The sequence below is a fragment of the Triticum urartu genome, chromosome 5A (assembly GCF_056163025.1).
Source record: "Triticum urartu cultivar PI428250 chromosome 5A, HENAU_Tu73, whole genome shotgun sequence".
In the NCBI taxonomy this organism is placed as follows: Eukaryota; Viridiplantae; Streptophyta; class Magnoliopsida; order Poales; family Poaceae; genus Triticum; species Triticum urartu.
Window position 1 is genome coordinate 650,217,766 of NC_141877.1, and position 144,179 is coordinate 650,361,944.

Consider the following 144,179-nt stretch of genomic DNA (forward strand, 5'->3'; position numbering starts at 1 on the left):
AATTGTATATGATGCAGCCGGAAGTTTTGTCGATCCTAAGAATGCTGACAAGGTGTGCAAGCTCCAACGCTCGATATATGGGCTGGTGCAAGCATCTTGGAGTTGGAACATTCACTTTGATGAGATGATCAAAGCGTTTGGGTTTATGCAGACTTATGGAGAAGCCTGCGTTTACAAGAAAGTGAGTGGGAGCTATGTAGCATTTCTCATATTATATGTAGATGACATACTTTTGATGGGAAATGATATAGAGCTTTTGGACAGCATTAAGGCCTACTTGAATAAGAGTTTTTCAATGAAGGACCTTGGAGAAGCTGCTTATATATTAGGCATCAAGATCTATAGAGATAGATCAAGACGCCTCATAGGTCTTTCACAAAGCACATACCTTGATAAGATATTGAAGAAGTTCAATATGGATCAGTCTAAGAAGGGGTTCTTGCCTGTGTTGCAAGGTGTGAAATTGAGCTCAGCTCAATGTCCGACCACGGCAGAAGATATAGAAGAGATGAGTGTCATCCCCTATGCCTCAGCCATAGGTTCTATTATGTATGCCATGTTGTGTACCAGACCTGATGTAAACCTTGCCGTAAGTTTGGTAGGTAGGTACCAAAGTAATCCCGGCAAGGAACACTGGACAGCGGTCAAGAATATCCTGAAGTACCTGAAAAGGACTAAGGAAATGTTTCTCATTTATGGAGGTGACGAAGAGCTCATCGTAAAGGGTTACGTCGACGCTAGCTTCGACACAGATCTGGATGACTCTAAGTCACAAACCGAATACGTGTATATTTTGAATGGTGGGGCAGTAAGCTGGTGCAGTTGCAAGCAGAGCGTCATGGCGGGATCTACATGTGAAGCGGAGTACATGGCAGCCTCGGAGGCAGCGCATGAAGCAATTTGGGTGAAGGAGTTCATCACCGACCTAGGAGTCATACCCAATGCGTCGGGGCCGATCAAACTCTTCTGTGACAACACTGGAGCTATTGCACTTGCCAAGGAGCCCAGGTTTCACAAGAAGACCAGGCACATCAAGCGTCACTTCAACTCCATTCGTGAAAATGTTCAAGATGGAGACATAGATATTTGTAAAGTACATACGGACCTGAATGTAGCAGATCCGTTGACTAAACCTCTCCCTAGAGCAAAACATGATCAACACCAGAATTCCATGGGTGTTCGATTCATCACAATGTAACTAGATTATTGACTCTAGTGCAAGTGGGAGACTGTTGGAAATATGCCCTAGAGGCAATAATAAAAGGATTATTATTATATTTTCTTGTTCATGATAATTGTCTTTTATTCATACTATAATTGTGTTATCCGGAAATCATAATACATGTGTGAATACTTAGACACCAACATGTCCCTAGTAAGCCTCTAGTTAACTAGCTCATTGATCAACAGATAGTCATGGTTTCCTGACTATGGACATTGGATGTCATTGATAATGAGATCACATCATTAGGAGATGATGTGATGGACAAGACCCAATCCTAAACATAGCACAAGATCGTATAGTTCGTTTGCTAGAGTTTTTCCAATGTCAAGTATCTTTTCCTTAGACCATGAGATCGTGTAACTCCCGGATACCATAGGAGTGCTTTGGGTGTACCAAACGTCACAACGTAACTGGGTGACTATAAAGGTATACTACGGGTATCTCCGAAAGTGTATGTTGGGTTGACACGGATCAAGACTGGGATTTGTCACTCCGTATGACGGAGAGGTATCTCTGGGCCCACTCGGTAATGCATCATCACAATGAGCTCAAAGTGACCAAGTGTCTGGTCACGGGATCATGCATTACGGTACGAGTAAAGTGACTTGCCGGTAACGAGATTGAACGAGGTATTGGGATATCGACGATCGAATCTCGGGCAAGTAACGAACCGATTGACAAAGGGAATTGTATACGGGGTTGCTTGAATCCTCGACATCGTGGTTCATCCGATGAGATCATCGAGGAGCATGTGGGATCCAACATGGGTATCCAGATCCCGCTATTGGTTATTGACCGGAGAGCCATCTCGGTCATGTCTACATGTCTCCCGAACCCGTAGGGTCTACACACTTAAGGTTCGGTGATGCTAGGGTTGTAGAGATATGAATATGCAGTAACCCGAAAGTTTTTCGGAGTCCCGGATGAGATCCTGGACGTCACGAGGAGTTCCGGAATGGTCGGGAGGTGAAGAATTATATATAGGAAGTGCAGTTTCGGCCATCGGGAGAGTTTCGGGGGTCACCGGTATTGTACCTGGACCACCGGAAGGGTCCCGGGGGTCCACTGGGTGGGGCCACCCATCCCGGAGGGCCCCATGGGCTGAAGTGGGGAAGGGGAACCAGCCCATAGTGGGCTGGTGCGCCCCCCTTGGCCCACCCCCTGCGCCTAGGGTTGGAAACCCTAGGGTGGGGGGGCGCCCCACTTGCCTTGGGGGCCACTCCACCCTTGGCCGCCGCCCCCCTAGGAGATCCCATCTCCTAGGGTCGGCGCCCCCCTAGGGGACCCTATATAAAGGGGGGAGGGAGGGGCAGCCGCACCCTTGAGTCTTGGCGCCTCCCTCTCCCCTGCTACACCTCTCCCTCTCGCAGTAGAACGGCGAAGCCCTGCTGCGGTGACCCCTGCATCCACCACCACGCCGTCGTGCTGCTGGATCTTCATCAACCTCTCCTTTCCCCTTGCTGGATCAAGAAGGAGGAGACGTCACGTTGACCGTACGTGTGTTGAACGCGGAGGTGCCGTCCGTTCGGCGCTAGGATCTCCGGTGATTTGGATCACGTCGAGTATGACTTCCTCATCCCCGTTCTTTGAACGCTTCCGCGCGTGATCTACAAACGTATGTAGATGCAATCCGATCACTCGTTGCTAGATGAACTCATAGATGGATCTTGGTGAAACCGTAGGAAAATTTTTGTTTTCTGCAACGTTCCCCAACATGATCCTCTCTGCTCCACACAATGGGCTGCTCCGACCAACGTAAATAACGTGGAACTTCCGGCTCAACGGCATTGACGGCCCTTTTGTGGAGTTTCTGGTCTCTCTTACATAAACTGGTAGTAAAGACATGATATTGTCCACTACTCAACTACTTCGGGTTGCTCTGGTAGCCAGATTGTTGCTGCTGTTGATTCCCTTGGCCGTGTTGCTGATTATATCCTCCCTGGTCACTAGGATGACCCTGAAAACCTCCTCCGGTTGAACCGGCGCCGGAGCCCTGAAATCCACCTGAGCCGCCACCCGGGCCGTGACCCCCATCAAATGCGTTTGAATTTTTAAACGCCTTCATGATTGTGCAATCCTTCCACAAGTGGGTAACTGGCTTCTCCCGGGTGACGTGTCTTGGACAAGGTTCATTCAACAACTACTCAAGGGTGGGGCCTGACCCGCCCGATCGAGGGGGCTGTCTGCCCTTGCGCCGCTGATTACCACCCTGCGCATTAGTATTAGCAACAAACTCATTAGCCTTACGCTTATTACCTCCTTGATTTGCCGGGTTATGCTGTTGACCCTTGCCATTGTCGTTCTTCTTTCCCTTTGTTGCCTTTTCTTCATCAGACGCCGGGTCTTTGGTGGTATCAGAATCGGCATACTTGACAAGAGCCGCCATCAACGTTCCCATGTCATTACATTCACGTTTAAGCCACCCCTACTTCTGCTTCAGAGGTTCAAAACGGCAATTTTTCTCCAACATCAAAACTGCTGAGCCGGTGTCCATTCTATCAGACGAATGTATTATCACCTTGACCCGGCACACCCAATGGGTTGTAGATTCTCCATCCTCTTGCTTGCAATTGGTCAGGTCCAAAATTGACATTGGCTGCTTACACATGTCTTTAAAGTTCTGGATGAACCGTGCCTTCAACTCTTCCCATGAGCCGATGGAATTGGGTGGTAATCCTTTCAACCAGGTCCGAGCCGTTCCATCCAACATCATGGTAAAGTACTTGGCTATTGCAGCATCACTAACCTCCAACAGCTCCACAGCCATCTCATAACTCTCAATCCAAGCCCCCGGCTGTAAGTCAACCGTGTAGTTAGGTACCTTACGAGGTCCCTTGAAATCCTTGGGCAACCGCTCATTGCGTATGGCTGGGACCAGGCAAGGTACGCCTCCGGTTCTCGTAACCACTCCTGCCTCAACCGAGGTTGCTGGATAAGCCAGAAAGGTTTGGTGAGCCGCCTGCTCTGCTGCTATCTGAGCCGCCCGTTCCGCCTCTTGACGAATCCTCTCCTGATCCGCCAAGTTAAGGGCTCCAGCCCGCACCGGCTCATGCCTATATGGCCGGTTGTGGCGTTGAGCATTACTTGACATCTATGCAGATTCCATGTGCCTACTGTAACTCAGGCTCTGGCTTGGGTGAGGAGTTGAATTAATCTTGTCTCGACTATAGGAGTATGCATCCTGCTGGGCCAAACTGTCTAAAGTAGTTCTCTTACCCTCCGGTTTTCAATTGCTGCTGGTGAGTCGCCTTCCATTGGGAGAGCTGCCAAATGAGCCGACGCCGCAATGAGGTTCTCCATGGGGTTGGAGAAGTGACCCGGGGGCGCTGCTATATAACGAGGAGGAGCTGTATTCATGCACGGCGGCTCCATGGTGCGTGGCTGAACTGGTGCACCGGGCGTCGTGACCCGGTTTGCCTCTGGCGGGTTGCTCCCTCCAGCTCCGGGTGTATGGAACAGATTCCTCGGATCCAGCATTAGAGGCAGACGCGACTGAGTTTTCTGACGCCTCCTCCTCATGACCTCGTTTGATGCATTAAGATCCACCAAGAGCCGGAAGGATTCTGCTTGAAGCTGTTGAGCACGAGCATCCAAAGCTGCTCGTTCTGCTGCCATCTGGGTTTCCTCCGGGGCTAGATTTTCCTTAGCTTGCACCATCTCCTCCCGCACGCGTGCCACTTCCGTGTCATGCTGGGCTTTATCCGCCGGCTCTAACACAACGGTTAACAGAGTCGTCAGTTTATCCATGAGGTCCATGAGAACCTGAGTCGGGGGCGCGCGGGGTCTCCTGACCCGGCAGCTGCCGACCCGGTGGCCGCCGCAGTCGCTGTGGTGGAGTTCTGCCCGGGCTGTGTCCCTGCCATGAAGACTCCGGCCCAATTCGGCGGCTCAAGGGGGTCCGGAATACTGCTGCCATCGGAACAGCCCCCGAGCATGCCGTCTTGCAGTTGGTACAACGAGTCTGTCTCACCTATTGATGATGCAGTATCAGAGCATATGGTCGTCTCCCCGCCTTCCATCGATCCTTCGGAGTATTCACCGCCATGGATGCAGCCTACGAAGGCATGCTTCACGACAGATTGAACACGGGTGGACCCGGCGCGCTAAGCCGTTTTGATGAGGTCGGTGTGAACATCCGGCTCAGGGCCGGACTCGCCGATCCGGCCGATGAAGACATGAATTCCGCCAAAGGGGACCCGGTACCCGTACTCGATTGAGCCGGCCTCGGGGCCCCAGCCTTCGTCGTCGCTGTAGATCTTGCCGCGACGACTTTTGGTCATCCGGCCCACAGCGTATCCCTTGAGCCCTTCGAAGTTGCCCTTCAAGAACTCAAATCCACCATGTGCTGGCCCCAAGGTGGGCGCCAACTATCGTGGAGTTGTCACGGCAGATGTCCTAGAGCAAGGACTTAGTCGTAGGGCCATCGCACTAGGAAGCTTAAAGGGGTTAATCGGGACAAAGGACATGAGAGAGGGTTTTATACTAGTTCGGCCCCTTACGATGAAGGTAAAAGCCTACGTCTAGTTGGGATTGGTATTGCTGAGGTTTTGATCTCCAAGAGGCTCAACTCGCTGGCTTGGTGATCGACTTGGTTGTTTCTCGCCCTAAACCGCCACCGGGTCATCCCCTTATATACACGGGTTGACGCCTGATGGCTTACAAAGTCCCGGCCGGCTCATAATCGTATCCGGCTCGGTGACTTCCTGTACATGCCTTTCTTTACAAGTCTTTCCGCCCATATGGCAGTTTACAATAACGGGCCTTAAGCCGGCCCGAGGCCTTTGAGCTTTCTATATATACTAATAAATTATCATCTTGACTGTATATTGGGCTTCTTATGTAACCCACCATTAAGGCTGACCCGGCCCCTCCTGGGCGGGTCTCAGCTGATAGTAATATTCCCAACAGCGCTGGTAGTCTTTGTTATTTCAAGATCAACATTGTCTGTGTCATCATAATCATAATCATAATCATAGTTCATGACTTCATCAGCTCGGTCGTCCTGATCGAATATCTTATCATCACCCTCCCCGGTATTGTTCAGATATTGGGAGCCGTCATCAGCTTCATTCAGATCATCTGGCCTGGTAGGGTTGCGTATGATCTCGAACATGGCCTCTTCCCCCTCTCTGCCGGTATTGTCCGCCATATCTTTTATTTAACACTAATCCAGAAGAAATATAAAACAATTTAGTATTCAAATTACAATGCATGGATGCAATCAATAAGGAAAAACTGAATCATGTAGTACATAATATGCATCGTCTCGAATAATATATAATCTCGAATACATCGTCTCGAATAATATATAATCTCGAATACATCACTGGCTAGGTAGCTAATAAAGATCGAATACTACAGAAGAATCTAGGCCACTAGCGGTTCCTGGGGCACGGGCGGTGCACACCCAAAGACAAGGAACCATCACATGATCATATCTCCGGTCATCTGCCCAAAGAACCTGCCAGGTATTGGAGAACCTGACATCCATAGCAGCCATGTAGCGATGGACGTGCTCGTCCTCCTCCCTGACACGACGACGCACCACCTCCGGCGGGGCCGGCTCCCTCTGCACCAAATGTGGCCCACGCGAACGCCACCAAAGGAGATCAGGGTCGACGATGGGACCCAAGGCCGGGTTCCTCACCAAGCGGCGCGCCCCTCCAGGTAGCGCCTCCCAGTGCCAGCCCGGCGGAGCCCAGTCCCGGACATGGGTCAGCCGGACGTCGTGGCGAACGGGTCAACGGCGAGGATGCGGGCCGGGCATTGTCGAGAACAAATACTATATGCCCGCAAAAAGTAACATTTTTTAAATGATTGGATTGTGATAACTAAAATTCTATATGCAAATTCTAACAATTTGACATTAATCTAATTCATCTAGCTAAAACTAACTCTAAAATTTCTAAAATTTCTATATATATAACTAACATTTCTAATATTTCTATAACTAAAAAACAGAAAAATTGCTAACATTTCTATAAATATTTCTATAACTAAAAAATAGAAAAAATTATAACATTTCTATAACTAAAAAATTGAAAAATTACTAACATTTCTATAACAATGTGTGTGTGTGTGGACATGGCAGCTGGGGCAGGAGCTCATCGGTGAGGCGCGGCGACGGGGGGCGGCGACGGGAACGGAGACGGGCGGTGATGACGGGGAAGGGGACGGGGAGACGACGACGGGGACGGGGACGGGCCGGGCGGGGAGGACGGGGCGTGGCGCGGCGACGGGGCGGGGCGCGGCGACGGGGACGACGGGGACGTGGACGGTGACGGACGGCGACGAGGACGGCGACGGGGGTGGCGGCGACGGGGCAGAGGGAGAGATGAGAAATTGATTTTTTTGAAGTGTTTTCTTATATAGAACAACCTTTAGTACCGGTTGAAGCCACCAACCGGTACTAAAGGTCTGTTTTGCCCAGGCCAAGCGGCGGGAAGCGCACACCCTTTAGTACCGGTCTTTAGTACCGGTTTGAGCCATCACCCGGTACTAAAGGGGGTGCACTGGCACAGGTGCGGTGCGTCATGTTTAGTCCCACCTCGCTAGCCGAGGGGCGTCCGCACTGGTTTATAAGCCCGAGTGCGGTAGCTCTCTCGAGCTCCTCTCCAAAGCAGGCCTACTGGGCTTTTGCAGGCCTGCATCCTGGCCCAACAACAGGTTGGGTTTCTAGTCGTATGCAGGCCGTTGTGGCGCAGTAGGCGGGCTTTTTTATTTTCTTATTTTTTTGCTTTATTTATTTTTGTTTTATTTATTTCTGAGTTGTTTTTTCCTATATTTAGAGTTTCTTTGTGAATATTTTTGCTTTAGGTACAAAAAATTACAAACTTTCTGTTAGTGCTGGTAGTTTTCAAATTTGAATAGTTTAAATTTTGAATTATTTGAATTTTGTGTGAGTTTATGAATAACTTAACTTTGAAAATAGATTTTCCAGTGATTCTTTTTTCTTATGTTTAATATTAGTGTGTTTTATCATTATATTCAATTTGGTAATGCTTAGGTTATTTAAAAAATGAAATGCCTTTGTAACGGATGAGTTTTCGTCCAAAACCCTGATATTTCGAAAGAGATTGTCCATTTTGTACATGAAGTGCATCCAGTTTTTGCGGTAACCCTCTCTACTTTTTTGCACATGCTATGTGGGTGAAATTACGATACCATGCCAACTTTCAACATTTTCTGAGTTCATTTGAAATGCTTTTCAATTTCAGGGTCATTTAGCTGAAAAAATCAGTAAATGCATGAAAGAATTTGTTTGCACATAAAATTTCTTCGCGTTTCAAATGCCAAAACACATAGCTACCCTAATTATTACAGAGATTCCCTCCTGGGTGTGAAACACAGAAGAAAGTGATGATATTGAAGTCGATCACATCCCAGATCTTTGGGTGTGAAACTTATTCTTCGCGTGTGTCCCTTTGCGCCGTAGCCATGGAAAATCTTCATCATTTAACTGGATGCTTGGGTCAATATTCACTGTGAATGGAGCAATTTCATCAAACTTTTCATAATCTTCTGACATGTTTGTCTTGTCATCCACTCCCATGATGTTTCTCTTCCCAGAAAGAACTATGTGGCGCTTTGGCTCATCGTATGATGCATTCTCTTCCTTATCTTTTCTTTTTCTCGGCTTGGTAGACATATCCTTCACATAGAAAACCTGTGCCACATCATTAGCTAGGACGAATGGTTCGTCTGCATACGCAAGATTGTTGAGATCCACTGTTGTCATTCCATACTGCGGGTCTTCCATTACCCCGCCTCGTGTCATATTGACCCATTTGCACCAAAACAAAGGGACCTTCAAACCACGTCCATAGTCAAGTTCCCATATCTCCTCTATGTAACCATAATATGTTTCCTTTCCCGTCTTGGTTGTTACATGAAAGAGGACACCACTGTTTTGGTTGGTGCTCTTCTTATCTTGGACGATCGTGTAAAATGTATTACCATTTATCTCGTACCCTTTGAAAGTCATTATATTCGAAGATGGTAACTAGGACAGCGAGTACAGGTCATCTCCAATAGAGGCGTCATGCATGGTACATGTCTGCAACCAGCCGGCGAAACTCCTAGTTTGTTCACGTGTAATCCAGTCATCAGACCGCTCCGGGTGTTTGGAGAGTAGAAAATTCTTGTGTTCGTCCATATACGGAGCCACCAAGGTGGAATTCTGTAGAACTGTGTAGTGTGCTTTAGTGAGAGAATGTCCGTCCATACATATTTTTTGATTCCCTCCTAGCATGCCTTTTCATCCAGTCTGCCCTTATGCCGCGATTCAGGAACACCAATCGGCTTAAGGCCAGGAATAAAGTCAATACAAAACTCATTCACCTCCTAATTTTCATGGCCCTTGGAGATGCTTCCTTCTGGCCTAGCACGGTTATGAACATATTTCTTTAAGACTCCCATGAACCTCTCAAAGGGGAACATATTGTGTAGAAATACATGACCCAAAACGTTAATCTCTTCGCATAGGTGAACTAGGACGTGCGTCATGATGTTGAAGAAGGATGGTGGGAACACCAACTCGAAACTGACAAGACATTGCACCAAAGTATTCTCTAACCTTGGTATGATTTCTGGATCGATTACCTTCTCAGAGATTGCATTGAGGAATGCACATAGCTTCACAATGGCTAATCGAACGTTATCCGGTAGAAGCCCCCTCAATGCAACCGGAAGCAGTTGCGTCATAATCATGTGGCAGTCATGAGACTTTAGGTTCTGGAACTTTTTCTCTGCCATGTTTATTATTCCCTTTATATTCAACGAGAAGCCAGACGGTACCTTAATACTGAGCAGGCATTCAAAGAAGATTTCCTTCTCTTCTTTGGTAAGAGCGTAGCTAGCATGACCCTGATGTATGCCATCTTTTCCATGCATACGTTGCTGGTCCTCCCGTGCCTCAGGTGTATCTTTTGTCTTCCCATACACGCCCAAGAAGCCAAGCAGGGTCACGCAAAGATTCTTTGTCACGTGCATCATGTCGATTGTAGAGCGGACCTCTAGGTCTTTCCAATAGGGCAGGTCCCAAAATATAGATTTCTTCTTCCACATGGCTCGCGTCCGTCAGCGTCATTCAGAACAGGTTGTCCGTCAGGACCCTTTCCAAAGACTACCTTCAAATCCTTGACCATATCATGTATATTAGCACCAGTACGGTGGCGAGGCTTCGTCCGGTGATCCGCCTCACCTTTGAAATTCTTGCCTTCCTTTCTTACGGGATGCCTGCTCGGAAGAAATCGACGATGTCCCAGGTACACATTCTTCCTACAATTGTCCAAATATATACTGTCGGTATCATCCAAATAGTGCGTGCATGCGCGGTATCCCTTGTTTGTCTGTCCTGAAAGGTTACTGAGAGCAGGCCAATCATTGATGGTCACGAACAGCAAGGCCTTTAGGTCAAATTCTTCCCCCATGTGCTCATCCCACGCACGTACAACTGTTCCATTCCACAGCTGTAAGAGTTCTTCAACTAATGGCCTTAGGTACACATCAATGTCGTTGCCGGGTTGCTTAGGGCCTTGGATGAGCACTGGCATCATAATGAACTTCCGCTTCATGCACAACCAAGGAGGAAGGTTATACAAACATAGAGTCACAGGCCAAGCACTATGGTTGCTGCTCTGCTCCCCAAAAGGATTAATGCCATCTGCGCTTAGACCAAACCATACGTTCCTTGCGTCATCTGCAAACTCCTTCCTGTACTTTCTCTCGATTTTTCTCCACTGCGACCCGTCAGTGGGTACTCTCAACTTTCCGTCTTTCTTGCGGTCTTCTCTGTGCCATCGCATCGCCTTGGCATGCTCTTTGTTTTGGAACAAACGTTTCAACCGTTGTATTATAGGAGCATACCACATCACCTTGGCAGGAATCTTCTTCCTGGGGTGCTCGCCCTCGACATCACCAGGGTCATCGCGCCTGATCTTATAGTGCAATGCACCGCATACCGGGCAAGCGTTCAAATCCTCGTACTCACCACGGTAGAGGATGTAGTCATTAGGGCATGCATGTATCTTCTGCACCTCTAACCCTAGAGGGCAGACAGCCTTCTTTGCTTCGTACGTACTCTCAGGCAATTCATTGTCCTTTGGAAGCATATTCTTTATCATTACCAGCAACTTTCCAAATCCCTTGTCAGATACACCATTCTCTACCTTCCATTGCAGCAATTCCAGTGTGGTGCCCAAATTTTTCTTGTCCGGTTTGCAATTCGGGTACAACAATTTCTTGTGATCCTCTAACATGTGCTGCAACTTCTTCTTCTCCAAATCACTTGCGCAGTTTCTCTTTGCATCGGCAATGGCCCGACCTAGATCATCAGCGGGCTCATCTGATGCCTCTTCTTCAGCTTCTTCCCGCATTGCCGGCTCAACTTCTTCCCCCATTGTTGTATCATCGTATTCAGGGAACCCATCATGGCTAGGATAGCTTTCGTCGTCCTCTTCTTCTTCATTGTCTTCCATCATAACCCCTCTTTCTCCGTGCTTGGTCCAAACATTATAGTGGGGCATGAAACCGGACTCAAACAGGTGGACGTGAATGGTTCTTGACTTAGAGTAATTGTTATCATTCTTACAGCCAACACATGGACAAGGCATAAAACCATCCGCCCGCTTGTTTGCCTCAGCCGCAAGCAGAAAAGTTTGCACGCCATTATTGAACTTGGGAGAGCATCGGTCATCGTACATCCATTGTCGTCTCATCTTCATTACACAACACCGAAAAGACCAAATTAATACAAGTTCATACATAAAGATCATACAACACTTAAATGCAACAAACAAATAACTCTCTATCTAAAGAATTTAAATGCAACAACAAATGTGATCAAGATCGCAACTAAGGTAACAATTGATCCAACAGCATAATGATACCAAGCCTCACTATGAATGGCATATTTTCTAATCTTTCTAATCTTCAAGCGCATTTTCTCCATCTTAATCTTGTGATCATCGATGACATCGGCAACATGCAACTCCAGTTCCATCTTCTCACCCTCAATTCTTTTCAATTTTTTTCTTTCAAATCCTTGTTTTCTCTTTCAACTAAATTTAATCTCTCGACAATAGGGTCGGTTGGAATTTCCGGTTCACATACCTCCTACATACAAATATTTATGTCAGCTTGATGGGCATAATTTGTCAAAAACACGAAATGCAACAAATAGTTTTAAAAGAGAATATACCACATCCGAATCATAACTCGGACGAGGGCCAACGGGGACGGATATCAAAACCATGGCACTATGTATAACAAACAACGTACGGGTAAGATAATTATACGAGTAACTATATATCCAAATCACACAAACATCAATTTTTTATATAAAACATTCATGAACAAGAGGCTCACCATAAGGTGGTGCCAACGACGGGACGGTGCGGGCGATCGACGGTGGTTACGACGGAGATTTAGAAGGCACTAAGTAAACCACACCTACATATGCAAACTAAGTGTTATTTTCGACCTCAAATTGCATATAAATCAAATACTAGCACATATATATAATTCCTCCCAAATTATTAAACTCACAAATCAATCACTATATAAAGCATTGCAAGAGCTAATCTAGCAATGAGAGATGAAAGGACAAAGTTGCTAACCTTTGTGATCATTTGAATGGGTGGGGGCCTTCAAATCTTGACAAATTTTGGGCAAAATGTGTGATGAGCTTGAGAGGAAGAGGGGAAGAACAAAGAGGAGAGGGGAAAGGGGAAGAACAGAGCGAGCTCGGGTGGACGAAGGGTGTATGTAGGACGACCGTTAGTACCGGTTCGTGATACGACCCGGTACTAAAGGTGCTGGAGGGGCCCCGGACTGACAACATCCTGCCACCACTCACTTTAGTATCGGTTCGTGGCATGAACCGGTGCTAAAGGTTCGCCATGAACCGGTACTAATGAGAGCGGCCGGCTAGCCGTTGGAACCGGCACTAATGCACACATTAGTGCCGGCTCAAAACCAAACCGGCACTAATGTGCTTCACATTTTACCCTTTTTCTACTAGTGATGGCTAGGGTTTGCGGTTGCCGGCGAGGAAGCAAAGGGAGTGGTGGTGGGGGGCAGATGTGGACGGGAGAAGTGGAAGAGGCCGACCCCGCCGCATGCGTGGTTAAAAAAGGACGTTTCCACTGGCTGACGCGTGGGCCCGCTGTCGGTGGTCGTCATAAATAAGACGACCGGTGGCGGTTGGGTGGCCGCCAGGTGGGGACGCAGCGGACGGCGAGGAGACGCGCGGCGCGTCCGTGCCGACACATTCCAGGCGCAATTTTGGGCCGGAAATGGGTCGGCGCGGACGCCAGACGAACACGATTTGAGTTTGGGTCGGCGCGTTGGGCCGCCACTTTTGTCTGCGCCGACCCTAACGGACGCGGACGAATGAAATGGGTCGCCCCATTGGTGTTGCCCTAAGTAATGATCAAATTATCTAGCAATGTTTGTAATGGAGGAGTTAGTTTGCTTGGCTGTGATCACAACAAGATTAACACTTTACTTTATTTCTATTAATGTTGCAAAATATGTATATGTGAATTGTATGATCGGATATGCATCAAATTACAGAGGAGGTTCTGCCCAATTTTTGAACTAAATATCAAAATAATTTAAATCCAGATATGGAATTTTGCAAGTTTACAGGGGAGGTCCTGCCTAATCTTGCATTTAATAACAGAAAAAGTTATTGCTTTTTAGTATGTGAACAATTTTGGTCTAATTTGCGCCAGGGGTAAAATCGTCTTCTCACGTGTCATTTAACACCATTAGTACTCAAAATGGATGGAAGTGTTAGAAAGGGAACAAATTTTAGAATTGGTGTTAGATAAGGAAGAAATTTTTTACCAGTGTTAAATAAGGCACAAAATTTTAAGCTAGTGTTAAATAAAGAATTCTCTTTAGAGAAAATTCCCTATATAACACTATTTTAAATGTTGTTTCCCTATTTAACACTGAAAAAAAAAGTTCTTCCTTATATAACACCAACCTTAAATTTCTTTCCCTTTTTAACACTTTCGTCAGTTCCGTTAGCCTACACTGTTAAAATTGATTTTAACTGATGTCAGTTTTTTATAGTTGGACGAAATTGCCCTTGTCCATAAGCATGAGAAAATAGAAAAACAGACGCCGAACCAGGGCTCTCTATTCTCTCCCGACCCGAGATCTTCTCTTTCCCCTTTCTCCCCAACCCTAGAGGCGGTGGCGACGGCAGCAAACCTCCCAGGCCTAGCGGCGGCGACGGTGCTGCGGAGTGCGGAAGGAGATGGCGCCGCGGACGACGGCCAGGGCGCGACTGCGGACGGCTCAGGCCTTGACGCGGCTGTGGATCCAGTGTTGACCGATGACGATGGCGGGGCAGCAGTGGGGTCAGGCCAACGTCAGGCTGCGGTGCGGTCGACCAGCGCCTGGCAAAGGCGGTGCCTCGGCTGCAGCGGCATCAGGCCAGGGCACCCGAGTTGGCTGGAGGTTCCTATCAGGGTGTCCCCAAGTTGGCATCGGCAACAGCTTCAGACCGGGCGCAGCCACATGGGCTTGTTCAGGTGGCTAAATGGCACTCCTGGGAATGCAATGTTAGTAGTAGCAATACAAAGGCTCATTTGAACGCAATGTTAATAGCAGCTAGGAGTACTGACCATCTAGTTAATGATCAGTTAGTAATGATCAGATTGTCTAGCAATGTTTGTAATGGAGGAGTTAGTTTGCTTGGCTGTGATCACAACAAGATTAACACTTTACTTTATTTCTATTAATGTTGCAAAATATGTATATGTGAATTGTACGATCGGATATGCATCAAATTACAGAGGAGGTTCTGCCCAATTTTTGAACTAAATATCAAAATAATTTAAATCCAGATATGGAATTTTGCATGTTTACAGGGGAGGTTTTGCCTAATCTTGCATTTAATAACAGAAAAAGTTATTGCTTTTTAGTATGTGAACAATTTTGGTCATAATTTGCGCCAGGGGTAAAATCGTCTTCTCACGTGTCATTTAACACCATTAGTACTCAAAATGGATGGTAGTGTTAGAAAGGGAAAAAAATTTAGAATTGGTGTTAGATAAGGAAGAAATTTTTTACCAGTGTTAAATAAGGCACAAAATTTTAAGCTAGTGTTAAATAAAGAATTCTCTCCTTTATATATACTTGGTCGCGCCTTGTGGAAGCGAAGCATATATACGTCTGCAGGCAAGACCGCAAGAGACGAGCCCCATCCCGCGACCTCTTCCCCATCTCAAAGTCAGACATCCTCTTCTTCTCCCCTCCCCTCTTTCTCTCTCGTCCATCAGCAAGCGAGCGAGGGCCTGCAGGCGCCATGAACGGAGACGGCGGAGGGCACGAGAGCGGCGGAAGCGACCACGACGACGACATGCGGAAGCCGCTGCTGGTGAACACGGGGAGCTGGTGGTACGCCATACGCAAGTCCCACGTCTCCGCACTCCTCTGCACGCTCATCGTGGCGCTCGGCCCCATCCAGTTCGGCTTCACCGGCGGCTTCTCCTCGCCGACCCAGGACGCCATCACCCGCGACCTCAGCCTCTCCATCTCCGAGGTCACCATCCTTCCATTCCATCGCCCGTCGTCTTTGTTTACTGTTGTTGCCGGCCTCGCTGGCCTGGCAATGCCCGGAATCCTAGTGACTGACCGACGACGCTGGCTACTTGCAGTTCTCGGTGTTCGGCTCGCTCTCCAACATCGGCGCCATGATGGGAGCCATCGCCAGCGGCCAGATGGTGGAGCACGTTGGCCACAAAGGGGTGAGATTTTTCCCTTTAGCATGCTGCTTGTCTTCCTCTACCACGCCATTGCGAGGTCGACCGGTTCGTTACCTGTTGCCTCGCACTTAAGAAGGGTCAATGTCAGTCCTTTTGCTGATCGATAGTCCCATCGCATCCAACAAATTAAATAGCAATGCAAAGCTTCTGGGCAATCCATCTATTTTTACCATTTTATGCAAAATAAAACATAAGGGGATACTCTCTCTGATAGGAGTTACTTTTCACAGAAATAGATGCATCTAGACGTATTAGTTTAGATACATCAATTTTTATCCGTTTCCACGAACAAGTAATTCGAAACGAAGAGAGTATGATTTATCATTCTAAACTTAATTATGTTATTAACACAAACGAATCAGACAGCCAACCATGCATCACATATTTCACGTAATAATACATGAACGTGGTCCAAGATAACACTCCTTTCATTTCAAAATAAATATCGCTGTTTTAGTTTGAGGCTTTCTTCTACTCGGCATCACAGTCGACCACCTGCTGCAGTGCTGCGCTAGATACAGAAGTGTGGCATGCATGCGCCAACACGTACCAGCTAGCTAGCCTATAATTTTAGGCCTCCTTTGGTTTGGAGGAATTTTGTAGGATTTTCATAGGATAGGATTTCTATAGAAAAAACTCCTTCAGAGCTCTTTGGTTTGTAGGATTGAAATCCTATTTCTATGGAGGAATTCTTTCTATCCTCCACATTTCATAGGAAAACAAACATTAGCCTAGACTCAATGGAAAAATCCTATGGTGTGAATCAAAGGGCATCTCTTTTTCTATTCCTATGCATAGGATTTGAGATGCATGTCATCAAATTTCCTATGGCTTTTCTATTCCTATGATTTTCCAATCCTATGAACCAAAGAAGGCCTATTTTATTTTAGCATAGCTAGCCTACAATTGATCCTACACGGTGTGCTGGGGTAGTAGGTATTTTTTTTGAGTATCAGCTGCGGTGTAGGTAGATCGGTTGCTGCAGCGTCAATGAATTATTGCTCAGCCCCGCAAAACCAAAAGTGAATTATTGTTGAGGATGTTAATATGGGCCATCACTGAGGGTCCACAGGGCGCTTGCCGGGAGAACGACACGTCAGACCACAGTGTACGGTAGAATAGAGACGGGCCGGGGGAGTTAATTGTACAGAAGTACCATAATTGAGGCATTGGAAGCAGATTAATACCAAGTTTGATAATTTTTACGTGTCAGTACCAAGTCTGGGGCTAGCCGTTACAAAAAGGTCTAAATCGCGTATTGACGGTGTATCTGACCGGTGGGGCCCGCCTGTCCGGTGCCGACGTGGCATTTTTTTGCATAAACACCCCTCCCCCCCCCCCCCCCCGCGCGCAGAAAACCAGTCGATCCAGCCGTCGCCGGTGAGCAGCAGCAGCCACGAGGACCCCTCGCGCCTCCTCCCGAGCTCCCCAGCGCGCCGCCGCCTCCTCGTGCCTGGGCTCCTCCTCCCAGCCGCCTCCGCCCGAGGGTCTCGCCGACCCCGCCCCCAGCCGTCGCCGGCGAGCAGCAGCAGCCACGAGGACCCCTCGCGCCTCCTCCCGAGCTCACCAGCACGCCACCGCCTCCTCGTGCCCGGGCTCCTCCTTCCAGTCGCCTCCGCCCTAGCGTCTTGTCGACCCCGCCCCACGCGCCTCGCCAGAGCAGCCATCGCCGGTGACCAGGTCCCCTCGCGGCCTCCCTGTTTCCTCCCTCTCTGTTGTATGAACAGAGGACCAGCGCCGCCCCTCCTGCCCTCCGCCGCGTGAGTCGCTGTCCAGATCCATCGGTTCACGCGCCCTACGCCGCTCCCTGCCGCCGGAGTTGCGCCAAGTCCCGCTGCCTCTCCTGCTTCGGTTGCAAGCACGCGAGGCGAGGTGGAGGCTGGGGCGGGGCGGCGGTTACGGGAGGCGAAGGAGCTCGGGCTCGAGGGGCTCCTCCCCTTGATCTAGATCGGGCGCCGCCGTGCGTGGAGACGATGAACAGTAGCGTCGGCGAAGCAAGGGACTTTCTGCAAAAAGAATGCCACATCGGCAGCTGACATGCGGGCCCCGCCGGTCAGATACACCGTCAATACGCGTTTATACGCGATTTAGACCTTTTTGTAACGTCTAGCCCCAGACTTAGTACCGACACGTAAAAATTACCAAACTTGGTACCAATCTGCTTCCAATGCCCCAATTGTGGTATTTCTGTGCAATTTACTCGGCCGGGGGAGAACAGCGATTTGGTGCCCAGCCTCGTTTGCATCCGCATCGAAGAAAAATTCAAAATAAGTACTAGGAAATTTAAAAAACTCCAATTTGTTTTTGCATGGTAGATAATTTGATGCGTGAGATGCGCTCACAATTTCAGATTATTTGGACATCCAAGTAGCTCTCAGCAAAAAATACAAATTTGAGGTCTGTAAAAAAGTTAGCCACAACACGAAGTATTTCGGAAACCTTGGTCCTCCTAAGGCGATTGAGGCGACTAGGGTTTTGCGAATCTTGGTGGTGCCCGTGGACTCGATCGACGGGGCGTGCTCGAGATTGCCGGCTAGAGATGGATGCATCGGGCAGCGATGGCAGCAAGGGAGGGGGGGGGACTCTCGCCCAAGTCTGTTGGGCTCGTCTCAAGGAATAGTTGGGGAAACTAGACATCTTGGAGGAAGAGGCAACACCGCTCGTTCTCGATGACAGAGATGATCGTGGGGAAGGTACTGCATCGAAACATACTGCACACCCAGACAATCTCCAACGCCCTACGTCCCGCATGGGGTAACCCTAAAGGATTGTTCTTCCGTGTAGTTAGAGAAAACATATTTGTGGCGGAGTTCGCCACAAAGAGGGATCACGATCGCATGTGGTATGGGAGCCCATGGCACATCAGCAAGCACCCGGTGATCTTGGCAGAGTTTGATGATTGCATGAGGCCGTCGGAACTCAGTTTTGATAAATTGCAAGTTTGGGCTAGGGTTGTGAATCTCCCGTTTAATCTGAGGGATGAGAGGTGGAGCAAGGCAATTTCTAAACAGATTGACAAGAACGCAACTCTTATTCACTTCGACCATGATGGAGGCTACTTGCGTGCTTGAGTAACCCTGGATGTGGCCAAACCATTGAGGAGGTGGATTTTGATTGAATCGGCAAGGAGGGGGCAAACCGATCCTTATGACATACAGTATGAGAACATCCCCCACTTCTGCTTCTCTTGTGGCCGGTTGGGCCACTCGGATTTGTTCTATCCGACATCGGGAACGAGTGATGAGCATGGTGATATGCTGTTTGGCAAGGGACTCCAGCCGCCGAAGGAGAAAAGGGGGGCCCTATCGTCAGATAGTTCGTCGTCTAAGAACCAACAAGCAAAAAATAGTAAGCAAGAATCGATGAACTCAAGTACGGCAGCTGATGGAGGTACTGAGGTGAATTGAATGAAGAAGAGGAATAAGGCACCTAAACGCAAGGGAGGGCCGCCGACTCAGGTGTACAGGAAGGTGGAGATGCCCTTGCTGATGAACCACATAGCAAATGAGGGGGAGGGCAAAACAACCGGACGGGAGCTGGTTGTTGATGGGGATGGAGTTGAAGATGACGACACGGTTAGAGAACCAAAGAAAAAGAAACCAACCCCAACGAACTCTGAAAATTCGGCAGCGGCTGCGAGTCAGCCCTGCCAGGGTCAATTATTTGCTTAAGCTGGAACTGCCGGGGGCTTGGGAACCCCGAAGTAGTTCGTGAGCTTCACAATGTGGTGAAGCAAGAAGGTCCCGCCCTTCTCTTTGTGATGGAAACCAAGATCAGGGCAGAGAGAGTAGAGAATCTGAAATTCTCTTTAGGGTTCTCTAGATGTTTTACGATGAATAGTCAGGGACTTAGTGGAGGCATAGGACTGTTTTGCTGAGAGCTACTCATATGTCCAAATGATCTGAAATTTGAAACGCACCTCACACACCAAATTATCTACCATGCAAAAAAATCATGTTTAAAATAAACATTAAAACAACAAACAACTAGGTAGATGAGAACTTTCTTCTCAAGAAAAAACAGAAGCCAATTGCATCATGATGAGGCACTGCAACAATATCAATAATGAGGTGGGTCAAGGAAAAGTACAGTCAAGCTAGTCGTAATGCTTAGATTTAATTCTTGGTGAACAATTTTGCATGAAAATATTGGTGGAAAGTATGATACAATGAGTTGAAGAGGAGGAAACTCCATCCAAAATGAACTAAAACCACGATACTTATTTTGAAATGGGGTGAGACCAGAGAGACAACTGTTGTTCTCTATGCTATCTAGATAGAGAGTGAAAAGCAAGCAATAGAAAAGATTGTCTCACAATTTTTGTTCATGTATTGTTCTATTCCAAATTTTTTTCCCGAAAGCTACTCATATGTAGGTGGCGCAGGTCCCAGAGGCGCTCTCCCTTCTCCTGGGTTCGAGTCGGTGACGCACGGGGCTGGACGATTGTCGGCCACGAGGCCAAGCTTGCCGCATGCGCGACGGTGGTGTCTTTGTCTTAGGGCTCGCGCTCAGGTGGGCCAAATTTAGGCCCGAGGCAGGTCGGTGCGGTTGCACCGGGGGGTGGGGGGAGGGGGTGATATTGGGCTCGACCCGGGTGGTGCTCGCGGGCTCAAGTCCCTCTCCAGGCGGGTGCTATGGTAGTTGGTGGTGGTCGGGACCTCATCACTTTGTCGGGCGGAACGGTGTCGAAGACCTCGAACATGGCGTCGTGCGAGCCTGCTCGACGACGGTCGTTGTTAGCCATTGGGTTATGTCTCCCCCGGTCCACATGATTGGCTGGAGACGCGGGCATCGGTGCCTCCTACCGTGGAGACGTTGAACCAGACTCCGTGGCTGATGTCAGGCTAGGAGTGAAAGGAAACACCTTTTACTCCTCCTAACCTGGTGGGTGCACGGGGATGTGGGCGGGTGGTGGTGTTTCGGACATGGATGTCGTGCCGGCAGCCCTGGATGACGGTCTGTATGGTTGGCTCTTCGGCGGGCACCATGATGGAAGTGGTGGCTTTCCCTCTTGGTTGTATGGGCTGTAAGAGATGGGGCGACGGGTGGCTCGGGCGCGCTCTTTGTCTCTGGCATGACAGTGCCCCGATCCAGATTCGGAGTTCTGATCTCGTCGCGCTTGTCCTGAAGGCCTCATGGTGGCACATGGGCTACCAAGCAATAGCATTGTGCTTTGTTTGCTACACTACACTGGAGGTTAAGGGCATCTCCAACATTGGCCTTTAAACGGACACCACAAATGTTTCTTTTTATGTCTGAAAGTGGCCGCGGACAATGATGCGTGAGCCGGCAATCCATCCATGTTCCCTAAATGTTCCTCTATGCATGTGCATGTTGCCGTTCAGGAGAGAGAGAGGATGTTTGGTTGTTCGATATGATGGTGTTTGGTTGGCTAGACGGATGTCCGGAAACTCCCAAAGCTCCCCCACCTTGCTTCGAGTTTGGAGAGTTTGAACGTCAGGGCGCATTTTCGAACAACTGGGATAGCATTGGATAACAAAAAAAAATGTTTGAACTCCTGCAAAGGACATGTACTGGAGTTTTGAGGGTCTCCTCTGAAGATGCCCTAACACTAATATATGTTGAAAAATCAGGCGTAGGTTACCACTTATACAACTCTGAATCCACTCAATGACAAGGATGGCATAGAAGCATGACATGTACTCCCTCTGTTCCTAAATATAAGTCTTTGTAGAGTTTCTACTAGATGAACTATATACAGAGCAAAATGAATGAATCTACATTTAAAATGCATCTATATACATCCTATATGGTCCATTGTGGAATTCTACAAAGACTTATACTTACTTCATTTTTTTTAGTCTGTATATAAGATTTGGTGAAAGTCAAACTTGGTAAAGTTTGACCAACTTTATTGAAAAAATATCGACATCTACAATACTAATGCTATATGATATGAAAATTGATTTCATGACGCATCTAACAATATTGATTACATATTGTGAATCTTGATATATTTTTTTATAAACTTAGTCAAAGTTGATAAAGTTTGAATTTGACGAAATCTTATATGCAAAGTAAAAAAACGGAGGGAGTATTTAGGAACGGAGGGAATACCAACGAGACTAATCCTAGTTACTGAAACGCCGAGGAGGAGAACGACGTGTTCCCGAGTCCCGACAGCAGCCAGCCAGCTCGTTGCGGTGACGGACAGGCATGCCCTCGTCCGGGTGCGGATGCGGGTGCGTTGAGTGTACGGGGTGCTGCCGCCGGAGGTGGGAGCAGCACGGCGTCGCCACGGCCTCAGGGAGGGGAAGCGAGCACTCGGACGACGTGGACCACCAGAGTCGAGCAGGCGGACCGAGCCGGCGCCCTTGTCGGGCAGACATGGGACGCGGCGACAAGACACGACGCTCCAGCCTCCCGTGGGACGCTGCCAGGATGAGCTTGCCGCCGCCGACGGACAAGCTGCGCCGCGCTGGGTTCCGGCCGGCAGCAGCCAGGATTGCGGTGGCACGCACGCGAGTTGTTCGTGAAAATGTCTAACGGCTATTTGGCCCAAGCCATCGTCGCCCCTCGCGTGAGAAGGAGCATCACAGGCGTTTAGCAATCCATCAGTGCTTCTTGCAAAAAAGACTATGGTAGACCGGTGGTCTTTCGCCGATCTGACAGAGGGAGGCGCTGGCACACACGTGAGATGCTCGTGAAAATGTCTAACAGATATTTGGCCTAAGCCATCGTCACCCACTTGCTTCAGAAAGAGCGTCTAGTAGAAATTAGGGTTCTACCAGATTTAGGGCAGAGATTGTAGGGGAAGAAGAGGGCTGGACGTGGGCAATCTCACGGTCGCCGGCGGCTGGATACCGTCGTGCATGAGGGAAGAGGCGGCGGCATTGATAGAAGGCGGCTAGGGTAAGGCCAACTCCACCGCGCGATCCTGTCATGTCCGGTCCTGTTCGTTTGGGGTAAAACGGACAAAGGAGGCGGCCCAGCGCGCGACGGCCTGAACCCATCTTGTCCGTTTTGTATCCGGGCCGACCCATTTTGAGCGCAAACTTGCGCCGGATTTGGGTCGCGGCGGACACCAAACGGACGCGCGCTCGTCCGCGTCGGGGCCGCGTGGCAGGCGGCCACCTACCTCCCACCCGCCCACATCAATGCGCACGAGCGGGCGGCCTCACCTGTCATTCGCACGTCGAGCGGTCGCCGTCCTTCTTTAAGTGAGAAGCGTGGACGGGTCGTCGTCCACACTGCCCCACGCCACCCCACGGCCTCCTCGAAACCCGACAACGGCGACCATGTCCCAAACCCTAGCCTAGACCTCGCCGGCCAGCCGCCCGCAGCCATGGGCCTCTGGAACTACGGCCGCAAAGGTAGGCACGACCGCAAGGCCGGCTCCTCGTCGGGACGCCGTCGCGGCTCGGTGAAGAAGGAGGAGCCCGCCTCGCCATCGCCACCACGCCGGGCCCCCGCGCCGCCCGCCTTCTCCATCGCGCCCACGTCCGCCGGCGAGCGCGACCGGCATTACGTCCGGGCGTCCGTCTGCCGCCGTTATTGGGAGACAAGGACGCCGCTCCCCTGGAGCGACGCCCATCTCCCCAATGACTGGCACCTCTCGGCCGACCGGGTCCCCATCCCGCCGGTCCCGAAGAGCGGCCATGCGCGCGCCGAGGAGATCGAGCGCCGCCGCCGCCTCCTCCCCGACGACCTTTTCTATGACGCCAGGTACGCCCCCGACTCCCCGCTGTGGGACACCTGGTTTCGTGACGAGCACGACACCAGGCGCGCCTCCTTCTTCGCCGGCAGCTCGACGGGGCCGCGGCGGCCACGGGAGCGCGCCCAGGAGCACGGGCGTAGGCGGGTCCGCAGCGTCACGCCCACGCCGTCGCCGTCTCCGTCGCCCCCTCCACCTCCTCGCATGACAGACGAGGAGGAGGCCCGTCTCCTGCAGCGTGTCATGGACGACTCCATGTACACGCACGACGAGCGGCAGTGGGACGGCCTGGAGGAGGCCATGGCCCTCTCTGCCGCCGGGGACGTCGCCTTCCCCGTCGAGGAGGAGAGGAGGGAGGACCTGCCGGCCGCGTTCCAGCAGCTGCTGGGCCAGGAGTGGGGCTGGTCCTGCACTGCTCCGGAGATGGCCGCCGGCGTGGGCGTGAACTGGTGCCCCACTCCGCCGCGGTGACCGGAGCGGGAGGCCTCGCCACGGGAGGAGGTGGTGCAGGCACCTCCGGCCGTCCAGCCGGCCCCCGTCCACCACGCACCTTCGGCCCACCTCTGGACGCCGCCGGACTACGTCGACCTCGTCAGCGACAACGACGACACCGGCGGCCAGTGAAGACGGCGACGGCCACGGCACCGACGGGCACGGGAGGAGTTTTTTTATTTTCTTATTATGTTAATTATGAATCTGGGCCTTTTAAGTGACCGTTGAAACTGGGCCGTCTTGTGGCCAACCCATATATATGTTTTATGTTTTTTAAATGCGTTTATTTGCTTTTTTAGTTATTTAATTATTATTTTTAATCCCATCCACCCCGGACACGATTTGGGGTACGGCCGCACGGTGGGCGCACGCACGACCCAATGGACACAGCCGGACACGGGCGTACCCATCGGCGCCCCAAAGGGACAGATTCGGACCAATCCGGACGTCCGTTTGAGATCGTGCGGTGGAGTTGGCCTAACACAGAGGTCGTGTGTTTGAATCACGTCACACACGCTTTTTTCAGGTTAACAGAATAAGAAAATTAAAATGGGTAGGCCCAGCGCTTAGTATGCCATGTACCCCGGGTCGTGTACGGGAGGTACGTACACAAGTCGCATATTGACGCGTTCGATGTAGGTGATGTACTTTTATAAAAGACCATCCTATCATTTATTATAAAGGGATGTAGAAAGACCTGCTTTATTGATGTGTTTATAGGGTTGTATCGAAGCAAAAGTGGCTAAAGAAAAACAGTTTCATAGAGTGGATTTTTAGCCCCTGCATCCATATTGACGATTATTATTGGTAATTCTGGACCTTTTGAAGACTCTGCTAGAGTTGCTCTTGGCTGAAACAACCATGTATGTCGGTCATGGTCTTATGATCTTTCACAGAACTCTAGAATGACACTTTTTCTTCACAAAGGGTGGGTTTTATTGGCCCCAAATAAAGCATCAAGATGATAAACCACCATGAGCACACAACCGGCCCCTACATAGTTAAAGCATCTCCAGCCGCACCCCAAGAAGGCCCTCCAAACGATTTTTCGGCCGCCGACGTCAAAAAATCAGCTCAGTCGCGCCCCCAAGGGCCCAGTTTTCGCCGACTCAGGTCGAAATTGGCGTCGGCGGACCCAACCCAAACCCAGCGCGCTGGGGGTCGCTCGGGGGCGCCGGGCGAATCGTTTTTGGCAAGAAGGGCCGTGGGCCAGCCACGTCAGTGACTCGACTCTCTTCTCGCCGCTTCGTCGTCCTCATCGCCTCGTTTCCCGCGACGAATCAATGCCAAAGCTGCGCGCGCTGCCGCGCCGGTCAGCCTCCATTGATGCCTCACGGGCGGCGCAGTGAAGGCCGGGCAACGCGCGTCCCCTCGCCCGCCATGCCACCACGCCACGCATAACGCGCCGGCCAAGCCTACCACGCGGCGCCTCCGCCTATATAAGCCGACCACCAGCGCGTCGGAGACACACACAGATACTCCACCGCTGACGCGCCCATTTCTCCCCTTTCCTCCTCTCGCCGTCTTCAGTTCAGAAGAATGGCCGAGCGCTTCCCAGGCGATGGCGCGGCGGCGAATGGCTTTGGGCGCCGCCATCTTCACGAGGACGAGGCTCGCCTCCTTTTCGAGGCCGAGTACCCGATCCCGCCGGACATGCGGGTGCCCGGGGCTTGGAGGATCAGCGCCGGCGGCGTGCCGGTGCCACCACCACCCACCGAGGCGGCGCGGCGTGCGGAGATCGCACGTATCCGCGCGTCCCTACCGCGGGCGGCGAGGGAGGGGCCACGCTACGTCCCCGACAGCCCGCTCTGGGAGACCTACTTCCGCCACCGTCACGCCGAGCAGCTCGAGGCCACGAACGGCGTCGTGCCCACTGGCAGGCTCAACTCCGAGGGCCGGCGCCGGTGGTGGGGCGTGCCCGGCTGCACGTTGGAAGCCGTCCTCGAGTACATCGAGGGCGGCAACACGCCGCACCTCGAGTACCCCGCTCCCCCATCCTTCTCACGCCGCCGTGGGAGCTCCTGGACGCTGAGGCGCATGGAGCGGCCCGGGGCGTCCTCCTCCTCGTCCGGCCGGTCGTCGGGCTCTCCCTGCCTCCGCCCCGTCAAGCCGGAGCCCCAGGACATGCCTGTCAATGCTCGCACCCGCAGCTCCGGCGTCCGCATCAGCGACTCCACCCCCCTCCGGTCGCTTCGTCCTCGTCGAGCCCAAGCCAGAGCCCGGCCTCCCCGCGGAGTACGAGGAGATAGCCCGACGCGGCTTCTACGACGAGGACGCCCTGCAGTGGGCGCGGGACGACTACCTCCGCGACGAGATGGTCCGGCAGGCCGGGCCCTGGAGGAGATCGCCGCCCGCAAGCGTGGGCGCGAGGACGAGCACGGCATCGTGATCCTCGACAATGATGACGACGAGGACGCCCCCGGACCGTCCAACCCGCCGCGCCAACCGGGGGAGGGATGCAGCAGGGACGGCGGCGGCGGAGGCGGGGACGCCGACGATGACGACGACGGCGGCGACTACACGCGGTTCTACCGCCTCCTCGACATGTAGAACTGCAAAGGCGGGCGGCGGGCGGCGGGGAGCGGAGAGGTAGACAGCGAGGAGCGGCGATGGAGACGGCGGGGGCAGCCCGTAGTAGTTTTTTCCTTTTTTGTAAAATATGTTTAAATTTGAACGAACTCGCCGATGTTTTTGCATTAAATTTGAGCCGTGTTTGCGTCATATTTAACTTTTTCAAAAAAAAATGTGGGCGCCATGATCACGTCCCCAGTGCGCGGTTTAGCGCCGGTGCGTCTTCAGAGGGCGATTTTTTGCCCCTCCTGGGGGGCCAACGGCTGAAGATACTCTTAAAATGCACATAATCAACACTAACTAAAATAAACAAAAACACGCCGACAACTAGCAATAAGATATAAATTACGGCACCCGCCTTGGGTTGATCACGGACCAAGCCGAAGCTACAGCCGCCCAACATCACATCGACCGCCACACCAATCCGCATGGTCGTAGACAGTCGCCGGCACCTAGAAGTTCATGGGCCGCCGCTCAGGTTCCAAGGCTCCACCGTCTGTGTAGAAGAGAGCCAGAGGACCCCTGACACTGCGACAGAGGCCGGTGACCGCGGCGGCAACGAGGTCAGCACATGGGGTGTCGTGGTGCCTGCGCTCACCACGCGCCCATGGCACACAGACACAGGCTTCTCCACGCGAGTCTGGCACGTGGGCCAACGCCGAACAAATTTTGGCTACACGCCACGGCTACCCGCATCAACGCCCGATGAAACCACCCCGCACATCCTACCATGTGAGCGGTGTACGGAAGGTTTGCCGCTGCCGCCTTCATGCGGACTTTACCCGACGGCGCTTGTCAGCGGCAGCAGGTGAGGAGGAGCGAAGGAGGGGTTGGTATCCGACGGCAGCTAGGGTTTGCGCAGTCTCGCGGGGAGGCGGCGCGGGGCTGTTTCACTTCGTAGCTGGTATCTAGAGTGGCACTGCCATCATATAATCCGGTTCTCCTTTCCAAAAAAACTAAAGGGTGTGGCTAGGTCTCAGTCGACTGAGATTTAATCAAGTCTTAGTCAAGTGACATAATATGCAAGAGAGAGAAAAACTGATTTTTTTACACAAATATCAACGTAAAATCTCACAGATTTAGCATCGACCGGGACTTGGAGGGGGGGAGGGGGGGTTATTCCCAGTCTTAACATACATTGAGCATAGATCATGAAAGAGAAAAAGAAGCATATAATTGCTTGTTCAGTTGGCTTGGGGGAGGGGTGGGTGGGGTGTTATTCGCAGTCTTAACATACATTGAGCATCATGAAAGAGAAAAAGAAGCATATGATTGCTTGTTCAGTTGGCCAATCGAAACCTAAAAATAGTAAGAATGGTCAACGGTTGCCGGGAGGAGTACAGGAGGTGGCCATTATCTATGGAATATCATATGCCTAAAATAAGGCTACCGGCGAGACGTGTAAGTAAGATCGCACCGACTGACAAGAAAATGTCTTGTGGCTAAGACAAGGACCATCGCGTAGACTAAGGCCCTTCCATCGCATACCTGTCAAATAAAATCAAAATCATGGCATACTCCTTCCATTTTTAAAAGAGTGTACTTGGAAAGTTAATTTTTTCATATTTGACCGTATTTATATAATAATATACCAATAATGTAATCAAATTAGTAACATTAGATTCATGATAACATATATTTTCATCATATACCTATTTGATTTCACAAGCATAAATATATTTTTGCACAAACTCGATCGAACTTTGAGATAATTTGATTCTCCAACAAAATTGAAAGTACATTATTTAAAAAACGGAGGGGTACACTCTAGCTGTTCTTCTGCATGGTATCAAAAGAATACTATAAGTAGTAAATGTACTGCCACGGGTACTCGTTTTGCTTGGAATGCACTAACAAGAAAAACAGTATTGCTTGAAAGTACAATAGTACGCATACCAACGAAGCATTGGGCATAAGGGCATCTCCAACACCAACATGCAAATTCCTCTGGTATATGTCCATTTTTATGTCCGGACATGCTCCGTGGATATGATACGGGAGTGAGCCGTCCAACGCTAATTACAAAGTATCCGACTGGGAGGAAAAAAAGAGATGGGACCATGCATATGGTGAAATATTATGGTGGGGTCTCCGATTAGGAGGAGAGAGGGGAGAGGGGGACAATGATGTGCAGAGAGAGAGAAGAGAGGAGAACCACACGGAGGCTTTTGGTTGGTGAGTGAATGTCTGAACTCCGGTACATCTCGCTCATGTTTGTCTTCACTTTGCCGAAAAACGGACGTTCGGACCGCTTTGCGGACCAATATGGGTCCTCATTAGATTGCAAAAGTAAACAAATATGTCTGACCAGACATATACCGAAGCTTTGCGGGTCTCCTTTGGAGATGCCTTAAGATCCATAATAGGGAAGATAAAGCTTGCAGCGAACGATGAAGTGATGAGAGCATGTTAATTTTTTTTAGAGAACCTTTTGATCTATTCATCATCTATCATGACAGTATAGATATTATCATAAATAACAAAAAAATTACAATCAGATTCATGGACGACCTAATAGTTGAGTCGTATATCTCTCGCGCGGCGCGGTGGCGACGGCGACGACGGCTAGTCCGTCGCTAGGAGGGGCGCCGAGAGATATACGACTCAACTTGGTATCAGACACCTCCGATCCTTCTTCTTCATCTCTGCTTCCGCCATGGATCGACTCCTTCGTCGCTCCTGCTCTACCGACCTCGAGTCTGCCTACGTCTCTCCCTCCGCCCGGCGTCTCTTCGCCGCGGACCCTGTCGCCGTGCCCACCGCGGTCACCGCGGCCACCGTCCCGCACTCCGCTGCGGCACCTGCGGCCCCCGTCGCGGTCATCGCGGCCCCCGCTCCACGCCTCGCGCCCGCGATCGTCCGTGGCAAGGAGCCCATCCCCGAGGCTGCCCCTCCTTCCTCCTCCACGGCGGCCCCCGGCCTCCACCTCGCCGCATCTTCTTCTGCTCCGCCCACCGCGACTCAACTTCGCCTCGCCGGGAGTGTTCCGGTCCCGCGCCTCGACAACGCCACGCTCCCCCACCTGGCCCCGCCGGACGTCGGCTCGTCCTCCTCCGTCGGCCTCCCAGCATCCATCGCGCATCACTTTCAAACCCGGCTGGAGTTGGAATCTGGTAACTACACCAAATGGCGCAAACTCTTTTACTGCATCTGTCGTCGCCATAACGTGCAGACCCACCTCGACGAGCCCGCTGCACCACTTTGCCAGAGCGCGGTTTGGCGCAACGACGACCTCACGATCGTTTTGTGGTTCCATGGGGTTGTCGCCGACGAGCTCCTGGACGTCGTCGCCTCCCCGGAGAGCACGGCGTTCGACATCTGGTCCGAGCTGCACCTGCTGTTCCGCGACAACCAAGCGGGGCGCGCCGTCATCCTCGGCGCGGAGTTTTGCAACCTGGTCCAGGGGGACCTGTCCATCGCCGAGTACTGTCGGCGGCTTAAGTCCCTCGCCAACGAGCTCGAGGACGTTGGCGACCACATCACCGATCGGGCCCTGACTCTCCAGCTGATCCGCGGGCTCTCCCGCAAATTTTAGATCATGGCGACGCTCCTTCCGATGCAGACGCCATTTCCCTCGTTCGTGCAGGCGCGCTCGCGGCTCCTCATGGAGGAAATCGCGGCTAATGAGCGCGCTCGCCTCGACGGCCGCCCCGAGGCCACTGCCACCGCCCTCACCATCGCCGGCGGCGCGAACTCCTCCACCGACAGGGCTCCCTCGGGCTCCTCCGCGGACCGGGGCTCCTCCGCAGACAATGGCAGAGGGGGCGCTGCCTCCCCGACCGGCGACCCTGGCTCCCGCGGCCGTGGGCGTGGCCGCGGACGTGGCCGTGGCCGCGGCTCGTCCTCCTCTGCTGGTTCCTCGACCGGGCGCGGCGCCTCTACACCAACCCCAGGTCCGCCGCTCTCTGGCTTCTTCGCCCCGTACGGCACCATGCTCCCTGGCTCGACCCCGCCTCGTCCTAGATGGGCTGCGCCCAACGCCGCGGGCGTTCTCGGCCCGCGCCCGCCGCCACCACACCAGGCTTATCCGGTGGCCGCTGCGCCGCCGACGGGCGGGCCTTCATGGGAGCAGTACAACCAGCTCTACGCAGCTCTTCAAAACCTGTCTATGCAGCACAACGCCGGCGGCGGCCAGGAGTGGTTCCTGGACACCGGAGCCTCCTCTCATGTGACCGGTATGACGCACACTCTTTCCAAGTTTTCTTCCCCATCTTTGCGTCATTCTTCTGGTATTGTCCTTGGAGATGGGTCTCGCTTACCCGTTACTGCTGTTGGTTCTACTACTGTCTCCTCCTTCTCTCTCAATGACGTCCTCGTTTCCCCCACGATTCTCAAAAACCTTATTTCTGTTCGTCGCTTTACCATTGACAACTCTTGCAGTATAGAATTTGACCCGTTCGGTTTTTCCGTGAAGGACCTAGCCACTCGCAAGATAATCATGAGGTGCAATAGCCATGGAGACCTCTACCCCTTCTTCTCCAACACCAACGTGCAAGCCCTTCTCACTGTCGTCGGTGGCGACGTGTGGCACCAGCACTTGGGGCATCCGAGCAATAAAACCATTTCCATGTTATCTACTTATTTCCTTCCAAACTGTAATAAGGGTGTGTCAAACACTTCCGTTTGTACGGCATGCCAACTAGGCAAGCAGCCACGGCTGCCATTTTCTCATTCCCATTCCTTTACTAGCGCTCCTTTTCAATTAATACACTGTGATTTATGGACCTCTCCAACTAGTAGTTTTTCTGGTTTTCAATATTACTTAGTGATATTAGATGATTTTTCACACTACTCTTGGACGTTTCCCTTACGCCACAAATCCGACACCGTCGACATACTTCACCGTTTCCATGCGTATGTCCTCACTCAGTTCCACGTCTCCATACAATGCATGCAGTGCGACAACGGGGGTGAATTCCTTACCACCTCCCTTCGTGATCTCTTCTCTCGCTATGGCGCCTCCTTCCGTCTCTTGTGCCCCCACACATCACCGCAAAACGGCAAGGCCGAGCGCCTAATCCGCACTACCAACGATATCTTCAACAACAACAATTATTGAAGCGAGACGAAAACGTGCCCCTATAATCATCCCTTCGTCGCCGGCCGAACAAATAGCACATTCTGTAATTGTTCAATTATGGCGTGGCATCACGAAGAGGAGTCGAAATGGTTAGTTTAGTTAGGCATAATAAACACTAAAAGGTAGCAGCCTGCAGAAAAGCAGGAGGGAATATATTCGATTAAAAGCACGTCTTCTTCTTTTTTTTAGATAATAGAGAATAGGCTTTTGAATTATGAGGCCTGCTTTCTTATCCTACAGTATATGATCCAGCCCAGTAGACTGAATAATAATGCTCTCTGTCGGCTTTAATTCCTTGTGGTAGGGAAGCAACCATCTGCAGCTACGAATTGCAACAGAGGACCTCTCCACATTTCAACCGTCGCATCCTCTTCTTCTCCATCCAACTGCCGGCGACCGCCATGAACGGCCAGAGCGACCACGACGACATGGCCATGCGGAAGCCGCTGCTGGCGAACACGGGGAGCTGGTGGTACGCCACACGCAAGTCCCACGTCTCCGCTCTGCTCTGCACGCTCGTCGTCGCAGTCGGCCCCGTCCAGTTCGGCTTCACGGGTGGCTTCTCCTCGCCCACGCAGTACGCCATCACCGGCGACCTCAGCCTCTCCATCTCCGAGGTCATCGTCGACCCTTTCATTGCCCGTGCCCGTCTACCGTTGTCGCGTCGCTGCCTTGCCCCGGCATCTGAATTAGTGATTGACGACGCTGTGCGCAGTTCTCGGTGTTCGGCTCGCTCTCCAACATCGGCGCCATGGTTGGGGCCTTGGCCAGCGGGAATATGGTGGAGCACGTCGGCCACAAAGGGGTGAGTTTTTTTTCCTTAACCTGCTTGTAAATGTAGCATAATTGGTTATCTTCTAGGCAGTTTTCTTTTTCCTCTTTTGAACCTTCTATAGGCAGGTACTGTTAGCCGCACGTAATTATCCTGTGCGAGATCGACCGGTGACCTCACAGTTAAGAAGGGTCAGTGTCAAATCTTTGATTTTTCATTGATAGATCCATGTAACCAATAGCAGTGCAATCTTTTTATGATGTGCCGTGTCGAGACTTTCTTCTCGGGATCACCGTCCACTATTGTCCAAGATGGTTGCTGCTGCTGAACTAGAAACAACAGTGTGACATGTATGCGCGCCTCGTGGCATTTTCAACGCGGATCATCAAAACACTCAAATGTCTCCGCCAATTGTTTCCACCTAACCATCCATATGCATTTAGGGGCTGTTTGGTTTGTGACTAACTTAGCCAAAAATTGCCACAACTAAGGTTAGGCAAGTTTGACCAACTTAGATGAGTGTTTGGTTCATGCCACATCTTAGGCAAGCCACACTTGGACCCCACATGGCATACACATAAAAAGTGTGGCAAGATTTCCTTAGGCTTGCCAACTTGTGGCTCTCATTTTGATGAACTAACCTTAGGCAAGCTTGGCAAAAATGTGTGGCAAGGTATGACAATGCTAGTCCTAGAACCAAACAGCCCCTTAGCCATTCAATATGGATCATCAAATTGGATCGGACCAGTCCACATGTCTGAAATCTCACAAAATCCGTCTCAAACTTGGGGGAGCTTTGAGAGAGTGCGGACGGTTGTTCGGTACACTGCCAGTTAGACCACTTCTCCCAATAGCCCACGTCTCACACTCCTCTCTGTTCCCTCTCGGTCCATCTCGCCCACTTTTAGTCATAGCCCACAATCCAGATTTAGGGATACGATGAGATGGTTAGACTATCTACGGACACGCCCGGACATGTCTGCAGACATTTGGTGACGTCCGTTTGGTGATCCGCGTTGGAGATGCCCTTACCCCCCCCCCCCCCCCATAGTTGCACCAAAGGGTATTCCCCTTGCCACATCTACTTGTTCGGACCGGACAATCTGTAGTTAATTGGTTGTTCAATGGGCTCCCCCTTTTCGACTCGAATTATTTGGAATCCTTTAATCCGATCCCAAATCAAGTAGGTCGTAGGGGAGTCCGGACTATCTGTCACGTCAGCACGGTAGTCCGGTCCCAAATCGAGCATGCTGGCACCGCACATCCTCATCAACTCAGAGTTCGCCACTCCCTGGGTGCACGACTGGTCGAAGACGACCAAGGAGTTAGATGCCCGCCGCTGGGTAACATTGGAAGGGCTCCTGAAATACGAGCGCAACACCCGCCTAAAGGCAAAGGCAGTGCTCTGCCGCTTCCCAGGATGGATGATGTGATGGCTAGGTCAGCACCCACGATTGGAGCAACAATGACGACAATGGTGGAGATCCGATTCTCGAGATCCACGCCCGTCTAGATAGGTAGACTTGGAGTAGTTTTTAGCTAAGTTTCCTAAATAAAAATTAAGTTCCATATAATATATCGAATCTAAGTTTAATAAAATCTTTAAACTGGAAATAAAATGGGGGCTAGCATTAGGTTTGTCCATGGAAAAATGGGGGTGTACATTGATTTAGGGGATAGCCTTGGATATGACCTTAGCCTACAATTGATCCTACATAGTGTGTTATAGTGAATATACTACTGAAGCGTCAATGGATTGCGGATGCTAACATAGGCGATCATTGAGGGTCCGTAGGTCGCCCGTCAAGAGAATAGGGCACCAAGCCATAGTGTATGGGACGATGGTAGAATAGGTTGAGATCAACATCGGCGAGTTGGGGACAGCTAACGGAGTTCCACTATGTCTGAAGGCGGCGAGGGAGACTTCCATGCCATAGTTTAAATCATGGTTTATTCAACACCGGTTGGACCGTTAAGCGGGTTCTTGGCGGCGGTGGCGGTGACCTTGTTGATGTTGTTGGGTGTGCATTGATCTACTCCACATATACTTGGTATGCTCGGTACACATCAGAGTTGTGAGCATGTACTGTTGTCAAGGTGAGACACTCTAGCTTGCAGCATGGACTTTTTATTATTGAAAATGGGGGCAACATTACACGATGACTCTAGTTTGGTGGTGCTTTTGATCATAGAGTCTCGACCTCCGGAGCAAAAATTCTAGGTGTGACATGCTCTGGTTATTCCTAACAGTGTTGGTGCTTCACATCATCTCCTTGTCGGAGGCGTTGTCCAGAGTTTGCTCGAACTCCCTCTTTGGGCTCAAAACTCTTGATCTAGCCTCCGTAGGTAGATATGGCAATGTTGGTGCTCACGTGTTGTTTCTTTCTTAGAGGCGTCGTTGTTGAAGCGTTTTTCTCACAGTTCGAGTGTTGTTGTCGGTGACGGTTGTCATTGCATGTTGGCAGCATCTGTGTGTGTGTTGGGGGGGGGGGGGGGGGGGGAGCTTTGGGTTGGATGACTCCACAACTTTTCTATGACACCCCTTTGGTTTTCTAAATTTTGTAAATTAGTCTTTGCAACTTGAGAAGATTTACCCTACAGCTTACTAATGGCTCTACTTGTTTCCTGCCGGGGTCGCCACTGGGCGTTGGTTGTGTGGCCATCATGTAATTCAACTCTCCTTTTCCCAAGTATACGGGCTTTATCTTGGCCTAAAGACAGAAAAAAAAATTGAAACGAGTAAAGACAGAAAATAAACTCCCCACTAAAAAGCATTGTCGGTTGTACCGACAGTCTAAAACGAGTACTCCTTTAAAACATATTGCACGAAGATCATGGAGCAAACATGCATATGATCCCTTTCTCTTGTAAACCATTCAAAACCTAAAAACAATACGAATGGTCAACTGTTGCCAGGAGGAGTCCATGTGGGTTTTCGGAGATAAGTCCATGTGGATGTGGCGGCCTTACTTATGGAACACCATATGCCTAAAATATTTTAGGCGACCGAGGAAACCCGCAAGTAAGATCACACCGACTAACAAGAAAATGTCATATGCCTAAAATAAAATAAGGACCATCACGTAGACTCAAGCCCTTGGCCCTTGCTTCTCCTTAGAAGCGAGTAAGATCGTCGCGTACGTACCTGTCAAAGAATGATGAGGCAATGGCGTACACTCTAGCCCTTCTTCTCTGTAGAAGCAAGAAAACGTCATAGTAGTATAGTATATGTAGTAACCGTACTGCCAAGTGTACTCATTGCTAAAGATGCACTAAGTACGTACGTACCAGTGAAGGATTGTAGCCGTAGGAAAGCAAATCCGGTACTTGGGAGGACGATGGTGATCAGAACAACTTCTTGTACTCTGCACCTGCAATTGTCCCATCAAGAGGGAAATGGGTTAGTTGGGCACAAGCACTGAAGTCGCAGCCGTTCCATAATATACGATTATGGGACGGAGGGGGTAGCATATAGCACTAGGGAATAATGCACAACTGAAAGAGAAGAACTTTCTTGCTCTAGAGACTGTAAGCTTTTGACTTTTCAGCCCAGCGCATATATACTCTCTGTTGCGCCTTGTGGAAGGAAGCTAAGAACATATACGTTGTACGTCTGCAAACCAGAGACGAGCCGACCCCATACCACCCACCCCTCCCCATTTCAAACTTCATAGTCGACCTCCTCTTCTTCTTCTTCTTCTTCTTCTCCTCTTTCGTCCATTGGCGAGGCCGCCATGAACGGCAAGGGCGGAGACGGCGGAGGGCAGGAGAGCGGCGGGAGCGACCACGACGACGACATGCGGAAGCCGCTGCTGGTGAGCACGGGGAGCTGGTGGTACGCGATACGCAAGTCCCACGTCTCCGCCTTGCTCTGCACGCTCGTCGTGGCGCTCGGCCCCATCCAGTTCGGCTTCACCGGCGGCTTCTCCTCGCCGACCCAGGACGCCATCACCCGCGACCTCACCCTCTCCATCTCCGAGGTCATCATCATCCTTAATCCCATCGCCCGTCTTTGTTTACTCTTGTCGCCGCCTTCGCTGCCTTGGTGACTGACGACGTTGGCAACCTACAGTTCTCGGTGTTCGGCTCGCTCTCCAACATCGGCGCCATGGTGGGCGCCATCGCCAGCGGCCAGATGGTGGAGCACGTCGGCCACAAAGGGGTCAGATTTTTTTACATAGCCTGTCCGTCCTTTTTCTACGCAAGTAAATGTTTGCCGCACGTAGTAGTATTTCATTGTGAGATCCACCCGTTTGCACCGTGTTTGCCTCAAATTTAAGCTAATAGCAACTTTAGCAAAGTCACCGTAATGCCCCGGCCTTTCATAATAACTGTCAATATGAAGCTTTGAGGGGGCAAAAACACGCTTACTACAGCAGCATTCTCACACTCCGTATGCTTTGAAGAACGCCCCAAAAATAGGGTTTCACCCTTCGTATCTGGAGGACCCTTCATAGATATTATTTTTCCCCTTGACCTGCTTGTCTTTTTCTAGGCATCTTTTGTTTAGTTGTAAGCAGTATTACATTGCGAGATCGACTGGTTTGCCACTTGTCCCCTCACATCACATTTTAGAAGGGTCGGTGTCAATCCTGTCTGTTGATGGATACTTCCATTCCATGTAACAGATCAGATAGCAGTGCAATCTTTTGAGCAATCGGTCTATTTTTACCATTTAAAACAACACAAAAAATGGATAAGATTCCTCAACCAAGACAGACTTAATCATGTTAACATCTCAATGGTGGAGGTTCTTATCAACAAAGATAAATTAGACAGCCAGCTGCCACCACATTCCACATCCCTCATGTAATAATGTTAAGACAAGAACATGGACGCGGTCGATCGGTCGGTCCAAGACGGTATTTTATTTTTGAGGAAAACGGTACAACTCTGCTGTGTATTTTTATTGCATGCATGCATGCATACATGCGCGCACTACTGCTGCAGCATGTTACTAGCTAGCCTACAATATAATAGTAAAGTGTAAAACCAATCCTACGGCCGGAATTTGTGTGCTACAGTAGTAGGTGGATATGGGCTGCTGTGCCGCAGCAGCTTCACTGAATTATTGCTGACTTTCCGCAAAGAAAAATGAATTATTGCGGAGGATGTTGCCATCACCGGGGGACGGCATGTCCTTTGCCAAGGGAACGAGCGAGACGTCAAGACCACATTGTACGATGGTATAGAGACGGCCCGAGATCGACGTGGCCGAACGGACCACCACGCTTTTGAGTAAAGGAAATAAAATAACAGTTTTGCTAAAGTACATCTAGATGTATCATAAGTATTGCACATCTAAGTCATATGTCATTGATCTTACATTAAGATTCGTGTAAATATTTTCTTTTCTCCTTTTCTTTTTCTTTTATGCTTGATTCACTCACTTAGATGTGCAATAACTAGAGCACATCTAAATGTGCCCTAAACACACCCACAAATAATAATAACAAGAGAAAGAGAGATAGAGAGTTTTAGCATTTTTTTAAATGAACATACGAATAAGTAGTTAGCTAATCATTTTAAAAATGGTAATATAAACAACTAGCTGGTTATATCTATGACTAGCATGTACGTACGGAGGCCTATATATTCATGATGTGATCTGATACTCAATAACTTCAATCATGAGGCAGGTCAAGGAAGAGAACAGAGAGTATTCGCAAAAAAAAGAGAAAGAGAACACAAAGTTTGAATTTGTGGCATAATGTTTAAACAAATTAATTCTTGGTGAAACGTTTTTTGTGGGATTTTTTTTTGCAAGAAGTTTCTACCAGTATAGGGTAGAAAGCAAGAGTTTCAGATTCCTAACCTTATCAAGGTCATATCCCATAAAAAGAAGCATATCATTCGCGAGGATATCATTCTCATCCGTGGTAACTTATGAGATATCATCTGTTTTTGTCTCGTCGATTGTGAAGGTCCGTCCATCTGAAGCACCGAGAGACTTATAGTATCCGCGGTGATATATCGTTTCAACTCTGCCCGACCCTCGATCTGCCCCGCATCCAGGTTAAAAATACACTTCTTCCCGTGCCGCCTATTGGCGACCATATCGAAACATCGTGTGTTGTTATCTTACTAAAAAAGAATGGGCTTTGGATCTTTGGTACCATTTGATTTCCTCTTCTCGCAATAGACGTGCAATCTGCTTATTGGATTGATTTTTCATATCAATCTCCTGATGAGACAAAAATGCATGTCTCACCAATGTTATCGAGGTCATCAATGATAGTGAGTTTCGCTCATCGATATAGGAATTGCCTAGTGGCCCCAATTTTGTAATTTCATCTATGGATAGGCGATCAACAACGGTGGGTCTCTCGCATACATTCTTAATTAAGTCTGCAAAGTCATCCTATTGTAACTATCCCAATTCAAATTTGAATGAGCGGCGAGTGGCAGGGGACCGAGTAGAGTTAGTATCAGGAATAATGGACACATGGTCATAAAGTATCTCAATACGCTCTAGGACACACCACACACATGGTCACAAAAGGAAACTTCAATTTCCATTATGTACCTGTGTGCATTCATAAGGATGAGTGCGTGTGCGTATATATGAGCGTTTGCGTCTGTATTGCGTTAAAAAAACACAAGCAACTTGCCGCGTTCCATAAGAACTGCCAATATGAAGTTTCAAGGGGGCAAAAGAGAACGTAGCAGAGTCATTATCGCCTTCTCGCGCTCCATATGTTTTGAAGAACACTCCAAAAGGGTTCAACCTTTATGTCTAGAGGACCCTCCATGGATATTTTTCCTTGGCCTGTTTGTCTTGTTCTAATTAAGCAGCTACTGTTAGTTGTAAGTGGTATTTCATTGCGAGATCGACCGGTTTGCCACTTGTCCCCCCATAATTAAGAAGGGTCGGCGTCAATCCTTTTTGTTGATTGATACTTCCATTCCATGTAAAATGAGTCTAGATACATCCGTATCTAGACAAATCCAAGACAAGTAATTCGGAACGGAGGGAGTAACAATCAGCAGTGCAGCCTTTTGAGCAATCTATCAACTTTTACCATTTAAAGCAACAGAAAAAGTGGATGAGGTTGCTCAATATAGACATAATCATGTTAACATCTCAACGGCGGAGGTTCTTATCAACACAGATAAATTAGACAGCCAGCTGTCTCCACATACCTCATGTGACATACTCCTACGTTAGATCATGTAGTATATTGTTATGTTAGATAAGGCCGGGCATAGACGCGGTCGGTCGGTCCAAGAAGGTACTAGTACCATATACAGTATATTAGACTTAGTTTCTTCTTCTCGGTATCACCGTCGACTGGACCAATGTCCAAAGCCAAGATGGTTTCATGAGCAGCAGCCAGCAGGCGCTGCTGCTGCAGCAAATGAATTATTGCTGAGGATGCTGCCATCACGCCGGGTCCGCACTCCGCAGGTCGCTCGCCAAGAGGAGGAGACGTCAAAACCACATTGTACCATAGAATAGAGACCGGCCGAGAATCGACCTGGGCGGACGCACCGCCGCTCTCTCCCGGAGTTGCACTGTTGCGGAAGGCGACGCGGTGCCGGTGAGCGAACGAAATAATAATAGAAAGAGAGTGTTTTGACATTTTTAAAACATGAACATATGAATAAGTAGTTAGTTAATCATTTTAAAACGGACATATAAACAACTAGCTAGTTATCTATAACTAGCATGTACGTACTCAAGCCTATAGCGTCATGATGCGATCGATGTGACATTAAATAACGCCAATCATGATTCATACATGAGGCAGGTCAAGGAAGTTTGGATGCGAGGCATAATGTTTAGATCTTTTTATTTCTTGGTGAAACAGTTTTCATGAATATATTGGTGGAAACATATTAAACAATACCGAGAGATAGTAAGTTGAAGAGGGGGGGAAACTATAGGGATAGATATTGTGTAGTAAAGCTAGCAGCACAAGTGCGCTGATCACCTATCTACAGCTCAAGCTGAATAAAGCGTGGTTGAATAAAGTGGGTGGGATTTTGCACATCAAAGCTGGACGTTTTTCTTTCGCTAAAGGGAAATTATGGGCTCCAGAAGGTGGTGCTTTGCTTGCACGATCTGCTACGTTGGAGTTTAACCTTTCGAGGTTCACGAGGTCGACACTTGTGTACGTCGAAAATCAAGCGTATACTACCGTTAATAGAATTCTAAATATACTCCCACCTTGTATAAATGCAATTAAATCTTCCAAATAAAGGAAAAAAATATGATGTGATGAGATAATTAATAGGAGAGAGCAGAGTTTGATGACTCCATGAATAGACCATGTTAGCCAAGCGTACCTAAGCGGAAACATAATTTACTGCCTACAACTAATTAATAGGGTTGATCAAAATTGACGACCTCCAGCGAAGAGCGCCTTTGCCTTTCCAACTGCTCAATTGTTTCTCTAAGCACTCAAGGACATGTTCTCACTCCGTATTAGTGAGAGGACGATAATGAATCAGAATTCTCAAATATTTAATCGGGAATTGACCTTGTGCGCAACCAATTAGGTCAGCATATTGTGTATCCGCCTCTTTGACTTCTCCAAAACAGAAGAACTCACTTTTATGAGAGTTAATCTTGAGACCTGACATTTGCTCAAAATCTGAAAGCAAGAGTTCCGAATTCCTAGCCTTATCATGGTCATCTTCCATAAAAAGATGCATAACATTGTCTTTCAGCTTTTGAGGCTAGGATATCATTCTCCTATGCTTTCACATAGGTACGTGAGGATATCATTCTCATCTATCGTAACTTATGAGACATCATGCGTTTGGGTCTCGTCGACTGTGAAGTGCCCTTCATCTGAAATCCCGGATAGAGACTTATAGTTTCAACTCTGCCTGATCCTCGATCCATTCCACATCCAGGTTAAGAATATACTTATTCCTATGCCGCCCATTGGCCATATGAAAACATCATGTATTGTTATTTCACTAAAGAAATGAATAGGGTTTGGATCTTTGGTACCATTTGACTTCCTCTTCTCGCAATAGACGTGCAATCTGCTCATTGGATTAATTTTTTATATTAATCTCTTGATGAGACAAAATGCATGTCTCAATAGACGTGCACTCGAGATTGTTATCGAGGTCATCAATAATAGTGGTAAGGTGTTGCTTCTTTTGACATACCACTAGTGTGTTTCTCCCATCCAGATAGGAATTGCCTAGTGGTCGCGATTTTAAAATTCCATCTCTGAATAAGAGTTCAACAATGGTGGGCCTCTCCCATACATTCTTAATTAAGTCTGCAAAATCATTCCGTTGTAACCATCTCAATTCAAATTTGAATGAGCGGCGAGTAGCAGGGGAGCTAGTAGAGTTAGAATCAGGAATGATAGATGGGCACATGGTCATAAATTGTCTCAATACGCTTTAGGGCGCGCACACACACATTCACGAGAGGAAACTTCAATTTTCATTCTACCCGATCGAGTTTCTCGTATGTCGGCACCAAACTATTATTAGCCCAAGTGTACCGCCGCCCTGAGATAATGCCTTCCCAAAGATTCAAACTGCCAATCACAATGGTTAATAAGAAAGGCTAGTGAGTGTCAAAGCAATCGTCACCACATCGTCAGTCTAACATACGTTGCGCATAGAACATGGAAGAGCAAACATGCATATGATTGCTTTTCCAGTTAGCCAATCGAAACTTGAAAACAATAGGAATGGTCAATGGTTGCCTGGGGGAGTCCATGTGGGGTTCTCAATAGAGAGATATTAGACCATGTCTATAATAAGGCTACTGGCGAGACCTGTAAGTAAGATCACACCCACTAACAAGAAAAATAAGGACAATCACTTAGCACATTCCTTCTACTTAGAAGCAAGCAAGATCATCGCTTACCTGTCAAAAAATAACGAGACCATCGCGTACACTCTATCCCTTCTTCTCCGTAGAAAGCAAGAAACACTATAGTGTACAGTGTACAATCATCTGCATGTATTTGTCGCTCAAATTGATGTATCTAGTATGTAGTACTACAAGAAAAGACGATGTGATCAGAACAGGTTCTCGTACTCAACTAATTGTCCCATCAGGAGGGAGGGGTTGACCCGATTAAACACAGAAATGGGTAGTGGAATAATGCCTGCGGTGCAGAATATCACGAGGGCGGGAATAATGCTATTCCCAAGCCCAACTGAAGGAGAAGACCTTACCGTAGGTAGGCTTTTGACTTTTGAGCCCTGCACTGCAGCGCACATGTACCCTGCCGCGCCTTCTGGAAGGACGGAAGCCGAGCAACCATACGTTGTAGATGTACGTCTGCAAACAAGCTACCTAGAGACGAGCCCATCCCATTCCACCACCTCTCCCCATTTCAAAGTCGACATCCTCTTCTTCTCCCCCCGCTCTCTCTCTCTCTCTCTCTCTCTCTCTCTCTCTCTCTCTCTCTCTCTGCGAGGGCCACCATGAACGGCAAGGGCGGAGACGGCGGAGGAGGGCACGAGAGCGGCGGGAGCGACGACGACATGGACATGCGGAAGCCACTGCTGGTGAACACGGGAAGCTGGTACAAGATGGGGTCCAGCCTCACGGCGTCCTCCTCCATGGCCATGATGCGCGAGTCCCACGTCTCCGCACTCCTCTGCACGCTCGTCGTGGCGCTCGGCCCCATCCAGTTCGGCTTCACCGGCGGCTTCTCCTCGCCGACGCAGGACGCCATCACCCGCGACCTCAGCCTCTCCATCTCCGAGGTCACCATCCTTCCATCGCCCGCCGTCTTTTTTTACTGTTGTTGCCGGCCTCGCTGGCCTGGCAATGCCCGGAATCCTCGTGACTGACCGACGACGCTGGCTACTTGCAGTTCTCGGTGTTCGGCTCGCTCTCCAACATCGGCGCCATGGTGGGCGCCATCGCCAGCGGCCAGATGGTGGAGCACGTTGGCCACAAAGGGGTGAGATATTTTCCTTCCTTAGCCTGTCCGTCTTTTTCTACGCTATACGCACGTACTCCCTCCATTTGATAAAACTTGTCCCAAAGCTTGTCCCTTAAATGGATATATCTAGCACTAAGCTTTTTTGGACGAAGAAAATAGTATTTCAATGTGAAATCCACCCGTCTGCCTCAAAGTCAAAGTTAAGAACAACCCTAGCAGAGTCGCCTCGCCGTATATGCCTCGGCCTTTCATAATAACTCCCAACATGAAGCTTTGAGGGGTGCAAAAAATGCATCCAATAGAGTCATCATCGCCCCCTCAAGGCCTCAACATGTATTACCATGCACAAAAAACAGTCGTCATCGCCTTCTCGCACCCCATACGTCTTGAAGTACGATCCAAAAAGAGGTGTCCAACCTTCCTATTTAGAGCACGCTACACAGATATTTCCGCCTGGCCATCTTGCACCCCATATGTCTTTTTCTACGCAGCTATTATTGCGAGATCGACCGGTTTGCGACTTGTCCCCTCACAATTAAAGGGTCAGTGTCATTCCCTTTTGTTGATAGACACTCCCATCCCAAATAGCAATGCACTCTTGCGTGCAATCCATCTATTTTTTACCATTTAGAGCAGCAGCAAAAAGAACAAAATGTATGAGATGTATCAGTCATCAACACAAATAAATTAATCATCAACACAAATAAATTATGTGGAGGTCGACCAGTGTCCAAGACGGTCTCTCACGAGCTGCACCAGAAACAACAGTGTGGCATGCATGCATGCACGCGGCCGACACGTACTGCTGCATGCATGTTACCACTGGGCTAGACAATTAATCCTGCACTTACTGTGCCTGGTAGATAGGTTGCAGGACAGCGCCAATGAATTATTTCTCCAAAAAAGTTGAATTATTGCTGGAGGAGGGTGCCAATCACTGAGGATCCGCAGTGTACGGTGGAACAGAGACGGGCGACTTGGCCGGCCACCGCTGCCGGAGTTGCACTGTTGCCGAAGGCGACGCCGTGAGGGAAGGAAATAATGCATTTTAAAATGAAAATACATACAAACAACCATAGTTGCTTATATCTAGTACAGCTTTTAGCATTTTTAATGAACATAGTACAAGCAACTAGTAGTTGCTTATATATATCTTGATGAGCATGTACGTACGGAGGCTATATCGTGTCATGATGTGACACTTCAATAGCATCGATGATGAGGTACGTAGGCCGAGGAAGAGAGCACAAAGATTAGGTGCGAGCAATAATGTTCAGATTTAATTCTTGGCCAAGCATTTCTCATGAAATGATTGGTGGAGACATAAACAATAAGTGATGCCAAGTTGAAGAGAGAGAAAAAACTTGAAAATGGAGAAAGGACTTTTGTTCTCAGAAATGCTAGAAGTCCGACGTTAGATTTTTAGACGATCAGATTTGCCATGCGAAAACAGATAAAATTGTCATGCTTGTGTGTGCGACTTCCATGTTCTTATAGTAAAAATTTCCATGTAGCGTAAAAGATCAACCAAAAAATTATCATACTGCAGCGATTAATTGCCATATGTTCGATCGGGATACGACGTACCCGATAATAGCCTTTCGTCAGATTTATATTGAAGTCCTTTGTTCTCGATGCTATCCCTGTCCCTAAGATCCTACCCACAAGCCAACTTGGTAAGTCTCATAGTGCAAGTGGGAGGAATTTCGCACATCAAACGTTGGCCACTTTTCCTTTGGCTAAAGCGAGATTATGGGCTCCAGAAGGTGGTGCTTTGCTTCCACGATCCGCTACATTGGAGTTTCACCTGTTGAGGTTCATGGGGTTAACACTTGTATATGCTAAAAATCATGTGTAAGTTACCACTAAATAAAATTAAGAATCTAGTCAATGATAAGGGTGGCATAGATGGGTCTACCAAAATTAATATAGCATACATACGAAACAAAATTAGCATGCCATCTACAACTAGTTTAAGCCTAGTTTAAAAATAACTAGACAACAACCATATCGCATACAATCATTTTTGCAAAGAAGGAAAAAAATAACCATATCCCATACAAAATAGTCGGTCGCAAGGTGGAATTTCTTATGACGGGGTAGGTGATGAAGAGATGGTGTGGTCAAGGAAGCAGTGGATGAAGATGGAGCAATAGTGGTGGAGGGCTCTATCCCTTCTTCTTCTATTAATATATGATATGCACGCTCGTGCATATATTCTAGAAAAAGATGGAGCAGTAGTGCCGAGCATTTCTCAAAAACATTATGACTTGGCCGCCCGAACCATAAATACCGGCGAACCAGAAATTGAATCATTTGTCATGCTTTACTTTCCCATTTGATTGATCGTCCAAAAAGGCTTCACATTTGATAATTTGCCCCTTTCAAAATGACTGGGGTTCGGATCCATCCTTCACTGACACATTCCTGGGCCAAAGGCTCCGAAGTATCCCAGGACGAGGACGACGTGGTCGCCGCTGCCGAGGCAGTGCGGGACAGGATTGCTCCTCCTGACAGCAGCCAGCCACAGCCGCTCCACCGTGCCGGAGCTTGCTGCGGTGACGGAGGGGTGTGATTTCCGTTCAGCAGGATGCCCTCGTCCGGGATTCATCCGGTGTCCCTCCCAGGCGCTGGCGCTGGTGCGCACGCGAGGTGTTCGTGAGAATGCCTGACGGCTATTTGGTCTGGGCCATCGTCGCCCCTCGCGTCAGAAAGAACACCACACCACATACCGTTCAGCGAGCAATCAGTGCTTCTTGCAAAAAAAAAAGATTATGGTAGACCGGTGGTTTTTCGCCGAAGAAAAAAGGAAGTTCTTTTGTGCCAAGTCGATCCCAGTCGCGGCGGTTTATTGCTAATTTCTCTTGTTGTTGTGCCAAACTTCAGTATGTTGGTCGTATTTTCGCAATGATTCGAGTAAATAGCATAAAACTACTACTTTACAGGCTATGGTTCCAAAAAACTACCGGTTTTTAATTTTTCTCAGATAACTACCAAACGAGGGGGCGGCTGTTTCAAAAAACCCAAAACGTTGAGTGCTTATCAATTGATTGTGATTATGACAGGTGGGCCCCATGCGTAAGAGCTCTAATTGTTTGACCGTTTGTTTGACCGCTAAGTGTGGGCCTGCACACAAATTTAAGAAAGCAATCTGGTCCCTGCTTTTTTCACAAAAAGCAATCGGGTCCCTGCTCTCAGGCCAGGATCCATTGGTGCTCCTCTCGCTCCAGAGCTGGACCTCGCGGCTCCGCCTCCTCCTGCCGGTGAGCCGCCCGCTGCCGGCGCTCACCGGGGCTCAACCATGGCCGTTGCCCCGCCTCACCTCCTTCTTTCCTACCTCTCTACGCCCGCCGCCTAGCCGTGCTGCACGACGCCGCGGGGACAGTGGCTGCCTCTACGCCGGCTCCCCATGGCGAGCTCAGGCCGTCGCGAGCCGCGCGCCATGGCTAGGGTCTCGGGCCGTCGCCAGCTGCGCCATGGCCAGTGGCTCATGCCGCCACCAGTCGCACGCCATGGCCAGGAGCGCGCCGACGAGCAAGGGCCGCCGCCAGCCGCGCCATGGCCAGGGGCTCGGGCCGCCACCAGCCGCGCGCCATGGCCAGGAGCTCCTCCACCTAGCCCGTCGCCCGACTAGAGAAGCCCGTCGTCGCGACGAGGAACGCGGCGGCCGAGCCGCCGCCTTTCGCTTGGCCGGCGATCTGGCCGCCGGCGAGCTGCCGGCGCAGTTCTTGATTGCTTTTTCCAGAAAAATATCAGGGACCCGATTGCTTTTTCCCAAAAATATCAAGGACCTGATTGCTTTTTTCAGAAAACATCAGGGACCCGATTGCTTTTAAAAAAAGATATAGGGACCTGATTGCTTTTTTAAAACTTACATAGATATTGACATGTGGGCCCTACATGTAAGGTAACAGTCAAACAAACGGTTCTCTTATGTGTGGGTCCCACCTGTCATAATCACGATCAATTGATAAGCACTCAGCGTTTTGGGTTTTTTGAAACAGCCGACCCCTCGTTCGTTTGGTAGTTATCTGAGAAAAATTAAAAACCAGTAGTTTTTTGAAATCCTAGCCTGTAAAGTAGTAGTTTTATGCTATTTACTCCAATGATTCAGTACCTAACCGAACCAACAATCTTCTGTTGAGCTCTAACAAGCTGTGAATTGGTTTTCCAGGCGTTGATGATCGCTGCCATTCCTAACATCCTCGGCTGGCTCGCCATCTCCTTGGCAAAAGTATGACGATACCTTTTTCCTGACCTTAAGTTTCACCGCTTGCTGCTTCTGAACTTGACACTTGTTGGTGTTCGCTTTACAGGACACTACGTTTCTGTATACGGGGCGATTGCTTGAAGGATTTGGTGTTGGTATCATATCCTACACGGTTCGTTTAACAACACTCTCTACCTGCTTATTCTTTGCATACAAGATCTATGCACACAGGTGTATCTGCTTAATAAGTTCAGGAAAAAAAATCAACATGATGTCACTAATGTGGGAAAAAGTTGACCATCCCGCTGTGAAGCTTATTTGTTGTCAAAAGAATCTTGGACTAGTTAAAATACTTAGTCTTGGTCTGTGAATTGTGTGATAATAGGTGCCCGTATACATAGCAGAGATTTCTCCTCGGAACAAGAGGGGCGCTCTAGGTTGCGTGAACCCGGTAGGCCTATCCTCCTAAGCATCTTGTCTTCTTGTCAAGCAAACACGTATTAGCTTGTTTATGCTGGACTCATCATGCAATTGTTCATTTCGCAGTTGTCTGTAACTCTTGGGATGGTGTTGGCCTATGTGCTCGGCATGCTTGTTCCTTGGAGGATGCTTGCGGTGATAGGTAACATGATGAAGTGCCGACGCGTTACTGAACTTTTTTATTTTCACCATCAGTTTTCACTTAACCTCTGATATTTAAGTTCACAAGATCAGTAACAGTAAATGCCATGTTGACAAATGTATGACTATAACCTGGGATATCCTTTGGCTAATATTTCCGTTCAAGCTTTTGAAGGAAAAGTTACCGTGTCAGCAATCTCCGCTGATTTCGCTAGTACTTTGGGCTTAAGCGAATGTGTATGCATCTGGTTTCTGAACCTCTGACTATTTCTGATTCAAATCACTGGGCTGTCATTCTTCTAGGAACCTTGCCATGCACAATATTGATACCTGGCCTACTCTTCATTCCAGAATCTCCAAGATGGCTGGTCTGTATGAGCAAATGTATACAAAGTGCTGCATCATTCTGAATTTTTTATTAACCACTGTTGTGCATCAATCTCTAGGCAAAGATGAACAAGATGGATGATTTCGAAGCCTCCCTACAAGTTTTGAGAGGATCTGAGACTGACATCACCTCAGAAGTGAATGATATAAAGGCAAGCACCTGCCTTTTTTTTTCCTTCTAGACTAACTAACTACAAATCTTTCTATGTGATGTACTTTCAGCGTAGTCACCAATGTTTGCTTTAACATTATGCAGACAGCAGTAGCATCAGCAAACAAAATGACGGCGATTCGTTTCCAAGAGTTAAACCAAAAGAAATTCCGCATGCCCTTGATAGTAACTTCCTTGACTTGCTGGTTTATTTCATACCAAAATTCGCAATTGCATTCAGTAATCGTGATTGTGGTGCAACTTGGCAGCTTGGAATTGGCCTGCTTGTACTACAACAGCTAAGTGGGATCAACGCCATACTGTTTTATGCAGGCAGCATCTTCAAAGCTGCAGGCAAGCTGTACAATTTGGTCATTAAATTTCCTTCAGTGCAATACTATAGTGTTATGTTATAGTCGATTTCAGCTTCTATATTTAACATGAAAAGCTCTTCAGGTGTTACAAACAGCAACTTGGCCGCATGTGGAGTTGGAGTTATTGGGGTGTGTAACTTGATATATATCTTTTCTTGTCTCTTAGTAGTTCACATTAAGGTGCTGACAGCATTTATCATCAGCTTCTTGCCACTGGAGCTACAACCTGGTTGCTAGACAGAGCTGGCCGGCGGATCCTACTTATTGTAACTTTCCTCCTCTCTTTGAAACCAGTCTGTTACTGGAGTTGTCTGTAACTATAATTTAGCTCTCGCTTCAACTTCCAGATCTCTTCTGCCGGAACGACCCTAAGCCTTCTTGCAATTGCCGTCATATTTTTTCTCAAGGTATGTTCAGGTTTCTTTAGTATAGGGTACCGGTATAAATAAAATACAGAATACATACACCACACCCTTATAATAGTCTATTACGTTGATCGGGGATTTTTGTTACTCGTGATATTATCACAGAGCCTCTTCTGCTGAATATTTTTCTTATATTACCATGATTTATTTGTTCCAGGACAACGTTTCACAAGATTCTGACATGTATTACATATTAAGCATGGTCTCCTTGTTTGCTATTGTGGTATGTCCATCCGCCAACTAGATTGTTTAGTCTGAAAAATTACATCGCAAATCCACGAGCTATGCCCGAGATACTAACCTGACACTTGTTCAGGCTTATGTGATCACCTTCTCCTTCGGTATGGGCGCCATTCCATGGGTCATAATGTCTGAGGTAATATAGTGAATCTGCACACTGCGTATAGAACCATATCTCATAATTAATGTGGTTTAGGCATGTCACTGGAGCATTCACATAACCATACATCTGTACATTTTATGTGTTTGTAGATCCTGCCGGTTAGCATCAAGAGCCTCGCGGGAAGCTTCGCGACGCTCGCCAACTGGCTGACCTCCTTCGGGATAACAATGACAGCAAACTTGCTGCTCAGCTGGAGTGCTGGAGGTTCACGCTCTTCCCTCTTCCCTCAAGTAGAATTATGGACCCACGGCACGGACCTGACGGAGATCATTTATGTTTGTTTACGATCTCGACAGGTACCTTTGCGTGCTACACGCTCGTGAGCGCGTTCACCCTCGTGTTCATCATCCTCTGGGTGCCGGAGACGAAGGGAAGAACTCTAGAGGAGATACAGTGGTCGTTCCGGTGAGCTCGGTCCGAAGTTTTCACAGTATATATGTCGGAATTATTCTTCAAGCCGGGCATCGTCTTCTTTTTACTAGTCCGATTGCTCGATGAAGGCCAATCATACAAAAGAAAAGGAAAACTGTGTCGTCTGTATTCCTGTACAGCCATTGTTTCAGACGACTTTGTAAAGGGGGCATGTAATTATTATGCTCTGTTCTCTTCTCTGGGCTCCGTGCAGGTGCAGCTAGTGGTCAGCTCCCACTGTGATACCCCCCGCAAAAAAAAAAAACGTTGAGATTGTCCTGCTCTGTTCCAAACTTTTACTGCTAGTTCAAAGTGTTCATGTGAACGTGGTGAATATTTGTGCCATTATGACATACACCTTATCTGAAAAGGAAAAATTGCCCTGATATCCTCTGCATGATTTTTTCTCCGGCTTGTGTTTAAAACTTATTTGTTATTCCGCGTCCTTTTGATTTGTCGAAGTTGCAAACCAAATTCCGTATGGACGCTGTATGGACATATGGACGCCGAGTGCGCGTACGTCTCGGCGACCGGCTGCACCAACTGCAGTGGCATGCGACCGGCGTCGAGCAGCAGCCCACCGTAAGCCGGTCACCGGCCCCCGTCCCCCGTGGTTGCGAGCACAGGCTACATTCTGGAGGAGGAAGAGAAGGGCTGCTCGAGGAGGAAGGGGCAGCGGGCCGTGGCGGCGGCCATCTCAAGAAGTGCTCGCTAGCGAAGAGAGAAGGGATCGAAATGCACAGTGCAAATCTCAAAGAAAGGAATAGAACACCGATGGATGTTTTTCTAGGAAACCAATGGATGATTAGTTACATAGCAGCATACGGAGCCAAAGGGGTACTCTGGTCAGAGCGACCTCGGAGCAAAAACACGGTGAGAGGGGAACATATTCGGAATAAAAAAAAACAGTTTTGCTAAAGCACATCTAGATGTGCCATAAGTATTGCACATCTAAATTCTATGTCATTGATCTTACGTTGAGATCCGTGTGGATATTTTCTTTTTCTTTTTTCTTTTCCGCTTTATGTTTGATTCACTCATTTAGATGTGCAATAAGTAGAGCACATTTAGATGTGCCCTAGACACACCCTAAAAAAAGGAAACTCTAAACCCTTCTCTCCCTTCCCCTTCGCTTCACCGCCTCTTCCCCGTGGAGGCGAGTTGCGACATGCCGCGACGAGGTGAGTTCCTCCCTCTCCGCCTCCAGACATCTCTTACCGGGGCAATTTGATGTTTGCCACTTGTTATTTCATATTTTGACAATTTGCCACTAGTTACATTGAAGTAGTTGATCTTTCCGCACTTTTTACTTTGCACTTTGATTTTTTGCCCCTGTTAGGTGGGGCCCACATGAAATTCCTAAGTTGCCCTTTGCACCCGATTGGTAGGACAAACTAGGAGCAACTACAATAGAATCTGACCTTGTGGTACAATATAGAATGGATGGTTAAATTAGAGTGGAGGGATCCCAAGCCACTTAATGTACTTTTCACAAAAAAACTCCCTGCTCCTAGTTTTTTTTAGAATCTCGCAAAGCTTTATTACTGATTCAGAATGTTCATCGGTACAAAGACAAGATCGCCGGGCTGGCCTAGCCAGGTGTGACGGCCAAACCCTAAAGATAAAGCATACTTTGCGAGATTATGGGCCTCCGTATTGGAGGTCCTATACTCATGACTAAACGAACATGAAATAAAGGTAGTTGCTCTAGCCTTGATCTCTTGAACAATGGCACCAAAGTTTGCTGAGCTTCCTTCTCCGACCGCATCAATCACCACCTTACAATCCGAGGCCACCAATATTTGGTTGAGGTAGAGATCTTTTGAAAGTGCCAATGCCTCCCGTACAGCTAGTGCTTCTAGCACCTGGGGGTCACGGAGTCCCCTGAAAACGAGGGCCGAAGCTCCCATGAACAAACCCCTTTCATCCCTGCAAACCACTCCAACTGCGCCAAAGATGCCCGAGCGGGACACAACAGCGTCCACATTAAACTTGAAGTGGTCCGTGGGTGGCGGCACCCACGTCCTCGGTCGCGGTATCGCTATCAGCTGTGATTTCTCCTTCTTCTTCAAGAATTCTATGTCTGACAAGTAGGATTTGATGAAGTTGTCAGTGGCAAATGGGGTCTGGAAGATATCTTCATGTATGGCTTTCCGTCGTGCACTCCAGATAGCCCACAAGGTGACGATCATCAGCGTAAATTGCTCCGTTGGAAGTGACTCGCTCATAGCAAAAAGCCATAGCCTTGCATCTGGTTCCTATGTTGCCAACATGTGGTCGACCAGCTCGGCCTCTGACAATGCCCACACGCACCGAGACACATTACAATCCAGCAAGGAATGACGCCAGCTGTCCTGCCCTCCACAGAGTGGGCAAACACTCGAAGTAGCCATGTGACGATGGCGTAGAACATCGCCCGTGGGGAGCGAGTGTTGCGCCAATCGCCAAGTGAAAAATCGCAGCTCCGGTGGCACTGTCATCTTCCAGAGCGAGTTCCATCCCCTCCTCTCAGCTTCGGAGTTAGAAGGATCCTCCCTGTCCTCCAGCCATGCCTCACGCCCGATCTTGATTCTGACAATCATTTTATAAGCTGACCGTACAGAGAAGCGTCCCTTTGGATCATCATTCCATGCCCAAAAATCTTCCACCTGCCACGTACATAACGAGATCTATAAAATAGCCTCCGCGTCAAGAGGTATGAAAACCTGTCTAACCAGGTCCTCCCGCCACTCAGCCTTGGTGTGATCGATCAACTCTGAGACCAGCTGCGGTGGTTCATCAATTAAAGATGTAATCGGCCTCATCAGTATGTTCCATGGAATCCAATTGTGTTTCCATATGTGCGTGGACGTACCGTCTCCAACTCCTCTGATCGCTCCTTGGGTGATAATATCCCTCCCATCTAGTATAGAATGCCAAATCTGAGAAGGATGTGGGCCTAGTTGAGCTTCTAGAACAGAGCATTGTGGAAAATATGCTGCTTTAAGAATTTGTGCACTAAGAGAGGAGGGATCATTCACTAATCTCCATACTTGCCGAGACAAAAGTGCCAAGTTGAAGATCTCTATGTCCCGAAAACCAAGTCCTCCCAAACTTTTCAGTCGAGTCACCAAATCCCAAGATACCCAACATGGTTTCCTCTTGCCTCTCTTACCCCCCCACCAAAACTGACGGATAAGTGAAGTAATACTTTCACAAAGGCCTCGAGGTAGTCTGAAGCATGACATCGAAAAACTGCTATAGCTTGAGCCACAGATTTTATTAGAACCTCCTTTCCGGCAACAGATAAAAGTTTCTCCATCCATCCCTTTATCCTTTCCCACACTCTGTCTCATAAATATTTGAAAGTGCCATTTTTGACTGTCCCACATCAGTCGGCAGACCCAAATACTTTTCACTCAGAGATTCATTCTGCACATTTAGTATATTCTTTATCTCCACTCTAAGGGTCTTTGGGCACCCCTTACTGAAGAAGATGGACGATTTATCATAGTTTACCCTTTTACCTGAAGCCAAGCAGTATGCATCAAGTAGGTTTGATACCTCATTTGCCCCTTGGACACTAGACTTGAAAAGCAGTAGGCTGTCATTTGCAAACAAAAGGTGATTCACTGCCGGAGCCGTGGGTGCCACCTTTATGACACCGAGCACTAATGACTGAGAAGTGTGTTTTAAAATGCACGAAAGGCCCTCCGCTGCAATCAATAATAAGTAAGGGGAAATAGGATCTCCCTGCCTGATACCTCTGGATGGTGAGAAGCTCTCCAATTTCTCTCCATTAAACAAAACCGAGAACGAAACAGAAGTAATCATGCTCATCACTGTATGGATCCATTCTGGATCAAACCCAAGCTTACCCATAATTACCTTTAAGTAAGGCCATTCTAATCTGTCATACGCCTTCATCATGTCAAGCTTGAGTGCACAAAAACTGTTTGTCTTGGATCTGTTTCTCTTCATAAAGTGCAAACATTCATAAGAACATATGATGTTATCCGTGATTAACCTCCCTTGGACAAAGGTTGGTTGCTCCTTTGAGATAATATCTGGCAATATCAACTTTAATCTATTCGCTACCACTTTAGAAGCAATTTTATAAATCACATTGCACAGGTTAATAGGCCTAAACTGGGTAAGAAGTGTGGGGTTTTGTACCTTGGGTATCAACACAAGGACCGTATCATTAATACTGGCTGCACTCTCCTCTCCATGGACAATCCGAAGCACCACATCAGTGATTTCGTCCCCACAAATATCCCAGTGACGCTAATAGAAGTGTGCGGGGAAACCATCTGGGCCTGAGGCCTTCATGGGAAACATCTGAAACAGGGCCTGCTTCACCTCCTCATTTGTGTAAGGGGCGCAAAGTGAAGCATTCATCTATGGTGTTACTTTATGAGGCACATGTTGTAGCACGTCATCCGTCCCCTGCACTCCTTCCGTCGTGTACAAAGTTCTATAGAAATCTGTCACGAGTTGTTTCATCTCAGCCTTGTTGTCTACACGTATGCCCAGCGCATTATATAGAGCTCGGATCATGTTCTTCTTCCTCCTCATGTTTGCTCTCATGTGGAAATTTTTTGTGTTTCGATCACCCGCAGCTAGCCACTGTATTCTGGATCTCTGTCTCCACATAATCTCCTCCCTATGATAAAGCTCAACCAGTCGTTCATTCAGCTTCAGCTCAAGATGATTTGGAGAAGTCCTTGATGGAACACTTCAGATCCTTTCTAGTTCTGCTTTTGCCTTCTTGATTTCCTTTCTAACACTCCCAAAGGTTTCGTCATTCCATGCCGTGAGGTTCTTTGACAACAACTCTAGTTTTCTGCGAATTGCTTCGACTCCTTGGCTGCCTTGATGTTCGTTCCATCCTGAACTAATGGTGTCACACCAGGATTCATGTGACTCCCACATCACCTCGTACCGAAAGCTCGGTTTGGGCCGTGGCAAAAACCACTAGTAGAAAACAGGGCTTTGGTTCGGGCCTGGCCAGCCCATTAGTCTTGGTTCTTCATGAACCGGGACCCGTGGGGGGCATTAGTCCCGGTTCATGAGCCCAGGGGGGCGGCCGGGGCCTCGTGGGCATTGGTCCCGGTTCGTATGGATCCATTTGTTCCGGTTCTAGGCAGGAACCGGGCCAATGGGCCGCGCTCCTGGCCCACAGCCATTGGTACCGGTTCGTGCCTAGAACCAGTACAAAAGGGGGGCTTTAGTCCCGGTTCCTGTCACGAACCGGGACAAATAAGTTGCCTATATATACCCGTCGCCGCGGCAGAGCACTCCACAGTGCTCTGTTTTTTCTAGCCGGCGAGGGGAGGGCATTTGGGTGCTCTAGCTCACTTCCTATGCACATGAGGTGTTCGATGAAATGCCCGAGCCATACTAGTTAAGCTTTCTCCTCTCGAAGCTCGACCTCGAAGCTCCATTTTTCCCGAGATTTGTCTAGATTTAGTGGTCCGTCACGCCTCATCCCCGTTTTCACCGCCGTCGATCACCTGCGCCGATCTCGTCGCCGGCACCACCATGGTGAGCCTCTTGTTCTTATCTTCTTTCTGATTTTTTTACTTTAGATAGGCACTTGTCTGAATTTCTTACTTTAGATAGATACTTGTCTGATTTTCTTACTTTTGACACACATAATTATATATAATGCACGTAGATGAACCGACAATGGATCTATGGTGACAGACACACCTCCGAGTACATTAAGGGCATGCATAATTTTCTCGAAGTGGCTGAGGCAAGCAAGCAGAATGGTTTTATGTGTTGTCCATGCCCTATATGTGGGAATACAAAGTCTTATTCTAACCGGAAAATCCTTCACACCCACCTGCTTTATAAGGGTTTCATGCCACACTATTATGTTTGGACGAAGCACGGAGAAATAGGGGTTATGATGGAAGACAGCGAAGAAGAAGAGGACGATGACAACTATGTGCCCCCTAAATATGGTGATGCTGCAACGGGGGAAGCTGCTGAAGATCAAGAGGAACCAGACGATATGCCTGATGATGATGATCTTCGCCAGGTCATTGTCGATGTAAGGACGCAATGCGAAAGTCAAAAGGACAAGCTGAAGTTCGACTGCATGTTAGAGGATCACAAAAAAGGGTTGTACCCCAATTGCGAAGATGGCAACACAAAGCTCGGTATCGTACTGGAATTGCTACAGTGGAAGGCAGAGAATGTTGTGCCTGACAAATGATTTGAGAAGCTACTGAAAATATTAAAGAAGAAGCTTCCAAAGGATAACGAATTGCCCAACAGTACGTACGCAACAAAGAAGGTCGTATGCCCTCTAGGATTGGAGGTGCAGAAGATACATGCATGCCCTAATGACTGCATCCTATACCGCGGTGCGTACGAGGATTTGAACGCATGCCCGGTATGCGGTGCATTGCGGTATAAGATCAGACGGGATGACCCTGGTGATGTTGACGGCGAGCCCCGCAGGAAGAGGGTTCCTGCGAAGGTGATGTGGTATGCTCCTATAATACCATGGTTGAAACGACTGTTCAGAAACAAAGAGCATGCCAAGTTGATGCGATGGCACAGTGAGGACCGTAAGAAAGACGGGAAGTTGAGAGCACCCGCTGACGGGTCGCAGTGGAGAAAAATCGAGAGAGAGTACTGGGTTGAGTTTGCACGTAACCCAAGGAACATATGGTTTGGTTTAAGCGCGGATGGCATTAATCCTTTCGGGAAGCAGAGCAGTAATCACAGCACCTGGCCCGTGACTCTATGTATGTATAACCTTCCTCCTTGGATGTGCATGAAGCGGAAGTTCATTATGATGCCAGTTCTCATCCAAGGCCCTAAGCAACCCGGTAACGACATTGATGTGTACCTAAGGCCATTAGTTGAAGAACTTTTACATCTGTGGAATGGAAACGGTGTACGTGCGTGGGATGAGCACAAACAGGAGGAATTTAACCTACACGCGTTGCTGTTTGTAACCATCAACGATTGGCCTGCTCTCAGTAACCTTTCAGGACAGACAAACAAGGGATGCCACGCATGCACGCACTGTTTAGCTGACATCGAAAGTATATACCTGGACAAATGCAGGAAGAATGTGTACCTGGGCCATCTCGATTTCTTCCGACCAACCATCAACGTCGAAAGAAAGGCAAACATTTCAAAGGCGAGGCAGATCACCGGAATAAGCCCGCCATGCATATCGGTGATCACGTACTTGCTATGGTCAATGACTTACACGTAATCTTTGGAAAGGGTCCCGGCGGACTAGCTGCTCCGAATGATGCTGAGGGACGCGCACCCATGTGGAAGAAGAAATCTATATTTTGGGACCTACCCTACTGGAAAGACCTAGAGGCCCGCTCTTCGATCGACATGATGCACGTGATGAAGAACCTTTGCGTGAACCTGCTAGGCTTCTTGGGCGTGTATGGGAAGACAAAAGATACAGCTGAGGCATGGGAGGACCTGCAACGTTTGCACAAAAAAGACGGCATGCCTCCAAAGCAGTATGAAGGTCCTGCCATCTACGCTCTTACCAAAGAAGAGAAGGAAATCTTCTTTGAATGCCTGCTTAGTATGAAGGTCCCGACTGGCTTCTCGTTGAATATAAAGGGAATGATAAATATGCCAGAGAAAAAGTTGCAGAACCTAAAGTCTCATGACTGCCACGTGATTATGACGCAAGTGCTTCTGGTTGCATTGAGGGGGCTTCTACCGGAAAACATCCGATTAGCCATTGTGAAGCTATGTGCAATCCTCAATGTAATCTCTCAGAAGGTGATCGATCTAGAAATCATACCAAGGCTAAGGAGTGATGTGGTGCAATGTCTTGTCAGTTTCGAGCTGGTGTTCCCACCATCCTTCTTCAATATCATGACACATGTCCTAGTTCATCTAGTTGACGAGATTGCCATTCTGGGCCCCATATTTCTACACAATATGTACCCCTTTGAGAGGTTCATGGGAGTCCTAAAGAAATATGTCCGTAACCGCGGTAGGCCAGAAGGAAGCATCTCCATGGGCCATCAAACAGAGGCTGACATTGGGTTTTGTGTTGACTTCATTCCTGGCCTTAAGAAGATAGGTCTCCCTAAATCGCCGTATGAGGGGAGACTGACTGGAAAAGGCACGCTTGGAGGGGACTCAATAATATGCAGGGACGGATATTCTTGGTCTCAAGCACACTACACAGTTCTACAGAACTCTACCTTGGTGACCCCGTATGTCGATGAACACAAGAACATTCTGCGCTCCAAACACCCGGAGCAGTGCGACGACTGGATTACATGTGAACACATCAGGACTTTCAGCAGTTGGTTGGAAACACGTCTCAGAGGTGACAACACTGTTTGTGATGAGCTGTACTCGTTGTCAAGGGGACCATCTTCGACTGTATTGACTTACAAAGGATACGAGATAAATGGGAATACATTTTACACGATCGCCCAAGATCAAAAGAGCACCAACCAAAACAGCGGTGTCCGCTTTGATGCAGCAACCAAGAGGGGAAAGGACACATATTATGGTTACATAGTGGACATATGGGAACTTGACTACGGACATGATTTTAAGGTCCCTATGTTTAAGTGCCAATGGGTCAATCTGTCAGGAGGCGGGGTACAGGTAGACCCATAGTACGGAATGACAACAGTGGATCTGAACAATCTTGGGTAAATTGACGAACCGTTTGTCCTAGCCAATGATGTGGCACAGGTTATCTATGTGAAGGACATGTCTACCAAACCGAGAAAAAGAAAAGATAAGGAAGCGAATACATCATACGATGAGCCAAAGCGCCACATAGTTCTTTCAGGAAAAAGGGACATCGTGGGAGTGGAGGGCAAGACAGACATGTCCGAAGATTATGAAAAGTTTCATGAAATTCCTCCCTTCAAAGTCAAGGCTGACCCAATCATCCTGATAAATGATGAAGATTATCCATGGTTACGGCGCAATAAGGAAAGGACACAAGCGAAGAAAAAGTGAAGACTTTCTCTCCACAACTATTATGATGATACCATGCCAACTTCCAACCTTTTCGTAGTTCATTTGAAATGCCTGTAGTAACAGACAAGTTTCCGTATGAAATCCTGATACTTCGAAAGAGATTGTCCATTTTGTACAGGAAGTGCATCCAGTTTTTCCCGTAACCCTCTCAACTTTCTTGCACATGCTATGTGGATGAAATGATGATACCATGCCAACTTTCAACCTTTTCAGAGTTCATTTGAAATGCTTTTCAATTTCAGGGACTTCTAGCTCAAAATAATCAGTAAATGCATGAAAAATAACAAATGAAGTCAGAAAGGGTTGAAAATTGAAGATGTGGCTTTGAATGGTGCATTTTGAACACACAAAAAGTCAGGATTTCACATAAGTTTTAAAGAATGAAATCCCTTTGTAACAGACGAGTTTCCGTATGAAATCCTGATACTTCAAAAGAGATTGTCCGTTTTGTACACGAAGTGCATCCAGTTTTTCTCATAACCGTCTCAACTTTCTTGCACATGCTATGTGGATGAAATGATGATACCATGCCAACTTTCAACCTTTTCAGAGTTCATTTGAAATGCTTTTCAATTTCAGGGTCTTATAGCTCAAAATAATCAGTAAATGCATGAAAAATAACAAATGAAGTCAGAAAGGGTTGAAAATTGATGATGTGGCTTTGAATTGTGCATTTTGAACACACAAAAAGTCAGGAGTTCACAGAATTTTCATAAAGAACTTTTTTGTTACAAACTTTAATAGCAAAAAGAATTATCATAAATTAAATAAGTAATTATAAACAAAATAATATAAAATAATATAAAATATATAAGTAGAAACAAAATAAAATAAACTTTAATAACATAAATAAAATTTATGAAACTAAAATTATCAAAGTATTTTCTGTTCAAAACATTATAAGCAACCTCTAGTATTATTGAAACTAAAATTATATCAAATGGATCCAACTAAAATTATCAAAGTATTTTCTGTTCAAAATCATTAAAAGCAAAAAGAATTTTCATAAAGAACTTTTTTTGTTAGAAACTTTAATAGCAAAAAGAATTATCATAAAGTAAAATAAATAAGTAATTAGAAACAAAATAAAATAGAATAAATAAGTTTTTTGTTGTAAGTAGAAACAAAACAAAATAAATAAAGCAAAAAAGAAAACAAAAATAGGAAAAAATAAAAAAAATATGTCACCTACTTGGCCACCACGGCCTGAATACGACTAGAAACCCATCCACGGGCCAGGATTCAGGCCCGCAGAAGGCCCAGTAGGCCCATCAGGCATAGCAGTCACAATTAGGCCCGTAAGCCTGCAATGGAGAGGAGCTCGAGAGGGGTGCGGCAGTGGGGCTTATAAACCACTGTGCTCCCCTCTCAACTAGCGAGGTGGGACTAAACTCCCACCACCACGCTGATGTGCAAGGCCTTTGGTCCCGGTTGGTACCACGAACCGGTACCACTGCGCACCTTTAGTCTCGGTTGGTGCCACCAACCCGGACCAAAGGCCTCTGCTTCCCGCCCTGCTGAAAAGAAACCTTTGGTCCCGGTTGGTGTCACGAACCGAGACTAAAGGGTGGCATTAGTCCCGGTTGGTGCCACGAACCGGGACCAATGCTTCGACTATATAAGAAACACTTGTGAAAATTTTCAGTTTTCATCGCCAGTTGCCCCCCGCCCGACGACGCCGCGAGCTCGACGCCGCCAGGCTGCCCCGCCGCCGTCGCCATCGCCCGTGCCCCCGAGCCCACGCCGACACCGTCCGCCGCCCACGTTGTCGCCCGTCGCCCTACGCCCCCCGCCCCCGTCGCCCTCTGCCGCCCCCGTCGCCGTCGTCGTCGCCCTCCGCCCCCCGCCGCCATCGCCGTCGCCCTCCGCCGCCCCCGCCGTCACCCTCGCCGGCCGCCCTCGATGTGAGCTGCCGCCGCCACGGCTCTGTTCATTTTTTTCATATAATTTGTATTATTTTTTTGTTCATTACATTTTTTTCATATATATAATGTATATGTATGTGGCAGCTATATGATGAATGGATGTGGCTATGTATGTATGAATATAATGTTCCTAGCATTTTTTGTTTATATATGTTTTTTTTCATATGTGTATTAATTTTTTATTTAGGTTGTTAGTAGATATCGATTTTAGGTTAGTGTAGAGGAAAAAGTAAAATAAGGAAAAGGAAGAAAAGATGAAGAAGGAAAGAAGGAAGAAGAAGAAGAAGAAAAAGAAGGAGAGGAAGAAGGAGAAGAAGAAGGATAAGAAGAGGAGAGGAAGAATAGGAAAAAAGAGGAGAAATAAATAAGAAGAGGAAAAAAGAAGAAGAAAAAAGAGGAGAAGAAGAAAAAATAGAATATTTTCTATTTTTCCTTCTTCTCCTCTATTCCTTTCTTCTTCTCCTCTATTCCTTTCTTCTTCTCCTCTTTTTCTTCTTCTTTTTTTCTTCGATCTTCTCCTCTATTAATCCTTTCTTCGTCTCCTCTTTTTTTTCTTATTCCGGACACCGCGGAGGTGGTTAATTAGTAGTTGAACTAGTTAAACTAGTTTATTTATAGTAAATGCTTAATTAGTAGTTGAACTAGTTGATTTAATAAAACTACTTTATTTATAGTAAGTGCTTAATTAGTAGTTGAACTAGTTGATTTAATAAAACTACTTTATTTTACTATATATAGAAGTAGTTTATTTTTAATAATTACTAATTTATTTTATTTATAGTAAGTGCTTAGTAGTTCAACTAGTTGATTTAATAAAACTACTTTATTTTACTATAGAAGTAGTTTATTTTTAGCAAGAAAATTAATAGAAATAGTTTGTTTTTTAGTTCAAGCAATTATTCCCACATCGGCGTCGATGATGCCTATTCCGCATCCTCGTCGTCGACTCGACGGAGGAGGACGGCTTGATCAGAGGGGCCATGTCTGGGACTGGGCTCCGCCGGGCTGGTATTGGGAGGTGCTACCTTCCGGGAGGCGTAGGTTGGTGAGGAGCCAACCCGTCGTTGACCCGATCCTTGTTTGGTGGCGGTCGCGCGGGCCAGTGACGGTGCTGAGGCTTCTGGACACCGCGGAGGTGGTACATCACCGTGTCAGCAAGGAGGACGATCACGTCCGTCGCTACATGGTTGTGTTGGAGGGCCGATTCGACAATACCTGGCAGGTTCTTCAGAGATTTCACTGGAGCTATGATCCTGTGATGGTTCCTTCTCTTTGGGTGTCCACCGCCCGCGCCGATACCTGTCGGGCGCTACGATTCTAGCTGTATTAGCGATGCTATATGTATGATAGTATTCGAGGAGTATTAGTGATAATATTCGACGATGTACGGACGCAAGAGATGATGTAGTTTTGCTTATAATTGAATGCATGCTAATTTGAATACTACTTTATTTGACGATTTGGTTTTGCTTATTGAATGCTCAAATTGGAAATGTACTCCTACTTTGAATGCTAAAATTGGAGAGCACTATGCAAGGCGTATGCATTTGATTACTTGATAGCTTATAGGGTTTTTTGTTTTTACAGAAATCTAGGAGCCCCCTCCATCATCCGCGCCGTCGTCTCCGTCACCAACCCCCCTCCGATCTCGAGGTGAGACCAGCCAAATCTCCATGTCAATATGAGTCCTATAATATGAGTCCTCGGGTTGACTTTAAGTCTATCGAGTCTCCACCATATATGGGGGTAGCTTCTCCTTCATTCCCGTGTTGAGAGTTTTCAAGAAAAGACTGGACAGACCGATATTCAATCCGTGATGAATAATAATGATCTAACTTAGGTTTTTTAGTACATATATTTAATTGTAGACGTTTAATATTTGAATTATGAACATATGAAATGTCATACTCGGACGACGAAAGTATCCCGGGGGAGTGCGACTGGTGCCACGATGACCGAGGTCTGTGCGACAGGCCTCACCTGGACAAAGATCGGCACTTCAGCATTAAGCTGGAGGAGACCTTCGATGTTGAAACGGTACGCAACGACGACAAGTGTTATTTTTTTGTAATTAAGCACGACTTCAAATATTTCAACGTGTACTTTTCATCATTTACAATTCGACTAGCTTATCCCATGCGATGCAAGACGCTATGTCTTGGAGAGGATGGGTTTTGAAGACCATGAAAGTTTCGAAACAAAGAAAATTCACCTAAGGACCCATCATGGTGTGGATTTTGAAGTAAAGTTGTACAATTCTGAGAGCGTAACCCATATTGGTTGCAAAAAATGGGAAGCACTTTGCAACATGTATGGTTTTGGTGAGGGTATGCTTGTCACCATGAATCTTGGTGATCCTGAACTCGAGCAAGACAATATGGACATTTGGGTCCTTGTTGATACGCCTCCAATTCTACCGCTATGTGAGTTTCTCAAACATAGTTATTAGCTAATTTATATTGTTTATTTCAAAATAGTTGATAGCTTATTTTCATTCTTCAAAGAATGTGCGGAAGATGGTAGACAAAACCCACTACACCGATGGCTCCGAATTAACTTATCAGGAGAAAAATCATCTGGTCGGATTTTGTACTGATATTGAGAATTACAATGTGTACAATCAAACTCCTCAACATTATGGTCAATACGTGCCACTAGTGCACGTGTTGAACTACGGTAACTACCATGGAGATACCCTGGTAAGATTTTTTACTATTAAGACATCCGTGCATATTATGCATACTTCTAAAACTAGTACATCATAGCTAACTATGAAGTTATTACCATGTTTTTCAACAGAGAATCCCGACGGATTGTGTGCCTCATTTGATGTATCAGAATGGCAGCCTTCGTGTTTTGAACACACATCCAGGTCATCCTACGAATCTCAACTGTCCATACTGGATTTCTCAAAGAAGTGGAGACATGCTAATCAAAGAATGGAAAAAATGTTGGAAATATGCCCTAGAGGCAATAATAAAATAGTTATTATTATATTTCCTTGTTCACGATAATTGTCTATTGTTCATCCTATAATTGTGTTATCCGGAAATCGTAATACATGTGTGAATACATAGACCACAACATGTCCCTAGTGAGCCTCTAGTTGACTAGCTCGTTGATCAATAGATGGTTACGCTTTCCTGACCATGGACATTGGATGTCGTTGATAATGGGATCACATCATTAGGAGAATGATGTGATGGACAAGATCCAATCCTAAGCATAGCACAAGATCGTGTAGTTTGTCTGCTAAAGCTTTTCTAATGTCAAGTATCTTTTCTTTAGACCATGAGATTGTGCAACTCCCGGATACCGTAGGAATGCTTTGGGTGTGCCAAACGTCACAACGTAACTGGGTGGCTATAAAGGTACACTACGGGTATCTCCGAAAGTATTTGTTGGGTTGGCACGAATCGAGACTGGGATTTCTCACTCCGTATGACGGAGAGGTATCTCTGGGCCCACTCGGTAAGACATCATCGTAATGAGCTCAATGTGACTAAGGGGTTGGTCACGGGATGATGTGTTATGAAACGAGTAAAGAGACTTGCCGTAACGAGATTGAACAAGGTATCGGTATACCGACGATCGAATCTCGGGCAAGTACTATACCGGTAGACAAAGGGAATCGTATACGGGATTGATTGAATCCTTGACATCGTGGTTCATCCGATGAGATCATCATGGAACATGTGGGAGCCAACATGGGTATCCAGATCCCGTTGTTGGTTATTGGCCGGAGAGATGTCTCGGTCATGTCTGCATAGTTCCCGAACCCGTAGGGTCTACACACTTAAGGTTCGATGATGCTAGGGTTATAGGGAATAGATGTACGTGGTTACCGAATGTTGTTCGGAGTCCCGGATGAAATCCCAGACGTCATGAGGAGTTTCAGAATGGTCCGGAGGCAAATATTTATATATGGGAAGTCCCGCTTTGGACACCAGAAGTGTTCTGGGCGTTATTGGTAACGTACCGGGACCACCAGAAGGGTTCGGGGGTCCACCGGGAGGGGCCACCAGCCCCGGAGGCCTGCGTGGGCCAAGTGTGGGAAGGGACCAGCCCCTAGGTGGGCTGGTGCGCCTCCCACAAGAGGCCCAAGGCACAGGGAAGGGGAGAAAGGGGAAACCCTAGGCTCAGATGGGCCTAAGGCCCACCTAGGGTGCGCCCCCCTCTCTCCCCCTCTGGCCGCCCCCTAGATGCATCTAGGGCTGGCCGTCGCCCCTAGGGGGGAACCCTAGATAGGGGCGCAGCCCCTATCCTCCCCCCTATATATAGTGGGGATTTTGGGGCTGCCAGAGACATGACTCTCCCTCTATCTTGGCGCAGCCCTACCCCTCTCCCTCCTCGTCTCTCGCAGTGCTTGGCGAAGACCTGCTGGAGTGCCACGCTCCTACACCACCACCACACCGTCGTGCTGTTGCTGTACAGAGTCTTCCCCAACCTCTCCCTCTCCCCTTGCTGGATCAAGGCGTGGGAGACGTCACCGGGCTGCACGTGTGTTGAACGCAGAGGCACCGTTGTTCGTGCTTAGATCGGATTCGATCGCGATGTGAATCGCTTCGTGTATGACTCCTTCATCTGCGTTCTTGTAACGCTTCCATTTCGCAATCTTCAAGGGTATGAAGATACACTCCCCTCTCTCTCGTTGCTAGTCTCTCCATAGATTGATCTTGGTGATGCGTAGAATTTTTTATTTCTACAATGACCCCCAACAGTGGCATCATGAGCTAGGTCTATGCGTAGTTTCTATGCACGAGTAGAACAAAAGTTGTTGTTGGCGTCGATTTTGTCAATTTACTTGCGGTTACTAGTCTTATCTTGATTCGGCGGCATCGTGGGCTGAAGCGGCCTGAACCGACCTTACACGTACTCTTACGTGAGACTGGTTCCACCGACTGACATGCACTAGTTGCATAAGGTGGCTAGCGGGTGTCTGTCTCTCCCACTTTACTCAGATCGGATTCGATGAAAAGGGTCCTTATGAATGGTAAATAGAAATTGGCATATCACGTTGTGGTCTTGGCGTAGGTAAGAAACGTTCTTGCTAGAAACCTATAGCAGCCACGTAAAAACTTGCAACAACAATTAGAGGACGTCTAACTTGTTCTTGCAGCATATGCCGTGTGATGTGATATGGCCAAAAGGATGTGATGAATGATATATGTGATGTATGAGATTGATCATGTTCTTGTAATAGGAATCACGACTTGCATGTCGATGAGTATGACAACCGGCAGGAGCCATAGGAGTTGTCTTAATTTATTTATGACCTGCGTGTCAACATAAACGTCATGTAATTAGTTTACTTTATCACTAACCGTTAGCCATAGTAGTAGAAGTAATAGTTGGCGAGACAACTTCATGAAGACACGATGATGGAGATCATGATGATGGAGGTCATGGTGTCATGTCAGTGACGATGATGATCATGGCGCCCCGAAGATGGAGATCAAAAGGAGCAAAATGATATTGGCATATCATGTCACTATTTGATTGCATGAGATGTTTATCATGTTTTTACATCTTATTTGCTTAGAACGATGGTAGCTTAAATAAGATGATCCCTCACAATAATTTCAAGAAAGTGTTCCCCCTAATTGTGCACCGTTGCTAAGGTCCGTTGTTCAGAAGCACCACGTGATGATCAGGTGTGATAGGTTCTAACGCTCGCATACAACGGGTGTAAGCCAGATTTACACACGAAATACACTTAGGTTGACTTGACGAGCCTAGCATGTATAGACATGGCCTCGGAACACGGAAGACCGAAAGGTCGAACATGAGTCATATAGAAGATTCGATCAACATGAAGATGTTCACCGATGATGACTAGTCCGTCTCACGTGATGATCGGACACGACCTAGTTGACTCGGATCATGTATCACTTAGATGACTAGAGGGATGTCTATCTGAGTGGGAGTTCATTAAATAATTTGATTAGATGAACTTAATTATCATGAACATAGTCGAAAAATCTTTGCAATATGTCTTATAGATCAAATGGCCCACGCTAATGTTGCCCTCAACTTCAATGCGTTCCTAGAGAAAACCAAGCTGAAAGACGATGGTAGCAACTACACGGACTGGGTACGTAACCTGAGGATTATCCTCATAGCTGCCAAGAAAGCATATGTCCTTGAAGCACCGCTAGGTGAAGCACCTATTTCCCAGCAACTCAAGACATTATGAACGCCTGGCAGTCGCGTAGTGATGATTACTCCCTGGTTCAGTGCGGCATGCTTTACAGCTTAGAACCGGGGATCCAAAAGCGTTTTGAGCAGCACAGAGCATATGAGATGTTCCAAGAGCTGAAAATGGTTCTCCAAGCTCATGCCCGGGTCGAGAGATATGAAGTCTCCGACAAGTTCTACAGTTGTAAGATGGAGGAGAATAGTTCTGTCAGCGAGCACATACTCAAAATGTCTGGGTTGCACAACCGCTTGTCTCAGCTGGGAGTTAATCTCCCGGATGACGCGGTCGTTGACAGAATCCTTCAGTCGCTCCCACGTAGCTACAAGAGCTTTGTGATGAACTTCAATATGCAGGGGATGGAAAAGACCATTCCTGAGGTATATTCAAAAAGGAACATCAAGTGTTGATGGTGAATAAAACCATGAAGTTCAAGAAAGGCAAGGGTAAAATGAACTTCAAGAAGGACGGCAAGGGAGTTGCCATGCCCGGTAAGAAAGCGGCCGGGAAGAAGCCAAAGAATGGACCCAAGCCTGAGACTGAGTGCTTTTATTTCAAGGGAAACGGTCACTGGAAGAGGAACTGCCCCAAGTACTTAGCGGACAAGAAGGCCGGCAATACCAAAGGTATATGTGATATACATGTTATTGATGTGTACCTAACCAGCGCTAGTAGTAGCTCCTGGGTATTTGATACTGGTGTGGTTGCTCATATCTGTAACTCAAAACAGGAGCTGCGGAATAAGCGGAGACTGGCGAAGGACGAGGTGACGATGCGCGTCGGGAATGGTTCCAAGGTCGATGTGATCGCCGTTGGCACGCTGCCTCTACATTTACCTATGGGATTAGTTTTAAACCTCAATAATTGTTATTTAGTATCAGCTTTGAGCATGAACATTGTATATGGATCTCATTTAATGCAAGATGGCTACTCATTTAAATCCGAGAATAATGGTTGTTCCATTTATATGAGAGATATGTTTTATGGTCATGCCCCGCAGGTCAATGGTTTATTCTTGTTTAATCTCGAACGTGATGTTACACATATTCATAGTGTGAATACCAAGAATTGTAAGGTTGATAATGATAGTCCCACATACTTGTGGCACTGCCGCCTTGGTCACATTGGTGTCAAACGCATGAAGAAACTCCATGCAGATGGACTTTTGGAGTCTCTTGATTATGAATCATTTGACACGTGTGAACCATGCCTCATGGGAAAAATGACCAAGACTCCGTTCTCCAGAACAATGGAGCGAGCAACCAACTTATTGGAAATCATACATACTGATGTGTGCGGTCCAATGAGCGTTGAGGCTCGCGGTGGCTGATGTCTACTACACAACCTTCTTCTTGTAGACGTTGTTGGGCCTCCAAGTGCAGAGGTTTGTAGAACAGTAGCAAATTTCCCTCAAGTGGATGACCTAAGGTTTATCAATCCGTAGGAGGCGTAGGATGAAGATGGTCTCTCTCAAGCAACCCTGCAACCAAATAACAAAGAGTCTCTTGTGTCCCCAACACACCCAATACAATGGTAAATTGTATAGGTGCACTAGTTCGGCGAAGAGATGGTGATACAAGTGGTATATGGATAGTAGATAATGGTTTTTGTAATATGAACATATAAAAACAGCAAGGTAACTAATGATAAAAGTGAGCGTAAACGGTAGTGCAATGCGTTGAAACAAGGCCTAGGGTTCATACTTTCACTAGTGCAAGTTCTCTCAACAATAATAACATAATTGGAGCACATAACTATCCCTCAACATGCAACAAAGAGTCACTCCAAAGTCACTAATAGCGGAGAACAAACGAAGAGATTATGGTAGGGTACGAAACCACCTCAAAGTTATTCTTTCTGATCGATCCATTCAAGAGTTCGTAGTAAAATAACATGAAGCTATTCTTTCTGTTCAATCTATCCTAGAGTTCGTACTGGAATAACACCTTAAGACACAAATCAATCAAAACCCTAATGTCACCTAGATACTCCAATGTCACCTCAAGTATCCACAAGTATGATTATACGATATGCATCACACAATCTCAGATTCATCTATTCAAACCAACACAAAGTACTTCAAAGAGTGCCCCAAAGTTTCTACTGGAGAGTCAAGACGAAAACGTGTGCCAACCCCTATGCATAGGTTCATGGGAGGAACCCGCAAGTTGATCACCAAAACATACATCAAGTAGATCAATAGAATACCCATTGTCACCACGGGTATCCCACGCAAGACATACATCAAGTGTTCTCAAATCCTTAAAGACTCAATCCGATAAGATAACTTCAAAGGGAAAACTCAATCCATTACAAGAGAGTAGAGGGGAGAAACATCATAAGATCCAACTATAATAGCAAAGCTCACGATACATCAAGATCGTGCCACCTCAAGAACATGAGAGAGAAAGAGAGAGATCAAACACATAGCTACTGGTACATACCCTCAGCCCCGAGGGAGAACTACTCCCTCCTCGTCATGGAGAGCACCGGGATGATGAAGATAGCCACCAGACATGGATTGCCCCCTCCGGCAGGGTGCCGGAACGGGTCTAGATTGGTTTTCGGTGGCTACGGAGGCTTCTGGCAGCGGAACTCCCGTTCTAAGGTGCTCCCCGAAGTTTTTAGGGTATATGGGTATATATGGGAGGAAGAAGTACGCCGGTGGACCTCCGGGTTGTCCACGAGGCAGGGGGTGCGCCTAGGGGGGTGGGCGCCCCCCCTCGTGGGCAGCGCGGGACTCTCTTGGTCCAACTCCGATACTCCGTGGGCTTCTTATGGTCCAAAAATAAGTTCCGTGAAGTTTCAGGTCAATTGGACTCTGTTTGATTTCCCTTTTCTGCGATACTCTAAAACAAGGAGAAAAACATAAACTGGCACTCGGCTCTAACTTAATAGGTTAGTCCCAAAAATCATATAAAATAGCATATAAATGCATATAAAACATCCAAGGTTGATAATATAATAGCATGGAACAATAAAAAATTATAGATACGTTGGAGACGTATCAGTGGCTATCGGTATGTTCTCACCCTCATTGATGACTTGAGTAGATATGGGTATGTCTACTTAATGAAACACAAGTCTGAGACCTTTGAAAAGTTCAAGGAATTTTAGAATGAGGTTGAGAATCAACGTGACATGTAAATAAAGTTCTTACGATCAGATCGTGGGGGAGAATATTTGAGTCACGAATTTGGCACGCACTTAAGGAAATGTGGAATTGTTTCGCAGCTCACGCCGCCTGGAACACCTCAGCGTAATGGTGTGTCCGAACGTCGTAATTGCACTCTATTAGATATGGTGCGATCTATGATGTCTCTTGCTGATCTACCACTATCATTTTGGGGTTATGCTTTAGAGACTGCCGCATTCACTTTAAATAGGGCTCCGTCGAAATCCGTTGAGACGACACCGTATGAATTATGGTTCGGGAAGAAACCTAAGCTGTCGTTTCTGAAAGCTTGGGGATGCGATGCTTATGTCAAGAAACTTCAACCTAAAAAGCTCGAACCCAAGTGAGAAAAATGTGTCTTCATAGGATACCCTAAGGAAACTATTGGGTATACCTTCTACCTTAGATCCGAAGGCAAGATCTTTGTTGCCAAGAATGGATCCTTTCTAGAGAAAGAGTTTCTCTCAAAAGAATTAAGTGGGAGGAAATTAGAACTTGATGAAGTACTGCCTCTTGAACCGGAAAGTAGCGTAGCTCAAGAAAATGTTTATGCGGTGCCTGCACCGACTAGAGAGGAAGTTAATGATGATGATCATGAAACTTCGGATCAAGTTGCTGCTGAACTTCGTAGGTCCACAAGGACATGTTCCGCACCAGAGTGGTACGGCAACCCTGTCCTAGAAATCATGTTGTTAGACAATGGTGAACCTTCGAGCTATGAAGAAGCGATGGCGGGCCCGGATTCCAACAAATGGCTTGAAGCCATGAAATCCGAGATAGGATCCATGTATGGAAACGAAGTATGGACTTTGACTGACTTGCCCGATGATCGGCGAGCCATAGAAAATAAATGGATCTTTAAGAAGAAGACAAACGTGGATGGCAATGTGACCATCTATAAAGCTCGGCTTGTCGCTAAGGGTTATCGACAAGTTCAAGGGGTTGACTATGATGAGACTGTTGAGGAACGTAGTAATTTCAAAAAAAAATCCTATGCACACACAGGATCATGGTGATGCATATCAACGAGAGGGGAGAGTGTCGTCCACGTACCCTCGTAGACCGTTAAGCGAAAGCGTTATGACAACGCGGTTGATGTAGTCGTACGTCTTCATGATCGACCGATCCTTAGTACTGAACGTACGGCACCTCCGCATTCAGCACACGTTCAGCCCGGTGACATCCCGCGAACTCACGATCCAGTAGAGCTCGGGGAAGAGTCTCGTCAGCACGACGGCGTGGTGATGATGTTGATGAAGCTACCGTAGCAGGGCTTCGCCTAAACACCGCTACAGTATGACCAAGGTGGATTATGGTGGAGGGGGGCACCGCACACGGCTGGGAGAGATCTTTACGATCAACTTGTGTGTCTAGAGGTGCCCCCTGCCCCCGTATATAAAGGAGCAAGGGGGATAGGCGGCCGTCCAGGAGGAGGCACGCCGGGGAGGAGTCCTACTCCCACCGGGAGTAGGACTCCCTCCTTTCCTAGTTGGAGTAGGAGAAGGGGGAAGGAAGAGGGAGAGAGGAAGGAAAGGGGGGGTGCCACCCCCCTCCTTGTCCAATTCAGACTAGAGGGAGAGGGGCACGCGTCCATGCCCTGTCCGCCCCTCCTCTTCTCAACTAAGGCCCATCTTGGCCCATTAAACCCCCGGGGGGTTCCGGTAACCCCCGGTACTCCGGTAAAATCCCGATTCCACCCGGAACACTTCCGATATCCAAATATAGGCTTCCAATATATCAATCTTTATGTCTCGGCCATTTCGAGACTCCTCGTCATGTCCGTGATCACATCCGGGACTCCGAACTTCCTTCGGTACATCAAAACACATAAACTCATAATATAACCGTCATCGAACTTTAAGCGTGCGGACCCTATGGGTTCGAGAACTATGTAGACATGACCGAGACATGTCTCCGGTCAATAACCAATAGCGGAACCTGGATGCTCATATTGTTTCCTACATATTCTAGGAAGATCTTTATCGGTCAAACCGCACAACACTATACATTGTTCTCTTTGTCATCGGTATGTTACTTGCCCAAGATTCGATCGTCGGTATCCAATACCTAGTTCAATCTCGTTACCGGCAAGTCTCTTTACTCGTTCCGTAATACATCACCCCGTAACTAACTCATTAGTTATCATGCTTGCAAGGCTTATAGTGATGTGTATTACCGAGAGGGCCCAGAGATACCTCTCCGACAATCGGAGTGAAAAATCCTAATCTTGATCTATACCAACTCAACAAGTACCATCGGAGACACATGTAGAGCACCTTTATGATCACCCAGCTACGTTGTGACGTTTGGTAGCACACAAAGTGCTCCTCCGGTATTCGGGAGTTGCATAATCTCATAGTCATAAGAACATGTATAAGTCATGAAGAAAGTAATAGCGGTAAACAAACGATCAAGTGCTAAGCTAACGGAATGAGTCAAGTCAGTCACATCATTCTCCTAATGATGTGATCCCATTGATCAAACAACAACTCATGTCTATGGTTAGGAAACTTAACCATCTTTGATCAATGAGCTAGTCAAGTAGAGGCATACTAGTGACACTATGTTTGTCTATGTATTCACACATGTATTATGTTTCCGGTTAATACAATTCTAGCATGAATAATAAACATTTATCATGATATAAGGAAATAAATAATAACTTTATTATTGCCTCTAGGGCATATTTCCTTCAGTCTCCCACTTGCACTGGAGTCAATAATCTAGATTACACAGTAATGATTTTAACACCCATGGAGCCTTGGTGCTGATCATGTTTTGCTCATGGAGGAGGCTTAGTCAACGGGTCTGCAACATTTAGATCCATATGTATCTTGCAAATCTCTATGTCTCCCACTTGGACTTGATCCTGAATGACGTTGAAGCGTCTCTTGATGTGCTTGGTTTTCTTGTGAAATCTGGATTCCTTTGCCAAAGCAATTGCACCAGTATTGTCACAAAAGATTCTCATTGGACCCGATGCACTAGGTATGACACCTAGATCGGATATGAACTCCTTCATCCAGACTCCTTCATTCGCTGCTTCCGAAGTAGCAATGTGCTCCGCTTCACATGTAGATCCCGCCACGACGCTCTGTTTAGAACTGCTCCAACTGACAGCTCCACCGTTTAATATAAACACGTATCCGGTTTGCAATTTAGAATCGTCCAGATCAGTCTCAAAGCTTGCATCAACGTAACTGTAACACCCACGATGCGGCTATATCTCCCACGTGTCGGAGCACGACTTAGAAGCATAGCCGCATAGTAGGCATGTCGCAAGAGGGGTAATCTTTACACATCCCATGTACTGAATAAGAAAGAGATAAAGAGTTGGCTTACAATCGCCACTTCAGATATACATAAATATAGCATTACATCATCCAGAATACAATCAAGGTCCGACCACAGAACCAAAATAAAGAAAGACAACCCCTAATGCAATAGATCCCCGATCGCCCCAAATGGGCTCCACTACTGATCGTCCGGGAAAGACACATAGTAACATCCTGAATCCTCGTCGAACTCCCACTTGAGTTCGGTCGCATCCCCTGGAATGGCATCATCGGCACCTGCATCTGGTTTTGGAAGTAACCTGTGAGTCACGGGGACTCGGCAATCTCTCACCCTCGCGATCAAGACTATTTAAGCTTATGGGTAGGGAAAAGGTAGTGATGTGGAGCTGCAGCAAGCACTAGCATATATGGTGGCTAACTTACGCAAATGAGAGCGAGAAGAGAAAGCAAAGCACGGTCGATCAGCTATAAAGATCCAAAAGTGTTCCTAAAACTACTTACGTTCAAGCCTAACACGAGACTGTGTTCTCTTCCCGGACTCCACCGAAAAGAGACCATCACAGCTACACACGCTGTTGATTCATTTTAATTAAGTTTAGTGTCAAGTTTTCTACAACCGGATATTAACAAATTCCCATCTGCCCATAACCGTGGGCATGGCTTTCGAAAGTTCAAAACCCTGCAAGGGTGTCCCAACTTAGCCCATCACAAGCTCTCACGGTCAACGAAGGATATTCCTTCTCCTAGGACGATCCGATCAGACTCGGAATCCCGGTTACAAGACATTTCGACAATGGTAAAACAAGACCAGCAAAGCCGCCCGATGTGCCGACAAATCCCGATAGGAGTCGCACGTATCTCGTTCTCAGGGCACACCGGATGAGACATCCTATGAGTAAAACCAACCCTCAAGTTGCCCCGAGGTGGCCCCGCAGTCTACTCATTTCGGACCAACACTTAGAGGAGCACTGGCCCGGGGGGTTTAAAATAAAGATGTCCCTTGAGTCCGCGGAACCCAAGGGGAAAAGGCTTAGGTGGCAAATGGTAAAACCAAGGTTGGGCCTTGCTGGAGGGGTTTTATTCAAGGCGAACTGTCAAGGGGTTCCCATTATAACCCAACCGCATAAGGAACACAAAATCAAGGAACATAACACCGGTATGACAGAAACTAGGGTGGCAAGAGTGGAACAAAACACCAGGCATAAGGCCGAGCCTTCCACCCTTTACCAAGTATATAGATGCATTAAAGTAAACAAGATATAATAATGATATCCCAAAGATAACCATGTTCCAACAAGGAACAAACTCCATCTTCACCTGCAACTAGAACGCTATAAGAGGGGCTGAGCAAAGCGGTAACATAGCCAAACAACGGTTTGCTAGGACAAGGTGGTTAGAGGTTTGACATGGCAATATGGGAGGCATGATATAGCAAGTGGTAGGTATCGTGGCACAGCAATAGAGCGAGCAACTGGCAAGCAAAGATAGAAGTGATTTCGAGGGTATGGTCATCTTGCCTGCAAAGTTCTCCGAGTTGACGAAAACTTGATCCTCGTAAACGTACTCAACGGGTTCCTCGATCATGTACTCGTCTCCCGGCTCTACCCAAAGCAAGAACATAAGCAAAGGACCAATAATCAATCACGGTGCAATGCGCAAGCAACATGATGCAAAACATGGCATGATATGCGGGATGTGATATGCAATGCATATGCATGCTCCGGAAGGAAAATATCGAACCAGGCCTCAACTTGGCAAACCAAGCGTGCCGCTGGAAAGATGAGTTGATTTCGGTCGAAATCGATATAAGGATCACCGGAATCGGATGCACGGTTTGCAAATGGCAAGCAAAACAATAATGGCACAATTCTGCGATTAACAGCACGATGCCATGTAGAATGCAACAAGAAACTAAGCTACTGCACTCCAACATAGCAACAAAGCACATGGAGGTGATCTACTCAAGATGCTTGACAAATGATGAACACTGAGCTATGGCTAAATCACACAAGAGCAGGTTCAAACAAGCATGGCAAAAGTGCAAAAGATAACAGCATCACAGACTTAGTGAAAATAACATGTCAGGATTTAACATCAGGAAGCAATGTTTAGAGCAAGATAACAACATGCTACAGGATCAGATCATAGCAATACAAGGCATGTCATGAATCTACTCAAATCATGCAACAAAAGCCCCTTACTGACCATAAGCCAAAAGGGCACAGAAAACATGATGGCATCCATGTAAACATAGCAAGTTTCGTTAACAGATTCAGACTGCAGAAAACTGGACATGGCAAAAACAGAGTTATGAAGGCATGTTTGCGAGCTCGATGCACTCAACACAAGGCGTTGCATGACAAACTAAGCATACATCCAGCAAGAAGACATGATCAAGAAGCTAAACATGGCAAGAACAATCTCATAGCATGCATGGATCAACTACAACAACCTTGGCAAAATTGATTAACACGTAAACAATTTGCCAGGAACATTTTATAACGAAAGTAGAGCAAGATTGAGTCATGCTAGGTACTCCATAAATGCAAACTAGGACAAGGATCAATAAAGCACAACCATATGCCCAAATCATTCTTACATAACATACTCAAAAGAGGCATGGATCTCTGTAGGATCGAAAGTATGTCTAGAGGGGGGGTGATTAGACTAATTGACCAAAAAAAATCTAGCCTTTCCCAATTTTAGTTCTTGGCATATTTTAGCCATCTTAACACAAGTCAAGCAATCTCCACACAATTCAAGCAAGCATGCAAAAGAGTATATGAGCAGCGGAAAGTAAAGCATGCAACTTGCAAGAATGTAAAGGGAACGGTTTGGAGGATTCAAACGCAATTGGAGACACAGATGTTTTGTCGTGGTTCCGATAGGTGGTGCTATCGTACATCCACGTTGATGGAAGCTTCAACCCACGGAGGGTAATGGTCGCGCGAGTCCACGGAGGGCTCCACCCACGAAGGGTCCACGAAGAAGCAACCTTGTCTATTCCATCACGGCCGACGCCCACGAAGGACTTGCCTCACTAGCGGTAGATCTTCACGAAGTAGGCGATCTCCTTGCCCTTACAAACTCCTTGGTTCAACTCCACAATCTTGTCGGAGGCTCCCAAGTGACACTTAGCCAATCTAGGAGACACCACTCTCCAAGAAGTAACAAATGGTGTGTTGATGATGAACTCCTTGCTCTTGTGCTTCAAATGATAGTCTCCCCAACACTCAACTCTCTCTCACAGGATTTGGATTTGGTGGAAAGAAGATTTGAGTGGAAAGCAACTTGGGGAAGGCTAGAGATCAAGATTCATATGGTTGGAATGGAATATCTTGACCTCAACACAAGTGTAGGTGGTTCTCTCTTAGAAAATGTGTATTGGAAGTGTAGGTATGTTCTGATGGCTTTCTCCATGAATGAAGAGTGGGTGGAGGGGTATATATAGCCTCCACACAAAATCTAACCGTTACACACAATTTGCCAAACTCGGTGGGACCGAATGGTTAAACTCGGTCGGACCGATTCAGCAAACCTAGTGACCGTTAGGATTTTCGGTGGGACTGAGATGCAACTCGGTAGGACCGATATGGTTAGGGTTAGGGCATAACGTAATCTCGGTGTGACCGATTACACAAACTCGGTGGGACCGATTTTGGTAATAAGCTAACCAGAGAGTTGGTCAGGTAAACTCGGTGGGACCGATTCGCTCATCTCGGTGAGACCGAAATGTTACAAAAGGGAAACAGAGAGTTTACATTGCAATCTCGGTGGGACCGATCGCTCATCTCGATAAGACCGAAATGATATGAAGGGAAACAGAGAGATTACAATCCCATCTCGGTGAGACCGAGATCCCTATTGGTGAGACCGATTTGCCTAGGGTTTGTGGCAGTGGCTATGACATTTGAAACTCGGTGGCGCCGGATAGAAAGAATTGGTGGGGCCGAGTTTGACTTTTGGTTTAGGTCATATGTGGGTGTGGGAAGGTAGTTGAGGGTTTTGGAGCATATCACTAAGCATTTTGAGCAAGCAAGCCATTAAGCAACACCTCATCCCTCCTTGATAGTATTGGCTTTTCCTATAGACTCAATGTGATCTTGGATCACTAAAATATAAAATGTAGAGTCTTGATCTTCATGCTTGAGCCAAACTTTTTGTCCTTAGAATTTTGAGGGATTCACTTTCCTCATCCATGCCATGCCATTCATTGAGCTTTTCCTGAAATATTAATCTTGGAATAATGTTAGCTCAATGAGCTATATGTTGTTAGGAATTACCAAAACCACCCAGGGATAGTTGCACTTTCAATCTCCCCCTTTTTGGTAATTGATGACAACATATAGATCAAAGCTTCGACAAATGATAATAAGAGTGAAAGATATTGTCGCTTTGAGAAGTATGTGAAAAGCAAGAGCTCCCCCTAAATTTGTGCATATCTTAAGATTTGCTTTGGACTGCAAATGCAGAGTTAGGATCATGGGTTACTCTTCCATGTCACATACATCTTGGTGGAGCGCTCAAAATGATAAGAATTAAATACATGCACTCATCACCAAGCAAAGTGAATGATCATATAAGGATAAGTAAGATAATATCATCTAACAAGCATAAGTGTAGCTTATGATCAACCACATGATCATCAATGTCTCACAGATAATAGCATAGTATCTCAAGCAATCAAAAGACAAACAAAGTTCAACCACCAAAGCAAGAGAGAATAAAAAGCAACGCTCTCTCTCGAAGCCTATGATATATACATTTTCCTCCCCCTTTGGCAACATGTTACCAAAATGTTCATAGAAAATGCATAGCAGTAGAACGTCTCTCAAGCTTGGTCTTCAGGTGGTGGTGTCCGGAGATAGCCAAGGACGAAGGCTTCAGTTGATGTGGATGGAGCTGATGGAGTTGGTGCTGGAGCTGGTTGCGCTGAAGATGTAGCTGGTGCAGATGAAGTGGCTCTAGTGTCTGGAACAGGCACTGCAGCAGACCTCTGAGCTCTAGGCACTCTGGAAAATGCATCAGTGGTTGTCTTGCCCTTCCTCTCCTGCATATCATCTTGAAGTTGCTCCACAACAGACTGAATCTCAGTTACCTTCACATCCAAGTCATAGAATTTTTGCTACACGATTCTTTCCAAGCTCTCCTGGTTTTGAGTCAGGGTGGCCAACCCCTTCTCAATCCTCAGAGTGGATGCTATCAAATAACCAAGCTGGTCCTGCTTGCTTCTCAAAAAGTACTCAGATGCCTCCTCTTGAGTTGGCATCTTGGCAGCCTTCTCTTTCTTTGCTTTCTGTTGGAAATATTCCCTAGAGGCAATAATAAATTGATTATTATTATATTTCCTTGTTCATGATAATCGTTTATTATCCATGCTATAATTGTATTGATAGGAAACTCAGATACATGTGTGGATACATAGACAACACCATGTCCCTAGTGAGCCTCCAGTTGACTAGCTCGTTGATCAATAGATGGTTATGGTTTCCTAACCATGGACATTGGATGTCGTTGATAACGGGATCACATCATTAGGAGAATGATGTGATGGACAAGACCCAATCCTAAGCATAGCACTAGATCGTGTAGTTCGTATGCTAAAGCTTTCTAATGTCAAGTATCATTTCCTTAGACCATGAGATTGTGCAACTCCCGGATACCGTAGGAGTGCTTTGGGTGTATCAAACGTCACAACATAACTGGGTGACTATAAAGGTGCACTACAGGTATCTCCGAAAGTGTCTGTTGGGTTGGCACGAATCGAGACTGGGATTTGTCACTCCGTGTAAGCGGAGAGGTATCTCTGGGCCCACTCGGTAGGACATCATCATAATGTGCGCAATGTGACCAAGGAGTTGATCACGAGATGATGTGTTACGGAACGAGTAAAGAGACTTGCCGGTAACGAGATTGAACAAGGTATAGGGATACCGACGATCGAATCTCGGGCAAGTACAATACTGCTAGACAAAGGGAATTGTATACGGGATTGATTAAGTCCTTGACATCGTGGTTCATCCGATGAGATCATCGTGGAACATGTGGGAGCCAACATGGGTATCCAGATCCCGCTGTTGGTTATTGACCGGAGAACGTCTCGGTCATGTCTGCATGTCTCCCGAACCCGTAGGGTCTACACACTTAAGGTTCGGTGACGCTAGGGTTATAGAGATATTAGTATGCGGTAACCCAAAAGTTGTTCGGAGTCCCGGATGAGATCCCGTACGTCACGAGGAGTTCCGGAATGGTCCGAAGGTAAAGAATTATATATAGGAAGTGCTATTTCGGCCATCGGGACAAGTTTTGGGGTCACCGGTATTGTACCGGGACCACCGAAAGGGTCCCGGGGGTCCACCGGGTGGGGCCACCTACCCCAGGGGGCCACATGGGCTGTAGGGGGTGCGCCTTGGCCTATATGGGCCAAGGGCACCAGCCCCAAGAGGCCCATGCGCCAAGAGAAGAGAAAAAGGGGAGAGTCCTAAAGGGGGAAGGCACCTCCGAGGTGCCTTGGGGAGGATGGACTCCTCCCCCCCTTGGCCGCACCCTTCCTTGGAGGAAGGGGCAAGGGCTGCGCCTCCCCCCTCTCCCTTGGCCCTATATATAGTGGGGAAAAGGAGGAGCAACCATACCTAAGGCCTGGCGCCTCCCTCTCCCTCCCGTGACACATCTCCCTCCTCCCGCAGCGCTTAGCGAAGCCCTGTTGGAATCCCGCTACTTCCACCACGCCGTCGTGCTGCTGGATCTCCATCAACCTCTCCCTCCTCCTTGCTGGATCAAGGCGTGGGAGACGTCTCCGTTCCGTACGTGTGTTGAACGCGGAGGTGCCGTCCGTTCGGCGCTAGGATCATCGGTGATTTGAATCACGACGAGTACGACTCCATCAACCCCGTTCACTTGAACGCTTCCGCTTAGCGATCTACAAGGGTATGTAGATGCACTCTCCTTCCCCTCGTTGCTGGTTTCTCCATAGATAGATCTTGGTGACACGTAGGAAAATTTTGAATTTATGCTACGTTCCCCAACAGTGGTATCAGAGCCAGGTTTATTGCGTAGATTCTATGCACGAGTAGAACACAAAGTAGTTGTGGGCGTTGATTTTGTTCAATATGCTTGCCGTTACTAGTCTTATCTTGATTCGGCGGCATCATGGGATGAAGCGGCCCAGACCAACCTTACACGTACTCTTACGTGAGACCGGTTCCACCGACAAACATGCACTAGTTGCATAAGGTGGCTGGCGGGTGTCTGTCTCTCCCACTTTAATCGGATCAGATTCGATGAAAAGGGTCCTTATGAAGGGTAAATAGAAATTGGCATATCACGTTGTGGTTTTTGCGTAGGTAAGAAACGTTCTTGCTAGAAACCCATAGCAGCCACGTAAAACATGCAAACAACAATTAGAGGACGTCTAACTTGTTTTTGCAGGGTATGCTATGTGATGTGATATGGCCAAAAGGATGTGATGAATGATATATGTGATGTATGAGATTGATCATGTTCTTGTAATAGATGATCATGGAGCCCCAAGATGGAGATCAAAGGAGCTATATGATATTGGCCATATCATGTCACTATTATTTGATTGCATGTGATGTTTATCATGTTTATACATCTTATTTGCTTAGAACGACGGTAGTAAATAAGATGATCCCTCATTAAAATTTCAAGAAGTGTTCTCCCCTAACTGTGCACCGTTGCTACAGTTCGTGTTTCGAAGCACCACGTGATGATCGGGTGTTAGATTCTAACGTTCACATACAACGGGTGTAAGACAGATTTACACACGCGAAACACTTAGGGTTAACTTGACGAGCCTAGCATGTATAGACATGGCCTCGGAACACAGAAGACCGAAAGGTCGAGCATGAGTCGTATAGAAGATACGATCAACATGAAGATGTTCACCGACGTTGGCTAGTCCGTCTCACGTGATGATCGGACACGGCCTAGTTGACTCGGATCATGTAGTCACTTAGATGACTAAAGGGATGTCTATCTGAGTGGGAGTTCATAAGATGAACTTAATTATCCTGAACATAGTCAAAAGGATTTTGCAAATTATGTCGTAGCTCACGCTATAGTTCTACTGTTTAGATATGTTCCTAGAGAAAAATTAGTTGAAAGTTGATAGTAGCAATTATGCGGACTAGGTCCGTAGACTGAGGATTGTCCTCATTGCTTCTTAGAAGGCTTATGTCCTTAATGCACCGCTCAGTGTGCTGAACCTCGAACGTTGTCTGTGGATGTTGCGAACATCTGACATACACGTTTTGATAACTACATGATAGTTCAGTTAAACGGTATAGAGTTGAGGCACCAAAGACGTTTTGAAACGTCGCGAAACATATGAGATGTTTTGAGGGCTGAAATTGGGATTTCAAGCTCGTGCCCACGTCAAGAGGTATAAGACCTCCGACGATTTTCTTAGCCTGCAAACTAAGGGAGAAAAGCTCAATTGTTGAGCTTGTGCACAGATTGTCTGAGTACAACAATCATTTGAATCGAGTGGGAGTTAATCTTCCAGATAAGATAGTGATGTTTCTCCGAAGTCATTACCACCAAGCTGCTAGAGCTTCGTGATGAACTATAATATAGCAGGGACATATATGATGATCCTTGAGATATTCGCAATGTTTGACACCACGAAAGTAGAAATCAAGAAGGAGCATCAATTGTTGATGGTCAGTGAAACCACTAGTTTCAAGAAGGGCAAGGGCAAGAAGGGATACTTCATGAAACGGCAATTCAGCTGCTGCCCTAGTGAAGAAACCCAAGGTTGAACCCAAACCCGAGACTAAGTGCTTTTGTAATAAGGGGAACAGCCACTGGAGCAGAATTACCCTAGATGCTTGGAAGATGAGAAGGCTGGAAAGGTCGATAGAAGTATATTGGATATACATTGTGTTGATGTGTACTTTACTAGTACTCCTAGTAGCACCAGGGTATTAGATACCAGTTCGGTTGCTAAGTGTTAGTAACTCGAAATAAAAGCTACGGAATAAACGGAGACTAGCTAAAGGTGAGCTGACGATATGTGTTGGAAGTGTTCTCAATGTTGATATGATCAAGCATCGCACGCTCCCTCTACCATCGAGATTGGTGTTTGCGTTGAGCATAGACATGATTGGATTATGTCTATCGCAATACGGTTATTCATTTAAGGAGAATAATGGTTACTCTGTTTATTTGAATAATACCTTCAATGGTCTTGCACCTAAAATGAATGGTTTATTGAATCTCGATCGTAGTGATACACATGTTCATGCCAAAAGATAGTAATGATAGTACCACCTACTTGTGGCACTGCCACGTAAGTCATATCGGTATAAAACGCATGAAGAAGCTCCATGTTGATGGATCTTTGGGCTCACTCGTTTTGAAAAGTTTGAGACATGCGAACCATGTCTATTGGTGTATATGCATGAAGAACCTCCATGCAAATGGACCGTTTGGACTCACTTGATTTTGAATCACTTGAGACATGCAAATCATACCACATGGGCAAGATGACTGAAAGCCTCGGTTTCAGTAAAATGGAACTCGAAAGCAACTTGTTGGAAGTAATACATTTTGATGTGTGCAGTCCAATGAGTGCTGAGGCGTGTAGTGGATATCGTTATGTTCTTACTTCACAGATGATTTGAGTAGATGTTGAGTATATTTACTTGATGAATCACGAGTCTGAATTATTGAAAGGTTCAAGTAATTTCAGAGTGAAGTTGAAAGATCGTCGTGACAAGAGGATAAAATATCTATGATGTGATCATAGAGATGAATATCTGAATTACGAGTTTGGCACAGAATTAAGACATTGTGGAAGTTATTTCACAACTAATACAGCCTGGAACACCATAGTGTGATGGTGTGTCCGAACATCATAACTGCACCCTATTGGATATGATGCATACCATGATGTCTCTTATCGAATTACCACAATAGTTTATGGGTTAGGCATTAGAGACAACCACATTCACTTTAAAAAGGGGCACCACATAATTCCGATGAGGTGACACCGTATGAACTATGGTTTAGAGAAACCTAAGCTGTCATTTCTTAAAAGTTTGGGGCTGCGACGCTTATATGAAAAAGTTTCAGGCTGATAAGCTCGAACCCAAAGCGGATAAATGCATCTTCATAGGACACCCAAAACAGTTGGGTATACCTCCTGTCTCAGATCCGAAAGCAATAAGGGATTGTTTCTAGAATCGGGTCCTTTCTCGAGGAAAAGTTTCTCTCGAAAGAATTGAGTGGGAGGATGGTGGAGACTTGATGAGGTTATTGAACCGTCTCTTCAACTAGTGTGTGGCAGGGCACAGGAAGTTGTTCCTGTGGCACCTACACCAATTGAAGTGGAAGCTTATGATAGTGATCATGAAACTTCAGATCAAGTCACTCCCAAACCTTGTAGGACGACAAGGATGCGTACTACTTCAGAGTGGTACGTAATCCTGTCTTGGAAGTCATGTTGCTAGACAACAATGAACCTACGAGCTATGGAGAAGTGATGGTGGGCCTGGATTTCGATAAATGGCTCGAGGCCATAAAATCCGAGAGAGGATCCATGTATGAAAACAAAGTGTAGACTTTGGAAGAACTACTTGATGGTCGTAAGGCTGTTGAGTACAGATGGATTTTAAAAGGAAGACGGACAATGATGGTAAATGTCACCATTAAGAAAGCTCGACTTGTCGTTAAGATGTTTTCCGACAAGTTCAAGGAGTTGACTACGATGAGACTTTCTCACTCGTAGCGATGCTAAGAGTCTGTTGGAATTATATTAGCGATTACTGCATTATTTATGAAATCTTGCAGATAGGATGTCAAAACATTGTTTCCTCGACGATTTTCTTGAGGAAAGGTTGTATGTGATACAACCGGAAGGTTTTGTCAATCCTGAAAAGATGCTAATAAGGATGCAAAGCTCCAGCAATCCTTCTAAGGACTAGAGTAAGCATCTCGGAGTTGGAATGTATGCTTTGATGAGATGATCAAAGATTTTGGGTGTATACAAAGTTTATGAGAAACTTGTATTTCCAAAGAAGTGAGTGGGAGCACTATAGAATTTCTGATGAGTATATGTTGTTGACACATTGTTGATCAGAAATGACGTAGAATTTCTGGAAAGCATATAGGGTTATTTGGAAAGTGTTTTCAATGGAAAACCTGGATTAAGCTACTTGAGCATTGAGCATCAAGATCTATAAGGATAGATCAAAACGCTTAATGGTACTTTTAAATGAGCACATACCTTGACATGATCTTGAAGTTGTTCAAGATGGATCAGTCAAAGAAGGAGTTCTTGCCTGAGTTGTAAGGTATGAAGTTAAGACTTAAAGCTCGACCACGGCAGAATAGAGAGAAAGGACGAAGGTCGTCCCCTATGCTTAAGACATAGGCTCTACAGTATGCTATGCTGTGTGCCGCACCTGAAGTGTGCCTTGCCATGAGTCAGTCAAGGGGTACAAGAGTGATCCAAGAACGGATCACAGGACAGTGGTCAAAGTTATCCTTAGTAACTAGTGGACTAAGAAATTTTCTCAATTATGGAGGTGGTAAAAGAGTTCGTCGTAAAGGGTTACGTCGATGCAAGCTTAACACCTATCTGGATAGCTCTGAGTAGAGATACCGGATGCATATAATGGAGCAACAATTCAGAATAGCTCCAAGTAGAACAGTTATTTGGAATAGCTCCAAATAGAGCGTGGTAGCTGCATCTAGGAGATGACATAGAGATTTGTAAAGCACACACGGATCTGAAAAGTTCGGACCCGTTGACTAAAACCTCTCTCACAAGCAACATGATCAAACCTAGAACACTGTGAGTGTTAATCACATGGCGATGTGAACTAGATTATTGACTCTAGTGCAAGTGGGAGACTGTTGGAAATATGCCCTAGAGGCAATAATAAATTGATTATTATTATATTTCCTTGTTCATGATAATCGTTTATTATCCATGCTATAATTGTATTGATAGAAAACTCAGATACATGTGTGGATACATAGACAACACCATGTCCCTAGTGAGCCTCTAGTTGACTAGCTCGTTGATCAATAGATGGTTATGGTTTCCTAACCATGGACATTGGATTTCGTTGATAACGGGATCACATCATTAGGAGAATGATGTGATGGACAAGACCCAATCCTAAGCATAGCACTAGATCGTGTAGTTCGTATGCTAAAGCTTTCTAATGTCAAGTATCATTTCCTTAGACCATGAGATTGTGCAACTCCCGGATACCGTAGGAGTGCTTTGGGTGTATCAAACATCACAACATAACTGGGTGACTATAAAGGTGCACTACAGGTATCTCCGAAAGTGTTTGTTGGGTTGGCACGAATCGAGACTGGGATTTGTCACTCCGTGTAAGCGGAGAGGTATCTCTGGGCCCACTCGGTAGGACATCATCATAATGTGCGCAATGTGACCAAGGAGTTGATCACGAGATGATGTGTTACGGAACGAGTAAAGAGACTTGCCGGTAACGAGATTGAACAAGGTATAGGGATACCGACGATCGAATCTCGGGCAAGTACAATACTGCTAGACAAAGGGAATTGTATACGGGATTGATTAAGTCCTTGACATCGTGGTTCATCCGATGAGATCATCGTGGAACATGTGGGAGCCAACATGGGTATCCAGATCCCGCTGTTGGTTATTGACCGGAGAACGTCTCGGTCATGTCTGCATGTCTCCCGAACCCGTAGGGTCTACACACTTAAGGTTCGGTGACGCTAGGGTTATAGAGATATTAGTATGCGGTAACCCAAAAGTTGTTCGGAGTCCCGGATGAGATCCCGTACGTCACGAGGAGTTCCGGAATGGTCCGAAGGTAAAGAATTATATATAGGAAGTGCTATTTCGGCCATCGGGACAAGTTTTGGGGTCACCGGTATTGTACCGGGACCACCGAAAGGGTCCCGGGGGTCCACCGGGTGGGGCCACCTACCCCAGGGGGCCACATGGGCTGTAGGGGGTGCGCCTTGGCCTATATGGGCCAAGGGCACCAGCCCCAAGAGGCCCATGCGCCAAGAGAAGAGAAAAAGGGGAGAGTCCTAAAGGGGGAAGGCACCTCCGAGGTGCCTTGGGGAGGATGGACTCCTCCCCCCCTTGGCCGCACCCTTCCTTGGAGGAAGGGGCAAGGGCTGCGCCTCCCCCCTCTCCCTTGGCCCTATATATAGTGGGGAAAAGGAGGAGCAACCATACCTAAGGCCTGGCGCCTCCCTCTCCCTCCCGTGACACATCTCCCTCCTCCCGCAGCGCTTAGCGAAGCCCTGTTGGAATCCCGCTACTTCCACCACGCCGTCGTGCTGCTGGATCTCCATCAACCTCTCCCTCCTCCTTGCTGGATCAAGGCGTGGGAGACGTCTCCGTTCCGTACGTGTGTTGAACGCGGAGGTGCCGTCCGTTCGGCGCTAGGATCATCGGTGATTTGAATCACGACGAGTACGACTCCATCAACCCCGTTCACTTGAACGCTTCCGCTAAGCGATCTACAAGGGTATGTAGATGCACTCTCCTTCCCCTCGTTGCTGGTTTCTCCATAGATAGATCTTGGTGACACGTAGGAAAATTTTGAATTTATGCTACGTTCCCCAACACTTTCTCCTTCTTCTCTTGAGCTTGTACTGATGATGGTTCATTCTCATTCATCACAACTTGATTATCCTCAAAGTCAGGATAGATAGACAAGTGTTCCTTATCCAACAAGTATGTGCCTGTGCCCATCTTTGAGTTCATCAACTCCTGGATCTATGGGGCATATCCACAACTTCTTTTCTGGTCAGCTACAGTCCTCTTGATAGTCTCAACTATAAGGCTCATGACATTGAACTTCTGTGGCACATCAAATCTATGTAGCAAGTTAATTGCATGGCCTCTGATCATTCTGTGATCACCAGACTTGGGCAAGAGAGTGTGCCTAAGGATCCAATTGATTGTAGGTAGCCCTGACAGCAAGTGTTTTACTGACCCAAACTGGTGAGTCTCAAGATCATCTTCAGGAATCTCCTTGTACATGTTTTCCATAGAGTTGTGATCCATCTTCTTCTTGGCATAGACATCCAAGTCATCTTCTTCTTCCTTAAGAGCATTGATCAGATTTGCCCATTCCTCAATAGTTGAGTGGTACCTTGTACCTTCAGACATCCATACTATCCTGCCATCTGGATAGAAGTGTGCTGTGGAGTAGAATTGCATTATGAGCTCCTCATTCCACTTTGTGAGCTTCTGCCCAACAAAGTCTGCAACTCCACAAGCACTGAAGCTGTCAAACACACCAGGATAGTGTTTCTCATTTTCCTTGATACACTTCCAGTCGACCCACCTCATTTCACACACTATAGGCTTCTTGTCCAACAACACTGTCTCATAGAAGTCCTGTTGTTCCTTTGTGTGGAACCTGTAATCAACAGCAGTCCTTCTCCTGGTAGCATATGGATCTGTCTCTCTCCATAGCCTCAACCCTGAGTCTCTCCTGATCTTCATGTTCTCAGCCACAGGATGAGCATCATTGTGGTCTGGAATCTTGGGTTTGAGCTTTCTCAGGACTTGTCCTTCATCATCTTCATCAGCAGCAACTTCAGGCACTGGGGCCTTGTTCTTCTCAGCAGCTGGTATACTCCTGGTATTCCTCTTAGGTGCACTCTTGGGCTTGGAGGCTGCTTTGGGTGCTTCTTTGGGCTTTGATGAAGCAGCCCCTGTCCTAATAGCATCACCCATAAGCTTCTGGGCCTTAGGTGCTGGTGCAGCAACCTCTTCTTCCTCTTCCTCTTCAGAATCTCTCATGATTGAGGATCTCCCAAGCACTCTAGTAGTGGTATTTTTGATCCTCTCCTTCCTTTTCTTCCCTTCTGCAGCAGCCTCTTTGGGTTCAGATCCCAAAGGGACTTGAGTAGATGCTCTGGCCTTAGACATTGGAATTCTCTTTGTAGGAACCTTTTGCTTCATGCCTGGCTTGGTGGCAGCAGCAGTGCTATATTCCTTCTTAACCACTTTCTTCTTGGAAGTGGCCTCATCCTCAACTGCCACATAGTCTTCATCCTCAAACTCTGAAGTTTTCTTCTTCCTTGTTCTGGTGGCAGCTTTGGGCAAGTTGCTGGGAGTGCTCCTGCTACCATCATCTGAACTGCTAGAGGGACTAGTGCCCTCACTCAGGTGAACCTGCTCCTCTGACCTGTTCTGGCTATCACTCTAATTAGACATATTGCAAACACTGACAACATACCCTGTGAATAGATATAGATGAGATAGAGTGGATGAGCATCACAAAATGCAGACGTTTTTGCAAAAGAATGAGTCAAAAACTTAGTTTTAGTTTTCCACAGAAAGCAGTTCGGATCAACCGATTTGTAAACTCGGTGATACCGAAGCAGCTGTTGGAACCTAAACTAGTGAACTCGGTCAAACCGAGTCACAGTTCGGTGGCACCGAGACTGCTAGGGTTTCACAAAGTCCTGAACTCGGTCACACCGATTTGCAATTCTCGGTCAGACCGAAAATTACATGTGCAATGGCCTGAGCCAAATCGGTGGTACCGAGTTCCACAACTCGGTGGGTCCGAGATGGTTTCGGCGGAAATCTAACCCTAAATTTTCAATTCAACTCTAATCTACGGAGTGTTTTGACTGGATAGAAGTGTTTCAATCATGGTAAGAATCATAATGAACACAATGTGCTAGGAATCGGACGGGGATAACACTGTGATCGAGTCCATACCCTAGTTCGGCGATGAACTCGCTACGGCGGCAACGGCGGGGAAGATTTCCATTGACGGCGGCGGAGACCAGTGACAGGAGGCGGCTGGCGACGAGGACGACGATCCGGAGACCCAGGAGGCAGAGCGACCTATGCGCGGGCGAAGGGGTTTCGGAGAAATTTCCAAAAAAATTCCCGTGAGTATATATAGCCCGACCCTGTCGGTGTGACCGAGTGGAACAACTCGGTGGCACCGAGATTCATAACTGCAAGCAGTTACTGAAACCCGGTGTGACCGAAAGGTTCAAATCGGTTGCACCAAGATTGAAAACCTAGATCGACTTAGTGATCTCGGTATGGCCGAAATGGATGAATCGGTCAGACCGAAACGCACAAAAAAGTTTTGGAAGTTTAAGTCTATGACGAATCGGGGACTCCGAGTGCTCCTCACACAGAGTGGTTCGAATCTGACTTGATCAAATTTTGTGATGTAGTATGAATAGAGTTTGAGACGAGAAAATCATAGATAGCTAGAGAGGGTTCTTAGGCATTCTTGTCCATCCACTTGGCAAAAGAAAAGAAAAAACAATCAATCAAAACAACAAGTGATGTCCTCGAATGAGTAAAATATGCAATCAACATGCTCACACAATAAAATGGCAATTGAAATATGTGGCAAAGCATGCACAACCAATTCTAGCATCTATCAAACAATTTGCGATGACTAGGTCATCTATATATGAGTATATTGACTTAGGAGTCAAATGAGAACATTTGATCATAGGTCATACTCATCGTTTAAACACAAGTGGGGTTACCACTTTTACATAAAGCATTTGTTGTGTTCACATCATTAGAGTTGCTTTAGCTCAATTCTTAGAGTAAAGCTCCCCCTAGATGTGAGATCCCCCCTAAGAGGGATGAACTAACCTTGGGTTTTGTCGATGATGACTTCATGTAGATGTTGAAGATGTGGATGCTCAATGTTGATGTAGATCATTTGGAGCTATCCATTGGAGTGAGTTGCACTTTCAATACCTACACGGGTTAGTCCCACAAGGAACAAACAAGGATATCCATAGACATAAAGTGATGCACACACAAGATGATGTCTATGAAAGCTTTTAGGTTACCTTGTCCCTTGTCTTACCAACAAGAGGGTTTGTGACTCCTTGAACTAGTGCAAGATGTGGAAGTTGATTGCACTTGTTCTTGCCAAGATGATAAGAGTGAAGTATGTTGGCGGAGTCACCCTCAAGAACTCTCTAGTTCTTCTTCTTCGGGATCCACACCATCTTGATGGGAATCCTCGGTGTTGTAGTTGTACTTGATGAAGTGGAACTTGAAGTAGTCTTGGGAACCCACTTGACCAAGGCCTTAGGAGCTTCTTCAAATGCATCAATTTCCTCTTGAAGCTTGTCCTTGCCTTTTTGCTTGTGGTCTTGTGGTGGAAGATCATCTTGAGCTTGTGTCCCTTTGAGAGAAGTAGGATCATACTTCTCTTGTTGAGGAACAAACTTCGTCTTGGGGTATTGATCTTCTTCCACTCAACTCCATTGGCATTGAACTTTCGTTCAAAACCAACACCTTGATTCTTTCGGTGCCTTCCTTGCTTGCGTACAATTTCCTCGAATTGCTTACTTCCGGCAAGGCTCTTGTAAACACCTTTCTCTATAATTCCCTTCAATAAGCTATTTTCTTGCTCAAGTGTAACTTGGCTAAGAGAATCATTAGTGGAATCAAGAGAACTACTAGAAGCAACAATATTGGATTTAGCATGATTATTGTTACTACTAGAGGAAGAATCTTTCTTGTTCTTGTTTCTAGACTTGACTTGAGGCATGTAAGTGGATAAGAGTAAACGCTTGGCAATGTAAGAAGAACTTTTCTTGCGAAGATCATCATTGATTGCTTTTAAGAACTCATGCTCTTGCTCAAGTTTGAGCTTTTCAAAGCGCAATTTCTCATGAGTCCTTAAAAGTTCTCGATGATCTCCTAAGATAGTTTCATGAGCTAACTTAAGAGTGTTTAGTTCTTTAGTTAGAGACTCAATCTTCTCCTTATCATTGTCATTCGTTTTATCTTGATTAGCATGATTAATTGATGTTTCATCATAGTATTCATCACTAGAGTTGTCAACAAGTAAATCATCATCACCTAACAAGTCATCTTCATCACTATTGAAATCAACATACTCGGGGTGTGATACCTTTGGGCCTTTAGCCATGAAGCATGTTCCAACTCCTTCATTTGGTGAGTCAAATATGTCGTAGGAGTTGGTTGTCACAAGTGCTAGACCGGCAACACCTTCATCTTGAGTATATTCGGAGTCGGAGTGATAGCTTCTCTCGGAGTGGTTGTCGGAGTCGGAGCCGGATACCCATTCACCAACATGAGCTTGATGTCTTTGTTTTGTGTAGCTCCTTGATGACTTGTCCTTTCTTTCCGAATCCTTGCTTCTCCGTGAGGGTCTTTGTTCATAACGATCATCTCTAATCCTTATTTCTCTAGATGGTGATTCTTCTCTTCTACTTCTTCTCTTGGGAGAATCTACTCTTCTCTTGTAGGGGGGCGTACACTCATTGGAATAGTGTCCGGGCCTTCCACAATTGTAGCAATTTCGCTCTCGACTAGAAGATCTTTTGTCATTGTAGGACCTTGACTTGGAGCTTCTCTCTTTGCTTCTACTCTTGTAGAACTTGTTGAAGTTCTTCACCATTAAGCTCAATTCTTCATTGAAGGTTTGTTTCTCACTCGATGATGTGGGGGCTTCACATGAGGCTTTGTAAGCACCACTTGATTTGTTGTGAAGTTCCTCTTTATCCTTGAGTGACATCTCATGAGCAAAAATTCTTCCGATGACTTCCGTTGGCTTGAGATCTTTGTAATTGGGCATCATTTGGATCAATGTGCACACGGTATCATATTTTCCATCCAAGGCTCTTAGGATCTTCTTGATGATGAATCTATCGGTCATCTCTTCACTCCCTAAGCCGGCAATCTCATTTGTGATAAGAGCAAGCCTAGAGTACATTTCAGCGACACCTTCACCATCCTTCATTTTGAACTTGTCAAGTTGACTTTGAAGCACATCCAATTTGGATTCCTTGACGGAGTCGGTACCTTCGTGCATATCAATCAAAGTATCCCAAATTTCCTCTGCATTCTCAAGACGGCTGATTTTGTTGAATTCTTCGGGGCACAATCCGTTGAATAGAATATCACAAGCTTGAGCGTTGTATTGCAGCATTTTCAACTCTTCCGCGGTAGCTTCACGGTTCGGTTCTTTCCCATCAAAGAATTCACCTTGCAAGCCAATACACACATAGCCCAAACGGCGGAGTTATGTCCAAGAATATGCATTTTCATCTTATGCTTCCAACTAGCAAAATTAGTGCCATCAAAGTAAGGACCTCTACGGTGATAATTTCCCTCGCTAGACGCCATACTCTCCTAGGTTGTGAAACCAAGGCTATGACCACCAAAAGCTATGGAAATCAAAGTAAATGGAGACAAAGCTCTGATACCACTTGTAGGATCGAAAGTATGTCAAGAGGGGGGGTGATTAGACTACTTGACCAAATAAAAATCTAGCCTTTTCCCAATTTTAGTTCTTGGCATATTTTAGCCATCTTAACACAAGTCAAGCAATCTCCACACAATTCAAGCAAGCATGCAAAAGAGTATATGAGCAGCGGAAAGTAAAGCATGCAACTTGCAAGAATGTAAAGGGAAGGGTTTGGAGGATTCAAATGCAATTGGAGACACGGATGTTTTGTCGTGGTTCTGATAGGTGGTGCTATCGTACATCCACGTTGATGGAGACTTCAACCCACGGAGGGTAATGGTCGCGCGAGTCCACGGAGGGCTCCACCCACGAAGGGTCCACGAAGAAGCAACCTTGTCTATTCCATCACGGCCGACGCCCACGAAGGACTTGCCTCACTAGCGGTAGATCTTCATGAAGTAGGCGATCTCCTTGCCCTTACAAACTCCTTGGTTCAACTCCACAATCTTGTCGGAGGCTCCCAAGTGACACCTAGCCAATCTAGGAGACACCACTCTCCAAGAAGTAACAAATGGTGTGTTGATGATGAACTCCTTGCTCTTGTGCTTCAAATGATAGTCTCCCCAACACTCAACTCTCTCTCACAGGATTTGGATTTGGTGGAAAGAAGATTTGAGTGGAAAGCAACTTGGGGAAGGCTAGAGATCAAGATTCATATGGTTGGAATGGAATATCTTGACCTCAACACAAGTGTAGGTGGTTCTCTCTTAGAAAATGTGTATTGGAAGTGTAGGTATGTTCTGATGGCTTTCTCCATGAATGAAGAGTGGGTGGAGGGGTATATATAGCCTCCACACAAAATCTAACCGTTACACACAATTTGCCAAACTCGGTGGGACCGAATGGTTAAACTCGGTCGGACCGATTCAGCAAACCTAGTGACTGTTAGGATTTTCGGTGGGACTGAGATGCAACTCGGTAGGACCGATATAGTTAGGGTTAGGGCATAACGTATTCTCGGTGTGACTGATTACACAAACTCGGCGGGACCAATTTTGGTAATAAGCTAACCAGAGAGTTGGTCAGGTAAACTCGATGGGACCGATTCGCTCATCTCGGTGAGACCGAAATGTTACAAAAGGGAAACAGAGAGTTTACATTGCAATCTTGGTGGGACCGATCGCTCATCTCGATAAGACCGAAACGTTATGAAGGGAAACAGAGAGATTACAATCCTATCTCGGTGAGACCGAGATCCCTATCGGTGAGACCGATTTGCCTAGGGTTTGTGGTAGTGGCTATGACATTTGAAACTCGGTGGCGCCGGATAGAAAGAATCGGTGGGGCCTAGTTTGACTTTTGGTTTAGGTCATATGTGGGTGTGGGAAGGTAGTTGAGGGTTTTGGAGCGTATCACTAAGCATTTTGAGCAAGCAAGCCATTAAGCAACACCTCATCCCTCCTTGATAGTATTGGCTTTTCCTATAGACTCAATGTGATCTTGGATCACTAAAATATAAAATGTAGAGTCTTGAGCTTCAAGCTTGAGCCAAACCTTTTGTCCTTCGAATTTTGAGGGATCCACTTTCCTCATCCATGCCATGCCATTCATTGAGCTTTTCCTGAAATATTAATCTTGGAATAATGTTAGCTCAATGAGCTATATGTTGTTATGAATTACCAAAACCACCCAGGGATAGTTGCACTTTCAATCTCTCTGTAGCAACATGAAAACATGGCATAAAAATAACAACAGGGAAATGACTTAGTGAAATTCTAAGTCCCTGAAATCAGCAACATCACGAGAGCCACTTTGCATGCTTGTGCCAGTCACCACATTGATCACAAAAATACATGGCATACACCCCTGTAAAGATGGAATGGCATAGCCCAAAACACATGTAGGGCTCGAGTTCCTATGCAGCACACAATAATCATGGCAAAAATGACAAATGCTCATAAACTGATAAGAATCAGGAACTAACATTTTATAGCACTCTTGCAACAGTCATTAGGGAATCAAGATGGACTCAAAAAAGCATGGTGTAATGGAACAAAATGAAGAGGACATCATGATGAACATTTTGATATATCACACGCGCAGAACGGAGCTACGGATGCGGAGTTATGATGCAATGAAAAGTGCTTGAAAAAGTAAAATAAAAAGACTTAGGGATATTTCGGGGTCAACCTAGGGTTTGAACCGATCCAGATCTGGGCGACGCGGGAACCGAGGATGGTCGGAGAAGGCTCGCCGGAACAGGAGGAAGACAGTGGGCGCCGGAGCTGGGGGGGGCTCGCCGGAGTGGGGACTTGCCGGAGTTGGAGAGGACGCGGAGTCGGCGCGGGCGGCGAGGAAGCGGCCGGCGTCGGTGGCCGGGAGGAGGAGGCGGTCGGGCGGAGGAAGCGGCCGGCGTTGGCGGCGAGCGGCGTGGAGGCGACCGGGCGCGGGGCTCCCGCGGTCGGGGCGGCGGCGACTCGGGCCCCGCGGCGGCGCGCGGTGGGAACGGCGGCGGAGGCGACAGGTGGCGGCGTCTGGTTGGTTGAGGGGGGCGGCGGATGCGTCCGGCCGGTGGCGGACGTGTCCGGCGGCGCGGAGGAGCGGGGCTAGGGTTTATGTGCGCGAGGATTTCGGAGGGGAGCACCTTTTTATAGGTAGAGGGAGCTAGGAGAGTCCAAATGGAGTGCGGTTTTCGGCCACGTGATCGTGATCGAACGGCCGAGAGGATGGAGGGGGTTTGGATGGGTTTTGGGCCACTTTGGAGGGGTGTTGGGCTGCAACACACACAAGGCCTTTATGGTTCCCCGGTTAACTGTTGGAGTATCAAACGAACTCCAAATGGCATGAAACTTGACAGGCGGTCTACCGGTGGTGTACCAAGGCCACTTGGCAAGTATCGGTCCAATCCGAGAACGTTTAACACCTGCACACGAAAAGAGGCAAAAGGGGGCGCCGGAGGACGTAGGAGTGTCGGATCGCAAAACGGACAACAGGGAAAATGCTCGGATGCATGAGACGAACACGTATGTGAATGCGGTGCACATGATGACATGATATGAAATGCATGACATGAACAAAATGCAAAGACAAAGACAAAACCCAACCACGAGGGAATATCATAACTTAGAGCTGAAAATGGCAAGAGTTGGAGTACAATTAAGGTATGTTACATCCGGGGTGTTACAGTAACCATTTACGATGAGCTCTTTGTCACCTCCATAAATGAGAAACATATCCTTGGTCCTTTTCAGGTACTTCAGGATGTTCTTGACCGTTGTCCAGTGATCCACTCCTGGATTACTTTGGTACCTCCCTGCTAGGCTAATAGCAAGGCACACATCAGGTCTGGTACACAGCATTGCATACATGATAGAGCCTATGGCTGAAGCATAGGGAACACGTTTCATTTTCTCTCTATCTTCTGAAGTGGTCGGGAATTGAGTCTTACTCAATTTCACACCTTGTAATACAGGCAAGAACCCTTTCTTAGCTTGATCCATTTTGAACTTCTTCAAAACTTTATCAAGGTATGTGCTTTGTGAAAGTCCAATTAAGCGTCTTGATCTATCTCTATAGATCTTGATGCCCAATATATAAGAAACTTCACCGAGGTCTTTCATTGAAAAACTTTTATTCAAGTATCGTTTTATGCTATCCAGAAATTCTATATCATTTCCAATCAACAATATGTCATCCACAAATAATATCAGAAATGCTACAGAGCTCCCACTCACTTTCTTGTAAATATAGGCTTCTCCAAAAGTCTTTATAAAACCATATGCTTTGATCATACTATCAAAACGTTTATTCCAACTCCGAGATGCTTACACTAGTCCATAAATGGATCGCTGGAGCTTGCACACTTTGTTAGCTCCCTTTGGATCGACAAAACCTTCAGGTTGCATCATATACAACTCTTCTTCCAGAAATCCATTCAGGAATGCAGTCTTTACATCCATTTGCCAAATTTCATAATCGTAAAATGCGGTAATTGCTAACATGATTCAGACGGACTTAAGCATCGCTACGGGTGAGAAGGTCTCTTCGTAGTCAACTCCTTGAACCTGTCGAAAACCTTTTGCAACAAGTCGAGCTTTGTAGATAGTAACATTACCGTCAGCGTCTGTCTTCTTCTTGAAGATCCATTTGTTCTCGATGGCTTGTCAATCATCGGGCAAGTCAACCAAAGTCCACACTTTGTTCTCATACATGGATCCCATCTCAGACTTCATGGCCTCAAGCCATTTTGCAGAATCTGGGCTCATCATCGCTTCTTCATAGTTCGTAGTTTCATCATGGTCAAGTAACATGACCTCCAGAACTGGATTACCATACCACTCATGCGCGGATCTTGCTCTGGTTGACCTACGAGGTTCGGTAGTAACTTAATCTGAAGTTTCATGATCATTAGCTTCCTCACTAATTGGTGTAGATGTCATAGGAACCGGTTTCTCTGATGAACTATTTTCCAATAAGGGAGCAGGTATAGTTACCTCATCAAGTTCTACTTTCCTCCCACTCACTTCTTTCGAGAGAAACTCCTTCTCTAGAAAGGATCTATTCTTAGCAACGAATATTTTGCCTTCGGATCTGTGATAGAAGGTGTACCCAATAGTTTCCTTTGGGTATCCTATGAAGACACATTTCTCCGATTTGGGTTCGAGCTTATCAGGTTGAAGCTTTTTCACATAAGCATCGCAGCCCCAAACTTTAAGAAACAACAACTTTGGTTTCTTGCCAAACCATAGTTCATAAGGCGTCGTCTCAACGGATTTTGACGGTGCCCTATTTAACATGAATGTAGCCGTCTCTAAAGCATAACCCCAAAATGATAGCAGTAAATTAGTAAGAGACATCATAGATCGCACCACACTAGTAGAAAAACCCCCATTCGTCCCGGTTGGTAAGGGCCTTTTGTCCCGGTTTGTGAACCGAGACTAAAGGGTCGTTACTAATGCCATAGCCCTTTAGTCCCGGTTCTTACACGAACCGGGACAGATGGGCCTCCAGGTGGCCGGTGCGCCGAGCCCAGGCAGGAGGGCCTTTGGTCCCGGTTGGTGGCACCAACCGGGACCAATAGGCATCCACGCGTCAGCATTTGAGGGGCTGGGGTTTTTGTTTTTTTTAAGGGGGGGGGGATTGGGCGTTTTGGGGGTTTAATTTAGGTGTTTCATATATTGTGTTAGCCAGCTAATTAATAGAGAGAAGTGTCCTCTCTTATGTCCGTGCTTGGTTGACGCTATATATACGTATATATAGAGAGGACTAGACACGGTAGCTAGTAAGCAAATGAAGGAAACATAAGATCGTCATGAACATATGCATACAGAGAGAAGTGATATCGACCACCTCTCCTTCTCCGAGAGATTGGTCAAACAACAAGTTCTCGTATATTTATCCGACACTACCAACTACATATATACAATAATTATCTCTTACAATATAATCTCCTAATTATATATGAATGCAGGGTCCACATAGTATTCTCCGTCTTCAGCGATCACGTGGTCAAGGAAGAATGCCACCAATTCCTCTTGAATTGCTCGCATACGATCTGGTGCTAGGAGTTCATCCCGCATCCGAAACATCTAATTTGAACAAGGGGGTCAATACATATATATATGAATAAATGAAACTCAACACAAATGATGGTAATAAAATAAAATTGTGAATATTATTGGTTACGCACTTCATATTGATCATCAGAGTACCCCCGTTCACAGGTCGTGTGGCGGATGGACTCGCAAACGTAGTATCCACAGAAATCATTCCCTTATTCCTTCCATAACCACTTTACAAGAAATAGAGGTCAATCAAACTGATAAGCAAGCATGACAAATGGTATTGATGAAACTAGCGCTTGAATCACTAGGAGATGCGCGGAACATGTTACTATAGTACTTACTTTCGGGTGTCTAAATTGCAGCTTCTTCGGCAGTCCCGGAGCTTTTTTGGTGAATTTTCTCCAAACCCTGCCTGACAAAGAAAACAATTACTTGATATCAGGAAATGAACAAAGTTGCTGATATGGTGGATAATGATCGATTTAACTTACTTCTCGAGCATTTGAGTCATGTCCGCATAGTCCTGGGGATCTTTTTGTCTCGAGTCTAAGAAGGTTACTAGTCCCTGCTCAAGCTTAATCTCTAGGAGAATATAGTGGAACCTGTGCACGCATGCATAACTCATCAATTACATTACTATAACCTGGTCTAATAAGGGAAACTGAATATGCACAAGACAGTAACACTGACTTGAAGTTGTAAGGAAATAGTATTATATCTTTGTTTTCATTTATTACCAACGATCGTAGCAAGTTGGCCTCGGTATCTTCGGCACGATATTTAACCTCAGTTGCATTTATGAGATTTGTGTTAATGAACCCAATATCACCGATTTGTCTTTTCTTCAATTGGCGATCTTCAATCTGCATAATATAGTGAGGATAATTATAAATACATGCAATGAAAGAGCTGACCTATATGGAGAGACTTAATGACAGAAGTAGTACTACTTACAGACAGTAGCAAGTGGCCGTTGCTTTATCGAGGGCCTTTTGATTGAGAAACTGGAAGAACTCCTCAAATGGAACATTCAACCGTTCAATTCCAGCGAGGTCATGCTCCTCTCTAACTCTCAGCGTCAAAGTATTCCTCCCCCCAGACTCTCTCCAGGTTTTCATGTACCAATCATGGAATCTTCGCATCATCGTTGTTAGAGATCTTTCATCTTTTATGAGAGGCTTCCCATTATCGTATTTGTGTTCCTCCACCTCCAAGAAATCATAATGTACATCGTCGGGCAGGTAATCTCCAAGATTGCTATAACCGGCCACCATCTTCGGATCATTAGCGATGATGTCGCTAGACACCTTGAGCGGGGGCCACGATTGGTTCGCTTGTTCGCCGAGCTGGGCAATTTTTTTCCCAGCTCATCGTTCTTTTATCCTTTGATCACTGACAGTACTTCCCGACCGCTCTGCTTCGACAAATGACTTTGCAATAATGCGCTCATAGTTGCCTTTCGGCGGAGACTTTGCTGGTTTTTTCAGGGAAGCCAGAGTGCGCTTCGCTTTCACCGGATCTACTGTCTCCTCCGGAGGTGGATGTTTCTTTGCTTTCACCCCTTCAAAGAAGTTCGTCACTTCGGCTCGCACGATCTTCACTTTCTCCTCCGGGGTCCTCTCGTATGGTAACTTCTCTGGAGTCTTCAGAGAAGGACCGAATCTGTATTTCCTCCCGCCTCTGGCTGTACTGCTAGACGCCGACAGAGCAGACGGAGCGGCTGCGGCTATCTTCTTTCCTTGCTTACGAGGCGGAGGAGAAGGACTACGACGCGCCGGAGCGGTGGCGGATCTCTTCCGCCCTTGCTGACGAGGCGGAGAAGGAGGAGGCTGGCTCCTCGAGCGCGCCGGCGCAGGCGGAGAAGGAGGCGGAGTGCCGCCACGCACCGGAGATAGAGGCTGAGTGCCCTGATCACTCGCCGGAGGAGGAGGCGGAGGAGGAGGCGGAGTGCCCTGACTCGCCGGAGGAGGAGGAGGCGGAGGCGTCCAGTTTAGAAGGTTGATGAGCTCCTTCCGCCATAGGCATGGAGTCAATAGACAAGAACCCAGCCGAGTCTCCCCTTCACCGGTAGGGTAGTCAAGCTGGAGGTCCTCAAATCCCTCTGTTATTTCGTCCACCGTCACCCTGGCATATCCTTCTGGAATCGGACAACAGTGAAAAGTTGCGCCGGGTTCAGGAGGTCGAACAGAGCCGACAGCTGCCTTGACTTTGAAGTTCTGCCATTGCGTCATAAGGTGACTATGTTGAGACTCCGTGATAGCATCCACGGGGTAGCTAGCAGGAGCCGTCAAGACATGCTCCGGCTGAAGGAGCTCGGTGGAAGCCACACTGCTCCTCCGCTGAGATGGCGGGGTAGCTTCGGGGGTAGTTTCGGCAGGTCGCTTGCTGCGAGCTACTTCTCGTTCCTCTAGCGCTTGAAACCTTTCGTGCAGCGTCTGAATTTGGGCATGCTCCACTTTTTTCCTCCTCTCCTGGCATTTGTAACCGCCTGCGTCCGAAAAACCAGCCTTCCACGGAACGGAGCCTGGCGTGCCTCGTGTCCGTCCAGGGTGCTCAGGATTCCCGAGGGCCATTGTGAGCTCATCGTTCTCTCTGTCTGGAACGAACGTCCCTTGCTGCGCTGCATCGATATACTGCTTAAGCCTCTTGACTGGTATGTTCATTTGCTCGTCCGTCCAAACGCATTTCCCTGATATAGGGTCCAAGGTTCCGCCAGCCCCGAAGAACCAAGTCCGGCAACGGTCTGGCCAGTTCATTGTCTCTGGTTCGATCCCTTTATCAAGCAGATCATTCTCAGCCTTGGCCCACTTAGGCCGAGCTTTGAGGTCGCCACCTGACCCCGTGCGATGGTGAAGCTTCTTCTTCACAGCATTTTTCTTGTTTGTCGCCGACATCTTCTTACTCTTTTCCGATGTCTTGTAGGCCACAAATGCGGGCCAGTGATCTCTGATCTTCTCATATCTGCCGATGAATTCTGGTGTCTCTTCTTTGTCGACAAACGTTTTTATCTCATTCTTCCACCTCCTGAATAGCTCTACCATCTTCTTAAGAGCACGAGACTTGATTAATTGCTCTTTAACTGGCTTCTCCGGATCCTCCTCTGGCGGTAGGGTGAAATTTGCCTTCAGCTCAGTCCAAAGATCATCTTTCTGCATATCATTGACATAAGACACCTCAGGGTCTTCGTTCTTAGGCTTATACCATTGCTGGATGCTGGTCGGGATCTTGTCCCTAACAAGAACCCCGCACTGAGCAGCAAATGCTTCCTTTGTTCGGATGGGTTCAATTGGCATGCCATCGCGCGCGATTGCTGTGATCTCAAACCTTTCATCCGAGCGCAACTTTTTCATCGGGCCTCGTCTCTTTACCGAAGTTGTGCTCGATCCGGAGGGCTAGAAAAAAGAAGAAAGACGAGAGTTAATTAATATGTGTACATACCAAAACAATGAATGCATCAATTAGCTAGTCATCACAGGCTTAACAAATATATTTACCTGGTCGGACTCTGTTCGGTCACCGAAGCCGTCACCACGGGCTCCTTCTTGCACCAACATTGGGTCACCGGAGCCATCATAATCATGTCTTTCCTCCTCCATTCTTCGATCACCGTAGCCTGCTTCTTCTTCACCCTGTTCTTCCAAACCATCATTGTCGTTAAGATACGACAAGACATCACCTCCGGCTAAGATTATGTCCCCCAACACCTCTTCTGCTTCCTTGTCTCGTCCGTGCTCCATTGTTTCTACAAATATTACAACATGGCAACTATTACACAAACATGACAGCAGGTGGATATATTAGTGGCAAACGTAGACCTAGCTTATTCCGGGTTTGGGGTGGCCTCGGCAACGCTTCAAGGGTAGGGGCGCGGCGGGAGGGGCTAGGAGACCGACATTGTTTTTTTCTAGGGTTTGGGTGTCCTCGAGAGTTTTGGTCGAGCGAGAGGGCCGGGGGGTGCTCCCGTTGTATAAGTTATCACAGTCGAAGTTATCCAGGAGGGGGTTATATCGACAACGACAACATACATACAGGGAAAATAATGTTATCAGGGAGGGGGTAGGTCGAACCCCCCCTCTCGTGTTGAAGTTATCGGGACACGGGGTATATCAACAATGACATATCCGATAAAAAATAAGAAGACGAAGAAGAAATAAAAAGAGGAGAAGAAGATATTAATAGAGGAGAAGATTGAAGAAAAAAATAAGAATAAAAAAGAGGAGAAGAAGAAAGGAATAGAGGAGAAGAAGAGAAAATAGATTTTTTTTCTATTTTCTCTTCTTCTCCTCTATTCCTTTCTTCTTCTCCTCTTCTTTTTCTTCTTTTTTCTTCTTCTTATTTATTTCTCCTCTTCTTCCTCTCCTCCTCTTCTTCTTTCTTCCTCTTCTTATTTTCCTTTTTCCTCTCATTCTTTTTCTTCTTCTTCCTTTCCAAGCTAGATATATAAAACTTTTCTAAAAATGTAACTTTTGCATACATACATGGGAAAATAATGTTATCGGGGAGGGGGTAGGTCGAACCCCCCCTCGTGTTGAAGTTATCGAGACACGGGGTATATCGACAACGACATATCCGATAAAAAATAAGAAGACGAAGAAGAAATAAAGAGAGGAGAAGAAGATATTAATAGAGGAGAAGATTGAAGAAAAAAAGAAGAAAAATGTTTTCTAAAAATGTAACTTTTGCATATATACATGGAAAAAATGTTTTCTTCTCCAACACAAAACACATCTCATCTCATCTCATTTCATCCACATCCATGCATACATCATATATATGATCATCTATGAACAAAAAAACATCATATTCTATATAAAAATCATCATATATATGAACAAATACAATTATGATAACAAGCATATACATCATCATATATAAGAAGAAAAAAATAAGCATATACATGAAAAAAACAAGCATATATATCATCATATATATGAAAAAACAAGGACAGGGAGGGCGCCGGCCGGACCAAGGTGAGGAGGGGTAGGGGCGCGGGGTCTGCGGCGAGGATGGTGACGGCGATGACGTCGATGGGGCAAGGGGGCGCACGCTCGGGGCAGGGGCGACGGCGACGAAGGGGGCGGGGCAGGGCGATGGCGACGACGGGGCGGGCCGGGGCGGCACGCGTCAGGGCAGGGCAGGGGCGGTTGGTGGCACCAACCAGGACCAAAGGGCTTGTGCTGCCCCACGTCAAAAGTTTAGTACCACCTCGCTAGCTGAGAGAGCTCGAGAGTGGTTTATAAGCACTGTTGCGCCCACCCTCTCGAGCTCCTCTCAATTGTAAGCTTTCGGGCATAACCGTACGTTGTGTGCCTGTGGGCCTACTAGGCCTCCTGCGGGCCTGAATCCTGGCCCATGGTAGGGTTTCTAGTCGTATTCAGGCCGTGGGGGCCCAGTAGGTGGCACTTTTTTTGTTTTCTTTGTTGCTTTATTTATTTTATTTTGTTTCTACTTACAACAAAATACTTATTGTTGCTATTTTTATTTATTTTATTAAATTTTATTTTTAATTATTTTTCTTTTAGGTCACAAAAATTATAAACTTTCTGTTAGTGCCATTAGTTTTCAAATTTGTTTTATTTGTTGCTTTATTTATTTTATTTTGTTTGTACTTACAACAAAATACTTATTGTTGCTATTTTATTTATTTTATTAAAGTTTATTTTTATTTATTTTTCTTTTAGGTCACAAAAATTATAAACTTTCTTTAGTGCCATTAGTTTTCAAATTAGTTTTTTTCTTTGTTGCTTTATTTATTTTATTTTGTTTCTACTTACAAAAGAATACTTATTGTTGCTATTTTTATTTACTTTATTAAAGTTTATTTTTTATTATTTTTCTTTTAGGTCACATAAATTATAAACTTTCTGTTAGTGCCATTAGTTTCAAATTTGTTTTTTTGTTTTCTTTGTTGCTTTATTTATTTCATTTTGTTTCTACTTACAATAAAATACTTATTTTTGCTATTTTTATTTATTTTGTTAAAGTTTATTTTTAATTCTTTTTGCTTTTAGGTCGGAAAAATTATAAACTTTCTATTAGTGCCATTAGTTTTCAAATTTGAATAGTTAAAATTTGAATTCTTTGAAATTTGTGTGAATCACAAGTTTGTGATTAACTTTACTATAAAAAATAGTTTTTTTCCATTTTTTGTTTTGTTTTTTGCATTATTTTATTATTATTTTTTGCTTTATTTTTTATTTATTTTTGCTTTTAGGTCAGAAAAATTATAAATTTTCTGTTAGTGCCATTAGTTTAAGAAAAAATTATAAACTTTCTGATAGTGCCATTAGTTTTCAAATTTGAATAGTTAAAATTTGAATTCTTTGAAATTTGTGTGAATCACAAGTTTATGATTAACTTTACTAAAAAAATGACCATAGATGCGCTTATAGAGAAAATTCAACCTAAATTCATAGTAAATTTCTATGAATTTCAGAGAAATTCACTCTGAATTTAGGTCAAATTTCCTGTATAAGGGCATCTATTTTCACTTTGAGAGGAGGTCAACAAGGCAGAGAGGGAAGGGCTTATAAACTGGTGTGAGCGCCCTTCGGTTGGCGAGGTGGGACTAAACTCTGGCCGCAACGAGGACCAACCCTTTAGTCCCGGTTTGTGGCACAAACCGGGACTAATGGTCATGGGCCAGGGGCGAGGCGCATTGGTCCCAGTTGGTGCCACGAACCGGGACCAATGCCCCCTTTAGTCCCGGTTGGTGGTACCAACCGGGACCAAAGGCCTTGTGCTGCGCCGCGTCAAAAGTTTAGTACCACCTCGCTAGCTGAGAGAGCTCGAGAGTGGTTTATAAGCGCTGCTGCGCCCACCCTCTCGAGCTCCTCTCAATTGTAGGCTTTTGGGCCTAACCATACGTTGTGTGCCTGTGGGCCTACTGGGCCACCTGCGGGCCTGAATCCTGGCCGTGGGGGCCCAGTAGGTGGCACTTTTTTGTTTTTGTTGTTGCTTTATTTATTTTATTTTGTTTCTACTTATAACAAAATACTTATTGTTGCTATTTTTATTTATTTTATTAAAGTTTATTTTTAATTATTTTTCTTTTAGGTCACAAATATTATAAACTTTCTGTTAGTGCCATTAATGAAAATTTGAATAGTTAAAATTTGAATTCTTTGATATTTGTGTGAATCACAAGTTTGTGATTAACTTTACTATAAAAATAGTTTTTTCCAGTTTTTTGTTTTGTTGTTTGCATTATTTATTTTCTTTTATTTTTTGTTTTATTTTTTAATTCTTTTTGCTTTTAGGTCAGAAAAATTATAAACTTTCTGTTAGTGCCATTAGTTTTAGAAAAATTATAAACTTTCTGTTAGTGCGATTAGTTTTCAAATTTGAGTAGTTAAAATTTGAATTCTTCGAAATTTGTGTGAATCACAAGTTTGTGATTAACTTCACTATAAAAATAGTTTTTTTCCACTTTTTTTGTTTTGTTTTTTGCATTATTTATTTTCTTCTATTTTTTGCTTTATTTGTTAATTCTTTTTGATTTTAGGTCAGAAAAATTATAAACTTTCTGTTAGTGCCATTAGTTTTAGAAAAATTATAAACTTTCTGTTAGTGCCATTACTTTTCAAATTTGAATAATGGTATTATGAGGGCCGAACCATAAGACATTAAAGCATTTCAAATTAACTCTGGAAAAGTTGAAAGTTGGCATGGTATCATAATTTCACCCACATAGCATGTGCATGTACAAAACGGACAATGGTATCATACTCGTCTGTTACAAAGTTGGCATGGTATCATCATAATAGTTGCGGGAGAATGTCTTCACTTTTTCTTCGCTTGTGTCATTTGCTTATTGCGCTGTAACCAAGGATAATCTTCATCGTTTATCAGGATGCTTGGGTCAGCCTTGACTTTGAAGGGAGCAGTTTCATGAAACTTTTCATAATCTTCAGACAAGTTTGTCTTGCTCTCCACTCCCACGATGTCCCTTTTTCCTGAAAGAACTATGTGGCGCTTTGGCTCATCGTATGATGTATTCGCTTCCTTATCTTTTCTTTTTCTCGGTTTGGTAGACATGTCCTTCACATAGATAACCTGTGCCACATCATTGGCTAGGACGAATGGTTCGTTAGTGTACCCAAGATTTTTCAGATCCACTGTTGTCATTCCGTACTATGGGTCTACCTGTACCCCGCCTCCTGACAGATTGACCCATTGGCACTTAAACAAAGGGACCTTAAAATCATGTCCGTAGTCAAGTTCCCATATGTCCACTATGTAACCATAACTTGTGTCCTTTCCCCTCTCGGTTGCTGCATCAAAGCGGACACCGCTGTTTCTGTTGGTGCTCTTTTGATCTTGGGCGATCGTGTAAAATGTATTCCCATTTATCTCGTATCCTTTGTAGGTCAATACAGTCAAAGATGGTCCCCTGGACAACAAGTACAGATCATCAAGAAAAGTGTTGTCACCTCTGAGACGTGTTTCCAACCAACTGCTGAAAGTCCTGATGTGTTCACATGTAATCCAGTCGTCGCACTACTCCGGGTGTTTGGAGCGCAGACTGTTCTTGTGTTCATCGACAAACGGGGTAACCAAGAATATTCATCCCTGCATATTATTGAGTCCCCTCCAAGCGTGCCTTTTCCAGTCAGTCTCCCCTCATACCGCGTTTTAGGGAGACCTATCTTCTTAAGGCCAGGAATGAAGTCAACACAAAACCCAATGACATCCTCTGTTTGATGGCCCATGGAGATGCTTCCTTCTGTCCTAGCGCGGTTACAGACATATTTCTTTAGGACTCCCATGAACCTCTCAAAGGGGAACATATTGTGTAGAAATATTGGTCCCAGAATGACAATCTCGTCGACTAGATGAACTAGGACGTGCGTCATGATATTGAAGAAGGATGGTGGGAACACCAGCTCGAAACTGACAAGACATTGCGCCACATCACTCCTTAGCCTTGGTACGATTTCTGGATCGATCACCTTCTGAGAGATTGCATTGAGGAATGCACATAGCTTCACAATGGCTAATCGGACGTTTTCCGGTAGAAGCCCCCTCAATGCAACCAGAAACAGTTGCATCATAATCACGTGGCAATCATGAGACTTTAGGTTCTGGAACTTTTTCTCTGGCATATTTATTATTCCCTTTATATTCTACGAGAAGCCAGTCGGTACCTTCATACTGAGCAGGCATTCAAAGAAGATTTCTTTCTCTTCTTTCGTAAGAGCGTAGCTGGCAGGACCTTCATACTACTTCGGAAGCATGTCGTCTTTTTCGTGCAAACATTGCAGGTCCTCCTGTAACTCGGGTGTATCTTTTGTCTTCCCATACACGCCCAAGAAGCCTAGCAGGTTCACGCAAAGGTTCTTCGTCACATGCATCACGTCGATTGAAGAGCGGACCTCTAGGTCTTTCCAGTAGGGTAGGTCCCAAAATATAGATTTCTTCTTCCACATGGGTGCGTGTCCCTCAGCGTCATTCGGAATAGCTAGTCCACCGGGACCCTTTCCAAAGATTATGTGTAAATCATTGACCATAGCAAGTATGTGATCACCGGTACGCATGGCGGGCTTCTTCCGGTGATCTTCCTCGCCTTTGAAATGGTTGCCTTTCTTTCGACATTGATGGTTGGTCGGAAGAAATCAATGATGGCCCAGGTACACATTCTTCCTGCATTTGTCCAGGTATATACTTTCAGTTTCATCTAAACAGTGCGTGCATGCGTGATATCCCTTATTTGTCTGTCCTGAAAGGTTACTGAGAGAAGGCCAATCGTTGATGGTTACAAACAGCAACACGTGCAGGTTAAATTCCTCTTGTTTGTGCTCATCCCACGTATGTACACCGTTTCCATTCCACAGCTGTAAAAGTTCTTCAACTAATGGCCTTAGGAACACATCAATGTCATTGTCGGGTTGCTTAGGGCCTTGGATGAGAACTGGCATCATAATGAACTTCCGCTTCATGCACATCCAAGGAGGAATGTTATACATACATAGAGTCACGGGCCAGGTGCTGTGATTGCTGCTCTGCTCCCCGAAAGCCTTAATGCCATCCACGCTTAAACCAAACCATACGTTCTTTGGGTCACTTGCAAACTCAGGCCAGTACTTTCTCTCGATTTTTCTCCACTGCGACCCGTCAGCGGGTGCTCTCAACTTCCCGTCTTTCTTACGGTCCTCACTGTGCCATCGCATCAACTTGGCATGCTCTTCGTTTCTAAACAGACGTTTCAACCGTGGTATTATAGGAGCATATCACATCACCTTCACAGGAACCCTCTTCCTACGGGGCTGGTCGTCAACATCACCAGGGTCATCTCGTCTGATCTTATACCGCAATGCACTGCATACCGGGCATGCGTTCAGATCCTTGTACGCACCACGGTAGAGGATGCAGTCATTAGGGCATGCATGTATCTTCTGCACCTCCAATCCTAGAGGGCATACGACCTTCTTTGCTGCGTATGTACTGTCGGGCAATTCGTTATCCTTTGGAAGCTTCTTCAATATTTTCAGTAGCTTATCAAATCCTTTGTCAGGCACAGCATTCTCTGCCTTCCACTGCAGCAATTCCAGTATGGTACCGAGCTTTGTGTTGCCATCTTCGCAATTGGGGTACAACCCTTTTTTTGATCCACTAACATGCAATCGAACTTCAGCTTCTCCTTTTGACTTTCGCATTGCATCCTTGCATCGACAATGACCCGGCGGAGATCATCATCCTCGGGCACATCGTCTGGTTCCTCTTGATCTTCAGCAGCTTCCCCTGTTGCAGCATCACCATATTCAGGGGGCACATAGTTGTCATCGTCCTCTTCTTCTTTGCCGTCTTCCATCATAACCCTTATTTCTCCATGCCTCGTCCAAACATTATAGTGTGGCATGAAACCATTATAAAGCAGGTGGGTGTGAAGGATTTTCCGGTCAGAGTAAGACTTCGTATTCCCACATTTAGGGCATGGACAACACATAAAACCATTCTGCTTGTTTGCCTCAGCCACTTCGAGAAAATCATGCACGCCCTTAATGTACTCGGAGGTGTGTCTGTCACCGTACATCCATTGCCGGTTCATCTGCATGCATTATATATAATTAAGTGTGTCAAAAACCATTACAGAACTAGATAATTAAGTGACCAAATTAATAGAAGTTCATCATCACATTAAAACCAAAGTACATACATAGTCCTCATCTAACAACATATAGCTCTCCAGAGCATCTAATTAATTAAACCATACATTGAAACTATCTAAAACATTTCAATGCAAAAACAAATGCGATCATAATCGCAACCAAGGTAACAATTGATCCAACGGCATAATGATACCAAGCCTCGATATGAATGGCATATTTTCTAATCTTTCTAATCTTCAAGCGCATTGCATCCATCTTGATCTTGTGATCATCGACGACATCCGCAACATGCAACTCCAATATCATCTTCTCCTCCTCAATTTTTTTTATTTTTTCCTTCAAGTAATTGTTTTCTTATTCAACTAAATTTAACCTCTCGACAATAGGGTCGGTTGGAATTTCCGGTTTAACTACCTCCTACATAAATAAAATCTATGTTACGTTGGTCGGCATAATTGTCATAAACAATAAATGAACCAAATAGTTATAAAAAGATAATATATACCACATCCGAATCATAGACAGGACGAGGGCCGACGGGGGCGGATACCAAAACCATCGCACTATATAATAACAAGCAATAAAATAGTAAGAAAATTAAACAAGTATCTATCTAAAGTAAGAATTTTCTTTCTTTCAGAAAGAAGATAAGAACAAGAGGCTTACCACGGTGGTGCTGGCGACGAGATCGGTGCGGGCGATCGACGACGGTGAAGACGGGAATGGGACGTGACGGGCCGCTAAACCTAGACAAATCTCGAGGAAAATGGAGCTTTGAGGTCGAGCTTCGAGATGAGAAAGATTAACTAGTGTGGCTCGGGCATTTCATCGAACACCTCAGGTGCATAGGAGGTGAGCTAGAGCACCACAAAGCCCTCCCCTCGCCGGCCAGAGAAAAACAGAGCATTGGAGTGCTCTGCTCGCGGGCGAGGGGTATATATAGGCACCTCATTGGTCCCGGTTCGTGGCATGAACCGGGACTAAAGGGCAGCCTGTGGTCCCGGTTCAAGCCACCAACCGGGACCAATGGTGGTGGGCCAGGAGCGAGGCCCATTGGTCCCAGTTTGTCCCACCAACCAGGACCAAAGGGGCCAGACGAACCGGGACCAATGCCCCCACGAGGCCCGGCAGGCCCCTGGCCTCACGAACCGGGACCAATGCCCCCATGGGTCCCAGTTCTGGACTGAACCGGGACTAATGGGCTGACCTGGCCTGAACCAAAGCTTTCTTTTCTACTAGTGCCATATCTAGTGAAGTACGATTACGACGTTCGGACACACCATTACGCTGTGGTGTTCCCGGTGGCGTGAGTTGGGAAACTATTATGCATTGTTTCAAATGTAGGCCAAACTCGTAACTCAAATATTCTCCTCCACGATCAGATCGCAGAAACTTTATTTTCTTGTTACGATGATTTTCCACTTCACTCTGAAATTCTTTGAACTTTTCAAATGTTTCAGACTATGTTTCATTAAGTAGATATACCCATATCTGCTCAAATCATCTGTGGAGGTGAGAAAATAACGATACCCGCCGCGAGCCTCAATATTCATCGGACCACACACATCAGTATGTATGATTTTCAACAAATCTGTTGCTCGCTCCATAGTTCCGGAGAACGACGTTTTGGTCATCTTGCCCATAAGGCATGGTTCGCAAGTACCAAGTGATTCATAATCAAGTGATCCCAAAAGTCCATCAGTATGGAGTTTCTTCATGCGCTTTATACCAACATGACCCAAACGGCAGTGCCACAAATAAGTTGCACTATCGTTATCAACTCTGCATCTTTTGGCTTCAACATTATGAATATGTGTATCACTACTATCGAGATTCAACAAGAATAGACCACTCTTTAAGGGTGCATGACCATAAAAGATATTACTCATATAAATAGAACAACCACTATTCTCAAATTTAAATGAATAACCGTCTCGCATCAAACAAGATCCAGATATAATGTTCATGCTTAACGTGGCACCAAATAACAATTATTTAGGTCTAAAACTAATCCCGAAGGTAGATGTAGAGGTAGCGTGCCGACGGCGATCACATCGACTTTGGAACCATTTCCCACATGCATCGTCACCTCGTCCTTAGCCAGTCTTCGCTTAATCCGTAGTTCCTGTTTCAAGTTGCAAATATTAGCAACAGAACCAGTACCAAATACCCAGGTGCTACTGCGAGCTCTGGTAAGGTACACATCAATAACATCTATATCACATATACCTTTGTTCACTTTGCCATCCTTCTTATCCGCCAAAAACTTGGGGCAGTTCCGCTTCCAGTGATCAGTCTGTTTGCAGTAGAAGCACTTAGTCTCAGGCTTAGGTCCAGACTTGGGTTTCTTCTCCTGAGCAGCAACTTGTTTGCCGTTCTTCTTGAAGTTCCCCTTATTCTTCCCATTGCCCTTTTTCTCGAAACTGGTGGTATTATTGACCATCAACACTTGATGCTCCTTCTTGATTTCTACCTCCACAGCCTTTAGCATCGCGAAGAGCTCGGGAATAGTCTTCTTCATCCCTTGCATATTATAGTTCATCATGAAGCTTTTATAGCTTGGTGGCAGTGATTGAAGAACTCTTTCAATGACACTATCAACAAGAAGATTAACTCCCAGTTGAGTCAAGTGATTATGATACCCAGACATTTGAGTATATGCTCACTGACAGAACTATTCTCCTCCATCTTGCAGCTATAGAACTTATTGGAGACTTCATATCTCTCAATCCGGGCATTTGCTTGAAATATTAACTTCAACTCCTGGAACATCTCATATGCTCCATGACGTTCAAAACGTCGTTGAAGTCCCGATTATAAGCCGTAAAGCATGGCACACTGAACTATCCAGTAGTCATCAGCTTTACTCTGCCAAACGTTCTTAACGTTGTCAGCAGCATATGCAGCAGGCCTGGCACCCAGCGGTGCTTCCAGGACGTAATTCTTCTGTGCAACAATGAGGATAATCCTCAAGTTATGGACCCAGTCCGTGTAATTGCTACCATCGTCTTTCAACTTTGCTTTCTCAAGGAACGCATTAAAATTTAACGGAACAATAGCACGGGCCATCTATCTACAACAACATAGATAAGGAAAATACTATCAGGTACTAAGTTCATGATAAATTTAAGTTCAATTAATCATATTACTTAAGAACTCCCACTTAGATAGACATCCCTCTAATCATCTAAGTGATCACGTGATCCATATCAACTAAACCATAACCGATCATCACATGAAATGGAGTAGTTTTCAATGGTGAACATCACTATGTTGATTGTCGGTGTCAAAACCGGTGGATCTCGGGTAGGGGGTCCCGAACTGTGCGTCTAAGGCGGATGGTAATAGGAGGCAGGGGACACGATGTTTTACCCAGGTTCGGGCCCTCTTGATAGAGGTAAAACCCTACGTCCTGCTTGATTGTTCTTGATGATATGAGTATTACAAGAGTAGATCTACCACGAGATCAGAGAGGCTAAACCCTAGAAGCTAGCCTATGGTATGATTGTATCTTGTCCTACGGACTAAAACCCTCCGGTTTATATAGACACCGGAGAGGTCTAGGGTTACACAAGGTCGGTTACAAAAGAGGAGATATCAATATTCGTATTGCCTAGCTTGCCTTCCACGCCAAGTAGAGTCCCATCCGGACACGGGACGAAGTCTTCAACCTTGTATCTTCATGGTCCAACAGTCTGGCCAAAGGATATAGTCCGGCTGTCCGGAGACCCCCTAATCCAGGACTCCCTAAGTAGCCCCTGAACCAGGCTTCAATGACGATGAGTCCGGCGCGCAGAGTTGTCTTCGGCATTGCAAGGCGGGTTCCTCCTCCGAATACACCACGGAAGAGTTTGAATACAAGGATAGTGTCCGACCCTGCAAAATAAGTTTCACACACCACCGTAGAGAGAATAATATTTCCACAAATCTAATCTGCTGACACGTTTTGATAGCATGACATCACGCCACAGCCTGGTCATTATTTGAACCTTTTTCTTTAACCAGCCCTGCACAACGTGAGGTGGTTTCTTGACACGTCTTGTCAAAGCAGAGATTGTGTTCCCCTTATCACGGGATTCTCATCAATACAAACATGGGTAACCCAACCGTGCCTGTTGGTATGACTCCTAGATCTTAGGTAAGTCTCAAACAGCCACGAGGGGGACACCTGATATTCACCTTCTTTATAAAGGGACAGGGCCTTTTCTTTCTCCCCTCCCGCGCTCAATCGAATCCTTTCCCCGCCTTGAGTTCTAACACCCAAAGCTCAGGTCAGGCGCTTCGGACCTTCAATCATGTCCAGATCCAGCCTTCAAGGCCGGTGGATGCCTTCCTCTATCTCAGAGGAGGACATCAAGAAGTTGAGGGAGGCCAGATATCTGACCGTTCAATTTTCGCATAGGCTGCCTGCCCGAGGGCAGGTCGTCCCTACTCCCGAACCCACCGAGAGCGTCGTGTTCGTCTCCCACTTTCTCCGAGGACTAGGCCTTGCTCTGGATCCCTTTGTCAGGGGTATTATGTTCTATTACAGGCTAGATTTTCACGATCTGGCCCCGGATTCCCTTCTTCACATCTCGTCATTTATAGTTGTATGTGAGGCCTTCCTCCGCATTACCCCTTACTTCGGCATGTGGCTCAAAACCTTTGATGTGAAGCCGAAGATGGTCGAGGGGCAGTACGCAGCGTGTGGAGGTGCTTTAATAAGCAAAATTGCTGACGCTCCATGGCCAAAGGGTTCCTTTCCAGAGGTGTCCGGATTGTGGCAGCGGGAGTGGTTCTACATCACAGCTCCCCGAAGTGCCAAATGGGTAGCTGCCCCCGCCTTTCGCTCGGGCCCCCCACCACAACTGATGTCATGGATCAGCAGGGGGCTGAGATGGGGTCCAACCAAGGACGTGCCAATACTGCAGAGCCGTATCCGAGATCTCTTCGAGGGAGATTTCAGTCTGGTTATGGTAATGCAAGTTATGATGGTTCGTCGAGTCCAGCCTTGCAAACGCCGACCCCTCCGTATGTGGGAATTCAACCCAGAAGGACCGTGCGCTATTCAGCATTTCCTCGGCATGACGCACGAGGAGATGTATAAATCATTCTTCGGACCCCAAATAGAGTGTCCGGACACCACCAAGGACGTGGGCCTAAGCTGCAACCGCCCCGCTTCCCAAGTAAGTAATCCCATGGCCAAACACACCGTCCTTTTATTTATCATGACATCATTTTGAAGAATCGCTCTTTGACCAAGACTGGATAACAAAGGCGAAGCTGATCCAGTGTTCGGCTCCCCTTCCTGAGGGGTTGGACAATCCGGTGCTAGAAAAGATGCTCGAGCCAGCACCTTGTCTGGCGCCCTCAAAGGAAGATGAAGGGGGAATAAAGAGGGCGAAAGCGGGCCTCCATGGCTATCTATTCCAATCAAGGGAATGAGCGCCTCCGCGAGGGAGGATAGCCAAGGGGAAGAATCAAAAATTCTCTCTCCCCGGGGAAGGAAGAGGACTACCTCTGAAAATCCGGAAGCTAAGGTTTCCAAACGGGAGAAGAAGTCTCCGCTAGAGGGTCCTGCCTCGGAGGGTATTCTGGCCGCACAATGTCCGCGTGGGAATCAGCCTCTACCGAGCTGTAAGTAATCAAAAAGTACTTAATAGTAAAGATATCATATCTTACTTCCGAAGACAATAATGGATGCTTATAAATTGTAGTCCGGATCGCAACCCTTCTCGCCAGAGTTCATCCTCGGGGGATCTTCTTCCAGAGATGATGGAGAGCGAAACGCCTCCCCCGAACTCCCCAACTCCAGAAGCGGGCGACCTTGAAGGGTCGTCATGAAGGGTATCTCCGGATCCACTAGGGCCAGAGAATAACCCTTTGGCTGCCCGGCATCCCCAGTATCCGGCTCCTGAGGGGAGCGACGGCAAGGGTCCGTACGGCATGCGGTCGGACGTGCTGAAGGATCTTCTGGGGCAAGCTATCATCTCGGAAGCGCATGGTATGCTAATGGGTACGGTGATTGAAAGGATTTCATCCGCTGAAAGCGGTTTGCATGAAGCTTTTATGAGTCTGCTGAAAGGCTTTGAGGTATGTGAAACAATGTATGCCTTTAACAGTACCGCATACGTTAGGTATGCCCATGCAGATAGTAGCCCTTGAGACTCTGGTTGTCGTCGGGAATGGCGGCAAACAGAGGATCATAGTCCCAGGTAATAACCAGATCGCCTTTATGTGCAGGTGGTTGAAGCTCCGGTGGTTAGCCGGACTGATGGTTTTGCCGAACTAAAGCGGTAACTGGATGCGGCGGATGCCGACATCGTGCTTGTCAACAAGCGGCTTGACGAGGTGCAGGGTGAGTGATTTTTCTGGTGATCGTCATGTAATAAGAGCACCATGATGCCAGTATCGTTAATGTGTTGTGACTGCAGATGGAGCTGCCACCGTGGAGACCCTTTGGGCGGAGCTTGCCTGAGCCAAGGAGCAAGCAAGGAGTAGCAATGCGGCCGCTTTAAAGGCGGTCGAAGAGTTAAGGGCCAAACAGGCCGCGCATTGCGAGAGCAAGGAAAAGGTAGCCAAGATGGTTGTAGAGTTAAAAGATGCTGCTGACCGTTACCGGCTTCTTGAAGAAGAAGACTGGGCGAAGGCGACGGGCCTGGAGAAGGCCCGGGTGGCCGCCAAGGAAGGCCGCTCCAAAATTAGAGCAACGAAGGAGGAGCTGAATCAGGCTGCAGATATCGTGTCTGGGAAGCCCTTCTTGTTGCGGACTAAGTTCAGAGATCCGAAATATGCTCCTCTGGACCGGCTATGGAGTTCTGCGGACGCGTACATGGATTTGGCTGCAAGTGCTGCTGACGCAACCGAGTACTTCAAGGATCAGAAAGGTCCCGAAGTGGAAAAGCTGTTCTGGTCACAGTTTCACGCTCCAGTCCGTCCACTGCTACTGAATGAGCGATTGACCGGTTGGGCCGAGCTCCATAGGTTGTCCGGCCTTGCCATGAGGTCCGTTGTGGATCACCTGTGGCCGGGAGGGCCAAGGCCGAGTAGCTACTTTAGCTTAGTGCAACAATTCCTTGAAGTTGTGCCACGCATTGATGTTGTAAAGAGATCAACATGCATAGAAGGTGCGCGGATGGCCCTTGCCCGTGTCAAAACATACTGGGCGGAGATGGAGGCCACCACTGTTGCGGCACCGGGTTCAGCCATAGGCCGAGTTGCTGCCGAGCACTACTTTGAAGAAGTCCTTGAAGGCGCTCGTTCGATAGAGGCTCAGTGCTCGAAGAATATTATTTTCCAGTGACATGTAGTCCCATTGTACAAACAATGTTTTTATGAATTAATCAAGGCTGTATTTATACTTTTGCCCGGAAGTATTATGATGCCTCCTGTGCGGCCGTTTATGTATATATGTATATAACCTGAAAGTTTGCAGTCGTCGGCTTCCGCCCCCACGCATATAATGCGGGGGTGTTTGCAAAAAATGCATATCCACACTTGATCCAACGTCTTGGTCCGTTAAGGAGGTGATAGCGTAGTGAACGAGGCAATCGGACTATATTGCTTTACCACTTTCACTTAGCGATAGAAGTTTGACAGTGGGGCTACTATATAGCCCCTGGTACTTCTGCGCTCGTCCAAATACGGTGCACGTACGTACATGACCGGGAAATGGCCCTTCGTTGATGCGGAGGAATCCCGAAGATTCTGATTAGTCATTGAGTGGTTGACCAGTCTCTCGCTATATCATGACAGTCAGTTTTCGGCTTTCTCTACGGAGGTGCTCATCCGGATGAACCAGGGCACAATCGCAGTAGTTCTCCCAGTGCTACCTTAGCCGATATAACGGAACGTAAGGTACCAAAACGTGGGAGCCGGGCAAACCCAACATTTGACCAAAGACATGATTCGGAGCTGATGCATATAGGGCCTAACTCGCGACGCCGAACACTCCCTAAGGTGTTTGGTCTTTATAAAATATACCAGGCTAAACAATGCCCTTTATAAGAAACCCCATGTGTCCAGGTACATGCAAAATCCTGGCGTGGCCACATGCCAATAACATCGGCATCCTTCTCGATTGTGTGGAGTATCCGAAGGATGTGAGCAACAAGAGACGGTAAAAAAGGTTTACGCAAGGCCTTAATCTAAAAAGAAACCTTTTGGCGGGTCCCTGCTGCACGTCTGCGCCTGTGTCTCCATTGTGCCGTGTCCTGGACAGGTGTAGCATGATTGTAACCTGCAAAAAGGAAAGAACTTAGATGAAAGTTGTCGTGCCGAAAATAAGAATGAGTTATCAGAATTCCAGAGAAGCCTAGTTGAGCCGGGCTGGCCCTGATTACACGCGGGAAGCCCCTGGTGTCGCTTTATGAGGGTTTGAAAACCAATATTATACATGTATGATGGAACGCCGGACTCGTCTAACTGTGTGCGTGGTCTTGACGACCTGCCATTTTTCTGGTTGGTGAGGTCGTCTAGTGTGCGGCTATTAGAGCCGCGGTGTCCTCTTCCGTACGTGAAGAACGGTTGGTATTTCCGCTAACTGTAATGCCGCCTCGTGGACCGGGCATCTTGAGCTTGAGAAAAGCATAATGCGGTATTGCATTAAAACGAGCGAAAGCCGCTCTTCCGAGCAGTGCTTGATAATCACTTCGGAGTGGAGCGATGTGAAAAGTTAACGTTTCGCTTCAGAAGTTATCGGGAGAACCAAATACCACCTCTAGTGGTAGAGAGCCCGTACAGCGGGCCTCTTGGCCTGGTATTACTCCCTTGAAGGTAGTATTACTGCGGCTTATTTGTGTCGGGTCTATCCCCATTTTGCGGACTGTGTCCTGATATATCAGGTTTAGATCACTGCCACCGTCCATTAGGACCCTTGTGAAATGGTACCCGTTTATTATTGGGTCTAACACCAAGGCCGTCAGTCCTTCGCGCCGGATATTTGTATTGTGATCCCTACGATCAAAAGTGATCGGGCAGGCCAACCATGGGTTGAGCCTAGGGGTGACGGGCTTTATGGCGTGTGTGCATCGGGGTGCGTGATTGCTTCTCCCCTTTGTCACCTAGATCACATTTACTGTTTTAACCTCTGGTGGGAACTTTTTCTGTCCTCCGGCGCTTTGCTGGCGAGGTTCATCCTCGTCTTCGCTTGGTGTCTCTTCCCCTTTGTGTTTGGCGTTTAGCTTACTGGCCTGCTTGAAGACCCAACATTCTCTGTGGATATGATTTGCAGGTTTGTCTGGGTGCCGTGAATCTGACAGAGTTTGTCAAGAATTTTGTTTAGGCCAGACTTTCCTTCTCTACTGCCTTTGAAAGGCTTTTTCCGCTGACCTGGTCGAGAGCCCCTGAATCCGGCGTTTACCACCGTGTTATCTGGGCTACCTTCTTTATTTTGACGCTTGTTTTTGTTGCGTCATGGTTTACCATTGCCATCCCTGACTTCGGATGTGCTTGGGTCGCTGGTGCCGCTACAGGCCAACCAGCTGTCCTCACCCGCACAAAAGCAGGTCATGAGGCTTGTTAAGGCGGCCATTGTTCTCGGTTTTTCTTGACCAAGGTGTCTGGCTAGCCATTTGTCTCGAACGCTGTGTTTGAAAGCTGCTAAGGCTTCGGCGTCCGGACAGTCCACAATTTGGTTCTTCTTAGTGAGGAACCTGTTCCAAAGCTTTCGGGCAGACTCTCTGGACTGTTGGATTATATGACTTAAATCGTCTGCATCCGGAGGTCGAACACAAGTCCCTTGAAAATTGGCCCGGAAAGCGTCCTCGGGCTCCTCCCAACTTTCGATTGAGTTTTCGGGGAGGCTTTTCAACCAGTGCCTAGCTGGCCCTTTAAGCTTGAGGGGCATGTATTTAATGGCATGGAGGTCGTCTCCACGAGCCATATGGATGTGGAGGATGAAGTCCTCTATCCAGACTCCAGGGTCTATGGTTCTGTCGTAAGCCTCTATGTTCACTGGTTTGAATCCCTCTGGGAATTCATGATCCAGCACCTCATCAGTGAAACATAAGGGGTGTGCGGCACCCCTGTATTGGAATGCACCATGGTGTTCAGACGGTTGTAGTATTCGGTGTTGGTTGTGTACCGTAGCGCGCTTCCTGGATCCGTAGATAGATCTGGTCGCGCCGGATTTTTTACGCAAGTTTTCACGTAGATCGTGTGTTGACTTATGCGGGACTTTGTTAGCCGCTCTATCACATTCACAGGGTAGTGGATCCGGCCGGTTGACCATATCACTTTTCGGCTGTATGGGCTCTAAGGCCTCATCGTCGAATTCCGGTAATAGCTTGCGCTTTGGGTAGCTTTTTGGATGGTAACTTCCACCATACTTTGTTATTTTGTTCCACTTGCTGTTGAGCGTATCTTGTGCGACCTTGAGCTTTTGCTTCTGTTTCTTCAGGCTTCTCGCTGTGGCAGTAAGCCTTCTGCGGAGGTTCTCTTACTCCAAGTGTGTTTCCGGGATGATGGGTGCATCTTCGTCCGGACTGCTTTCTTCCCTAGACGGGGATTGATGAGGCTTATCTTTGGCGTTATCGTGTTCGAATGTCGGATCCACACTATGTTTGCAGTTTGCATCTTGATCGTTTTCTGCCACTGGGGTGGTGCAGTTGTCGTCTATTCCAGAGTCGCGTGGACTATTATTATTGTTGTTCTTGCTATGGTGGGGCTTAGGGCAGCGCCGATGACGTCGGCGCTTGGGTTGCTTCTTGGAGGGGTCATCCTCCGTCTTCTCATCGCCATTGGCTTGTTTGGGGTGTCCATCATGTATATATCATATGATGAGGTGGTGGTCCAGTGCCCTGAGGGTGGTGGATCCTGTTCGTCTCCGGCTTCGTCGTTCATACTGTCGAAGTCTTCAGAGCCGAAGTTGATCATGTCGGTTAAGTCGTCGACAGTGGCTACTAAGTGGGTGGTGGGTGGGCAGCGAATTTCTTCGTCGTCCGCATCCCACTCTAGCCGGACATAGTTCGGCCAAGGTTCTCCCGACAGGGAGAGAGACCTTAATGAATTTAGCACATCCCCGAAGGGTGAGTGCTGAAAGATGTCCGCGGAGGTGAACTCCATGATCGGCGCCTAGTCGGACTCGACGGGCACAGATATGAGCGGCTCGGAGTCCGTGGTCGTAGATGAATCCAGTGGTTTGGCGACACGGCTCTCGTAAGGGGTGAAGTCAGTATCCGGCTCTATCGCCGCTGAGAGTGCGGGCTCCATGGCGGGGTCCATCCCTCCGCTCTTGGATGGCGTGACTTGCTCCGGATTGATGGACGGAGTAGCTGCGGACGCAATCTTTCGAATACTGTCCGACGGCAGAGTTAAGTCATGCTCGTCAAGACTGTACGGCGCGTCCGACATGGGCTCGAATCCGTCGAAGATCAAGTCTCCGCGGATGTCGGCCGTATAGTTCAAGTTTCCAAATCTGACCTGATGGCCAGGGGCGTGGCTCTCAATCTACTCCAGATGGCCAAGCGAATTGGCCCACAGTGCAAAGCCGCCAGATATGAAGATCTGTCCGGGGAGGAAAGCCTCACCCTTGACCGCATCGCTAGCGATGATCGAAGGATCCATCAAGCCTTATGGTGGCGAGATAGTGGAACTCTCAATGAAAGCACCAATGTCGGTGTCAAAACCGGCGGATCTCGGGTAGGGGGTCCCGAACTGTGCGTCTAAGGCGGATGGTAACAGGAGGCAGGGGACACGATGTTTTACCTAGGTTCGGGACCTCTTGATAGAGGTAAAACCCTACGTCATGCTTGATTGTTCTTGATGATATGAGTATTACAAGAGTAGATCTACCATGAGATCAGAGAGGCTAAACCCTAGAAGCTAGCCTATGGTATGATTGTATCTTATCCTACGGACTAAAACCCTCCAGTTTATATAGACACCAGAGAGGGCTAGGGTTACATCAGGTCGGTTACAAAAGAGGAGATATCCATATCCGTATTGCCTAGCTTGCCTTCCACGCCAAGTAGAGTCCCATCCGGACACTGGACGAAGTCTTCAACCTTGTATCTTCATGGTCCAACAGTCCGGCCAAAGGATATAGTCCGGCTGTCCGGAGACCCCCTAATCCAGGACTCCCTCATTGATCATATCTACTATATGATTCACGCTCGACCTTTCGGTCTCAGTGTTCCAAGGCCATATCTGCATATGCTAGGCTCGTCAAGTTTAACCCGAGTATTCTGCGTGTGCAAAACTGGCTTGCACCCGTTGTAGATGGACGTAGAGCTTATCACACCCGATCATCACGTGGTGTCTCGGCACGACGATCTTTGGCAACGGTGCATACTCAGGGAGTTTTATCTTGAAATTTAGTGAGAGATCATCTTATAATGCTACCGTCAAACAAAGCAGAATAAGATGCATAAAGCATAAACATCGCATGCAATCAATATAAGTGATATGATATGGCCATCATCATCTTGTGCTTGTGATCTCCATCTCTGAAGCACCGTCATGATCACCATCGTCACCGGCGCGACACCTTGATCTCCATCGTAGCATCGTTGTCGTCTCACCAACTATTTCTTCTACGACTATCACTACCGCTTAGTGATAAAGTAAAGCAATTACAGGGCGATTGCATTGCATACAATAAAGCGACAACCATATGGCTCCTGCCAGTTGCCGATAACTACGTTACAAAACATGATCATCTCATACAATAAATATAGCATCATGTCTTGACCATATCACATCACAACATGCCCTGCAAAAACAAGTTAGGCGTCCTCTACTTTGTTGTTGCAAGTTTTACATGGCTGCTACGGGCTGAGCAAGAACCGTTCTTACCTACTCATCAAAACCATAATGATAGTTCATCAAGCTTGCAAGGCTTATAGTGATGTGTATTACCGAGAGGGCCCAGAGATACCTCTCCGACAATAGGAGTGAAAAATCATAATCTTGATCTATGCCAACTCAACAAGTACCATCGGAGACACCTATAGAGCACCTTTATGATCACCCAGTTATGTTGTGACGTTTGGTAGCACACAAAGTGTTCCTCCGGTATTCGGGAGTTGCATAATCTTATAGTCATAAGAACATGTATAAGTCATGAAGAAAGCAATAGCGGTAAACAAACGATCAAGTGCTAAGCTAACAGAATGGGTCAAGTCAATCACATCATTCTCCTAATGATGTGATCCCATTTATCAAATAACAACTCATGTCTATGGTTAGGAAACTTAACCATCTTTGATCAATGAGCTAGTCAAGTAGAGGCATACTAGTGACACTATGTTTGTCTATGTATTCACACATGTATTATGTTTCCGGTTAATACAATTCTAGCATGAATAATAAACATTTATCATGAAATAAGGAAATAAATAATAACTTTATTATTGCCTCTAGGGCATATTTCCTTCAGAGACTTTCTCACCCGTAGCGAAGCTGAAGTCCATCCGAATCATGTTAGCAAGTGCCGGATTCTATGATTATGAAATATGGGAAATGGACGTCAAAATGGCATTCCTTAATGGTTTCCTTAAGGAAGAATTGTATATGATGCAGCCAGAAGGTTTTGTCGATCCTAAGAATGCTGACAAGGTATGCAAGCTCCAGCGCTCAATCTATGGACTGGTGCAAGCATCTCGGAGTTGGAACATTCACTTTGATGAGATGATCAAAGCGTTTGGGTTTACACAGATTTATGGAGAAGCCTGTGTTTACAAGAAAGTGAGTGGGAGCTCTGTGGCATTTCTCATATTATATGTGGATGACATACTATTGATGGGAAATGATATAGAACTCTTGGAAAGCATAAAGGCCTACTATAATAAATTTTTTTCAATGAAGGACCTTGGAGAGGCTGTTTATATATTAGGCATCAAGATCTATAGAGATAGATCGAGACGCCTCATTGGTCTTTCACAAAGCACGTACCTTGACAAGATATTGATAAAGTTCAATATGGATCAGTCCAAGAAGGTGTTCTTGCCTGTATTGCAAGGTGTGAGATTGAGCACGGCTCAATGCCCGACCACGGCAGAAGATTGAGAAAAGATGAGTGGCATCCCCTATGCCTCGGCCATAGGGTCTATCATGTATGCCATGTTGTGTACCAGACCTGATGTTAACCTTGCCGTAAGTTTGGTAGGAAGGTACCAAAGTAATCCCGGCATGGAACACTGGACAGCGGTCAAGAATATCCTGAAGTACCTGAAAAGGACTAAGGACATGTTTCTAGTTTATGGAGGTGACAAAGAGCTCGTCGTAAAGGGTTACGTCGATGCTAGCTTCGACACAGATCTAGATGACTCCAAGTCACAAACCGGATACGTGTATATTTTGAATGGTGGGGCGGTCAGCTGGTGCAGTTGCAAGCAAAGCGTCGTGGCGGGATCTACATGTGAAGCGGAGTACATGGCAGCCTCGGAGGCAGCACATGAAGCAATCTGGATGAAGGAGTTCATTGCCGACCTAGGAGTTATTCCCAATGTGTCGGTCCCGATGACTCTCTTCTGTGACAACACTGGAACCATTGCCCTTACCAAGGAGCCCAGGTTTCACAAGAAGACCAGGCATATCAAGCGTCGCTTCAACTCCATTCGTGAAAATGTTCAAAATGGAGACATAGATATTTGTAAAGTGCACACGGACCTGAATGTCGCAGATCCGTTGACTAAACCCCTTCCACGAGCAAAACATGATCAACACCAGAACGCTATGGGTGTTCGATTCATCACAATGTAACTAGATTATTGACTCTAGTGCAAGTGGGAGACTGTTGGAAATATGCCCTAGATGCAATAATAAAATAGTTATTATTATATTTCCTTGTTCATGATAATTGTCTATTGTTCATGCTATAATTGTGTTATCCGAAAATCGTAATACATGTGTGAATACATAGACCACAACATGTCCCTAGTGAGCCTCTAGTTGACTAGCTTGTTGATCAATAGATGGTTATGGTTTCCTGACCATGGACATTGGATGTCGTTGATAACGGGATCACATCATTAGAAGAATGATGCGATGGACAAGACCCAATCCTAAGCATAGCACAAGATCGTGTAGTTCGTCTGCTAAAGCTTTTCTAATGTCAAGTATCTTTCCCTTAGACCATGAGATTGTGAAACTCTCGGATACCGTAGGAATGCTTTGGGTGTGCCAAACGTCACAACGTAACTGGGTGGCTATAAAGGTACACTGCGGGTATCTCCGAAAGTATTTGTTGGGTTGGCACGAATCGAGACTGGGATTTGTCACTCCATATGACGGAGAGGTATCTCTAGGCCCCCTCGGTAAGACATCATAATGAGCTCAATGTGACTAAGGGGTTGGTCACGGGATGATGTGTTACGGAACGAGTAAAGAGACTTGCCATAACAAGATTGAACAAGGTATCGGTATACCGACGATCGAATCTCGGGCAAGTACTATACCGGTAGACAAAGCGAATCGTATACGGGATTGATTGAATCTTTGACATCGTGGTTCATCCGATGAGATCATCGTGGAACATGTGGGAGACAACATGGGTATCCAGTTCCCGTTGTAGGTTATTGGCCGGAGAGATGTCTCGGTCATGTCTGCATAGTTCCCGAACACATAGGGTCTACACACTTAAGGTTCGATGATGCTAGGGTTATAGGGAATAGATGTACGTGGTTACCGAATGTTTTTCGGAGTCCCAGATGAGATCCCGGACATCACGAGGAGTTTCAGAATGGTCCGGAGGTAAAGATTTATATATGGGAAGTCCCGTTTTGGACACCGGAAGTGTTCTGGGCATTATCGGTAACGTACCGGGACCACCGGAAGGGTTCGGGGGTCCACCGGGAGGGGCCACCAGCCCCGGAGGCCTGCGAGGGCCAAGTGTGGGAAGGGACCAGCCCCTAGGTGGGCTGGTGCGCCTCCCACAAGAGGCCCAAGGCGCGGGGAAGGGGAGAAAGGGGAAACCCTAGGCTCAGATGGGCCTAAGGCCCACCTAGGGTGCGCCCCCCCCTCTCCCCCTCTGGCCGCCCCCTAGATGCATCTAGGGCTGGCCGCCGCCCCTAGGGGGGAACCCTAGATGGGGGCGCAGCCCCTCCCCTCCCCCTATATATAGTGGGGTTTTTGGGGCTGCCAGAGACACGACTCTCCCTCTCTCTTGGCGCAGCCCTACCCCTCTCCCTCCTCGTCTCTCGCAGTGCTTGGCGACGCCCTGCTGGAGTGCCACGCTCCTCCACCACCACCACACCGTCGTGCTACTGCTGGACGGAGTCTTCCCCAACCTCTCCCTCTCCCCTTGCTGGATCAAGGCGCGGGAGACGTCACCGGGCTGCACGTGTGTTGAACGCGGAGGCACCGTTGTTCGGTGCTTAGATCGGATTGGGCCGCGATCTGAATCGCTTCGTGTACGACTCCTTCATCCGCGTTCTTGTAACGCTTCCGTTTCGCGATCTTCAAGGGTATGAAGATACACTCCTCTCTCTCTCTCGTTGCTAGTCTCTCCATAGATTGATCTTGGTGATGCGTAGAATTTTTTTTAATTTTGCAACGATCCCCAACAAAAAATGTATGGACAATCATAAGGAGGTTCTTGGAAGCAAAAGGAAGCAAAGCGCAAGAATTGGAGACAGGATGATCTCCATTCTCCATAATGGAGAGTCAGGGTCTATATTGTTTTATGCTATTTTACCTTAAAGAGGGTATTTAGGTCCTACCTAATACTGATGATCATGTGCTAAGAATAATTAAGTAGGGTTGGTTCGATGACTGTGAGGATGATGATCGTAGGACTTGTTATTAATAACGAGTAGAAGTTGTATGATGATGATTAGTAGGACTTGTTATTATATATGATGATGCATGATGCGAGCATGAAGAGTTATTATATGTCAGTGGTGAAATGAACATGGATTGGATTGAAGTGAAGGCAACATGCATGTGGTGCATGTCGAAAGTAGTACAATCTAAACTTGTTCAAGTTAGGATTAGTATTACTTTCGACATGCACCACATGTTGCCTTCACTTCAATCTAAGCCATGTTTAGGCATAGCAGTAGCGTTGGTAAACCAAGCACGGAGATATAAGAGAGGACACTTCTCTCTATTAGCTAGCTAATAACAACCTAAATTAACCCTCAAAACCCCTAAACCAGCCCCTTTCAAAAAAACAAACCTCAGCTCGCCTTTTGGTCCTGGTTGGTGTCACCAACCGGGACCAAAGTCCCCCCTGTCTGGGCTGGCCGCAGCGGCCACATGGTGGCCCATCTGTCCCGGTTCGTGTAAGAACCGGGACTAAAGGCCAAAGGCATTAGTAACAACCTTTTAGTCCCGGTTCCAAAACCGGGACAGAAGGCCCTTACGAACCAAGAGAAATGGCCCTTTTTCTACTAGTGAACTCTTCAAATTGCACAAGTATCGGTCCATGATCCAAAGAGGCCGATGTAAAGTGTGTAACATTGGCCATAGGGTATCGCGTCATCCAATCTGCTGTGGCCAACGCCCTGTCTAGCCTCACGCGGGTGTAAGATCCCCCGGTCACCTTCTTCTCGAACGTCCAAAATCTGCCCTGATAGCCCAAGTCCATCAACATGCAAACATCAACTGCATCACGAAATCCTTGTATTTGTGCATTACTCCGATTAGCAACTCCCTCGTGTTCATCTGGACATAACACTTCGTTGAAATCCCCCATGCACGGCCAAGGGAGGTTATTGAAAGTTGCTAACCCCTTTAAAATATCCCATGTTTGGTGTCTAAGTTGTGTCTGAGCCTTGCCATACACGCATGTCAACCTCCATGGGTCTTTCCCATCCTCTACAACCTTTCCATCAATATGATAAACAGAATCACCCAAAATCCCAAGGATTATTGTATTATTCCAAAAAATTCCTATTCCTCCACTTCTACCTTGATTGTCTATAGCATAGGCATTGTCATAGCCCAAAGTATTAGCTAAAGCTTCTACACGCGCACCCTTTATTTGTGTTTCAATGATACATAGCACGGTAGGGGTAAATTTCTTCACAAGGTCACAAAGTTCACGAACTATCGCGGCTTTACCTGCACCGCAACAGTTCCAACAAAGTGAACTCATTGTGCCCGGTGGCACTCCTCGAAGGAGCCCGCCGATTCTGCATCTTGGTCTTTGCCATTTTTCACTCCTTCTGTCCCCATGCTCGACGTCCCATCTGCAGCAGATAGTTCCTTGAACAGAGCTCCTTTATTACCAACATCCTTCTTAGTCCGTTTCACCTCTTTCCTAGGAGAGACATAGACAGGCGGCAGCGGGGGAACCCCAGCAGGCTTTTCAGAAAGTACAAGAGCTGTAGAGCTCACTAGAACCACAACATCATCTCTCCCATCGGTGGACTAAGCTGTCCCTGGATGTAGGTTATGAAATGACTGTCTCTTGTTACTTCCCACCGCTACCCCCAGTGATGTGGAGCCCAGCGCGTCGATCATCACATGGGGCTCACCTAGCCCTGATTCATCAGGTGTCGGTGCAGTACTTGCCCTTGCATCCTGCCGCCCTACCTCACTGCGGGATTCGTTCTGATATGCGTTGAAGCGCCAGCTCTGATTGGGGTTGTATTTCTCTCGCCCCCTGCCTCTTCCTCCGGCATTCCTTGGGCCTCCTCGACCCCTCTGAGTACCAAAACCACCTCTACCCGATTGCCTGAAGCGAACATTGTCTGCCAAAACAAAGTCACCCCACTCAAACTTAGTTTCATCATGAACACCATCGCCACACTCCTCATGCCAATGCCCGCATTCACCACAGTTAAAGCAAAAAACTGGTAATTTCTCATACTTTACTTGGTATCTAACACATTCATCTCCCATCTTACCAGTGACAAACCTCTTAATTTTTGCATTGATGTCTATCTTCACCCTAACCCGGACAAATTCACCAAAAAAGCCTGCTGGTAGCTTCAGCTGAACTTCCTCCACCTCACCAATGCGTGATGCCATCCCCCTGACTGCGGGCTTGATTAAAAAGTTGTCAGGTAACCGATGGATCTGTTCCCACACTGGCAGTTTATCCAACTTGATGCTATCAGGGTTTTTGAAACCATCGTACTCCACCATGATCACTGCCTGATCTCTAAAAAGCCACGGCCCCTCGACCATGGCCTTGTTCCAATCCCCAAGGCATCCAAATTGAGATGTAAACAAGTTGTCCTTAATCTTCCTCCAAACCACCGTTTTCGTAGGGTTCCATGCGGCACGCATGTCCCCGTAAAGAGCATTAGGGCTGAAGGTCCTTGAGGTGTGCACCCTGGCTATGGCAAGCCACTTTGCCGGCGCCCCCAGATCCGACAATTCCTCCTCCCACACAAAATCATCATCTTCCTCCTCCTGCAGATTCAACTTGGCCAGTAGTTCCTCCATCGTCTCCTTGCCCTTCCACCCCTGCGAACTTGATCCAGCCGCCATGAGAAAACCGATGTAGCCGTCACCGCCAAACCCTAGGTTGATCTGCCAGAAGAACCACACGAGCCAAGGCCAGGTAAGGTCGCAGGGGACCTCCCTTGATCAGCCCGAGTCCGAGGGTTCACCAGCAAAGATCTACCGGGGAGAAGTAGGTAAAACCGGCGGTGGCGCCGGAGTACGTCAAAACCCTAGGTTGTCGTCGTAGGGGACTTGCGATGACCAAACTATTCTAGTGGAAATGCCCTGCTACTAGTTGGATTGTTGAACTTTCCACCTCAACTTTCTTTATATCCAGACGTTTTGTACTCGGTAGATTAGACTACTTTCAAATCTTCATTGTCCCCTCTTTGCACGTATGTACCGCATGTATTTGAGCACACGACAAAATTAAGCCAGCCTCTTCAAGTGGAAGACAAACTGCGAAATCACTAATTAAGGAGTACTCGTTGCAAAGATCACTCCAATTTCCCTAGTTGCGACAAGTCGCAACCTGGGAGTTTTCCCTTTTTTCGTAGATCTGTTTATTCAAAATGTTTTATCTCTCAAACCGTGCGTCCAAATGTCGAACCGCTTTCACCATTAGATTCCTCGCATCGAGATCTGCAAAACTAGATGCCATGTTGATAGGTTTTGACGAACTTTTTTTCATAAAAAAGGATGAAAAACCGAACCGGGAGCATGGATTTTTTCCCTTTCCGAAAGAGGCACGCCCGTGCCTCTCAAAAAATCACAACCGTGCCTCTCGCGGAAAAAAAAAGAGAAAACGTGTTTTTTTGTTTCTAAGGAGGCACGGCCATGACTCTCGTGAAAGCACAACCGTGACTCTTGCGGAAGCAAAACCGTGATCTCGCGAAAGGAAAAAAACAGACAACGTGTTTTTTTCCTTTCCGAGAGGCATGGTCGTGACTCTCACGAAAGGAAAAAAACAGAAAACGTGTTTTTTCCCTTTCCGAGAGGCATGGCCGTGACTCTCGCGAAAGCACAACCATACTTCTCGCAGAAGTAAAACCATGACTCTCGCGAAAGAAAAAAACAGAAAACGTGTTTTTTTAGTTTCCGAGAGGCACGGTCGTGACTTTCGCGAAAGCACACCCGTGCCTATCGTGGAAGCAAAACCGTGACTCTCGCGGAAAAAAACAGAAAACACATTTTTTGTTTTCGAGAGTCATAGTGACTCTAAGCGAAAGTTAAACCGTGCCTCTCGCGGAAGCAAACCGTGACTCTCATGAAAGGAAAAAAACGCGTTTTTTCATGCAAAAATATTTTTTTTCATTTTTTTATTGAAAAACTAAGGAGGTGAAGGAAATATGCCCTAGAGGCAATAATAAAGTTATTATTTATTTCCTTATATCATGATAAATGTTTATTATTCATGCTAGAATTGTATTAACCGGAAACATAATACTTGTGTGAATACATAGACAAACAAAGTGTCACTAGTATGCCTCTACTTGACTAGCTCGTTAATCGAAGATGGTTATGTTTCCTAACCATAAACAAAAGAGTTGTTATTTGATTAACGGGATCACATCATTAGGGGAATGATGTGATTGACATGACCCATTCCATTAGCTTAGCACCCGATCGTTTAGTATGTTGCTATTGCTTTCTTCATGACTTATACATGTTCCTATGACTATGAGATTATGCAACTCCCGTTTGCCGGAGGAACACTTTGTGTGCTACCAAATGTCACAACGTAACTGGGTGATTATAAAGGAGCTCTACAGGTGTCTCCAAAGGTACATGTTGGGTTGGCGTATTTCGAGATTAGGATTTGTCACTCCGATTGTCGGAGAGGTATCTCTGGGCCCTCTCGGTAATGCACATCACATAAGCCTTGCAAGCATTGCAACTAATGAGTTAGTTATGAGATGATGTATTACGGAACGAGTAAAGAGACTTGCCGGTAACGAGATTGAACTAGGTATTAAGATACCGACGATCGAATCTTGGGCAAGTAACATACCGATGACAAAGGGAACAACGTATGTTGTTATGCGGTCTGACCGATAAAGATCTTCGTAGAATATGTAGGAGCCAATATGGGCATCCAGGTCCCGCTATTGGTTATTGACCGGAGATTTGTCTCAGTCATGTCTACATTGTTCTCGAACCGTAGGGTCCGCACGCTTAACGTTATGATGACAGTTATTATGAGTTTATGCATTTTGATGTACCGAAGTTGGTTCGGAGTCCCGGATGTGATCACGGACATGACGAGGAGTCTCGAAATGGTCGAGACATAAAGATTGATATATTGGATGACTATATTCGGACACCGGAAGGGTTCCGGGGAAGTTTCAGATAAAACCGGAGCACCGGGGGGTTACCGGAACCCCCCGGGGGGTTAATGGGCCTTATGGGCCTAATGTGGAGAAGAGGAAGGGGCCGCCAGGGCAGGCCGCGCGCCCCCTCTCCCCCTAGTCCGAATTGGACAAGGAGGGAGGGGCGGCGCCCCCCCTTTCCTTCTCTCCCTCCACCTCTCCTAGTTGGACAAGGAACGGGAGGGGAGTCCTACTCCCGGTAGGAGTAGGACTCCTCCTGCGCGCCTCCTCTAGGCCGGCCGCACCCCCCCCCCTTGGATCCTTTATATACGGAGGCAGGGGGGCACCCTAGAACACAGAAGTTGATCTTCGTGATCGTTCCTTAGCCATGTGCGGTGCCCCCTTCCACCATATTCCACCTCGGTCATATCGTTGTAGTGCTTAGGCGAAGCCCTGCGTCGGTAGAACATCATCATCGTCACCACGCCGTTGTGCTGACGAAACTCATCCCCGAAGCTTTGCTGGATTGGAGCCCGGGGAGCGTCATCGAGCTGTACGTGTGCCAAGAACTCGGAGGTGCCGGAGTAACGGTGCTTGAATCGGTCGGATCGGAAGACGTACGACTACTTCCTCTATGTTGCGTCAACGCTTCCGTTGCGGTCTACAAGGGTACGTAGACAACACTCTCCCCTCTCGTTGCTATGCATCATCATGATCTTTGTGCATAGGAAAATTTTTGAAATTACTACGAAACCCAACAGTGGTATCAGAGCCTAGGTTTTATATGTTGATGTTATATGCACGAGTAGAACACAAGTAAGTTGTGGGTGATATAAGTCATACTGCTTACCAGCATGTCATACTTTGGTTCGGCGGTATTGTTGGACGAAGCGGCCCGGACCGACATTACGCGTACGCTTACGCGAGACCGGTTCTCCCGACGTGCTTTGCACATAGGTGGCTTGCGGGTGACAGTATCTCCAACTTTAGTTGAATCGAGTGTGGCTACGCCCGGTCCTTGCGAAGGTTAAAACAGCACCAACTTGACAAACTATCATTGTGGTTTTGATGCGTAGGTAAGATTGGTTCTTGCTTAAGCCTGTAGCAGCCACGTAAAACTTGCAACAACAAAGTAGAGGACGTCTAACTTGTTTTTGCAGGGCATGTTGTGATGTGATATGGTCAAGACATGATGCTGAATTTTATTGTATGAGATGATCATGTTTTGTAACCGAGTTATCGGCAACTGGCAGGAGCCATATGGTTGTCACTTTATTGTATGCAATGCAATCGCGCTGTAATGCTTTACTTTATCACTAAACGGTAGCGATAGTCGTGGAAGCACAAGCTCGGCGAGACGACAACGATTCTACGATGGAGATCAAGGTGTCGCGCCGGTGACGATGGTGATCACGACGGTGCTTCGGAGATGGAGATCACAAGCACAAGATGATGATGTCCATATCATATCACTTATATTGATTGCATGTGATGTTTATCTTTTATGCATCTTATCTTGCTTTGATTGACGGTAGCATTATAAGATGATCTCTCACTAAATTATCAAGTAGTGTTCTCCCTGAGTATGCACCGTTGTGAAAGTTCTTCGTGCTGAGACAACACGTGATGATCGGGTGTGATAGGCTCTACGTTCAAATACAACGGGTGCAAAACAGTTGCACACGCGGAATACTCAGGTTATACTTGACGAGCCAAGCATATACAGATATGGCCTCGGAACACGGAGACCGAAAGGTCGAGCGTGAATCATATAGTAGATATGATCAACATAGTGATGTTCACCAATGAAACTACTCCATCTCACGTGATGATCGGACATGGTTTAGTTGATTTGGATCACGTAATCACTTAGAGGATTAGAGGGATGTCTATCTAAGTGCGAGTTCTTAAGTAATATGATTAATTGAACTTAAATTTATCATGAACTTGGTCCTGTTAGTATTTTGCAAATTATGTTGTAGATCAATAGCTCGCGTTGTTGTTTCCCTGTGTTTATTTTGATATGTTCCTAGAGAAAATTGTGTTGAAAGATGTTAGTAGCAATGATGCGGATTGGATCCGTGATCTGAGGTTTATCCTCATTGCGGCACAGAAGAATTATGTCCTTGATGCACCGCTAGGTGACGGACCTATTGCAGGAGCAGATGCAGACGTTATGAACGTTTGGCTAGCTCAATATGATGACTACTTGATAGTTTAGTGCACCATGCTTAATGGCTTAGAATCGGGACTTCAAAGACGTTTTGAACGTCATGGAGCATATGAGATGTTCCAGGAGTTGAAGTTAATATTTCAAGCAAATACACGAATTGAGAGATATGAAGTCTCCAACAAGTTCTATAGCTAAAAGATGGAGGAGAATCGCTCAACTAGTGAGCATGTGCTTAGATTGTCTGAGTACTACAATCGCTTGAATCAAGTGGGAGTTAATCTTCCAGATAAGATAGTGATTGACAGAATTCTCTAGTCACCATCACCAAGTTAGTAGAACTTCGTGATGAACTATGATATGCAAGGGATAACGGAAAACGATTCCCAAGCTCTTCGTAATGTGGAAATTGACGAAGGTAGAAATCGAGAAAAACATCAAGTGTTGATGGTAGACAAGACCACTAGTTTCAAGAAAAGGGCATAGGGAAGAAGGGGAACTTCAAGAAGAACAGCAAGCAAGTTGTTGCTCAAGTGAAGAAGCCCAAGTCTGGTCCTAAGCCTGAGACTAAGTGTTTCTACTGCAAAGGGACTAGTCACTGGAAGCGGAACTACCCCAAGTGATTGGCAGATAAGAAGGATGGCAAAGTGAACATAAGTATATTTGATATACATGTTATTGATGTGTACTTTACTAGTGTTTATAGCAACCCCTCAGTATTTGATACTAGTTCAGTTGCTAAGATTAGTAACTCAAAACGGGAGTTGCAGAATAAACAGAGACTAGTTAAGGGTGAAGTGACGATGTGTGTTGGAAGTGGTTCCAAGATTGATATGATCATCATCGCACACTCCCTATACTTTCGGGATTAGTGTTGAACCTGAATAAGTGTTATTTGGTGTTTGCGTTGAGCATGAATATGATTTGATCATGTTTATTGTAATACGGTTATTCATTTAAGTAAGAGAATAAATTGTTGTTCTGTTTACATGAATAAAACCTTATATGGTTACACACCCAATGAAAATAGTTTGTTGGATCTCGATCGTAGTGATACACATAATCATAATATTGAAACCAAAAGATGCAAAGTTAATAATGATAGTGCAACTTATTTGTGGCACTGTCGTTTAGGTCATATTGGTGTAAAGCGCATGAAGAAACTCCATGCTAATGGGTTTTTGGAATCACTTGATTATGAATCAGTTGATGCTTGTGAACCATGCCTCATGGGCAAGATGACTAAGACTCTATTCTTCGGAACAATGGAGCGAGCAACAGATTTGTTGGAAATCATACATACTGATGTATGCGGTCCGATGAATATTGAGGCTCGCGACAAGTATCATTATTTTCTAATCTTCACAGATGATTTGAGCAGATATGAGTATATCTACTTAATGAAACACAAGTCTGAAATATTTGAAAAGTTCAAAGAATTTCAGAGTGAAGTGGAGAATCATCGTAACAAGAAAATAAAAGTTTCTACGATATGATCACAGAGGTAAAATATTTGAGTTACGAGTTTGGCCTTCAGTTAAACAATATGAAATAGTTTTACTACTCACGCCACCTGGAACACCACAGCATAATGGTGTGTCTGAACATTATAACGGTACTTTATTAGATATGGTGCGATCTATGATGTCTTTTTTCGATCTACCACTATCGTTTTGGGGTTATGCATTAAAGACAGCTGCATTCACGTTTAAAAGGGCACCATCTAAGTCCGTTGAGACGACACAATCTGAACTATGGTTTGGCAAGAAACCAAAGTTGTCGTTTCTTAAAGTTTGGGATTGTGATGCTTATATGAAAAAGTTTCATCCTGATAAGCTCAAACCCAAATTGGAGAAATATGTCTTCATAGGATACCCAAAGGAGACTGTTGGGTACACCTTCTATCACAAATCCGAAGGCAAGACTTTTGTTGCTAAATTCGGAGTTTTTCTAGAGAAGGAGTTTCTCTCGAAAGAAGTGAGTGGGAGGAAAGTAGAACTTGATGAGGTAACTGTACCTGCTCCCTTATTGGAAAGTAGTTCATCACAGAAATCTGTTCCTGTGACTACTACACCAATTAGTGAGGAAGCTAATGATGATGATCATGTAACTTCAGATCAAGTTACTACCGAATCTCGTAAGTAAACGAGAGTGAGATCCGCACCAGAGTGGTACAGTAATCCTGTTCTGGAATTCATGTTACTAGACCATGACGAACTTGCGAACTATGAGGAAGCGATGATGAGCCCAGATTCCGCGAAATGGTTTGAGGCCATGAAATCTGAGATGGGATCCATGTATGAGAACAAAGTATGGGCTTTGGTTGACTTGCCCGATGATCGGCAAGCAATTGAGAATAAATGGATCTTCAAGAGGAAGACGGACGCTGATAGTAGTGTTACTATCTAAAAAGCTAGAATTGTCGCAAAAGGTTTTCGACAAGTTCAAGGTATTCACTACGATGAGAGTTTCTCACTCGTATCTATGCTTAAGTCTGTCTGAATCATGTTAGCAATTGCCGCATTTTATGAAATCTGGCAAATGGATAAACAAAACTGCATTCCTTAATAGATTTATTAAAGAAGAGTTGTATATGATACAACCAGAAGGTTTTGTCAATCCTAAAGGTGCTAACAAAATATGCAAGCTCCAGCGATCCATCTATGGACTGGTGCAAGCATCTCGGAGTTGGAATATACGCTTTGATAAGTTGATCAAAGCATATAGTTTTATACAGACTTGCGATGAAGCCTGTATTTACAAGAAAGTGAGTGGGAGCACTACAACATTTCTGATAAGTATATGTGAATGACATATTGTTGATCGGAAATAATGTAGAATTATTCTGGGAAGCATAAAGGAATATTTGAAAGGAGTTTTTCAAAGAAAGACCTCGGTAAAGCTGCTTACATATTGAGCATCAAGATCTATAGAGATAGATCAAGACGCTTGATAAGTTTTTCAATGAGTACATACCTTGACAAGATTTTGAAGTAGTTCAAAATGGAACAGTCAAAGAAAGAGTTCTTGCCTGTGTTGCAAGGTGTGAAATTGAGTAAGACTCAAAACCCGACCACGGCAGAAGATAGAAATAGAATTCCCTATGCCTCAGCCATAGGTTCTATAAAGTATGCCATGCTGTGTACCAGATCTATTGTATACCCTACACTGTGTTAAGCAAGGGAGTACAATAGTGATCTAAGAGTAGATCACTGGACAGCGGTCAAAATTATCCTTAGTGGAATAAGGAAATATTTCTCAATTATGGAGGTGACAAAAAGGTTCGTCGTAAAAGGTTACGTCGATGCAAGTTTTGACACAGATCTGGATGACTCTAAGTCTCGATCTAGATACATATTGAAAGTGGGAGCAATAAGCTAGAGTAGCTCTGTGCAGAGCATTGTTGACATAGAAATTCGCAAAATACTTACGGATCTGAATGTGACAGACCCGTTGACTAAAATTATCTCACAAGCAAAACATGATCACACCTTAGTACTCTTTGGGTGTTAATCACATAGCGATGTGAACTAGATTACTGACTCTAGTAAACCCTTTGGGTGTTGATCACATATCGATGTGAACTATGGTTGTTAATCACATGGTGATGTGAACTATTAAATCACAAGGCGATGTGAACTAGATTATTGACTCTAGTGCAAGTGGGAGACTGAAGGAAATATGCCCTAGAGGCAATAATAAAGTTATTATTTATTTCCTTATATCATGATAAATGTTTATTATTCATGCTAGAATTGTATTAACCGGAAACATAATACTTGTGTGAATACATAGACAAACAAAGTGTCACTAGTATGCCTCTACTTGACTAGCTCGTTAATCGAAGATGGTTATGTTTCCTAACCATAAACAAAAGAGTTGTTATTTGATTAACGGGATCACATCATTAGGAGAATGATGTGATTGACATGACCCATTCCATTAGCTTAGCACCCGATCGTTTAGTATGTTGCTATTGCTTTCTTCATGACTTATACATGTTCCTATGACTATGAGATTATGCAACTCCCGTTTGCCGGAGGAACACTTTGTGTGCTACCAAACGTCATAACGTAACTGGGTGATTATAAAGGAGCTCTACAGGTGTCTCCAAAGGTACATGTTGGGTTGGCGTATTTCGAGATTAGGATTTGTCACTCCGATTGTCGGAGAGGTATCTCTGGGCCCTCTCGGTAATGCACATCACATAAGCCTTGCAAGCATTGCAACTAATGAGTTAGTTGTGAGATAATGTATTACGGAACGAGTAAAGAGACTTGCCAGTAACGAGATTGAACTAGGTATTAAGATACCGACAAAGGGAACAACGTATGTTGTTATGCGATCTGACCGATAAAGATCTTCGTAGAATATGTAGGAGCCAATATGGGCATCCAGGTCCCGCTATTGGTTATTGACCGGAGATTTGTCTCAGTCATGTCTACATTGTTCTCGAACCGTAGGGTCCGCACGCTTAACGTTACGATGACAGTTATTATGAGTTTATGCATTTTGATGTACCGAAGTTGGTTCGGAGTCCCGGATGTGATCATGGACATGACGAGGAGTCTCAAAATGGTCGAGACATAAAGATTGATATATTGGACGACTATATTCAGACACCGGAAGGGTTCCGGGGAAGTTTCGGATAAAACCAGAGCACCGGGGGGTTACCGGAACCCCCCGGGGGGGTTAATGGGCCTTATGGGCCTAATGTGGAGAAGAGGAAGGGGCTGCCAGGGCAGGCCGCGCGCCCCCTCTCCCCCTAGTCCGAATTGGACAAGGAGGGAGGGGCGGCGCCCCCCTTTCCTTCTCTCCCTCCACCTCTCCTAGTTGGACAGGACTCCTCCTGCGCGCCTCCTCTAGGCCGGCCGCACCCCCCCTTGGATCCTTTATATACGGAGGCAGGGGGCACCCTAGAACACAGAAGTTGATCTTCGTGATCGTTCCTTAGCCGTGTGCGGTGCCCCCTTCCACCATATTCCACCTCGGTCATATCGTTGTAGTGCTTAGGCGAAGCCCTGCGTCGGTAGAACATCATCATCGTCACCACGCCGTTGTGCTGACGTAACTCATCCCCGAAGCTTTGCTGGATCGGAGCCCGGGGAGCGTCATCGAGCTGTACGTGTGCCAAGAACTCGGAGGTGCCGGAGTAACGGTGCTTGGATCGGTTGGATCGGAAGACGTACGACTACTTCCTCTACGTTGCGTCAACGCTTCCATTGCGGTCTACAAGGGTACGTAGACAACACTCTCCCCTCTCGTTGCTATGCATCATCATGATCTTGCGTGTGCGTAGGAAAAATTTTGAAATTACTATGAAACCCAACAGGAGGACCGGTGGAAAACCAAAACGTAGAAAAAACCTGAAAAACCTGTTTAAAAGCCGAAAACGCGTGCGGAAAAATAAAAAAAATCCGGAGAGAGTGCCCAGAGCGCAACACATGGCGAATGGCTAAGAGCGCGCCAAGTGGGCTGATCGTTGCGTGGCTCCCGAAGGAGCGCTCGTTAACTAGTTGCTCTCGACAAACTGGGCCATTACAGCCACAAACAAATGTGCGGCAAACTGGGCCATTACAGCCACAAACAAATGCGTACTCCCTTCGTTTCTAAATATAGTGATTTCATTGTGAACTACATACGGATGTATATAGACGTGTGTTTTTTTTGAAACACGGTCTCTTAGGGCCTGATTCATTAAAATAGCTCGAAGAGAATTGCCCGGTTAATAAACAGAAAACCGGGCGAAAACCGCCACAACTGACCTGCAAAAACAAGGCACACATGGCGACCTAGCAAGCCACACAAGAACTCACACACGCCACCGAGGAGAAAAGCGTCATCGAGGTTGCAGCCTGGCGTCATCGTCATCACGTCTCGGTGAGGGCGACTCTGACTCCACCATCGACAACCACCGAAGAAGCCTTCACCGCAAACAAGCGTTGAGGCTTGTGCCGGTCGATGCCAAACAGTTAGCCACACGCACCGGCGACCAGGCAACTCCAACTCTGTCGACGAGCATTGCAGGAGAAAAGCATTGGGCTTGCGTCGAGCCAGCGCCATAGCCGACCACCCGTCTTGTGTCATCGTCACCGCAAGGGCCTCTCCTTAGCAGCTCTGACTTCAGGAAGACAAAGCGAGGCACGACGACTCCTCGAACACGCCGGAAGAGACCGACTACCACGAACCATCAGCAAACCTGACTCCGCCCGAAGCCGCCATCGTTGCCACAAACAGGTGAAAGAACGTGCGGTGCCCCCATGTTTGGTTTTGGTAATTGATGACAAGCTCTATGGACTAATGGTTGCCTTGAGTTATATTTGAAGGTTTTGTCCATGGGCTTTTCTTGGAGTACATGTGTTGGTTTCAAGGAGAGTTTGTGTCGACCAAGGTGTTATTCAAGGAATTATCCAAAGATTGGTCATGTGAGTGTTGAGCTTATTGCAAGCATGTCTTGAAGAAGAAGATTGTGTGATCATTCATGTCTACCTTCAAGACATCATCCAAATGAAGAGAATTGGAAAGATTCAAGGTTGATCAAGATTAAGTCAAGAATGAATCAAGTTGATCAACCCGCAAAGCATAGAAGATGTACCGAGAGGGATCAAGTGATCCCATGGTATGGTAAGCATTGTCAATTACACTTTGTGTACTAACCCATGTTCTTTGTGGGGTTAGGTTGCGGTGTGCAAGTTCAAGTGGAGCATCATGAAGAGATCAAATGCTTGAATCTTGCCATCCATTGTGGTGACAATGGACTTGTGAAGATGTGCGGAAGAGTGGCTCACCCATAGTGGAGTATGGGGGAGCAATCAACTAGTCCTCATCGAGCGAACACAATCAAGAAAGGTGGTCCAAATTGAGGAAGTCATGATCATCATCATCTAGCTCAAGTGGACTATGTGCAAGACAAAGGTTTGCCCTTGATAGGTTTTCTATTTTACCGGTCTCATAGTGGTGGTTGGGAGACCGGGTTATAGGATCGATTGTCGTACTATCAAGGGCTCTCGATGAGTAGCTTGATCGTATCGTTCGTAGAGAGCTCAAACCATTGCATGTTTGCATCATCTTTCTTGGTTCTTGTTTGGTTCTCTTTGTGAGTCTTAGAGCTTATGGTCATCTTGGTGACAAGCTCGAGTTCATCGAAAACGGAGTTCACATGCATCTTCTATGATGTTTTTGATGTTGGAGGTTATGCCGGTTGTTCTCGGTTGGAGGTTTCACTCCTCTATTTGTTGGCATACCTCCCCTTCCTCTTCTTACTATAACCAGTCGTTGTTTTGATGCTACTCGTCGTCTTGTTTCCAACAAGCTTGAGTTTGCTCAATTCGGAGCTCATATGCAGAAGTTATGGCAGTTCTTGTTTTCTTGGAAGTGGCTTTTGTTTGGTCCCAGCGGTAGTACCACGAGCCCAAGCGGTAGTGCCGCTTGGAGCTCTCAGCCGTAGTACCGCTGCAGTACCGCTCTACTTCCGCCTCGATTTTGGGTCCTGCACTTTTTGTGTCGGGTTTAGCAGTAGTTGCACGGCAGTAAGGCACGGTAGTACTGCCTACAAGCGGTAGTACCGCTCCGGTCGGGCGGTAGTACCACTACTGCATTACTACCGCCGTACTCTGCTCTGCCCTGCCTCTTTTGGTCCCGTGTTCTGCTCCTCCAGCGGTAGTACCGCTGGGGTGAGCGGTAGTACCGCTTCATGCGGTACTACCGCCCCAGGTTCATGTTTTGTTGCTCCTTTTCCCTGCTTCTTCCGCCCGAGTGGTAGTACTGCTCGTGGAGCGGTAGTACCGCTCGTGTGCGGGCTGAGCACATAACGGTTGGATTTTCCCCCTCCTATAAAAGGGGGTCTTCTTCCCCAATGAACCTAATCCTTTGAGCTCATGTTCTTCCCCCATTGTTGACCTTCTTCGAGCTTGCTAACTCTCAATCCCTCCATGGATTCTTACTAGTTTTTGAGGGAAAAGAGAGAGGAGATCTAGATCCACATTTCCACCAATCACTTTCTCCTCTATGTGAGGGGAACCCCTTGGATCTAGATATTGGAGTTCTTCGTGTTCTCTTCTTCGTTCTTCCTCTCATTTTCCTCCCTAGCATTTGTTGCTTCGGTGAGATTTGGGAGAGAAGGACTTGGGCACTCCGTGTGCCCTTGCCATTGCATTTGGTGCATCGGTTTGAGTTCTTCACGGTGATACGTGGAAGTTACAAGTTGAGAAGCTTATTACTCTTGGGTGCTTAGTACCCTTGAGCTTGTTCCTCTTGGGTGCTTGGGCGCCCTAGACGGTTGAGGTCACCTCGGAGCCATATTCAATTGTGATGAAGCTTCGTGGTGTCGTTGGGGAGTTAACCCCAACCTTGGTGGTGAGGGAGTCCTGGATTAGGGGGTGTTCGGGTAGCCGGACTATACCTTCGGCCGGACTCCTGGACTATGAAGATACAAGATTGAAGACTTCGTCCCGTGTCCGGATGGGACTTTCCTTGGCGTGGAAGGCAAGCTTGGCGATGCGGATATTCAAGATCTCCTACCATTGTAACCGACTCGGTGTAACCCTAACCCTATCAGGTGTCTATATAAACCGGAGGGTTGTAGTCCGTAGGCAATCAACTCCATACACAACAATCATACCATAGGCTAGCTTCTAGGGTTTAGCCTCCTTGATCCCGTGGTAGATCCACTCTTGTACTACCCATATCATCAATATTAATCAAGCAGGAGTAGGGTATTACCTCCATCGAGAGGGCCCGAACCTGGGTAAAACAAAGTGTCCCCAGTCTCCTGTTACCATCCGGCCTAGACGCACAGTTCGGGACCCCCTACCCGAGATCCGCCGGTTTTGACACCGACATTGGTGCTTTCATTGAGAGTTCTTCTGTGCCGTCACAATCAGGAAGGATGCCTCTTCCCGTCTTTAAAGACAGTGTCGTTGATAAGGGAGCCTTGGATGTTGGCCAGACCCTCCGGCTAGGTGGTTTCCTCATGACCACCTGTTCGGCTGTTGCGCCGACGGTGACCTCTCGGGTCATCAAAAGCAACCTACACGTCAGCTCGGAGCTCGCCGAGCAGCTAGATCCAATGGAGCTCTCTTCCGTAAACGAGCTCTTGGATCGCATCGCCGCCCTGGGGGTCGCTACAGATTACGACCAGGTTGGGCTTAAACCCGATCTAAGAGAAATTAACTCTCCCCAAGTCACCCACCACGTTGCCGTGGTAGAGGCGCAGTGCGGTGACCCTTCATCTATTTTAAGAACTAGCTACGTCTGAATTCCCGACTCCTCCAAGCCGGATACCCGCGGAGGGGAGGATATAACTCAAGACCTGAGCTTAGGATCAGGCAACGGGCTAGATTCGTTGGACAACATCCAAGAATCCGAACTTCAGAGTTCGGAAACTCTTCGGCCTCCGAATCTTGGATTGGGTGAGGTTTCAGATTCAACAACACCCGCCCACCCGAACATAAGCGATCTCTCCCAAATCAGGCAGAGGCCCGAGGAAACAGTACATCATTACTGGGCCAGATTCCTCCTGGTTATGAACAGGGTAAAGGATTGCCGCGAGGAAGACGCAATCTCAATTTTCTGCAGTAATTGCACGGACGAGGGAATCCTTAACGCCGTAAGTCGTCGTGATATTACATGCTTCGCTGACTTGGCATCCATAGTACAAAAATATTGTGCGATGGAAAGCGCCTGGAAAACCGAAATAAAATTTTGGGATAATCCGGCCTTGAATAGTAATCTCGTCCGAACTAAGAGGGTGCATCATCATAGGACACCCGGGATAAACACCAAAAAGCCAAAACCCTCTACAGGGCATGGAACCGTACTGGAAAGGTGGCTTAATGGACCCTGTAGAATTCACAGTACAGAGGACGCCACACCAACTCACAGCCTTAGAGCATGTTGGATACTCCGGCAGGTGGCCAAAATTGGCGAGGACCTCCTAATTCTTGAGGCCGCAGAAAACCAGCCCGAGGACACCAGTACCGTTCTCACAGTCTTCGAGACTTTCGCATCAAATAATGTGCGAAAAAGAACACTCCGCAGCCTTGCCAAAGTCTACCAAGTTTCAACAATAAATCCATGGAGCGACACTGCTATTACCTTCAACGCAAGTGATGAACCTAAATTCCGGACAGCCCGAGCACCAGCCGCATTGGTCCTCAGTCCCATAGTGGACGGCTTTCGCCTCACCAAGGTGCTCATGGGTGGAGGCAGCGGACTGAACCTCATTTATGAGGAAACCCTTCAAAAAATGGAAATAGACTGGAACCGCGTCGAGCGAAGCAGCACAACCTTTAGAGGAATAATCCCCAGTCGGGAAGCGCGCTGCACAGGAAAAATCACACTAGATGTGGTGTTCGGCACGCCGGATAATTACAGGTCCGAAGAAGTCACGTTTCAGGTGGTCGCGTTTAAGAGCGGACATCACGCTTTACTGGGACGAGAAGCATTCAAAATCTTCCAAG

At 46.7% G+C, this 144,179-nt stretch overlaps 2 protein-coding genes and 4 pseudogenes across 6 annotated transcripts; 5 read left to right on the forward strand and 1 right to left on the reverse strand.

Moving 5' to 3' along the window:
• Nucleotides 1-15,394: 15,394 nt before the first annotated feature.
• LOC147973774 (sugar transporter ERD6-like 16) lies at nucleotides 15,395-32,535 on the forward strand. 2 transcript variants are annotated; one of them, XM_087522247.1, is made up of 3 exons: nucleotides 15,395-15,785; nucleotides 15,901-15,990; nucleotides 32,131-32,535. In XM_087522247.1, the coding sequence occupies exons 1-3, from the start codon at nucleotides 15,549-15,551 to the stop codon at nucleotides 32,512-32,514; spliced, it is 711 nt and encodes a 236-aa protein (XP_087378373.1). In that variant the 5' UTR covers nucleotides 15,395-15,548; the 3' UTR covers nucleotides 32,515-32,535. The 2 variants fall into 2 exon arrangements, with proteins under 2 accessions (XP_087378373.1, XP_087378372.1); XM_087522246.1 differs by lacking the exon at nucleotides 32,131-32,535 and having other exon boundaries at nucleotides 15,602-15,785; nucleotides 15,901-25,685.
• Nucleotides 25,695-26,558, forward strand: LOC147973775 (uncharacterized; annotated as a pseudogene).
• LOC147973776 (uncharacterized) lies at nucleotides 27,975-32,119 on the forward strand (annotated as a pseudogene). Its single transcript, XR_015603008.1, has 2 exons — nucleotides 27,975-30,921; nucleotides 31,161-32,119. The product of XR_015603008.1 is annotated as an uncharacterized LOC147973776 (transcript).
• A 3,309-nt stretch (nucleotides 32,536-35,844) lies between the features above and the next one.
• On the forward strand, nucleotides 35,845-50,843 carry LOC125511390 (sugar transporter ERD6-like 4). 3 transcript variants are annotated; one of them, XM_048676744.2, is made up of 17 exons: nucleotides 35,845-36,578; nucleotides 36,671-36,760; nucleotides 47,650-47,709; nucleotides 47,792-47,857; nucleotides 48,071-48,136; nucleotides 48,232-48,307; nucleotides 48,610-48,674; nucleotides 48,753-48,845; nucleotides 48,950-49,030; nucleotides 49,114-49,198; nucleotides 49,301-49,347; nucleotides 49,422-49,484; nucleotides 49,566-49,625; nucleotides 49,801-49,866; nucleotides 49,960-50,019; nucleotides 50,136-50,250; nucleotides 50,343-50,843. In XM_048676744.2, the coding sequence occupies exons 1-17, from the start codon at nucleotides 36,333-36,335 to the stop codon at nucleotides 50,453-50,455; spliced, it is 1,452 nt and encodes a 483-aa protein (XP_048532701.1). In that variant the 5' UTR covers nucleotides 35,845-36,332; the 3' UTR covers nucleotides 50,456-50,843. The 3 variants fall into 3 exon arrangements, with proteins under 3 accessions (XP_048532701.1, XP_048532704.1, XP_048532700.1); XM_048676743.2 differs by lacking the exons at nucleotides 35,845-36,578; nucleotides 36,671-36,760 and adding exons at nucleotides 36,769-43,293; nucleotides 43,404-43,493; XM_048676747.2 differs by lacking the exons at nucleotides 35,845-36,578; nucleotides 36,671-36,760; nucleotides 48,071-48,136 and adding exons at nucleotides 36,768-43,293; nucleotides 43,404-43,493.
• A 5,702-nt stretch (nucleotides 50,844-56,545) lies between these two features.
• Nucleotides 56,546-63,027, forward strand: LOC147973777 (uncharacterized; annotated as a pseudogene).
• A 36,738-nt stretch (nucleotides 63,028-99,765) lies between these two features.
• On the reverse strand, nucleotides 99,766-102,555 carry LOC147973778 (uncharacterized; annotated as a pseudogene).
• Between the last annotated feature and the right edge of the window lie 41,624 nt (nucleotides 102,556-144,179).

Bases quoted from the DNA above. Each gene is read 5' to 3' on its own strand.
- LOC147973774 (XM_087522246.1), top strand. From the start codon at position 23,315: ATGGGCCTCTGGAACTACGGCCGCAAAGGTAGGCACGACCGCAAGGCC.
- LOC125511390 (XM_048676743.2), top strand. From the start codon at position 43,009: ATGAACGGCAAGGGCGGAGACGGCGGAGGAGGGCACGAGAGCGGCGGG. The intron at 48,308-48,609 runs GTAACATGATGA...TCATTCTTCTAG, and splicing joins GAGGATGCTTGCGGTGATAG to GAACCTTGCCATGCACAATA. The intron at 48,846-48,949 runs GCAAGCACCTGC...AACATTATGCAG, and splicing joins CAGAAGTGAATGATATAAAG to ACAGCAGTAGCATCAGCAAA.